Raw genomic sequence first — 144,179 nt, 5'->3', positions numbered from 1 at the left:
AGAGCTCTTGGCCATCAAGGTGGCCTTGGAAGAATGGCGCCCATGGCTAGAAGGGGCACCACACCAGTTTACGGTCTTCACGGACCATAAGAACTTAGAATACTTGCATCGGGCGCAACGGCTCAACCCACGACAAGCCCGGTGGGCCCTGTTCTTCACCCGTTTTAATTTCATTCTCCGGTACAGACCGGCTGGGAAGAAACATCAAGGCTGATGCCCTATCTCGAGTATTGAGTCAACAGAAGGTTCTGAGGAACCTCAGTATATTATTGAGCCATCCCGCATCCTCCTGTCGGCTACCTCCATCATTCCGCCTGGGAAAACTTTGGTTCCGCCACGCTTACGGAAACAAGTGCTGGCATGGGCTCATGATTCCCCGCTGCTCCGGCCACCCAGGGCAATCCCGCACATTGCAGACTCTGCGCCGATATTACTGGTGGCCAAAGGTAAATAAGGATGTTCGGGCCTATGTGGAGTCCTGCCAGACTTGTGCCCGCCACAAGAGAATCTTTGGCTCCACTCCAGGCCTACTTCAACCATTACCCGCGCCTTCTGAACTGTGGAGCTACGTGGCGATGGACTTCGTGGTGGACCTGCCATTATCCAGTGGCAACACGGTAATTTGGGTGGTAGTCGATCGTTTTAGCAAGATGGCACACTTCGTACCTTTGCCAGGATTGCCATCGGCACCCCAGCTGGCCCAGCTGTTCGTCCAGCACATCTTCCGGATCCACGGCCCTACCTAAAGGTATCTTGTCTGATCGAAGGCCTCAATTTACGGCCAAATTCTGGAGGGCTCTCTGCCAGAAGTTCGACGTCACGCTAGATTATACATCCGGCTACCATCCACAAACTAACGGTCTCGCAGAGAGAACAAACCAGACCGTGAAGCAATTTCTTCGCTTATATGTTAACGAAAAACAAGATGACTGGGTGAGCCTGTTACCCTGGGCCGAATTCGCATTGAATTCTCATATCTCTGCTGCTACGGGGGCCTCCCCCTTTCAGATAGTATATGGGAGACAGCCACGCCCACCATTGCCGGTTCCCATCACGGTCGCATCTCCGACAGCTCAACTCTCTGCCGATGAGCTGCATCGGCTGTGGATATCCACGCAACGCGCCCTGGTCAGGGCAGGCCAGGCAGCTAAGAGTTATGCTGACCGGCACAGAAGACCGTACCCGCCTCTCAAGCCGGGCCAGAAGGTTTGGTTGAGCACGCAGTTCATCCGCTTGAAGCTGCCATCATTGCGACTGGCCCCGCGATTTATTGGACCGTTTCCCGTCATCAGGCAGGTGGGAGCAGTCTCGTATCAACTCCGCCTTCCCCCTTCGCTCAAGATTCACAACACATTCCACGTCTCCCTACTGAAGCCTCTGGTATTATCATGGCCTTCTAGCATAATCTCTGAGCTCTCTGTGAGTGTCTTGCATTCCTGAGTTGTTCAGGGCTATGGTCTGAACAATTACTACACCCGTCATTCTGTTAAAGATTAAATAGCTTGCCCCACATGACATTCAGCTCCTCCTGTTTTCATGCCGCAGGGCCAGGGTCTGGCAGCCAAATCCATGTAATGTTTGCCAGTTAATGTGGATTTTGGCTGATGTGAGCACGCTGTGGGAGGCCAAAAGTTAGGATTACTATATAAAGAAAAATGTCTTACTTTAGTCTTTGCTGTTACTTTTTCTTTTTTCAGAAGAAAGACAGAAACTCAATCGAAAAATATTAATCAAAAAAGTGGAGGGACGATGGACTGAGAAATATGGGAAAGGAGGAAGACTGAGCTACAAAGGAGAGGTTGCTGGGAATCACATAATAAAGTCAGATCAAGAGAGAGGCAGTGAGGATTCACAATTGCCATGCATGCAGTGAAACCCCACAGTCATTAAGCATGGAAGGAGAGGCACAAGGAGGCCACAGTCACCATGTATAGAAGGAGAGGTACTGGGAATTCACAGTCATCATGCATGAAGGGAGAGGCACAAAGAGGGCGCAGTCACTCTTGCTGCACCTGGTTGGAAGGGATGTTATGGTGCTGGTGGCCTAGGAATATGGCAATCTTATCCTGAAGCACCTGATAGAGAAGTTCAGGAAAATAATGGGGCATTTTCACCATAGTGTGAAGGGTGGGCAACTTCTTCTTGAGAAGCAGGAAGAAGCTAGAATGCACCCCACAGAATTGCACCTATTTGATGCTGCAGAAGTTAGTGGAGCAGCAATCACCCCTTTATGACCTGTCAATGGAAACAGAAACAGATGTGGATTGCCCCTTGGGCATCATGATTGGGTAATGATAAGGTAGCTGATACCTGAAGCCCTTCAAGGATGCCACAGAGGATCTGAGTTACAGAAGTGCCACCCTGGTCAGGGTCATCCCCATAATAAATATTTTGGTGGAGAAGCTAGAAAGTTTCTATGAGCAAGGAAGGAAGGAAAGCAAAGGTTATACAGTTTTTGGACTCCTTGCAGCATTATGTAAACAGGGGATACCAATTAAATATTCTTTTCTTCAATTTCTTTTCTTCAACGGGACCTGCGGTGAACTGGGCCCGCGCAGCCGGCGCTGAAAGCCCGTCGGGGTAAGGCCTCTTTGTTCCGCCGTCCCCAATCGGGCTCCCACACCGGCCGCCGGCCTTTCCGACCCCGATCAGACTTACCTGAAGGGCCGAGAGCTCGCTCCTCGATCCGGCCTTTAATCTTCGATCCGGCCTGATCCTCCCGCCGGGCCTCGAGCCCCCACCCACACCAGACCCCGCCACACCGAGATCCACCCCACTGGGGTGACGTCATCACTCCGAGACGAGCAGGATTTAAAGACCCCCTGCCTTCCTCGGAGTCTTCCTTTCTTCAACGGGACCCTGCGGTAGACTGGGCCCGCGCAGCCGGCGCTGAAAGCCCGTCGGGGTAAGGCCTCTTTGTTCCGCCGTCCCCAATCGGGCTCCCCACACCGGCCGCCGGCCTTTTCCGACCCCGATCAGACTTACCTGAAGGGCCGAGAGCTCACTCCTCGATCCGGCCTTTTAATCTTCGATCCGGCCTGATCCTCCCGCCGGGCTCGAGCCCCCACCCACACTAGACCTGCCGCACCGAGATCCGCCCCGCAGGGCGCAGGGGTGACGTCATCACTCCGAGACGAGCAGGATTTAAAGACCCCTGCCTTCCTCGGAGTCTTCCTTTCTTCAACGGGACCTGCGGTGAACTGGGCCCGCGCAGCCGGTGCTGAAAGCCCGTCGGGGTAAGGCCTCTTTGTTCCGCCGTCCCCAATCGGGCTCCCACACTGGCCGCCGGCCTTTTCCGACCCCGATCAGACTTACCTGAAGGGCCGAGAGCTCGCTCCTCGATCCGGCCTTTTAATCTTCGATCCGGCCTGATCCTCCCGCCGAGCCTTGAGCCCCCACCCACACCAGACCCGCCGCACCGAGATCCGCCCCGCAGGGCGCAGGGGTGACGTCATCACTCCGAGACCAGCAGGATTTAAACACCCCTGCTCCCCCTGGTGTCGCGCGCCGGGCGTCGTGCGTCGAAGGAAGCCTGCCCCTTTGAGCGCCCCCTTCGAGCGGCCCCCGTCGAACGGCACTGAAACCCTTACCCGACTGCATCCCACACCTTCTCCGCTACCGCTCCCAATACAAGACCGTGAGAACAACCTCCTGAACAGTCCCATTGGCACCTCTGCTCAACCTAAGACTAAGGACAAAGGATAAAGGACACTGAAGGAAGCGTCTTTCCAGTTGGGTAAAAGTTCTTTTAAAGCTGGGCTTTGTCCTCCGACGTTGTGAGTTAGACGGCACATGCATAGGGGTGGCGCAATCTTAGGGGCCTGCCCCTTTAATCCTGCTCCGTTTTCTACCCTCTCAGCTACTGTATCATCTACTGTATCTTGTCAATCACCGTGCGAATTATCAAACTCTATCAACACCCCCTCATCCCCGCACCCCCCCCCACCTACCACCTCCTATTCAATCTCCCTCCTCACCTCTGCTACTACGCTTTCCGCAATCAGCTCAACAAGAATAACCTGACCGCACTCTCTCTATTATCACCCTTCTCCATTCACATTCCATCCTCTAACACCCCTCCTCTACAACATGCATCAGCACCAAATTACCATTCTCAAATATAACAATCATAGGCCCAACTTTCCCCTCTACCCACGACACCACTCACACCTAAGAACGATCCTCCCCTCCACGATCACACTCCCTCTCACCCAAATCATCGGTCTCACCGCCCTATCTCTTGTCCTCAACGCCCAGTCACTAAACAAAAAAATCCCACTTCTCAGCGATCTACTCACAGACCAAAACCCAGACATCTGTGCTATAACAGAGACCTGGCTAAAGGATCATGATACCGTTCTCCTAAATCAGCTTCCTTCGGAAACATACGATATCTTCTCTATCCCCAGGCCAAAAAAGAAAGGAGGAGGTTTACTTCTAACCATAAAGAAAAACTTCAACATGATTCTTCACCCCATCCCTCCCCTCCCAAAATTGAAATAGGCCTTTTCAAATCCCCCTCATTACAAATTTGTCTCGTCTATGCTCCCCCAGGAACCTTACATAACAATCCGTCAACTCTCATAGAATACATCGCAAAGAACATTTCCATCGACATCCCAGCAATCATACTAGATGATTTCAATTTGCATGTCGATAGCTCCCCCCGTACCCCTTCATGTGACGCCATTCTTGATTCATTAAATGCTCTAGGCTTCATGCAATCTATCTATTTCCCTACTCACAAGGCGGGCCATACCCTCGACCTCCTCTTCACCAATGCCCTCATAAAAACTGACCCGCCCTCCCACACAACTATCCCATGGTCAGATCATCACCCTCATCAAAGCCTCTCTTTCTATCAAGACACCCCCCCCACCATGTTAACACTAATAAAACCATCCAATACAGAAAAAACTGTACTAGAGATGACCTTATCTCAGCGGTCCTCTAATAAACTCGACCACCTAGACCTCACCAATGCAGACACAAGCGCTTGCCTCTTGGTACGACATCACCAATACTATAGCCAATACCACCTGCCCACTGCAATCAAAACATATCTGCTCACAAAACAATAAAAAAAAAGAAACCTTGGTACTCCCAAGATCTAAAAACCTAAAACAACATCTCCGAAAATCTGAAAAATCTGGCGCAACGATCCTTCTCATACACACCTGGCACAATTTAAATCCTCCTTACATCTTTATAGCGAAAACTCAACACAACGAAAAGAGATTACTTCGCTACTAAAATACACACCAATTCCAATACAATCCTAAGTGCTATACGAATATGTCTCCTCACTTACCAAGTCTGCAGCTCCTGAAATCCCAGATGAAGTAGCCAAATCCAAATGTGAAGAACTTGCCACATTCTTCCAACTAAAAATAGACAAGCTACTTTCCACTTCAATTCCTATTCCCACCTCCAATCCCTTCAACCACCTTGAACCTGACCTCAATGAGACAAAGACAAGTAACAACTCTAAAATTCTCTCCTCCCTAGACCTGCACCACAACGCTAGAAATAGAAACTCTCATCAAGAAAGCCAAACCCTCAACCCACCCATCTGACACAATACCCACTAAACATCTACTCACAATACCTAACCTTATTGCTAAAACCCTTAAAAAACATCATTAACCTTCCATTAACTCCGGACAGGTACCTGTCCCTCTTAAACAGGCAATCGTTAAACCCATTCTAAAGAAACCTAAGCTCGATCCCTCTGATCTAGCTAATATATCGTCCCATTTCCAATCTTCCTTTCATTTCCAAACTCCTTGAAAAAACCGTCAACAAACAACTTACAGAATACCTTGAGGATAACCACATCCTTGCCCCCGCTCAATACGGTTTCCGGAAATCCCATAGTACTGAGAACTCTTTACTCTCCCTTTCAGACCATATTCTCAAAGGTTTCGAGAAAGGTCAATCATATATCCTTGCCTTTCTCGATATCTCTTCCGCATTCGACACCATCAGTCATTCCATTCTATTAAAGCGCCTAACTGAAATCGGAGTTACAGGTGTTGCCCACAACTGGTTCAACTCTTGACCTTAGTAACAGAAACTTCAAAAATCCAGCTAGGAAATCACGAATCCAAGGCCATCCCCCTCAATCATGGTGTCCCACAGGTCATCCCTTTCCTCAACACTTTTCAACCTCCCCAACATCCTCATTAGTAAACACGGAATCAAAGAATTAATTTAGTCTTTCTGCAATGGCCTTAACTTCCCTAAGAGCCCCTTTAACCCCTTGGTCATCTAATGGTCCAACCGACTCCCTCACAGGTTTCTTGCTGCAGATATATTTTAAAAAGTTTTTATTATGAGTTTTTGCCTCTATGGCCAACTTCAATTCAAATTCTTTCTTCGCCTGTCTTATCAATGTTTTACACTTAACTTGACAATGCTTATGTTTTTGTTTTTGTTTTTTTAATTTTTAATTTTCAAGTTTCAATACAACATATTTCACTTTTACATGTATACCAAAATCAGGAAAACAGAATTGTAAACTTCTTCCATAATTTTTATACTTAACAACATCTTAATTCCCTTTCCATGTTACCAAACTAACAAAGGAGTCCTAATTAAACAAACAATAAAGCAAATATTTTTTTCCTAATAAATGTGAGTAAAGCAGAATACATTAATTAATTCCAATTACGATTTAGGACTCAGTTCCCTCCCCTTGGTAACGTCTAGTTTCAAGGAACCTCTCAAGATGTTCCGGGTCATAATATACGAATCTTTCTCCTCCTACCCAAGTTAAACACTTACATGGAAATCTTACAATTGCCTGTATGCCAAATGTTCTAGCCTGGTTTACCAATGATAGGAATTTTTTCCTTCTTAATTGGGTTTCTTTGGCCAGGTCTGGATAAATCCAGACCTTTTTGACCCAGGTATAAAGAGGTTCTTTTCACAAGAAATAATTTCAAAATTTTATCCCTTTCAGAGGAAAGGTTAAATTTAACCATTAAGGTACCCTCTTTTTTCCACCTGCGAACTTAAGGAGGTTTCAATTTAATCTGTTACATTTAGCGATGTATCACCCATTCCTTGATCTATATTTCCCTCAGTTTTCCAACTGATGAAATAAGTATTTAATATTGAGGGAAAACTCTCTGGGGCTAATAACAATACCTCCTGAAAGTAATTCCTCAATTGTTCTCTGGGAGATATCATTTTGCACTTAGGAAAATTGACAATTCTTAAATTAGTATATCTTATAGAGGTTTTCAATACTTTCAATCTTCCTTGACAAATTCATTTCTCCTGTATAATGGATGACTGAACATTCTTTATTTGCTTTATATCCTCCTCAATTTTTTCCAAAGATCCCACATGACTTCAAATTAAATAATACCGCTTGCATATCTTTTATGCTAGTGTTCAAATTTGAAATATTAGATTGTAATACCATTACTGCCTGCCATATCATATCCATTGTTACGTTTGGTGGATTTTCAATAGTTGTAAAGGATAAAGAACTCTGTATATTTACCGAAGGGGGTTCCTGTCTACTTTGATTCCCCAGGGGAGAGGTAGAATCTGTTCCTCTGGAAGGGAAAACCTCTTCCCTATGTCTCACCCTCTTTTTCCTTAGCTGCCATACCTAACCCAAGCTCTCCCTCAATCGGGCTCAAAAAGCTCCGACATTTCATGTCGGGGATCAGAGCCTAGAGCCATGGTGGTTGCAGCCAACCGAGGTGGTGTGGGTGTTATTGGAGCCCCCGGACTTAGACTAACTTCTCCCAGAAGAAAGGAGCCTTGCTTCTCGTCTCCTTCTTCAGCGGGATACTCAGGGGAATTTACTTCTGCTGGTGTGAGAAAACCTGTAATAGTTGTCTGCATTAGGGAAGGTTTTACAGGGGTCGAGGCTTCCTGTCTAACCTTACCTTTTCTTTTTGTATGTGGCATTGTTTTTAAGGTAATAGTGCAATTTAAACAACCATACGGAATTACCACAGTACACACATTACTTTCATATATATACCTAGAAAGGAAAAAATGGGCCAAAGGGGTTGGGCCAGCCTCCCAGCCTCAGCCGGCCTAAGCCGGACCAAGCCGCGCGCTCCGAAGGGGCACGCGGCGGTGCGCCATCTGCCCTTTGATTTTATCGGCAGACGCTGGCCGATGACGTCACTGGGACTCCTCCCCCCGCCGAACCTCCCAGCTGGAGTCGGGTTGTTCTGGGGTCTCTCACCTCCAGGTTAGCGGGTAAGTCTGTCTCTCAGTGTTAGGGCAACTCCAGGGTCCCACTCTCTCCTTCCTGCTCGGACTCCCGGTCTCTCAGCGTCTGCCCTTCGATTTTATCGGCAGATGCTGGCCGATGACGTCACTGGGACTCCTCCCCCCGCCAAACCTCCCAGCTGGAGTCGGGTTGTTCTGGGGTCTCTCACCTCCGGGTTAGCGGGTAAGTCTGTCTCTCAGTGTTAGGGCAACTCCAGGGTCCCACTCTCTCCTTCCTGCTCGGACTCCCCATGCTTATGTTTTAACCTATTTTCTTCAGATGGATCCTTCTTCCAATTTTTGAAGGATTTTTTTTTTGGCTAAAATAGCCTCTTTCACCTCACCTTTTAACCATAACGGTAATCGTTTTGCCTTCCTTCCACCTTTCTTAATGTGTGGAATACATATGGACTGCGCCTCTAGGATTGTATTTTTAAACAATGTCCGGTGTTGCAGCCTCTCTCTTAGCACCGGTTGACCCATTGTGAAACCGCTGTTCACATGGCACCCTGCTCCAGGTCGCCATGCTTTGAAGGGTCGTGTTCCACTCTAGGGGCCAACCATTTCACGGAAGCCCTTTCCTGCTCATAGGAAAGGGAACTCTCCCCGGTGTTGCAGCCTATCTCTGTCGACCCACGCTTTGAAGCTTCGTGCTCCACTCTAGGGCCAACCCATTCCAAGGAAGCCCTTTCCTGCTGAAAGGAAAGGGAACGCTCCCCGGTGTTGAAGGCACTAGCCTTCAAAGTGTGGCGACCTGGAGCAGGGTGTATTGTGAACCACGGTTCAACATGGGTCAACCGGTACTAAGAGATAGGCTGCCTAACCGGGGAGAGTTCCCTTTCCTGTGAGCAGAAAGTTGCAGAAAAGTTGTCACTGCTCGCCACTGTGAGAAAGCAAGCTCATGATCAGCAACGAGCTAATCAGGGAACATAAGGTCAAAAACCTGAGGCCCCTGAGCTGATCACCCATGTTGCAATTTATAAATAGAAGAACTGGCATGTTCTTTACCCTGGGTAAAGTGCTCCATGCCCAGTGCTCCCATATTAACAACATGATCCTTCCATGTAGTATGTTGAAGGGGGTGGGGCCAGTCTGACTGCATCCATCTTGGTCTCACATGCCTCCACGTTTTGCGGAAAGAAGATTATAGGTGAACATCATGCAGATAACACTGAAGTCTGCCAACTCGATCCACCAGCATTAAAACAAAAATTTCTCCTGTGCCCAACAATAGCCCCAAGACTCCTCCATCCCCCTCCCCATCATCCTCTCCCCATCCACCTTCCTCTCTGTCCACAAACACAGCCAAAAACGTGTGTTCCATACAAAAAGTGAACTTAGCATGGAACACACGTCTCAGTTCAGAAATCGCCTAGACACCAGACTGTCCATCAGGCCGGCATTCTCCATTAAGTCAATCTCCTATGCACTGCTTCTTAAATTAGATAGCTTCTCCTTGTTGGTCCAAGAGCCTCTGCACCTCAGCTAGGAACTCAAATAGAAGCTGTTTATTATTATGCAGGACTTTTAGCTTTGCAGGATATAACGGGGGATAGGAGGGTCCCCTCTGCTGTAAGGTCTTTTTTACAGGTGCATAACTTGCTTTTTGCTTCTGCAGTACTGCAGAAAGTCCTGAAAGAACATGATCTTCTTATGCTTGTAACACATTTCTCCTTTGGAGTGGGCAACATTTAATATTTTCACTGTATCGGGGAAATGATTCAACTGCAGAACAGCTGCCTGAGACTGACCACCTAGAGTTGGAGATGGTGCAAGGGCACAGTATGCACATCCTATCTTTAAGGAATCTCCAGAATTCAGCGAGAGAAAAATATAAGTGGATTGGAACCCTCCTCTCCTTTGGGCAGGCCCTCTATACAAATATTCTTATGCCGTCCACAGTTTTTCTAGGTCATTCATCTTTTAGTATGTCTTTCAACAGCATTTCTAGCTGGTCTATTTTGCTGCAGGCACCAGTCAGGGACCTTTCTAGCTCTTCTAGCCTGTTCTCCTTGCCTAGATTTGTACTGCCACGTCCATTTTATAACATACGCACGTATATGCGCATATTATAAAATAGCCAGATGCAGGTATATGTGCGTACAATTTTAAATACACGCAAAAGCCGCTTCTATTGTGTAAGTAGGGGAATTTTATAAGGGACGTGGGCCAACACCATTTTCCTAGTTCGTTCTCAGTTTGCCCATTTAAGGGATAGGACTTCCAACACTCCCTGGTTTAATAGCCTCTTTTCTCCAGTTAGCCCTGATACTTGAAACCCTGCTGACTAGCCTAGACTTTTTGTTTTAATACATACACGCCATCCTTGGCAGAAGTAAATTTATGCAGCAGGGAACCTGGCGCGCGCCTGTGTGCGTAGTTACGCGCACATTTCTTGGCCAGGCCCTGAAACGCTCAGACCACGCCAATGATCCAGCCCTTTTTAGAAACGTTTCACTTGTGAGCGCAGCAGGAGATACGTACGTCCAATGGTGGCTTATAAAATGTGCTTGGCACATGCCAATCCAACTTGTGTTTGCATCTCCCGGTTTTGGCAGACACGGAGCGTTCACAATTCGTCTGTTAGAGTTGATACTGCACAGTTAATAAGTTGTAACTAAAAATCATGTTCAGTTACCATTAAGCCCTGGGATATGCCATTAGTGCAGTTAGTGAAAGAAATTAGGGGAGGATCCATGCAGTGCAGCCCCTTCCAGTGAGGGTGCTGGAATGGACACACCAGAGATTTTATAGGAGCTCTCCGCTCACAGTTTGGGGGGGGGGGAGCAGTATAATTTGCAGTTCTGGAAGAAGGTTTTTGCCTCAGTTTTATTTTTGGCTTACCTGGGGATCTGGGCTCCATCCTGCCTGGGATCCTTCGGGATGGGTCATGGCTCCATTGCTGTACTCCCAAAGTGCAGTGGTTGTCTTGGAACTATTTCAAATTTTGGACTTTTACATGGTAGGAGCCTTGCTAAACACCTGGGTCTTTCTTGGACTCAGGGAATGGGGAATCCTGTGTTCGGGGTGCCCAGACATAGGGACCCACTTCAAGAAACAACTCCAGTGTTAGTGTTTTTTTGGGGACAAGAAAGACTTTTGATTAATTGGTCAGCAGGAAGAGTTTTGCCCTCCTTCCTGTCTGGAGCGGAAAAACTGCCCAAGCTGCTGTTTGGACACTGGATCCCACCCAATCAGGATCCCCACAGGAAAAGAACAGAGTAAAGATCCTGTGAGTAAGAGACTATCTACATCTTAGAAGACACCCATCTGGAGTCTTCACCCCCTGGGAGAGAGATGATTTATTCTGTGCAAGGACAGACAGGATTTTGGCCATCGTTGAAAGGGGTTTTTTTCAACCATTTTAGGGTTACCCTGCCCACTGGGACCGCCATTTTACCTAATCCAGAAAGGTAGATAGATCCCTTACCTGTTTAAAAGATTTCTGCACAAATACAAGATAAAGACTGTAGCACACAGTGAAGAGATTATCCCTCCCCCAGGAAAGTTTCAGTAAGGAGGAGGTCACCCCTGCACTGGGCTCTGAAAGTAAACCTTTCCCCCCAACCAAAAGGCTCCACACCCTGGGGAAATGAGAACAAAGAAGAACTAGCCAGTGTCCCTTCCCCAAAGAGTCTCCAAATTTTTATGGCCACACCATGTAGGACAGGCACACTGGGGTGGGCTTACAAAATTAACTATGAAGGATTATTTACTGGGATCCTAGGATCTTCAAGCCCACGTATCTACTCTGCTCTAGCATGTGTCAAGAACATCTCTTTTTCATGAAACTGACCAAAGCAGAACTGTCTTCTCATTCAAGGGAACTGCCCATGTTTTGCAATTCTCCCCCACTGGCACTCTCCTTTAAGCCACTTAGGGCCAGGGAGAATCACTGACCTATAGGACTTTCATCCTACCTTCTCATCCTCTTAACACCTGAAATCTCAGGGTTGCTCCCCTGGAAAACAAAATCTCAGGATAAATAACTGAGGCTGTACTCTGCCCCAAAGAGAACACCTGTTGCACATATCTTAAAAGTCCAAGTGTAACCAGAGGTTAAAAATTAAATAAGGGGGAGGAATATATATATATTTTTTTTACCTGTTCACTGGGGAGCCTCTGGTTGGGGCTGTCATAGCCCAGGAGTAGAAAGAAATGAGGCTGGGGTGTCCCAGAGCTAATATTAGTACTAGCAGAAAAAAAAAAGAAAAGCTCTGAGGAACTTAGAAGGCTCAGGGGAGGTGAGGAAATAAATCAGCTGATGTGCAGGGCGGCTTTGAGAGCTTCTTTTCTCTCACCGTTCAGCTACAAAGGGAAGGGACTGAAGAAAGTGAACTAAGAAGGAGGAGCAGAGCTGCCATGGTTTTTAATTTCATTTTACAAAGTCAGCACTGCTAACAACAGAGCTGTGGAAAGGTGCTACCAGTATGTATGTAAATGAGATAGCCTCTTCCTTCTTGTGTGCACTGCTGAAAAAGTGTTGTGAAGAGGCTGGTAGAATGGCATATTTGAGTTCCCCACTGAGCAAGTAAATCCAGATCCTATCCAGATGCATAATCAGGCTCAGAATTTGCCTATAAATTAATACAAAGAAGAGGGGGGTGGTTGTGGGCTAACTGTAGATTTAAACTCGCTCTAAAGCGCCCTTGGGAAGTATTTAAGATGAGGTCATCCCTGGAGTACTGATCTCACTGAAGGGTGGCAGTTGAGAAGTCAGTCAGGCTGGCTTTGATCAGTGAGGGAGCAGAAGGTGTCAGAGACTGCTCTAAAGTGCCAGAAAACCACTGAAGTTGAACAGGCATATCATTCTATGGAACAGTTTTGTGTGAATGTGAGTGTTTAGCAAAAAGTGTGTCTTGAAACTAAGAAATAGGATCAGGAATGTCATAAGAACATAAGAAAATGCCATACTGGGTCAGACCAAGGGTCCATCAAGCCCAGCATCCTGTTTCCAACAGAGGCCAATCCAGGCCATAAGAACCTGGCAAGTACCCAAAAACTAAGTCTATTCCATGTAACCATTGCTAATGGCAGTGGCTATTCTCTAAGTGAACTTAATAGCAGGTAATGTCAGTTACTTATTGAAAATGTTGGTGGACATGTGGGATTTGAAGTTCACCTTTGATAGACAGATAGAAAGACAGAGTTTGTTATGAGATGGATTTGTTGCTAAACTCTCATTTTTCACTGGAATAACATCTGAGATAGATTCTGTACCTAAATACTATACAGCTATAATGAAGGAGTTCGATTCCATGAACCCCTGAAGACTGCACAGCTGTGACGCCTCTCGTCTCATCATGCTGCAGTGAAACGCACAGCCATCTTGATTTACTAACATTTGCAACGCAAACGGAACCTAATACGTAATGACGTACTTACGCACTAACGTTTAGTGAACGTGACTCCATTTTGGATTCATATTTTGTATTGTATTAATACGAACGCCGTCGCAAATGTCTAACCCGTCAATTAAATGACGAAACAATAGTCTGATCATAAGCTACACCTACTAGAGACCACGCTAGCTATTGCTTGTTCAGCAGTTTGTAAAATGTTTGTTCAGCAAAACCAGAACGCATGTGTGAAAGATAAGAACTGTAAAGTGTATAAAGGTTTGCTCCGAAGGGGGCGTGGCATGCAGTTGTACTAAGCCGTTGTCTTAGCTGCATCTTGCTGGCAATAAAAGTCTATCTTTACGGATCAGTTGTCTGGACCTCCTTACTGACGAAAAAGAGACGGTTACATTGGCGAGCCAGCCAGGAGGTACCGGAGATGCTATTTTAGCTCTCCAGAAGGTCCGGTAGTTTGGTGGCGGAGCAGTCCCCCAGATATACCTGGTGAGTGGCCACCGCTGAGTTCAGCGATCAGGTTTCTGAGGGGATCGTTCCACAGAAATTCTGCCGGGACCTCTGGGTTGATGATCCGGGAAGAAGGCTTCCACGACGATCGGAAGACCCCTGCAGGCGAGTATTATGGGTATATGGAAATAAGTAAAGACTAGCTAGCAAAGGAAATAGCCCGGTCTTTTCCTGGCGGACCGAGGGGGCCTTGATCACACCCCACGCAGTGTGTTAGTAGGAATTACATTCCGAAGACCACGCGGATGATATGTATGGAAATAATAAGTAAACGTATACGATAGTGGGAATAGGTTTCTTGTTGTGTGAAAGAGAGTGAATGGCCTCGCAGTTCTAGGCCGGGCTGACCGCGTCCTAGTCGGGGCGATTGTGACCCTTGTGTCTGACGGATACGGACCCCTTACCTATCCGTCTTCCCTTCCCTCCTTTGTCTGTGATTCTATCCTAATGGGAGGGAGCGGGTCGACTCCGTTAAAAGTCATGACGGAACACTATAGCGAAGTGTTCGATGAACATAAATGTACAAAACCCGGAATGATTCAACGATGCACCCATAAATGGCCCGGTTTCTGTGTAAATTGGCCCCCTACAGGAACTTTTAATTTCCAAACGGCCACACGGGTCCATAAAATAGTCATACGAGAAGGAAACCCGGGTTGCCCTGAGGATATACCATACATAACCGCGTGGATCGCAGTTATTGAAAATCCTCCAACATGGGCAAGGAAACTAGTGGAGGGAGCCGCCCTCGTAATGGTGGCTCAAGCATGTAAGATGGGAGACCGGAAATCCCCAAACCGGAAGAGAAAGGGCAAGGCGGCCATATTGGACCCTACAGAGCATGCGTCATCTGAGGCGGCCATATTTGTAGTACAAGGGAATCCACGGACTCCAGAAAAAAAAATTAAACCCCTGCCGCCCGCAGCATTGCCCGACGCTGAAAATATTTTGCCGCCGCCATATGCCCCTAGTTATCCCCCCACATATCCTACGCCACCAAGCCCCTCAGTTCCCTCCAATGCGCAAGCTGATCCAAGAATGGCACTGGCTCATGAAGAACGACCCGAAACGGCGATCGCAAAGGAAGAAGGCGGCGGCGAGTCATCCGTGTCAGACGGAACTCGCAGTAAGACCCAAGCCGCAGCTAGTTTGCAATTACCAATCAGGGAAACATCAACTGTTGTTCCTGTAGTCCCAACTGAAGAAAACGAGCATCGAACTACGCAAACAATAAGATTATTTACCTACATACCCTTCACATCCAGCGATCTTTTTAATTGGAAACAGCTGGGGCCATCATACGCTGAAAAACCAGAACAGATGATAGACTTTTTACGGGGCATTTTCGCCGCCCATAATCCTAACTGGGCTGACATTCGGCACCTAGCCTCCATTCTTTTCACCACTGAAGAACGCCGACAGATACAATTAAACATGGAAGAGGCAGCTCGATTAGGAGCCGGATCAGACGGACGTCCCGAAGACGTAGTAAGAGACTTAGCCCCGACTGCCGATCCTAACTGGGATTTCCAGACCGCGGCAGGGCGGGAGCGCATTACCGCCTATCAGACCGCATTTCTTGAAGCTTTAAAGAAAGGGAAGCAGAAAGTTGTAAACATGGGAAAAATCCAAGACGTGGTGCAGAAGAGAGATGAGTCCCCCGGAAACTTTCTGGAGCGATTAATGGACGCGTACCGTCAATACAGCCCGTTTGATCCAGAGGATCCCAAATATCAATCCATCATATTGATGAGCTTCGTTAGCCAGTCCTGCCCAGACATTCGCCGGAAGTTGCAAAAGCAGGAAGGGTTCGAGGGCATGAATATCAGCCAATTAAAAGTAATGGCTGATAAAGTGTATGTAAACCGAGAACCGGATGGAGACAGCAAGGAAAAGAAAGAAACTAGAAAGTTAAGAGAATGTGTTAGTTTGTTAGCCGCAGCGTTGGAAGAAACTAATTTCGGGAACCCGTCTAGGCAGTATCACGGGTATCCCGGATTCCGAGGAAGAGGCAGACCACCCTCAAGAGGGCTGCCAAGAGGACGAGCGAACAGAGGAGGATTGGTTAGAGGGGGAAGAATGCCATTGGGAACCAACCAATGCGCATATTGTAAACAAGAAGGGCATTGGAAGTCTGAGTGTCCGGTGTCCCTGCAAGCAAAGCAGGAAGAATATGCGCCGCCCAAATCTAAAGAAACGGAATGGCAGATGACTGTAGGTGAAACTTCCGGCGAGGATAGTGAAGCATGACTAGATAGGGGAACTCTTCCCATAGACCCCCTAGTGGAGATAAAAGTGGGGGCTGAAACGTTCAAAGGACTGTTGGATACGGGGGCTCAACGATCTGTGATGACCACAGCCATCACCACGCCTACTTCAAAAAACATCTCTATAGTCGGGGCTTCCGGAAAACCACTAACTGCTCCCTTCCTTCAGAAACGGCAGGTTACAATAGGAGGACAATTAGTGTCCCATCAATTCCTCTACGTGCCAGGGTGCCCAGTACCTCTCATAGGAAGAGACCTCCTATGTAAATTAAGGGCTACCTTGCAGTTCGAACCTACCGGTGAAATCAAGGCATCCTTTGCCAATAATCCAGTTTCCCTTATATGTCCACTACAAGAGGAATGGAGACTACATCCCCCCGTCCTTGAACAAATCACTCTGCATCGATACGAAGGGGACGCCCCTCTTAACGAACAACGCAGACAACTGATGGATAGTGTGCCCCAAGTATGGTCCGAGCAGAACCCGGGAGGAATAGCTATCGACGCTACCCCCATATGGATAGAGATGAAGCAGAATGCACAGGTGATCAATCAACCTCAATACCCCATTCCATATATGGCCAGAGAAGGAATTGAAGTACACCTGCAGAGACTGTATGATTTGGGAATTCTCAGGCGAATCCGATCTGCTTGGAACACCCCTCTACTGCCCGTAAAGAAACCCGGTTCTTCTGACTACCGACCTGTACAAGATTTACGGAAAGTGAACAATCAAGTAGCAGATCTAGTAGCCCTCGTACCAAATCCATACTCAATCTTGGCTCAAGTTTCTCCTACATCCAAGTGGTACAGTGTCATTGACCTCAAAGATGCTTTCTTCTCCGTTCCAGTAGCAGAAGAATGCCAGAAGATCTTTGCCTTCACATGGGAAAATGCACAAACTGGAATCAAGCAGCAGTACACATGGACTCGCTTACCGCAAGGATTTAAGCACTCACCCACGATGTTCGGGGAGCAACTGGCAAAAGACTTGAAGATGTACCAAGTCACGTATGGGCCAGTAATACAGTATGTGGATGACCTTCTGTTGTTTCGTGAAACGTATCACGAATGTGCAGTAGCCACTCTCCACTTACTAAAGACGTTGTACTCAAAAGGATACCGTGCAAGTAAAAAGAAGGTGCAAATTTGTGAATTGGAAGTAGAATACCTGGGCTTCCAATCCGGGAAGGTACCCGCTGCCTTGGAATATCCCGTACCAGTTCAATACGAGGTCAACCTGTACCCACTTGCAAGAAAGAGCTCCGAGCGTTCCTTGGAGCTGCAGGATACTGTAGGCTGTGGATTGCTAACTACGCTGTTATTGCCCAGTCCCTGTACGACAAGCTGCGGGGAAAGGAGGCAGAATCTCAGCCTTTTCAGTGGGAAACCCATGAACTGACAAGCTTACAACAACTGAAAGATGCTTTGATTGAACCACCTGCTCTAGGATTGCCAGATGTAATGAAACCATTCCATCTATTCGTCGATGAAAAGAAAGGCATGGCCATTGGGGTATTGACTCAAACTCTAGGCTCATGGGAGAGACCTGTTGCATATCTGTCAAAAGGAATGGACAATGTAGCAAAAGGATGGCCAGGTTGTCTTCGAAGCATTGCGGCTGCATGCTTACTAATTCCAGAAGCAGTCAAATTAACTTTTGGACAAATCTTGAATGTAACGACCCCCCACACCATTCAAGGACTGCTAGAAACTCATGGACCAAAATGGATGACTAATTCACGTCTTGTAAAGTATCAAGCTTTGCTATGTGAAACTCCTGAAATCCAAATACAGGACAGCAAAAACTTGAACCCGGCCACTCTTATGCCGGCACCTGAACACGTCGCACATGACTGTGAGGAGGTCATGACTACAATACATTCCAGCAGACCAGACTTGAGAGATCAACCATGGCAGGGAGCGTGGACACTATTTACTGATGGGAGCAGCCAAGTTATTGATGGAATTCGAGTTGCTGGATATGCTGTGGTTTCTGAAGACGACATTATTGAAGCTGAGCCCCTACCTCCTGGGACATCAGCCCAAAAAGCTGAACTAATCGCTCTCGCTCGAGCTTTACAATTGGCAGAAGGACAGACTGTGAATATTTATACAGATTCCAAATATGCTTTCCTCACAATCCAAGTACATGGAGCCCTATATAAGGAGCGAGGGTTTCTAACAGCTGAAGGAAAGCAATTGGCTAATGCGCCTGAAATACATCAATTGCTAAATGCTGTATGGGCACCACAAAAGGTAGCTGTCATGCATTGTAAAGCCCACACCGGAAAGTCAGATCCTGTTGCAAAAGGAAACCAATGGGCAGACAAAGCAGCGAAAGAAGCAGCCCATGCCCATTTATTATCAATCCCAACTACAACATGTCCACTTCTGCAATTCCCAACAGAAACCCCTACCTATTCGACAGAGGAGAATGATTGGGCACAGGCTGAACAGATCCACCATCACAATGGCTGGTGGATTCTGCAAGATAACAGAGTATGGATACCAGAAACATTAGCTTGGACTATTGTCAAGGAAGCACATAACAAAACCCATCTCGGACGAGATGCACTAATAAAGTTGCTGGGAAAAACGTACTACATCAATAAAATCATCCAATTAACAAAGCATGCAATCAGCCAATGTGTCACGTGTGCCAAAAATAATCCTAGAAGTGGACCTGGTCCATCACCCGGACATATTCTAAGAGGAACTACACCATTTCAAGTTTGCCAAATCGACTTCACTCACATGACTCCGTCCAAAGGCTACAAAGCAATGCTGGTGGCTGTCTGCACCTATACCGGATGGATCGAAGCCACACCAACACGAACTGAAACCTCTAAAGAAGTTGCGTCCTTGCTCCTTCACCAAATCTTACCACGCTACGGATTACCAAGACAAATCAATTCAGACAATGGACCAGCATTCACCAGCGATGTTATCCAAAGATTAAGTAAAATTCTCGGTATCACATGGCATTTGCACTGCGCATGGCGACCGCAGAGCAGTGGATCTGTTGAACGAGCTAACAGAACTCTGAAAAATCAGATAGCTAAACTATGTCAAGAAACAAAGACCAAATGGCCAGACATCCTACCCTTAGCCTTGCTACATATCAGATGTAGTCCAAAACGATCTGGGCTAACACCGTATGAGATGATGTATGCAAGACCTCCACCTCTCCCTTCTTTTCCTGAATCACTGCAGATACAAGGGGAGTTGTCACTCAGCAATCAGCTCAAAGGACTATATAACACAGTCATTGCCATTCAGGACTATACATGTGACGTTGAACCATTAGTTTTGTTAACCCCAATTCATCCATTCCAAGTTGGAAATTCTGTATGGATGAAGGACTGAGATGAATCCGATTTCCTTAAACCACGTTGGAAGGGTCCATACACAGTACTACTCACCACTCCTACTGCTGTAAAGGTCTCTGGATGCCCTTCCTGGATCCACTGGACTCGCTTAAAACCTGCTGCCTCCAGTTGGCAAGTCTCCAGGATTGGAGACCACAAATTAAAGTTCACTCAAAACAGGCAACAAGATAGTCCAGATTAGATGATTATAGTACTTTGCTAAAGAGTACTAACATATACATTTTTTTCCTTCCTTTCAGAATTAATCTACTGAACTACTTACAACTCAAGTTCAAAGTGCTTACCCTCAACTTCCAGCCATGAAAAACAGACTACTACAAGTTATTCTACTAATTTCCTGTTCTAGAGCTACATCTCTTGTTCTACCTCTAAGCAAGAACTGCACTGAATGTGTCAAGTTAATCCGTACTACTACTCCAGATGGATTCCAGATTGTCTCTACCATTATACACCAATCCCAGCCACCCAGCTCATGTGCAACTCAGCCTGCGTGCTCATTGAATACTACTCAAGGATACCAGTCTTTTCACCGCTGCCTACAAAATGACAAAGTCATTTGTCATACACCTACAACTCCCAAGTACTATAACATTACCCTGACTGCTGGATTACCAAAGAGCTATACCTCAACTATCGTTCCGGAAGGAAAAGGCATCCTATACTACATCAACTCGACCAAAGTCCTTATCGGAGGAGAATCTACTGCTACCATAAACTTCGACGCCTGTGAAGCCATTGGAAAACACCCTAACGCCCTCCATTGCGGATCTAAGTCCTGGAAAAAGTCCTATGCTCACAACCACAAGTACCTTTGCCCTTACAATCGGGTGGCCAACCCATCTCATTGGCTACCATGTCAAGGAGACTTAATTTTATCAGGATGGGCTCTGGTATGTGACTATACAGGAGGAGGGTATCATGGCTGCCATGGAATTGGCAGATTAACCGCAGTAGCTGGTAATACCATGTCCATACAATGGCCCATACGGGGTGAAGGATATCCCTGGCAAGACACTTGGGGCTTTGGAATCGATGGAACCGGGAAAGACCCCATGACTTATATAACAATTACCCAGCGTCGAGACAAACCTCGACCAATCATTCATCAGACTACTGTTGTGGGCTATCAGTCCTTCTTTGATGAAATATCCCACGCATCAGAAGAATTGAAAAAACATGCATTCTCCAATAACGCAAAGAATATGTTTGTCAATCTAGCTGAAAATATAGCTCTCTCTCTCGAAGTTAAAAATTGTTTTGTCTGCGGAGGAACGCACACCGGAGAACAATGGCCATGGGAAGCCAAAGAGGTCTTCCAAACCGATCTCAATCAATTGAACACGACTCTAACTTACAAACGGAAACCACACCCATATGAATGGGCTCTCCAGACAGATGTCATTGGCAGACATTGCATATCTCGACAACATTCTCGAGTATATACTACCTCTGTTGGTAATTCCCCATGTACTGGGGTGCTTACTGCTAACCTAACCACACAAACCTGGTGGCAAACTGAGAATTTAACAATGCCCAATACCATGTGGACTGAAACAATCCTCAACAAAACGTGGACTGCTGCTGGAGTGCCAACTACCCTCTTCGCTGCCCCAGACGGCTACTACTTCGTTTGTGGCCGCCGGGCATATGAATTGCTACCACTCAACTGGTATGGCACCTGTTTCCTGGCCACCATACGACCAAGTTTCTTTCTCTTACCAATCACAGCGGGTGAAACATTAGGAGTACCTGTCTACAGCCCTATGAAGCCAAACAAGCGTCGCAGAAGTCCTAAAGTTTCTATTGGTGATTGGAAAGATCAGGAGTGGCCTCCTGAACAAATTGTACAATACTACGGCCCTGCCACATGGGCTGAAGATGGCTCCTATGGATATCGAACTCCAATATACATGTTAAATCGCATCATTCGCCTACAAGCAGTACTAGAACTTCTGACTAACGATTCTGCTATGGCCTTCAATATCCTTGCCAAACAAAACACCAGAATAATTACAGCTGTCTACCAAAATCGTTTAGCCTTGGACTACCTCCTAGCACAAGAAGGTGGTGTCTGTGGCAAATTTAATCTCTCCAATTGTTGTTTACAGATCGATGATAAGAGCAAAGTTATCGAAGAGATTACTGATCGAATGATCCGATTAGCTCATGTCCCTGTGCAGACTTGGACCGGTATCCTTGATTGGACTTCCTCACTACCAAATTGGCTTACTTCAATCCCCGGATTGAAGGACATTCTCTTTCCTCTTCTGTTTTTTATTCTAACTTGCATTTTGTTCCCTCTTTGTTTACCTCTTATTTTCAGAAATCTACGATCTATGATTGAAACCATTGCTGATCGCAGGGCTGCAGCTCATGTTATGATGATCAATAAGTATGTGTCAATTTCCTCATTCCCTGATTCTGACGCATCTGACTCTGATGATATCTCTTTTGATTCTGATAACGATTATTTTGATACTAAACTCTAATCCCACCTAATTCAACGAGAGGACCACTTTTGTTGCTAGGGTAAGCCGGGCTACAAAGGGGGTTGACGCCATTAGGGCCCATCCGTCTCAAACCCGTGAAGAAACCAACGACCTAGCAGCATCTTAGGGTCCACCTTGAAAGTTATTAGTATTAATTCTTGCTTCTCTTTACAGTTCCTTAACAGCTACAACTGATACTTCCACTTTCCGTCGCCGTTGAAGTATCAAAGGGGGGAATGAAGGAGTTCGATTCCATGAACCCCTGAAGACTGCACAGCTGTGACGCCTCTCGTCTCATCATGCTGCAGTGAAACGCACAGCCATCTTGATTTACTAACATTTGCAACGCAAACGGAACCTAATACGTAATGACGTACTTACGCACTAACGTTTAGTGAACGTGACTCCATTTTGGATTCATATTTTGTATTGTATTAATACGAACGCCGTCGCAAATGTCTAACCCGTCAATTAAATGACGAAACAATAGTCTGATCATAAGCTACACCTACTAGAGACCACGCTAGCTATTGCTTGTTCAGCAGTTTGTAAAATGTTTGTTCAGCAAAACCAGAACGCATGTGTGAAAGATAAGAACTGTAAAGTGTATAAAGGTTTGCTCCGAAGGGGGCGTGGCATGCAGTTGTACTAAGCCGTTGTCTTAGCTGCATCTTGCTGGCAATAAAAGTCTATCTTTACGGATCAGTTGTCTGGACCTCCTTACTGACGAAAAAGAGACGGTTACAATAAGAGTTAAATTAACATTTCCCATCGATAGCAGGGCTGAATTAGACATGCTGTCCTGGGATCTGTCAATCAGGTCCGGGAGGTGGAGCTTGTTAAGCAGAGGTTAGTCTTTAGTTCCCCCTGCGGCTGCGCGTGTGTTCCCAAGCAGGAAGTAACAGATTCTCCTCAGTCTGTTCTTTCCGCGTGCGGGATCGCATGCGGAGCCATATTTCTCCTCAATGTCTAAATCGGGGTTCAAGAGGTGTCGCTGCGGCAAGGTAACATCGGTCACAGATGGCCATGACCGATGTTACCGCTTCCTCAGCGTCACCCACGATGTTGAAGAATGTGAATTTTGTGCCCGGATGTCTCCCAGGGCTAAAGAACAATGGGCCTATCGACTCAAAGAACTGTTGAGCCTCTCGGACCCGTCGGAGGCCCATTCTTCACCGGGCCCGGTGAAGAAATCATCGTGCTCTGTTCGAAGGGCTGCCTCATGGGAAACCTCCAGGCTGAGAGCAACAGGAGAGAGACAGGTACCTGGGGAGCAGGGCTCTGACTTACCCAATCGAAAACGATCGTCTAGCCGTTCGACTCCGACCCGAGGGGGATCCGGGGAGCACAGTGCTTCGGCGAAAGACCCAAGAAATCCACTGCGCCATAAGGCGCTGAGAAGGCCCAGACACGGCGCGGAGAGGGCGGCACCATACAAACCGGCACCACGTCATTCGGAGCCGACACAACATGGCAGAACACCGCCACAGTCGGCGCCGACGCCATCGAAGCACAAGCCGACGCCGATTCCATCAACACATAGGATAGCAGCGGTGCCAATGGATACTGAGGGACTTAAAAAGCGGGTCACAGTCCCAATGGGATGCAGACCAGAGTTATATTCTCTATCCAGAAAGTCCAGGCAGAACCTACCAATATATGGCCTTACAACTACGGAAGAGCGTAACAGACATCATAAACGCAAACACCATTCTAGGTCACAGTCTACTTCAAGTGACTCGAGACACCGGACATCGGATGCATCGTCTAAGAGATCTAGACGTACCCATACTCGAGCCACTCTAAAACAGTACGACTGTAAGCATAGATGTAAGCATCATTCTGATCGTCATGCAGTGCCACCACGGAACACTAATAGGGATGTCAGCCCTTCTACCTCCAGATCATTTGCATTGTCCCACCATGGGGCGAGATCACAGCACTCGCCCACATGCCTCACTTCATCACAGGCATCTAGGTCATCTACAAGCCCCTTGGGGGAGAAAGAAGACACATCCCGACCACTCAAGACACCCATGCCACTGGACACGTGCAAGCCTACCATGTCTCTGGCGACGAAGGAAGCTTTTTGGCAATTATCTCAATCGTTGGCAGGTTTCTACGAAACACTGGAAGCTTCCTTCGCTATAGGCAAGCCAACTCAGGGTTCGACCATCGACCCTACCACTACACCTCCGAGGGACCCAAGGACTGAACCGCCTTCCTCCCCGAGAGAAGTGACCCCATTACATTCACCCACACACCCGGATATTCGGGGAGATTCTCCATCCCCTTCTCAGTCACTGTCCTCATCAACTGGTTTTCCATCAGACACACCAGAGTTGCCACAGGAACCTTATTCCCCACCGGAGGACCTATTATATCCCAGATTTCTGGAAAAAATGGGTAACATCCTGCGGTTGCAGGTTCAAAAGGAACCTGACCCCAGATCGGAGACCCTGGGGCTCTTAAAGATATTTGGCGTTCCGGATGAACCTACTATACTTCCTCCACATGAGTTACTTCATCAACTACTTCTAAAATCTTGGGAAACACCTCATTCTTTACAAGCGGTTTCCCGGAAATCAGACATAAAGTTCAGAATTAAAAAAGACCCACCATATGCGCTCCCACAACTCCCTCACGAGTCAGTAGTCGTGGAATCTGCGATGCAGCATTTTAAGAAAACTAAGACCCATGCGACGTACCCACCCACCAAAGACAACAAATACCTGGATGAAGTGGGATGAAGTTTACCAGAATGCAATGCTTACCGCGAGGATCATACACCATCAATTCTACATGGTGCAATACATGTACGAATACATCCAGGCAACAAAAGGGATGCTCTCATCTACAGGGGATCAACCACTGCAGACTCTCCATGACATGGAAGAGTGCACGAGATATCTACTCCGATCGGTCTACGAAGGCCTGGAGACGTAATCCAGGGCATCAGCGACGGCCATAGCAGCACGCAGAACAGCGTGGCTACGCTCTAGTTCCATAAGGGAAGATGTCACGAAAAGCTGGCCATTCTCCCATGCACAGGGGATAACCTTTTTGGTACAAAGCTACAGGAAACAGTAGGTAAATTGAAAGAAGAGGCGATAGCCGTGCAGTCTTTGCAATCACAACCGGCCTATGTGACCTCCAAGCGATACTACCCATATAATCGGCGGTCGTCGTATGGGCGCAGACCTTATAGGTCTTACCAAGGTTTCCGTCCTCAGTCATACCCAGCATACCAGAGGCCACAATCACAGCAACAACAATCCCATATGCCTCGTAGAGGGAAACCACGTACTCCGCGACAGCAAAGTCAGCAACAAACTTCCGCACCTAAGGTGACACAGTCTTTTTGAAACTACAGCCACTACCACACTCCTTAATGCCACCAGGGAGAATTCAATTGTGCCTCCCAGTCTGGGAACAAATAACATCCGATCAATGGGTACTAGACATCGTACGTCAGGGATACCGACTTCAATTTCTGAAAAAAATGGATTTACCTCACCTTTCCACCACACAGAACAGGAGAGCTCACCTGCAACTCGAGCACGAGATCGCCAGCTTACACAAACAGAAGGCCATCACGCTTCTATCACAGAATCAACGGAACAGGGGGTTTTACTCCCCTTACTCCCTGATCCCCAAAAACTCGGGTGGCCTACGACCCATTCTAGATCTTCGGGAACTCAACAAATTCCTAATCAAAGAAAAATTCAAGATGGTGTCCTTGAAGTCTATTCTTCCTCTACTACAACCCAACGACTGGATGTGTTCAATCGACCTGAAGGATGCGTATACACACATTCCAATCCATCCATCCTCTTGCCGTTACCTATGCTTTTGGTACAAGCATCTACACTACCAATACAAGGTACGCCCCTTTGGTTTATCACTGCACCCAGAGTATTCACCAAATGTATGGTAGTGGTGGTGGCTCATCTCAGACAACAGGGTATGACAATCTTTCCCTACCTGGACGATTGGCTCATAGTAGCCTCAACTCAGGAGTTACTGATACAGCATCTGCAAAAGATCATACGATGTCTGCAAAAGTTGGGGTTAGTGATCAATTTTCAAAAATCACACCTATAACCAACACAACAACTACAATTCATAGGAGCGTATCTGAATACGACATGAACCAGAGCTTATCTTCCTGTGGACAGACAACTGCAACTGCGACGACTCTTACAGCAATTGAACAACACTCAAACGCCTTCAGCAAGGCAAGTGTTGGTAGTCTTGGGTCACATGGTGGCGGCCAATTTCATGGTTCCCAACACCAGGCTACATATGAGACGCCTACAGTGGGGACTAAAGCGGCAGTGGAAACAACACACACAAACACTGACGCAACCAATCGTTCTTATAACAGACATGAGGAAGGACATTGCATGGTGGCTGTTTCACTCAACGCTAGCAAAGGGAGCACTGTTCCGCCTGCCCATCCACAATGCAGTCCTAACTACAGACGCATCACGGAAGGGTTGGGGGGCACATCTAGAAGTTTACGAGATGCAAGGACTATGGACTGTTGCGGAAAAGAATCTACAAATAAATTTGTTAGAACTCAGAGCGATTCGACACGCCCTACAAGCATTTCAAGATTATCTGAAGGGCCGCAGAGTCATGATATATACGGACAATCAAGTAGCAATGTTCTACATCAACAAACAAGGGGGGGGGGGGGGTCGGGCTCCTGGCCACTTTGCAAGGAGATGTTGATCATTTTCCAACATGCTCAGCAGCATTGCATAAATCTACAAGCAACTTACCTACCGGGAGTTGCAAACACGCGAGCGGACAAGCTAAGTCGCATCTTTCATCCATCCGAATGGACTCTCAATCCAGAAGTAGCCCACAGTGTCTTCAGAAGATGGGGAACCCCATCAATCGATCTCTTTGCAACGGAACTCAACACGCAAGTTCCAAAATTCTGTTCCATAAGACCCAGTGCCTTCAGGATGGCACAAGATGCGTTCCTCATTCCGTGGTTGACGGGTCTTCTCTATGCCTTTCCTCCCATACCTCTGATCACCAGAACAATTCAGAAGTGCATAGCGGACAGAGCTCAATTGATTCTTATCGCCCCGGCATGGCCGTGACAACCATGGTACAGTTACCTTCTCCACTTATCTTGAGACACTCCAATACGGCTTCCGAATCGATCAGACCATCTACTTCAGGAACAAGGGACTCTTTTACACCCGTTGCACGCCTCCCTCCACTTGACAGCGTGGAGGTTGAAACGGCTCCTATTAACGGAACAAAAGGTATCGCAACAGGCACAACTTATTCTATTAGAATCTAGAAAGCCATCCACGAGGAAAAATTACAATTACAAATGGCAACGCTATTCCACTTGGTGCACATCCAATCAAATATCACCACTGGACTGTCCACCGGAGCAACTGCTACATTATTTACATACACTATATAAAGATGGTCTGGCCACATCTTCCATTCATCTCAGTGCCATTGGTGCCTACCATAGACCTTGCAATAATATATCAATATCTAATCATCCACTTCTATCTCGTTCATCAGAGGGCTATCTCACCTACGCCCTCCTATTACAAAACCTCCAGTTCCATGGCATATCAATACAGTCTTGGAACAATTTATGCTGCCTCCCTTTGAACCTCTTGAGTCAGCACACACAAAGTATCTGACGTGGAAAGTGGTATTTCTAGTGGCATTAACTTCAGCATGACGAGTCAGTGAACTACAAGCACTGGTCCATTATGAACCGTACTTACAGTTTTTCCAGCAAAAGGTGGTGCTTAGAACGCATCCCTCCTTCTTACCGAATGTAATTTCTCAATTCCATCTCAACCAAAGCATCGAATTGCCCATATTTTTCCCAAAACCCCATACTAATGAGCGGGAAAAATTACTACACATGCTAGACTGTAAGAGAGCATTGGCATGCTACATGGACAGAACAAAAGTACCATCCCGAGCTTCTCAACTGTTTGTATCTGTTACGACCATGGGTGCTATGCAGCCGCCTCACCACCAGAGGTTCCCCGCGAGCATGTTCTCCTGACTGGTTCCCCTTGTCTTCTCTATGTTCCACACTTCCCTTTATAACCCTGCTTAGCATTTCCATCGATGCTTCTGCATCGAGCTCTCTTGGGCTTCCTGCTCTAGCCTTCCTTGCCTTGCTGTGCGTGTGGCCTTCGGGCCTTCTGCTCTGCCTGCCTTGCCTTACTGTGCGTGCGGCCTTCGGGCCTCAGCCCTGCCGTGTGTGTGTGGCCTTCGGGCCCTCTACCCTGCCGTGTGTATGGCCTTCGGGCCCTCAGCCCCGCCGTGTGTGTGTGTGGCCTTCGGGCCCGCTGCCCTGCCGTGTGTGTGTGTGGCCTTCGAGCCCTCTGCCCCCGCCGTGTGTGTGTGTGTGTGTGTGGCCTTCAGGCCTCAGCCCTGCCATGAGTGTGTGGCCTTCGGGCCCTCAGCCCTGCTGTATGTGTGTGGCCTTCGGGCCCTCTACCCTGTCGTATGTCGGTGGCCTTCGGGCCCTCTACCCTGCCATGTGTGTGTGGCCTTCGGGCCCGCTGCCCTACGTGTGGTGTGTGGCCTTCGGACCCTCAGCCCTGCCGTGTGTGTGTGGGGCCTTCGGGCCCTCTGCCCTGCCGTGTGTGTGTGGCTTTCGGGCCCTCTGCCCTGCCGTGTGTGTGTGGCCTTTGGGCTCCCTGCTTGTCTGCCGCCTGCCCTGACCCAGCCTGAACTCTGACTCTGCTTGTCTGCCGCCTGCCCTGACCAAGCCCGTATCTTGACACTGTTTGCCTGCCGCCTGCCCTGACCCAGTCTGGAATTTGACACTGCTTTCAGCCTTACTCTGCTTCGCTATCACCATCATCAGAGACTTTCCAGCCATCCCTATCTCTCTCCACCTGAAGTCACTCCAGAAGGTGGCGTAACAGTATGCAGAAGCCATCCACATTTGGAGAGAGAGAAAGGACTCTGTATGCAGACGGTGAGTCTCCACGGTTTTTTACTTGCACCTACTGTCAAACTCTAAATTATCCATCTTACCAGAGCTGTTTAGCTTGTCAGCTTTCTGACCGGGAACACTGGGCTTGCAGCAGCTGCCTGAAAAGGAATGTCTCAGTCTACCAGCAATGCTTAAATTGTTCTGCTCCTAGACCAGGATGGTGGACCTGCTCTTGCATTCCGTGCCTTTTGCCTCCAGGCAAACCCTGCCCCCGCTGCACAGCTAATGGGCCATCTGTTTCTCTAGATACCTCAGCCAGCTCTTTTTCACTATGTCCTGCTTCTGGCTCAACTAAGAATGTTTTCACCGTTGGCAGTTTGCAAACAGAGATTTCCAGCACATTATTTCATAAAACTTATAACCAAAAAGCAAGTCATATTTCAGAAAACCCTAAAACTCACCTGATAAAAAAGGCTTCTTTGACTTCCACGCCAGAGTCTCAGAAGCAGAGGGAACTAATTAAACGTAATAGAACTCTGCTTCCCACAGCTGCTCATCCGTCATGACTAACAAGCACCTTCCCAAGACGTTCTAAAACTGCCTGTGTCTTCACTAACCTGCAAGTCCACACTAAAGAACCAGGAAACCATGATCTGGAGTTTAAGAATCAGTCCTCATTTACCATGTCCTCTACTGCCCAGTCTTCACCCTCCTTTCACACCAATATAACTACTCCCATAACTGGTGAACAACATACTACTGACTTCATTACTCTGCCATCTTTGAATGTCATACTATCTCAAGAGGAGCCTGCTGCCTTATTGCCCCGGGAGGTGTCTGAGCCTGCTGCCTTATTGCCCCGGGAGGGGTCTGAGTCTGCCTTGCTGCCCCGAGAGGGGTCTGAGCCTGCCTTGCTGCCCTGGGAGGGGTTTGAGCCTGCCTCCTTACTGCTGCTCCGGGAGGGGTCTGACCAGGCCCTGTTGCCGCCCCGGGAGGGGCTTGAATCTGCCGTGCCGCCCCGGGAGGGGCTTGAGTCTGCCGTGGCGCCCCGGGAGGGGTTGGAGCCTGCCCTGCCACCCCAGGAGGAACTTTTACTTACCGCTGTGCCCCCGGAGGGGCTTGAGCCTGCTCTGCCGCCCCCGGAGGGGCTTGGACTTACCACTTTGCCCCAGGAGGGTCTTGACCCTGCTCTGCCACCCCCGGAGGGGCTTGAGCCTGTCCTCCCACCCTGGGAGGGGCTTGGACTTATCATTGTGACCCGGGAGGGGCCTGAGCCTGCCGTGCCACCCCAGGAGGGGTTGGGACTTACCGCTGTGCCCTTGGAGGGGATTGAGTCTGCTGTACCACCCCGGGAGGGGTTGGAATCTGTCGTGCCACCCCAGGAGGGGTTTGGACTTACCGCTGTGCCCCTGGAGGGGCTTGTCTGCCATACCGCCCCGGGAGGAGTTGGAGCCTGTCGTGCCGCCCCAGGAGGGGTTGGACTTACCGCTGTGCCCTTGGAGGGGCTTGAGACTGTTTTTCTACCCCAGGAGAAGTTTGACCATGCCCTCCCGCCCCAAGAGGGGTTTGAGCCTGCCGTGTTGCCTTGGGAGGGGTTTGAGTCTGCACAGCTGTCATAGCCCCGGGAGGGGTTGGAACCTGTCGTGTTGCCCCAGGAGGGGTTTGGACTTACCGCTGTGCCCCTGGAGGGGCTTGAGTCTGCTGTACCACCCTGGGAGGGGTTGGAACCTGTCGTGCTGCCCCAGGAGGGGTTTGGACTTACCACTGTGCCCTTGGAGGGGCTTGAGACTGTTTTTCTACCCCAGGAGAAGTTTGACCCTGCCCTCCCACCCCAAGAGGGGTTTGAGCCTGCCGTGTTGCCTCGGGAGGGGTTTGAGTCTTAACAGTTGCCACAGGAAGGGCCTAGACTGGTTGCACTATCTCTGGAGGGGTCTGAGCCTGCCATACTGCCCCAGGAGGGGTCTGAGACTTTCTTTTTGCCCCAGGGGGGTTTCGTCCTGCCCACCCGCCCCTGAATGGACTTAGCATTGCTCTGCCATCCCAGGAAGGGGTTATATTCATCACACCATCTCAGAAGGTCTTTGGATTCGCCATTACACAGTGTTCCCTGCAGGGATGGGATCCAGGTGGAGGAGGAGGCCTTGAAGGGGGGGTAGTGTTACGACCATGGCTGCTATGCAGCCGCCTCACCTCAGTTGTTCCCCGTGAGCATGCTCTCCTGACTGGTTCCCCTTGTCTTCTCTATGTTCCACACTTCCCTTTATAACCCTGCTTAGCATTTCCATCGATGCTTCTGCATCGAGCTCTCTTGGGCTTCCTGCTCTAGCCTTCCTTGCCTTGCTGTGCGTGTGGCCTGCGGGTCTTCAGCTCTGCCTGCCTTGCCTTGCTGTGTGTGTGGCCTTCGGGCCTTCTGCTCTGCCTGCCTTGCCTTACTGTGTGTGCGGCCTTCGGGCCTCAGCCCTGCCATGTGTGTGTGGCCTTCAGGCCCTCTGCCCCGCCATGTGTGTGTGTGTGTGTGTGGCCTTCGGGCCTCAGCCCTGCCATGAGTGTGTGGCCTTCGGGCCCTCTGCCCTGCCGTGGGTGTGTGGCCTTTGGGCCCTCTGCCCTGCCGTGTGTGTGTGGCCTTCGGGCCCGCTGCCCTACGTGTGGTGTGTGACCTTCGGGCCCTCTGCCCTGCCGTGTGTGTGTGGCCTTTGGGCCCGCTGCCCTACGTGTGGTGTGTGGCCTTCGGACCCTCAGCCCTGCCGTGTGTGTGTGGGGCCTTCGGGCCCTCTGCCCTGCCGTGTGTGTGTGGCTTTCGGGCCCTCTGCCCTGCCGTGTGTGTGTGGCCTTTGGGTTCCCTGCTTGTCTGCCGCCTGCCCTGACCCAGCCTGAACTCTGACTCTGCTTGTCTGCCACCTGCCCTGACCCAGCCCGGATCTTGACACTGTTTGCCTGCCGCCTGCCCTGACCTAGTCTGGAATTTGACACTGCTTTCAGCCTTACTCTCTCCGCTATCACCATCATCAGAAACTTTCCAGCCATCCCTATCTCTCTCCACCTGAAGTCACTCCAGAAGGTGGTGTTCACCACACCAGAACACAGCCCAAGCGTAACAGTATCATTTGATCCAAAGGCACCGGGTCTACCGGTAACAAAACGTACCATATCGAGCTGGATAGTTCAGTGCATTCAATTCTGAAATGAAAAGCAAAGCTTATGTAACCCTTGAAGTTCAATTTTCTTTATGACTCCTTGTGTCTGAAACCTGCACTTTGATTCCCAACCCAGTATCAGAAATGAATCCACACGCTCTTTAGTGAGTAACAGTTTTATCTTTACTGGAATGAATGACTGAAATAAATCTGTTCACTTCCTAAGCATCTGCATTTGTCATATAAACACATGTATATAGTACAAGAGAAAACTCAACTTTGTCATAACTCATGTTAAGTATTTCAACCAGAATCAGCATGTGATATAGCACCCGACCTTAAGCAGTCTCTGAACAAGCAAAGTCCCAGATTGTATCCTACTGTGTGTCCATTTGAATTTAGAGCTGAAGAGGGCGTCAGTACTGCTCTTTGCTTCAACTGCCAAATCCACAATACAGCAGCCTCTATCCGAAAGAAGAGCTTCAAATCCTGACAGGGCACAGTTCAATTACTCCCAAGTCGTCCACAGCAGGGTTCCAGAAAAGAGAACCTTAATCAGTACAGATAATATTTATTAATTCAGAGCAGGGCAGGAACTCTGTTCAAGCTGAGCAGTGATCTGTTTGCACATGCTCAGACAATCCAATTTTTTTTATAAATCTCTTTAGATAAAGTAAAAACAACTTCAATGCATCTCAAAACAATGCTAACTAACATAAATACATTACACATGAATACAATTATAGAGGGCTGCTCACCTTAATCAGTACAGATAATATTTATTAATTCAGAGCAGGGCAGGAACTCTGTTCAAGCTGAGCAGTGATCTGTTTGCACATGCTCAGACAATCCAATTTTGAATCTCCTTTCCCCCCCCCCCAGCTCTTAAAGAGACAGCACTCTATTGTCAGTCTTTTCATGTCACAATGATGATTCAACATTTCTCTGCCCTAGTTCCTAGAGGTATGTTACATGGTCCCCTCCTAAAACCTGACGTCCCCGGCAGGTATTTATGTCCACAGCTTATATATTAACTCTGTTTGTTTGCTCAATATCTCTTGCATCATACTACTTAGTTGCTGCATGGATATACACGCCTCTAATGGATTCCTTGAATATGACTGTCTCAATATGTTGTGGCTGTGCAACCCCTTGGGCAATTGCACTTCAAAGTCATCGAATCTACTAGGCAGTCTCCTTGGTCTCTGCGATCTTTGAGGTAACGGTAGAAGTCCTATTTTAGTCATTGATTCATCAAGAGTTTTCTTCTTCCCCAAGGAGGATGCATGCTGTTCTTCATTGACTGAGCTGTTCAAATCGCATGAATTGTTATGATTTACTGGTATACTAACTTCCACAGGATCCTCTTCCCATGACTCTGGATGAAACTCCTCCGCATTAGGATTTAATGTTCCATTTGACTGAATTTCACCAGTAATTGGACACTCATCCAGTTCAGCTGGATCTGAACTTCCGCTCTCCATAATAGAGCCATCCATACTATCCTCAGCGTCCTCCTTCTGCTTTTTCCTCAATTGCTTGGTACTATTGAATGGTTCACAGTGAATATCAGCCTCTTCTCTTCCAGAAATAAATCCACAGGGGCGCAGTAGATCCCTGTGTAACGTCCTTTCGGGTCCATCCCCTGTTTCTGGCTTCACCACATAGACTGGTATACCTTCAATTTGTTTTACCACAATATACACTGAAGACTCCCACCGATCAGCCAATTTGTGCTTGCCCCTCAACTTCACATTCTTGACCAATACTCTATCACCCTCTTCCACTGAGGATGGCATTACTTTCGCATCCCATCTGCGTTTGTTGGCTAGTTGATGTTTCTCAGCTTCCTGAGTAGCCAGCTCGTATGCATACTTCAACCTCTGACGTAACTCTCGTACATATTGGTGATGAGTTTTAGCGTTATGACCCACTGGACTGATGCCGAAGCATAAGTCTATTGGAAGTCGAGGTTCTCTTCCAAACATGAGAAAAAACGGAGAAATTCCAGTACTGTCATTCCGAGTACAATTATAGGCATGTACTAGTGGCCGAACATATTTTCTCCAATGTTCCTTACGCTTATCCTCTAATGTACCCAACATTTCTATTAAGGTTCTATTGAAGCGTTCTACTGGATTTCCTCGAGGGTGATATGGAGTGGTTCTGGATTTAGTGCCTGCTATTCTACATAGCTCTGAAATGAGTTCAGATTCAAAATTGGCTCCTTGGTCACTATGGATTCGTTTTGGAAATCCATAGTGGCAGATGAAATTCTCCCACAGGGTAACAGCAACAGTTCTTGCAGTCTGATCTCTAGTGGGATATGCCTGAGCATACTTAGTAAAGTGATCTGTGACTACCAAAACATTTCGTGTATCCTTGTCGTCAGGCTCTAAGGTAAGGAAGTCAATGCAAACTAGCTCCATGGGGGCGTAAGCTTTTATATTTACCAAGGGGGCTGCTTTTCTGCTCTAGCTTTTCTCCGCACACATCTTTCGCATGTCTTCACCCATTGCTCTACCCCATGTGCCATTCTCGGCCAATAAAAACTTGCACGTGCTAAGTCCAAGGTCCGTTCACAACCCAGATGGCCAGTTTCATCATGTACCCCCTCCAGAGCTCTCTGACGATATTTTCTTGGAATCACAAGTTGTTGGTGTGGTCCTCCACTCCTCATCACTTTTCTGAAAAGTACTCCCTCTTGAAGACATAGTTTTTGCCATTCTCTGAAGAATAATCGAAATTCTGGATGCTCCCGATTCCTGTCTCGATCTTCAAATTTCTCACCTCTCTCCAGCATCATTATGACTTGGGATAAACATGGGTCTTCCCTCTGGAACACTCTCCAGTCACCCAAGGTAAACCCAGGTAGGGTGGGTTGTCCAGGCCACAGGTCCGGGTCATCAAAATCATCTGGAACAGCATCTCCTCCTGCAGGTAAGATTTCCACCAAGGCACCAGGGCTGCACTCAAACTTGGAAGTAGAATGAGGTGTAATGGGAGTGTCGTAGTCTCCCGAATCTTCTGAAATATGTGTCAAAATAGAGACATCATGCTTCTGGAATGCCGCCTTACATATTACCTTAGATAGAGTGTCCATTCCTTCTTGATCTGTCTTCACACGAGATAGCATCTTGGCAACCCTCTCCTCATATTTCAAAAATTCTTCATCATCTTCTTCAGGATCATGTGGTCTCCTAGACAACCCGTCAGCATCTATATTGGCTTTACCAGATTTGTATCCGATGTCAAAGTTGTACAGGGAGAGGGATGCTAACCATCGATGACCTGTGGCATCCAGTTTAGCAGTCGTCAGGACGTACGTCAGAGGGTTATTATCTGTCACTACTTTAAACTCTGCACCATATAGATAATCATGAAATTTTTCACAAACTGCCCATTTAAGGGCTAAAAATTCCAATTTGTGGATAGGGTAATTCCGTTCACTTTAGTGAGCCCACGACTGGCATATGAAATCACTCGCAGTTTTCCTTCTTGAATTTGGTAAAGTGCAGCGCCTAGCCCTGTAGTGCTGGCATCAGTGTGTAATACATAAGGTAGCTTCCAATTTGCGAAAGCCAACACAGGGGCAACCGTGAGTTTTTCCTTTATAATTTCGAATGCTTTCTGACATTCTGAGGTCCACCGCGTACCCAATAGCTGCTGACTTTGAATCCGGGCTTCTTTCCTATCCTTTCGACTGTTTGTTAGTCCCACCAACAGATTACTGAGTGGCTTCACCAAGCGTGAGTATTGATTCACGAATCTTCGGTAATAGCCCGCAAATCCTAGAAAAGATCGCAGCTCTCTAATGTTTTTAGGTTGTGGCCACTTAGTAATGGCTGAAATTTTCTCTTCATCGGGGAGCACCCCCTTCTCTGAGATATGATGACCCAAATATTTCACTGACTTCTGAAAGAATTTACATTTAGATGGAGAGAGCTTCAATCCGCATTTCAACAGTCGTTGTAACACCCTCATCAATCGGTCCTCATGCTCTTCCAGTGTGTCCGAGAATATTATAAGATCATCCAAGAAGGCCACAACTTCATGTAGATTAATATCAGTCATTACTTTCTCTATCATTCTTTGAAAACTTGCTGGAGCATTTGTCAGTCCTTGAGCCATTCTCTTAAATTGCCAGTTTCCAAAGGGCGTGGTGAATGCAGTTTTAGGCCTATCCATTTCTTCTACCTCAATCTGATAGTACCCACTCTTGAGATCTAGTACTGAGAACCACTTGCTACCTGATAGGAGAGTGAATGTCTCTTCAATTCGAGGCAATGGATAGGAGTCTTTTCTGGTTATGTTGTTCAATTTACGATAATCAACAACCATCCTCAAGGTACCATTCTTCTTTCTAACCAATACCACAGGTGAAGCATAAGGGCTATCAGACTCCTCAATCACTCCTGTGGCTAATAGCTCCTTCAGGTGCTGCCTGAGATCCTCAAAGTCAGCTGGGGATACATGACGTGTGCGCTCTTTAAATGGAGTTGGATCCAACAGGGTGATTTTATGCATTATTCCTGGAATACATCCAATATCAAGGTCATGACAGGAAAATGCTCCTTTTGCCTCTTGATTAATTCTCTTTTCTATATGCTGTTTAAACTCTTCAGATATTGGAGAATCTCCGAAGTCTAGCGACACCTTCTCAGACTCCATGTTACCCTCTCCAATAGATTCTAGTTTAGCACCATCCTTATAGGTCGAGCCTGTAACGTTCATGGTCCTCACTATATCGACTGGCTCACCTACACCCAGTGTCCTTCTAGGAGGCAAACTGATGCTACAATCTGATATATTCTTCATTAGCACCCTAGCCTTTGTGTGCGACTTACTGCCAGTTCGGATGAGTTGAGGTTGTACTAGTAAGCCTCCGGGTAGAGGATAATTTTCTGAAGCCTCAAGCAATATGGACAAACTCTGACCATGTCTGGGCATTCTCAGAATGCATTCCACTTCCTTCGCTTCATCCCTTTCGAACACTATTGGTCTGGTGCTGGTCAATCTAGCCATCATTGGCCTAGTAACTCTTTGATTGGAACTTTGATGAGAAACATAGGTCTGATATGTAGTTACCCAATTTTTGTCCATGGCTAACTCCTTAAGGTAATTTGGGCCAGCCAGTTCTTTACAGTCATGTATTAGATGTCTGAGAATATTCGTTCCCACTATTAAAGGCAGGGGTTTGTTCTTTTGATCGGGACAGACTAGAGCAAGGACAGAATATTTGTTCCCACTTCCACAGGCCTCCTTGGGAAACTGTACTTCAACTTCAATATACCCCAGATAAGGAACAGGTTGACCTCCTGCACCCGAAACACAAAGTAAGTCTTCTAGCGGGTATAGCTTCCGATGTGATAAATAGTCTTCATAGAAGGTTTGTGTTATGCACGTCACTTGAGAGCCAGTGTCCACTAAGCAAGGGCACTGCACACCATCCAAATAAGCGGTTGCAGAACAAACCTTTCCCACGAGGCGTTTCAAAACATCATCTGGTAGAGGACATGGTGGGATATGATCACTGGATATTTTTCTTTTGGGACTTATCTGAATTGCATTTGGTGCCTTTGTCTGCCCCTCGCAAAAGCACCTTTTTAGTTTAAAGGAGTATTTGAAACCTGCCTAATGCTGGGAATTTTTTTTTTTCAAATTTTTCCCGCAATTTCTGTTGGACTAGAGCAGCATTTACAGGATTGATGCATTCTCCCATCATGTGTCCATTCTCTCCACAGTTATAGCAAAATGAAAGTATCTTGGGATGATGCCTCCCTTTTTGAGGCATCTTCTCTACCCAAGAGTTTCTTCGCATCATGCTGTTTGCAGCAGGGCTATTTACTATTTCTGAATTGGCAGCTCTACAATGAGTGATCAATGGGGCGAGCAAAACATTATCTTCTCCTGAAAATGTTCCCAACTCAGATCCCACCTTAAACTCACTTGCCTCTGGTGTCATATGTTGAGCAATGCTTATGTCATTTGCTAGGTAAGTCCTGCTTACAGGTTTAATCTGGGTAACTCCCAATTGACGTATCCTCCTAGATTCTTTCATGTTTCTTTCTTCCTCAATCGTTCTAATTTTAAATAGCAGCTCCGAGTACTGTGGCAGTTTCTTCGACTGGCTCTCTAATAAGTCCCTCAATTGCAGTCGGGTAATCAGGGTCTCCTCCCAGCACCCACGTACAAACTGTTGTACTAACTGCCTGTCTGGGGCGAGCCCAAAGAAAATTCCCCGCTCCACGACTTTCTGTAACAGGACCTGAAGTCTTCTCAAATAGTCTGAAGATTTTTCTTTGCCATTCTGGAAAGTTTCAATAAATTGAAAAAATAATTCCTCTCCATTAGTTACACTGCCATATGCCTTCTCCAGTTCCTCTAAACACTGCTCTGCTGTGGCGCTTTTATCTATGTAAGAGACAATATTTAAAGCTGGAGGAAGGAGACTTTCAATTAATTTCCTTTTTTTGCACCTGCGGTGAGATCTGGATCCTGCAGTAATTGCTTAATTTGAATATGCCAAGTTTCATAGTCTCCTTCATTACTAGGTTTAGGGACATTTCCAGAGAAAACTTTAATTTTGTAGTACGTATGATTCAACTCTGCACCCTTTTCCTTAGGAGTTTTGATCACATGCTCCACTATAACCTTTGAAACATCCGCAGGAATAGAAATTGGTGGAATGGAATATTGAGAAGAATTGACTGCCACAGAATGTTGGGTCAGCATAGCATCCCGCCACTTGGGAACGTTTTTTTGGCTTTTACTGGAGTCTGCAATATACTCTGGGGTGATTGATCCATATCTCGTGTTTCTTTTTCTTGTGACCCCAAACTCTCAATCATGAGAGCAGATGTTCTTTTCCTCAGATCTTGAATATTGATTTTATGACTGTCAGCTATATATGCTAATTCTTCTTGAAGTCGATCTGTCATATCTAAAAGTATGTCACTCACTAGTGGGTCAGTGCATGCTTCAGGGGACATCGACTCAACATTCTGTTCTGATACTGTCTCATCTAAGACAGGTAAAATTATCCACTGACTGTCCAGTTCCCCTTTTAAGCTCATTCTTTCTAAAATAATTATAGAAAGCGGTTCTTCAAACTCACACAAAACTTGATCAGATGACTCAGCTCTTAAACGTTTCAATTTTGTAACTACACCCGCTGGGCTTAATGCATCTTCTACACTTGCTAAAGATATTTCAGGATTTACAGAACTCAGAATAACAGATCTATCAGGAATACAATCATAGTACTTGCAATACTCCATTTTGTATGAGAAAGAAAGAAAGAGAATACTGTGCTCACTTCACTAATGATGCTGGGTCGCTCAGTAGCAGGTCAGACAGAGAGAAGAAAAAAAAAAAACACTGCCCCACGTTGATGCGCCAGAATTTGTTGTAACCCTTGAAGTTCAATTTTCTTTATGACTCCTTGTGTCTGAAACCTGCACTTTGATTCCCAACCCAGTATCAGAAATGAATCCACACGCTCTTTAGTGAGTAACAGTTTTATCTTTACTGGAATGAATGATTGAAATAAATCTGTTCACTTCCTAAGCATCTGCATTTGTCATATAAACACATGTATATAGTACAAGAGAAAACTCAACTTTGTCATAACTCATGTTAAGTATTTCAACCAGAATCAGCATGTGATATAGCACCCGACCTTAAGCAGTCTCTGAACAAGCAAAGTCCCAGATTGTATCCTACTGTGTGTCCATTTGAATTTAGAGCTGAAGAGGGCGTCAGTACTGCTCTTTGCTTCAACTGCCAAATCCACAATACAGCAGCCTCTATCCGAAAGAAGAGCTTCAAATCCTGACAGGGGCACAGTTCAATTACTCCCAAGTCGTCCACAGCAGGGTTCCAGAAAAGAGAACCTTAATCAGTACAGATAATATTATTAATTCAGAGCAGGGCAGGAACTCTGTTCAAGCTGAGCAGTGATCTGTTTGCACATTCTCAGACAATCCAATTTTTTTTATAAATCTCTTTAGATAAAGTAAAAACAACTTCAATACATCTCAAAACAATGCTAACTAACATAAATACATTACACATGAATACAATTATAGAGGGCTGCTCACCTTAATCAGTACAGATAATATTTATTAATTCAGAGCAGGCAGGAACTCTGTTCAAGCTGAGCAGTGATCTGTTTGCACATGCTCAGACAATCCAATTTTGAATCTCCTTTCCCCCCCCCCCAGCTCTTAAAGAGACAGCACTCTATTGTCAGTCTTTTCATGTCACAATGATGATTCAACATTTCTCTGCCCTAGTTCCTAGAGGTATGTTACACTTACATCTCGCTGCCATGCCCTAGGCTCACCAAGTCCGTGCCCTAACAACGACATGGGCACACCTTTGAAATCTACAACCAATAGACATTTGCAAGGCAGCTACATGGTCATCACTCCATACCTTCACGTCGCATTACTGTCTTGATCAACAAGCAACCACGGATGCAAAGATAGGACAAGCAATCCTACAATCTTTACCATCCCATTCTAAGTGACTGCCACACTCCAGCAGATCACGTTCAAATTAACATTATAGCACCTAACGTGATCGAGAGCTTGGGACTCCCAGGACAGCATGGCTAATTCAGCCCTGCTATCAATGGGAAAAAGCAAGTTTGCTTACCGTAAACGGTGTTTCTGTAGATAGCAGGATGAATTAGCCATGCTGACCCGCCTTCCTCCATGGCAGTCACTGTCTTCCTTCTACCAACTACAGCTTAATCACAGACTGAGGAGAATCTGTTACTTCCTGCGCGGGAACACACGCACAGCCACAGGGGGAACTAAAGACTAACCTCTGCTTAACAAGCTCCGCATCCCGGACTTGATTGACAGATCCCAGGACAGCATGGCTAATTCATCCTGCTATCTATGGAAACACCGTTTACGGTAAGCAAACTTGCTTTTTTCCCTGAAGAGAAAACAAATTATAAATAAGGGAAGTGCTATCTGTGAAAGGGGTCAAAGGTTTTGATGGCCAGATTCCTGAACCCTGTGTAATAAGTTACAGTGTGGATTTGAGAATACTTTAGAATCTAAGGATAATCTTTGATAACAAGGAGAATGCACAGCTGGTATAGAAAAGAGAGAGAATGTTTGATTGTGCTTGAACAGAATTTCGACTGGGCTCACAATTCTGTGACAGTGCAGGGAGAACAAATTCAGCATAAGAGAGCTGGCAACAGAGCTTTGTTCCTAGCAGAGCATTCCTTACAAAACTCCAGATGGTCCTTATATACTCATCTACTGCAGCAGTTAAGACAAAGTGACTGAGTGTGCCAGATTGTGAGTAGAAAGGCAAATTTCCTCTTAGCTGTAGTGAGAATAGGGAAATGTATTTATGAGAAGGGTATCCCAACCAAGTATCAGGGTTCCCAGGCATAATGTGGGTGCCAGGCACCCACCACACTAGCACCTGGGGGGGGGGGGTGTCAGAGCGAGGAGAGTGGACCGCCGCACGTGTGCCCGCTATTGGCTGCCATCCCCGAGGACAAGTTCAGTCCTCGGGGAGGCGGGCCAGGATCCGCAATTGGTTCCCCAGGGAGAGGGGAACCATCACCTGGAACCTAGCTGATTAGGTTCCCAGGAAGCACCGGCAGCCCCCTCTTTGCCTGCCGATGCTCGCATTGTGCTCCCTGGACTCACTAGGCACAACAAGACCTGATCCTCGGACTCATCGGCGGCGGCCTTCTTCCTAGGCCTGACCAGGTCACGATCCCCAGACTCATCAGCGGTGGCCTCCTTCACCTGGCACGTCCCCTGGTTCCGCCCTCGCTGATTGCCTGACAACGTGACTCTTTCTCCCACGGCCCGACCCCGTCAGCTGCAGGCCTCTTGCCTCATGAGTACTTTCGCCCCCCGTGCTTCTCCAAAAAACTAAATAATAAAATAAATAATAAAATAAATAAATAAATACATTACTGCCCACGTGCCTATCAGTGCCTGCAGCCCGGCCCTTCTTTCCCCTCCCGGTGCTCCTGCCCCCCCTCATCACGGGAGCCTTTCCCCAGCCGCCCCTACTAGGCCTGCTACTGCCTGCAGGTCCCTTTCCTCCCGGTCACTGTGAGTACCCTCTTCCCCCCCCACCGCTGTCCTGCGTGCCGGCTGCTGCCTCCTAGTGTGCCTGTTTGCTGCCTCCCTAGGCCTTGCATCCCGGTTTGGGCCCCCCACGGCCCTACGACCTTGCGCTCCCGGGCCCCCCATCATAGATCACCCGAGCACATATAAAAGAATAAATAAATAAATAAATAAACCAGATGGAGGCCACTGCTCCTCCATTTCAACATATGGAAGTCCCAGCGCCTCAGCCACGCCGGACGGCAGCCCCTGCGCCACTGCTCCACAAGATGGAGGCCCCACGGCCACAGCTTTTCCCATCCCAGAAGCGAAAACTACCAGCACCCACCTGACATGCCCCGCATGGCTCCTAACAGCCTGCGGGAGATTGAGTCAGAGGAGGCCACATTGGGTACCTGGAGAGCCAATGGGTGAGACACATGCAATTGAAAAGATTTTCGGGAGAGGACAACGCCAAGCCAGGCCCCTACGATCTCTGGTCGGGGGGGTTCCAGTCAAGAAACGACGCCAAACACCGCAGAACCTCCGTCCCCAAAAAGAGGAAGATGTTGCACGAGTGGGGAAGGCAGACCTATGAACACCGTCGTCGGTAGTCCCATCCAATGCAGGGCATATACCAGGCCCCCCATACAGCTCGGAAGCACTACGTACAGGATTCTACGAGACAGAGGGCGTTACGCAAACGCTGTGGAGAGAAGAAGCATACACCATTGATATTGTTATGTTCGTGGACCCTTGGGCGAGTTGGAACAGTGGATGGAGTGCTATAGCGATCCACAGCGATTGTCCCAACCAGGAGGCAGTTCGGTGGCTCTGAGCAAGCTGACCACTGGACTATGGTGACGTCCTATGCGACCAAGGACTAAGTACCCACTGGAAGGATGGACGATGTTGGGACCTAGGTGACAGAAGACTCTTCACCCTGGAGACCGGCACTCCCCCGGGAGGAGCCCTTAGGAGTCCAGCCGCTGGGACTTTTGGAGATTCACCCTGGAAGCCGAAGTCCCCCCAGGAGGAGCCCGTAGGGACACGACCGCTGGGACTTAGGCGACTTCCTGAAGGTGGAAGATGGTCCGGATGCAGGCGCCTCCTGCAAGTCGTGGTTTCCGGACGGCTGGCGCCTCCAGCAGGTCGTAGGTAATCCAGAAGTCGGTCCAGGAGTCGGAGTCCAAGAGCGGTCCGCAGCCAGTCCAGGGGTCGGTTTCCAGAGAGCGGTCCGCAGCCAGTCCAGGGGTCGGTTTCCAGAGAGCGGTCCAAAGCCAGTCCAGGGGTCGATATCCAGAGAACGGTCCAAAGCCAGTCCATGAGTCGAAGCCAGAGAGCGATCCAAAGCCAGTCCAAGGGTCAAAGCTGAGCGCGGTCCAAAGCCAGTCCAAGGGTCGGAGTCCAGAAGAATCAATCAGTGGAGGGAAGGCAGAAGCGGGACGAAGAACAAACCAGGAACGCAGCAACAACAAACCAAAACCAGGAACCTTGTTGCAAGGCACTGGAGAGGTGTAGGTGCAGGGTACAAATACCCTGGGGCGTCTGACATCATCCCAGGCACTTCCTGTCATTTTCCCGCGCTGGCCCCTTTAAGAGCTAGCCCCCCCCCCCGCGCGCGTCTAGGGGGCGGGGCCAGCAATGGGAGTCAGCAGCGTCTCCGACGCTGTGCAGGAGCTGCGGCAGGCTGCGATTCCGGCTCCGGGGTCGAAGGGCTCCTCGGCCGGGCCGGCCTCAAGGTAGGCGGGGGAGCCAGGGCACGGCCTGGTTTTGTAACAGTACCCCCTCCCTTACGCCCCCTCCCTGGAGGCTTGGGTCTCCCCAGATGGTCAATGTGGAACTGATGAAGAAGGTTCTTATCCAAAATATTGGAGGCTGGCTCCCAGGAGTTTCCTCAGGCCCATATCCTTCCCATGAGAGGAGGTACTCCCACCGTCGGCGATGAAATCGGACGTCCAAAACCTCCTTTACATTATAAATGCCATCTGCTTCAGCTTCGCTGTTAGTAGGCACGGGAGGTGTGTCATGGAAGGAGGAGAGCACCAGCGGTTTAAGCAGGGATACGTGAAATATGTTATATATCTGCAAAGTGGAGGGTAAACGTAGATGGTAGGATACTGCCCCTACCCGTTCCAAGACCGTGAATGGGCCCACATACTTGGGAGCTAATCGCATAGACGGGATCCGTAGGCGAAGGTTCTTGGTACTTAACCAAACTTTACTTCCTGGGAGGAAGATTGGAGCCGGCTGTCTTCGGCGGTCGGCATATTTTTTTGCTTTAGCCGAGGCAAGTCGGAGCTTCTCCTGAGTGGAAGTCCACAGGGAGTGCAGCTGCTGAGCGGTAAGCTGGACTGCCGGAGAGGTGACTGATAGAGGCAAAGGCAAAGGAGGCCTAGGGGTTTTCCCATAAACGATCTGAAACGGAGACTGGTCGGTAGCTGAATGCTTATGACGATGTAGGAAAATTCGGCCCAAGGTAAAAGGGTGACCCAGTCATCTTGCAGATCCCCAACAAATGCTGGAAGAAAGGCCTTCAGTGTCCGGTTGGTCCTTCGACCTGGCCATTGGCCTGGGTGGAAGGCTGTAGTAAGGTCTAGGCGCACCCCAAATTTTCTGCACAGGGATCTCCAGTACTTAGCCGTAAACTGCGGCCAATGGTCGGAGGAAATATGCAGTGGGAGACCATGTAAACGAAATACATGATGTATGAAGAGGTTGGCCAGTTCCGGCGCCGAGGGTAGCTTGGTGAGAGGCACGAAGTGAGCCATCTTAGAAAAGCGGTCGACCATGACCCAGATCACCGTCTTCTCGTCAGAAACAGGCAAATCCACAATGAAGTCGGTGGATAGGTAAGTCCAAGGCTCCGTAGGAGTGGGCAGCGGTTGCAAAAGCCCCCAGGGGCGTCCATGGAAAGGCTTGTGTTGAGCACAGTTGGGACACGACTGGACATACTGTCGTACGTCCTCCTTCACGCGGGGCCACCAATAGAATTTGATCAGGAGTTCCAGAGTCCGGGTGATTCCTGGATGTCCGGCGGTCAGCGAATCGTGAGCCCAGGCTAAGACCTTCTTTCGAGAACGCGTGGGAACCACGGTCTTACCCGCTGGAGCCACCTCAGAGGCTGCTAACAAAACTTTGGCTGGATCCAGGATGTATTGAGGCAGGTATCTGCGTCTTCGGGTTCTGATGTCCGAGAGAGAGCGTGTCCGCTCGTATGTTCTTCGCTGCTGGTCAGTATCGAAGGGAAAAAATTGAAGCGACTGAAAAAGAGGGCCCATCTTGCCTGCCGCGGATTGAGGCGCTGAGCCCGACACAAGTACTCGAGATTTTTGTGATCGGTGTAAACGATAACCGAATGCAGCGCTCCCTCCAGCCACTGACGCCACTCATCGAAAGCCAGCTTAATCGCCAGTAGCTCTTTATCTCCAATGCCGTAGTTCCTCTCAGCTGGAGAAAATTTACGAGAGTAGAAAGAACAGGGCAGGAGTTTACCTTTGGTAGATAACTGGCTTAGAACGGCCCCCACAGCTGTATCCGAAGCATCTACCTCTACGATGAACTGACGTTGGGGGTCAGGGTGGCGCAGGCAGGTGTCCTGGAGAAACGCCTCTTTCAAGTCATGAAAGGCCTGTATGGCCGCGGTCGGCCAGTTCCTGGCATCAGCCCCCTTCTGGTGAGCGCAGTTAGAGGAGCCACCCTCTGGGAGTATTGTGGTATAAATTGCCGGTAAAAGTTGGCGAACCCCAGGAATCGTTGGAGTGCTTTCACCCCCTGCGGTTGTGGCCAGGTCTTGATTGCCGCAACCTCTCGGGGTCCATCAGAAAGCTGGTGGATGACACAATGTATCCTAAGAAAGGTAACGACTCTGCTCAAAAACACATTTTTCTAATTAGCGTAGAGTTTGTTCTCTCGAAGCTTTAGCAGTACCTGTCGAACATGTTGACGGTGCGTCTCTAGGTTCTTGGAGTAAATAAGGACGTCATCAAGGTAGACGATGACCGAGGAGTGTAACATGTGTCTAAGAAACTCATTCATGAGGTTTTTAAAGACCGCCGGGGCGTTACAGAGCCCAAATGGCATAACCAGGTATTCATAATGGCCGTCCCTCATATTGAAGGCGGTCTTTCCATTCATCGCCGGGACGAATTCTCACCAAGTTATAAGCTCCCCGCAGGTCCAATTTAGTAAAAATTTTGGACCCTGTAATCTGTCCAGGAGCTCCGGTATCAGAGGCAGGGGGTACCGATCTCTCCGAGTGATGCTGTTCAGGCCGTGGTAGTCGATGCAGGGGCGGAGCGACCCATCTTTCTTTGCTACAAAAAGAAGCCTGCCCCTGCCGGGGACTTAGATGGCCGAATGAATTCTCATTCCAGATTCTCCTGGATGTAAGTGGACATGGCTTGAGTCTCCGGAAGGGATAATGGATAAACTCGGCCTCGCGGTGGAGTGGCACCAGGCAAGAGGTTGATAGCGCAGTCAAATGGACGATGTTCTGGAAGTATTTCAGCTCTCTCCTTGGAAAAAACATCATGGAACTCCTGGTACTGAGGAGGTAACGCCAGAGAAGTAGTCAGTAGTACCACCGGAGCACGAGGTAGGTCCATCAGACAGGTACTAAAACAGGTATTACCCCCAGGACGCCAACTGGAGAGAATCCCAAGCAATGACTGGAGAATGTTTCCTAAGCCAGGGCAACCCCAGGATGATCGGATGCATGGACTTCTCTAAATGAGGAATGAAATCTCCTGGTGCAAGACGCCTGTACGTAATACGAGGGGTGAGGTACGTGTGGCAATGGTACCTGGAAGAAGTTTTTCCCTGGATAGAAGATATCTGAAGCGGAGGTTCTTGGGGTTGTACCCCAATCTGGAGTTGCTGCACAAGCTCCTGGAGGATGAAACTCTCCCCGGCTCCTGAGTCAATTAAGGCTTGAGTCTCGAACTCCCCGTCCGGGAAGTAGCAGCGTTACTGGAACAAAGCATGGGCAGTCAGTGGCGGCATGACCTAGGGTTAGCTCCCCCACAGTCCCTAGGTCCGAGCGTTTCCCGGACGCTCGCTGCAACGGGCAAGGAAGTGGCCCCTTCCACCGCAGTACAGACACAGACCCAGCGAGCGACGTCTTCTTCTTTCCTCTTGGGAGAGCGGGCCCTCGGCTCACCTGCATGGGTTCGACATCTTGGGACCTCGAAGAGGCTGGAGGTGAATTTCCACAGTGTACGGAAGCGGGTCCAGCGGCATCCGTTCTATGGGGTGCTCTCCTCTCCCGAAAACAACGCTGTATGCGACGGTCCACTTGACCTGCCAATTCAATCAATTCATTTAGATCGTCGGGAAGATCTCGGGCCGCCAACTCATCTTGTAATCTCGAGGAGAGACTTTCCAAGAAGATACTGTGTAAGCTGTCACTTCCCCAATTTAATCGGCAGCGAGGGTCTGAAAGTCCATGGCATGGTCGGCTAAGGGCCGGTTGCCCTGCCGTAGCTGTAGCAGAGTTCAGATGCAGTGGTGGGTTTACGGGTGGCCTCATCAAAGACGTGCCTAAAAGCGGAAATGAAGTGTACCAGGTTATTTAAACGAGGATCCTGGCGCTCCAAAAGGTTGGAAGCCCAGGCCAAGGGCTCCCATCCAGAAGGGAAATAATAAAGCTGGTCTTGACCCGATCAGTTGGGAACTGAAGCGGAGAAGGTCGAACCGGATATAGCACTGGTTTAAGAAACCTCGGCAAAGCTTCATGTCTCCTGAGAATCGCGTAGGTACTGGCATCTGGATTGGGGCAGAAGCGGGTAGCAGAGACCCCAGCTTCGGGTGAATTGGGACTAGCGGCCGAGGCTCCACCAATACGGTCGGCTAAGGCTTGTACCATGGCCGTCAGAGTGTCAAGGCATGCTTGCTGTTGTTGCAGCCTCTGAGCAATGCCGGGAATGGCCTTCAGGCCCGCAAGGTCCGCCGGGTCCATGGCCTTGCAAACTGTTATGTTCGTGGACCCTTGGGCTAGTTGGAACAGTGGATGGAGTGCTGTAGTGATCCACAGCGATTGTCCCAACCAGGAGGCGGTTTCGGTGGCTCGGAGCAAGCTGACCACTGGACTATAATGACGTCCTATGCGACCAAGGACTAAGTACCCACTGGAAGGATGGACGATGTTGGACCTAGGTGACAGAAGACTCTTCACCCTGGAGACCGGCACTCCCCCGGGAGGAGCCCTTAGGAGTCCAGCCGCTGGGACTTTTGGAGATTCACCCTGGAAGCCGAAGTCCCCCCAGGCCCTTCCTGAAGGTGGAAGGTGGTCCGGATGCAGGCGCCTTCTGCATGTCTTGGTTCCGGACGGCTGGCACCTCCAGCAGGGTCGTAGGTAATCCAGAAGTCGGTCCAGGAGTCGGAGTCCAAGAGCGGTCCAAAGCCAGTCCAGGGGTCGATATCCAGAGAGCGGTCCAAAGCCAGTCCACGAGTCGAAGCCAGAGAGCGATCCAAAGCCAGTCCAAGGGTCGAAGCCTGAGCGCGGTCCAAAGCCAGTCCAAGGGTCGGAGTCCAGAAGAATCATATCAGCGGAGGGAAGGCAGAAGCGGGACGAAGAACAAACCAGGAACGCAGCAACAACAAACCAAAACCAGGAACCTTGTTGCAAGGCACTGGAGAGGTGTAGGTGCAGGGTACAAATACCCTGGGGCGTCTGACATCATCCCAGGCACTTCCTGTCATTTTTCCCGCGCTGGCCCCTTTAAGAGCTAGCCCCCCCTGCGCGTTGTCTAGGGGGGCGGGGGCCAGCGACGGGAGTCGGCAGCGTCTCCGACGCTGTGCAGGAGCTGCAGCAGCTGCGATTCTGGCTCCGGGGGTCGAAGGGCTCCTATTCTACCGGGCCGGGCCGGCCTCAGGTAGGCGGGGGGAGCCGGGGCACGGCCCAGTTTTGTAACAGATATGGTAGCACGCAGACTGAACAATCATCCCACAGGCGCTTTCTCTGGCCAAAGTACCGTATGCCTTGGCCCTAACACAGATAATTTAGGAGCGGCTGCTTCATCGTGAGTAGAAGGTGCCACGAGGATGGGAAAGTTCAGCGAGGACTACAGGACTGTGACAGCGACAGAGGAGGCAATTGACTTCAGATCCCCAGCCAGCAGACAGGCGAGACAGTAGCAGAGCAGAGATAACGCTGCGACCGCAGCCCACGCAGGCCACTCAGGTGAGTGGGGTCTGGTCTCAAACAGGGTTCAAGGGGAGGGAGGTCCTTATGTTCCTGTCCCCAAAGAGAATTACAATCTGATGGGACCGTTGCCCCCGGATCGCCCATGGGACACGGAATGGTCATGGTCCTCAGGGCAGATCGCTGTCCCCGGTGAGTGGGTTGGGTGACCCAGACAGCTATTGGCCAACAGGATACGAGGGTTTCCCCTGGAGTTGGGAGACCCCCCAGGATCACAGCCAGGTCAAAGTCCCTATAGGGATGCCTCTCACTCATATGTGGGCAATACCACCACGTCAGATACGCTAGGCCCTGCGGCGTCTGCTGTCTCTTTCTCTTCACAGATGCCTACCACATTGAATGGGCGACTTTATGACATCGAACATGAGCGGAACAAAGCACATATGGGGGAGGGTACCTCCAGACATTCAGCTTTGGCAGCTGGCTCCATAAACAGAGAGGTCTTGAACTCAGGTGAGATGGGTACTGGGTTGGGGTTACACAACGTACTTGCTAATATATTAAATGCTGGTACTGCGCAGTCTGACTTCTCCGCTAATACTGCGCAGCCCGAGGGGAACACGATGAGAACAGAGCAGGTCACAAACAAGAAAGCTAGGAAGCAGGACAAGGCCAAACGTAAGCGCAAGCGCACTAGGTCTAGCTCATCAGATTCCTCAGCATCCTCTTCCTCATCTAGCTCATGCACTTCAGGATCATCCTCTAGTGAAAAGAAGACAAGGGGCAAGACAAAGGTGCGCCAGCATTAGTTACATTTTCAGAACTTTGGGAGGATGTGCCCAAGTCGATGCACAAGAAAATTAGACAGAGAAAATATATTGACCTCTTCCGTCTACTCGAAGGTAGGAGAGGCAGGGAAAAAGAGTTAAGAGAGGAGTCGAGTGCTTCCCAGGCACACAGAAGAAAACAGTAGCTAGGAACTTGTTAAACTGGACCCGTTCATTCCTGAGACTGGCAAGTGTAATAGGCCATCATGATAGCTCCCAGTATGGCCTGATGTTAGCATATGCAGATACAATATTGGCAGCCAGCAAGGACTATGAAGGCTGGTCCTGGCTTAATTACGACGAGCGCTTCCGAGACCGTATGGAAGAGAATAAATTTCTTTCCTGGTGCACGAGGGATGTGGGATTATGGCTAACACAGATGGATGCAAAGATTCCTTTCTATGCGCCAAACGTTCAGCAGGTGCTAAAACAACCACAGAGCGCAAAGAAATTGATATTAAAAGCAGGTCCAATCACTAGTGGGTAGCCTAAACTTTGCTTGTAGGGATATCCCTATGGGAAGATCCTTCTTGCGACAGCTGTCAGCCGCAATGTCCGGAGTCCGGAGTCAAGAAATGTTTCCACCATATCAGCATCTCAAAAGGAATTTGCGAGGATTTGGTTATCTGGAACAGATTTCTGGCCAACTTCAATGGAACATTGTTGTGGCAGTCTGAAGCAGTCTCAAATTATGAGTTAGAACTGTTCACTGACGCGGCGGGGATCGGTTGGGTTTGGTGCGTATTTCCAATGAGCATGGTGCATGGCTCAGTGGCCCGAGGAGTGGGTGCAGTACAGCACTCCCAGGAATATCACCTTCTTAGAACTTTTCCTCATCGACATAGCGGTGGTTCTATGGTCCGAGTGGATTAGGAACAAAAAAGTGATTTTCTACTGCGATAACCAGGGTGTAGTTGAGGTTACCAACAAGAGAGCAACAAAAACATGTTAGTCTCGGATTTGCTGCGCGAATTCATCCTTCAATGCATGGAATTAAATGTGACTGCGTGGGCGTGGCACGTGCCGGGTGATTCTAACACTTTGGATGATTCTCTTTCTCGTTGAAGTGGGACACATTCCGGAAACTCGCACCAGAAGTGGATCCACAAGGAGCTTCAGTGCCTGCTTTCCTTTGGCAGTTTGGTATCTAGAAGCCTGGAGGGTGCTACAAATGTCACTAGCCCCTTCCACGTGTTCTGCATACGTGAAAGGGGCTGAGAAGGTGGTATCCTGTTTCTCCAAATGGGGATGGAGTGGCAAAAGCTGAAGGGACATCAAGAGCAGCAGTTGCAAGACAACTAACGGGCTTTTCCTTTTATGAGGGCTCATGGTTGGGGTTTCCCGTGCAGACAATTTTGATATGTCGTGTATTGTTGGGTTGGGCAAAAGAAGGGGCACGAGCAGCAGAGGGGACACGAGCGGTAGAAGGGAAACATCCGAAACATGCTTGTTTTGCGTAGCTTTCGTTTTGCATTCTTTGGAGCTTTTCGGGTCAGCAAACTAGTGGCTAGGGCCACCAAAGGTTGGGAGTCTTCCGGTTTGCACTCCCAGTATGTCACCCCGGATTCCATCATATTATTTATAACCACGTTCCAAAACAGATCAGATGAGAAAGGGTTCATACATAGTCCTATGCGCCATCCCCAACTGCAGGGACCTGTCCTTCGGCTAACTACAGGGCTTTCGTGGAACTTCGCCCCTCGGAGGGATCCAGATTTTGGTTCACTCAGATGGCAGACCGCTTACCAAATTTCAATTTGATGCAGTGCTACGCAAGTGCTTAACGTTCCTTGGGTTGGACTCGTCCCATTTCAGAACACATTCCTTCCGAATAGGTGCAGCTACCTCAGCTGCTCAAGCTGGATTATCGAGGGGTGTAATTCAGTGGATCGGGCGCTGGAAATCGGGCACCTTCAAAGGTTACATACGCTCAAGACATCAATAAACAATGCAATATACTAACACTTCTCTCTTTTCAGGTCTTAGAAGTCAAGGACAGCGAATATGGATTGTGGGTCACTCCTTCATCATGTGGGCTTTCAAGCATGCCCAGGAGCATCCTTATGGGGTTCACTTGGACTTAACGCAATATAATGCAACAATCTGTTGGCTGGGACGCCGGGGGCATGAGCTGGGATGATTTGCTTCCCTACCTTCAAAGGAGTGTAGTGCAATTTGGGCAACCACAGATTCTGATTATCCACCCAGGTGGTAATGATTGGGGTTCCATGTCTGGACGCAAGTTTATCGCTATGGTACGGAAGGACTTGACATCTGCCCACAGTCTTACTACTGACTACAGTAATTTGTTGGTCTGACATTATTCCAAGGCCTGCTGAAATGAATAGAAGGATTTGGCAATGCTGTCGGGCCAAGGCAAATTGGTTCCTGGCTTACATTATTAGGGGGGTCATCACGAGTGGTCATGGGACTGCAGGAAAGGGCTATTTCGTCCTGTCAGGATGCATCTATCCTTTATAGGACAGGACTTGTTCCTAATTCATTTCAGGATGTCTTGGAAGCGTTTCTGTGGTAGGGATCTAGGCCGCATCTTTGGGGGGTCACAGGATGGGTCCATCCTGTCTCAGTGGTGGGTTGCCCAAGCCAACTGAAATGCAATGTGCTGACATCGGGACAATTGGGTGCAGTTGTCCTGCGGGAGGCTTCTTGCTGTAGATGGCAGGAGCTGGTGGTCACAACCCCTTGCTGATGGTGGCGGGGGGTCGTGGATATAGTGCAATGTTAATGGTTTGAACTGGATCTGCGCACCTTGCTGGCGAGTGGTGGGTGCGTAGGGAGGCATATGTAAAGTCCTGGCTCGGGCACCTAATTGTTGTACAATAAAGTTGTGGCCTGTTTGATCCCATTTTTTTACTAAGTCTCGTTGTTGTTATTGATTGCATTGCTTATTATTGACTTATGAGAGGGTGAGTGCTGGGAGAAAAGTCAGTCCTGGCTACCCATATTAGAGAAGGGCACCCCAACGAAGTATTGGGGTGCCCGGGCATAATGTGGATGCCAGGCACCAGCCGCGCCAACACCTGGGGGGGAGGGCAGGGAAAGGAGTGAGGAGAATGGGCCGCTGTGCATGCATGCCTACGCCAGCGTGCCCGCTCATTGGCCACCGTCCCTGAGGATGAATCCGGTCCTCGGGGAGGCGGGCCGGGATCTGCAATTGGTTCCCCAGGGAGAGGGGAATCAATCGGCTGGAACCCAGCCGATTAGGTTCCCAGGGAGCGCCGGCAGCCCTCTCTTTGCTTGCCGACGCTGCCAGGTCTCGCAACCCGCCCACCCACCCTCATGGCACTTGTTATGTTAAGTATTATGTTCATGTTGTTCATTAGAGGCGGTGTTGTCGCAACTGGGGAGGCGGGTTGCAATGTGCTGATAGCGGGACAATTGGGTCCAGTTGTCCTGCAGGAGGCTCCTTGCTGTAGGTGGCGGGAGCTGGTAGTCACAATCCCTTGCTGATGGTGGCGGGGGTCGTGGGTATAGTGCAATGTTAATGGTTCGAACTGGATCTGCGCACCTTGCTGGCGAATGGCAGGTGCGCAGGGAGGCATATGTAAAGTCCTGGTTCGGGCACCTAATTGTTGTACAATAAAGTTGTGGCCTGTTTGATCCCATTATTGACTAAGTCTTGTTGCTGTTATTGATTGCATTGCTTGTTATTGACTTATGAGAGGGTGGGTGCTGCAACAAGGAAAAGTCAGTTCCTGGCTACCCATATTATGCTTTTTTATACAAAATTAGCTAGCAAAGTTCCAACAAGCCTTTGTGCACATACATTTAGGAACTCCCTGTCTAGCAAATCTTCAGAAGATAAGTGGGGGTAGAGTTATTGGAGGAACCCTCTATTATTTTAGTTAAAGCTTAGATAGGTCCAGAAGCAAGCCATTCGACGACGCTCCCCATACAGACCTTTGGAGAAGGAGCCTCCATTCAGCTACTTCAACTGCACCCGCCACCAGCATTTCGCCAGCCCAGCGGATCAACATCAGTGGAGGGGATGAGGATTGATTTTCACTGGTTTGTGTCAGCTAAGTTTTCTGGCTAGACTGCAACTCTGCCAACATTACAGAGAAAGAGAGCACAAAGGAAGAGAGAGAGACATATGAAAAAAACAGGGACAGACATAAGTAACTGTGTTAATAAAGTAAAGGAAAAAGTGAACATTATAGGAGAACCCAAGACTCATAAAGATGGAAAACTTTTAAAGAGCCTGTGAGAAAGAGGAAAAGAGTAACATAAAACATAGACACAGATAAACAAATGCATACACCTGTTTTTATTTACCTGTAATTCCATCTGAAACCAGTGCTCAGCTGCATCTGAAAAACAAGAAAGTGACACAAAGCCTCATATTTCTTGTTCCTGTTCTAAGTAAAATATCACAGATTATGGTGAAACTGTACATATCTGGTTATATGATAGTTGAAAGAATCAGTTCTCAGTTAGGTCTATATTATCTATATCAACAGAGAAAAGTGTTAAATGTTGATGTTGAAACAGTTAATGCAAATTTGTTGATACTTCTGCCCAATATTTTCAGGTGTTTAAGACAATAAAATTGAAAGTTATATTTAAAATGCAATTGTAATCCATCTGATTACTGCTTTCAAGACTCTGTCTTCCCTCTATCCTTGGGAGACTGCCTGGGTGGGTTCAGTCTTGGTTTCCCTTTGAGAAGACCCAGCTGGAAGAAATGCAACATTTTTTCCTCTACCAATCTTCACTTGGGCAACATCTTATAGCGACTCATTCCTCGCCAGGAGAAACCCCCATTACTTACTATTGCCACCGTACCACTGAAGCGGGAGAATCATTACCCCAAAGCGTCTGATTGGTTAGACAAGGAAACGCTGATAGGCTGCAGAGTAGGCTGCCAATAAAAAAATTTGCAGCTAATGCCAGGCCTGGAGGAACAGGCCCCATAGGCACCTGCATGCGGGATCCCAGGGTGAAGGGTCTGGTTCATGCAAACCGGCCACTGCACCAGCCGTGACAGACTAATTTCTGGCAAGAACTAACTGCTCTACCAGCCCTGCCAGAACAGTTCCCTTCCGGAGCAGATATCTCCTCCCACTCCTTGATTTTCTCTCTCTGCATACAGTGATGCCAACTCCAGCTTGAAGAAAATCACCAGATCCTCTGTGGAATGTCTCCAAACTGGGTAAAAAGTAGCTAAACGCACAGTATGAATAATGAACGTGAGAATGAGGGATTTTAAAATGTTTCGGCATTCATTACCTTTAAATTATTAAAATCTTTCATCCACTCTCCTTTGCTTTACTGCATCCCTATTAAAGAAAAAGAGAATTGGGCCCAACGCTGCCCTGAACAGTCCCAGGAAATATTCCAGGATTTCAATCCTGCACTGTTATTCAAGTACCGAACCAGGAGCTATTGTCTTAACTCGGGTTGTTTATTCTTTCCTCTGGTCCCACTCCACACAAATGCTGGCAGACTGCTGCTGAAAAGGGGGATGCTAGCTCAGAGCCAGATTCCCGCCCCTCTTTCCTCCTGCTGTGGGCACTTACTGCAGGTTCATCCAATTAGCTGTACACATGTGGAAGTTCATGCTGGTGGTGCTACTGTGACTTAAAAACACCCACTCCCCCACTTCCTATGCAGGGGAGGCAGAGATGTGGATACCCATCCTGCCTCCCCACCTTACAGCACTTTCCTAATGGCTATGTCATCATGTGTCCTAACACTCTTCATATACCATTGGTTGGTGAGAATGGTTACATCAAACAGGAAACGGTTTGAAACGTTGCAAGTACAATTCTACAAACTTGCCTCAAATATTTCTTCTGCCGCAGGGTGGGAGGTTGGATTCACTGAAATACCAGCATTAAAATTGCAATGGGGCCGTGTAATATCAAACACGAAAAAACGTGCGCCCAACCTGGGTGCACATTTTTCAACGAACGCACATCCCCCTCTCCTGGGTGCCTGATGCAATAGGCAAATTTGCTGCTGCACTAAAAAGGATGCGGCTAGGGATAAATTGTGCATCTCTGGCAGTCCATGGCATCGGGCATCCAGGAGATGTGGCTGTGTGCAGGGTAGAAGATGGACACGCACACCACAGGTTAGGAAAACAGATTCTCGTAAACTGAGTGTCCATTTTCCTAACCTGACCGCGTCAAGATTTTTTTTTTTTCATGCTGCTAACTGATGTTCCCCCTACTTAGTATCACGATAATATTAAGTAGAAGGAGCCACAGAAAAACAGTATTTTTTGCTTTTCTGTGGAGCTTTGGGGAGCTTCAATACTTGCCAGTTCTGGGGTTGACATTAATTTTTGCATGTTAAAATGTGTGTGCCAGGGCACAGTGAATTTTTGCACCAGGGATAATACTGTTATGGGCGTAGCAGTGGACTCTTGGGCCGGCCGGTCAGAAGTGAGCTGACAGATGAGAAGGTCACTCCGCGGGGAGGAAGTAGGCGGGTAAAGCGGTCTCAGGTAGCAAGTTGGGCTGAAGTCTTCACCCTGGAGGCCCGTGGACCCCCCGAGAGGAGCTCGTGAGGACCCAGGCCGCTGGGACTTAGGAGATCACTGGATCCAAGGCGACGGCTTCACCCTGGAAGCCTGAAGAGCCCCCCGAGAGGAGCTCGTGAGGTCCCAGACCGCTGGGACTTAGGAGCACGAGAGTGTGGAAGAAGAAGAAACAGACCGAGGTCGAGGCAGGCGGCAGGAGCAAGCCGGAATCGAAGTCAGAGAAACCAACCAAAGGCTGGAACTGGGACAGGAACACTAGGAGCAGGAAACCAACAGGAAACGTCAGGAGCGGAAGCAGGACCAGAACGCCAGAAGCTGAACCAGGAACCAGAACGCCAGATGCTGAAACAGGGAACCAGAACGCCAGAAGCTGAAGCAGGAACCTCGTTGCAAGGCAGAGAGTAAAGGCAGATGCCGGCTTAAATGCTAGCCAGCGTCTGATGTCATTTTGGGGCGGGCCTCTGTCTAGTGGGAAAAGCCCTTTAAATTGGGCTTCCCCGCGCGCGCACGTGCCCTAGAGGGGAGGAGTCGGATTCAGAGACTCGGCGGCGTCTCCCTCACTGGAGATGCCGGCCGCAAGGAGGCCTGAACAGGTCTCACTAGGCTGCGTTTCCTGCCGCCGATTCTCCGAGAAGCCTGGACCAGCCCGAACCTCCCGCCGCTGCCGCCATTGAGCACAGCCCCCTCTTAGAAGGCCCAGGTTTACCGCCCCCTCTTAGAAGGCCCAGGTTTACCGGGATTGACTGAGATGGAATTGCTGAAGCAGGGATTTGTCCAAGATGTGATGGGCAGGCTCCCATGTGTTGTCCTCAGGACCACAGCCCTCCCAGGCCAACAGGTACTCACATCGACGCTGGTGGAAAACGAACATCGAAAACCTCACGAACTTGATAGATGGGAAACAGTATGTACCGCCACGTCTCTGGAACATTAGAGTGATATCTTGAGAGAATGAGAGGTTGTTTTAACAAAGAAACATGGACCACATTATGAATGCGCATGGAAAACAGGAGGCGTAATCGATAGGATACCAATCCCACTCTCTCCGCCACACGGAATGGTCCACAAAATCGTGGCGCTAACCTTCGGAATGGGACCCGAAGATGTATGTTTTTGGTGCTGAGCCAAAACCCGATCACCGGGGAAGAAGACTGGTGCGGGTTGGCGGTGCCAATCTGCCCATTTCTTGGCTGTAATGGCTGCTTTGGTAAGCCTGGCCTGGATGGAGAGCCAGAGACCATGCATTTGCTGAGCTGACAGTTGAGCCGCTGGCGAAGTGCTGGGTTTGGGTTGTTTCCCAAAGACCGTCAGAAACGGAGATTTGCCTGTTTACTGAATGGTGTGTGATTGTTGTATGAGAACTCGGCAAGTGGTAATAACCTCACCCAATTTTTTTCACCTTTCACTTGATTGAAAGTACGGAGAAGTCTTTAAAGAGTGATTAGTGCGCTCTGTCTGCCCATTACTCTGAGGATGGAAGGCAGATGGACAGACTAAGTTGTACATCAAATTGCTTACACAATGCTCTCCATATCGGGCCGTAAACTGGGGCCCTCGATCCGAGGACTATATCCTGTGGAAGACCATTGGATACGGAAGATATGTTAGGCGAAGAGCTGAGCGAGTTCAGGTGCAGATGGGTAGCTTGGGAAGTGGAACAAAATGAGCCATCTTAGAGAAGCGGTCCACCGTTACCCAGATGATGGTTGTTCCCTTCAGATGTGGGCAGGCCTACCACAAAATCTGTGGCAATGTGTGTCCAGGGCTCTGTAGGAATGGGTAACGGTTGTAACAACCCCCTCGGCTTCCCCGCCAGAGGTTTCTGTCTTGCACATGTGGGACATGAGCTGACGTACACGTGAACATGTTGTCTTATAGTAGGCCACCCATTAAAAGCGGTTGAGCAAGTCAAGTGTTCTTTCGTGGCCAGCATGGCCGCCTGTAAAGGATTCGTTGAGCCCAACCTAGAGCTCTCTTTCGTGCATGTCGTAGCACCATTGTTCTCCCTGTCAAATTCACAGAGGTACTGGACAAGATGACTCTGGCGGGATCTAGAATGTACTGGGGGCGCTCCTCCTCCTCCTCCTGTTCCATAGCCCGAGATAGAGCGTCAGCTCGCACATTCTTGAATGTGGGTTTGTAGCAAAGCACGAAATCGAACCGATTGAAAAACAGCGACCAACGTGCTTGCCTGGGATTTAAGCGTTGAGCTTGGCATAGGAATTCTAAGTTCTTATGGTCCGTGAAGACAGTAATGGGATGTGCAGCCCCCTCCAACCATTGTCTCCACTCTTCAAAGGCCAGTTTAATCGCCAAAAGTTCTTTATCTTCTATGCTGTAGTGTGCATTCGGCAGGAGAGACCTTTTAGAAAAGTATGAGCACAGTAGTAGTCTCCATGAGGAGGTGTACTGACTCAGCACCGCTCCCACAGCTATGTTGATGCATCCACCTCCCACTATGAAACTGACGGAGGGGGTCTGGATGACGTAAGCAAATGTCTCCTTGAGGTTTTCAAATGCCTGGCAGGCCGCCACTGGCCATTCCACCGCGTCGGCTCTCTTTCTAGTAAGCGTGGTAAGAGGGGCCACCTTGGATGAGTAGTGTGAAATGAAATGTCTATAGAAGTTTGCAAAACCCAAAAACACGTTGCAACGCTTTCACCCCCTTGGACGCGGCCAGTCCTGAATGGCTGTGACTTTCCCAGGATCCATCTGGAACCCTGTTGCAGAAACTATGTACCCCAGAAAAAGAAGGACTCCTGCTCGAACATACATTTCTCCAACTTGGCGTACAAGTGGTTGTCTCTGAGGATTTGAAGAACTTGTCTTACATGTCTCCGATGGGAATCCAAGTCCTGGGAGTAGATTAACATGTCATCCAAGTACACTATAACAGATGAGTAAAGGAGTTCACGTAGTACTTCGTTCATCAAGTGTTGGAAAACGGCTGGGGCGTTGCACAAGCAGAATGGCATAACGAGGTACTCATAGTGCCCATCCCTGGTGTTGAAAGCAGTTTTCCACTCATCACCAAGATGAATGCGAACAAATTGTAGGCTCCCCGTAGGTCTAGCTTAGTGAATATCTTGGCCCCTTGTAACCAGTCCAGGAGTTCGGGGATCAACAGAAGGGGGTAGTGATCCCGCTTGGTAATAGCGTTAAGGCCCCTGTAATCGATGCAGGGTCTTAGGGAGCCATCCTTCTTGCCTACAAAGAAGAATCCTGCCCTGGCCGGTGACTTTGAGGGTCGAATGAACCCTTTAGCAAGGTTTTCAGTTATGTATTCCGACATTGCTCGTGTCTCAGGCAGTGATAACGGATATACCCTTCCGCGAGGTGGCACGGCCCCCGGGTACCAGTTCTATAGTGCAATCAAAGGGACGATGTTGTTGCGGCAGGATCTCCGCCTTCTTCTTGGAAAAGACATCGGCAAAGTCGGCATAGACTGCCGGGAGTGCCACCGAAGTGTGCAAAAGCGGAATGCTGGGTGCACGAGGGATGTGAAGGCAGTTGTTGAAGCAATAGGGGCTCCACCTTGCAATCTGTAGAGTATCCCACAGGATTATTGGGGAATGTTGCTGCAACCAGGGTGGACAGCCTTCTCTAGTATCAAGAATGAAATCTTTTCGGAGGCAGAATTCCAGTGTGGAGGGTAAGAGGTACCGTAGAGGCAGAAATACTCCCAGGAAGTACGTTCCTCGGATGGAGGTTTCGTAGAGGCGTCTTGCGCGGGAGTATGGGAATCCATAATTGTTGTACGAGATCATTGAGAATGAAATTCCTGCCTCTCCGGAATCAATAAAGGCGAGGGTCTCAAAGACTCCGCCAGGATACTTCAAAGTGATAGGGACGGTATGACGAGCGAGATAATCAAATTTGCAGATGACACAAAATTGTTCAGAGTAGTTAAATCACAAGCAGATTGTGATAAATTGCAGGAAGACCTTGTGAGACTGGAAAATTGGGCATCCAAATGGCAGATGAAATTTAATGTGGATAAGTGCAAGGTGATGCATATAGGGAAAAATAACCCATGCTATAATTACACAATGTTGGGTTCCATATTAGGTGCTACAACCCAAGAAAGAGATCTAGGTGTCATAGTGGATAACACATTGAAATCGTCGGTACAGTGTTCTGCGGCAGTCAAAAAAGCAAACAGAATGTTGGGAATTATTAGAAAGGGAATGGTGAATAAAACGGAAAATGTCATAATGCCTCTGTATCGCTCCATGGTGAGACTGCACCTTGAATACTGTGTACAAATCTGGTCGCCGCATCTCAAAAAAGATATTAATTGCGATGGAGAAGGTACAGAGAAGGGCTACCAAAATGATAAGGGGAATGGAACAACTCTCCTATGAGGAAAGACTAAAGAGGTTAGGACTTTTCAGCTTGGAGAAGAGACGGACTGAGGGGGGATATGATAGAGGTGTTTAAAATCATGAGAGGTCTAGAACGGGTAGATGCGAATCGGTTATTTTACTCTTTCGGATAGTAGAAAGACTAGGGGGCACTCCATGAAGTTAGCATGGGGCACATTTAAAACTAATCGGAGAAGAAAGTTCTTTTTTACTCAGCGCACAATTAGACTCTGGAATTTGTTGCCGGAGGATGTGGTTAGTGAAGTTAATATAGCTGTGTTTTAAAAAAGGATTCGATAAGTTCTTGGAGGAGAAGTCTATTACCTGCTATTAAGTTCACTTAGAGAATAGCCACTGCCATTAGCAATGGTTACATGGAATAGACTTAGTTTTGGGGTACTTGCCAGGGTTCTTATGGCCTGGATTGGCCACTGTTGGAAACAGGATGCTGGGCTTGATGGACCCTTGGTCTGACCCAGTATGGCATTTTCTTATGTTCTTATGTTCTTACATTGAGGAGCAGAAGTAACACAACCTACGGAGTAGCTCCTCAGGACCTCCTAGGCTCGGGTGTTTTCCGGACGCTCTTTACACTGGCCAGGAAGTGTCCTTTTACCCCACAGTAGAGACAAAGACCCAGAAAGCGACAGTGTTGCCGTTCTTCGGCCATCAATGGAGTATGCCCTAGCTGCATGGGTTCTTCAGAAGACGTCTCAGAACGCCGCCCGCTCCCTGACTGGGCACCAGAGTCATTGGCCTGGAGAATGCGGGTGCTAGAGGCACGGTGCGTCGAAAGGGGCGGTTCTCCTTAGCCCTCTGTTGCAGACGACGATCAATTCTTCCAGCTAAGTTGATTAACTCGTTGAGGTCATCTGGAAGATCCCAGGCCGCTAGCTTATCCTTAATTCGAGCCGCCAGTCCTTCCAGGAATAGGGCCCGAAGACTGTCTTCTCACCACCCCGACTTCGAGAGCAAGTGTACGGAACTCGATGGCGTAGTCCGCCAGGGAGTGAGACCCCTGTCTCAGCTGTAGCAGCTCCGAAGAAGTGGTAGCTAGTCGTGCAGGTTCATCAAGGGCTTGCTTGAAGCTGGTCACAAACTGTGGTAAATTGTTTAATAGTGAATCGCTCCGCTCCCACATGGGAGAGGCCCAGGACAATGCCGTCCCATCCAGCAAAGACAAGATATAAGCCACTTTCACGGAGTCTTGTCGGGAATTGGTTAGGCAACAACGAGAATCTGATGTAACACTGGTTCAGGAAACCACGACAGGCCTTGGCCTCTCCCGAATAGTGAGATGGTGCTGGCAACTGAGTCAGCATAGTAACGCTTACTACCGGTGTTGGGTAACGGAACCTGTGGAACTTCCGGAGGTGCTGCGTCCAACCGATTAGCCAGTCACTCCACGGTAGCTGCCAGGACATCTAGGCAGTGCTGTGGTTGCTGTAACCATTGGGCCATACCAGGAATGGCCTGGAGACTTGGTACTTCCACCGGGTCCAGTGCCTTGCAAACTGTTACGGGCACAGCAGTGGACCCTTGGGCCGGCCGGGCAGAGTGAGCTGACAGATGAGAAGGTCACTCTGCGGGGAGGAAGTAGGCGGCCGGTAGGCAGTCTTAGTAGCAAGTTGGGCTGAAGTCTTCACCCTGGAGGCCCATGGACCCCCCCGAGAGGAGCTCGTGAGGACCCAGGCCACTGGGACTCAGGAGATCACTGGATCCAAGGCGACGGCTTCACCCTGGAAGCCTGAGGACCCCCCCGAGAGGAGCTCGTGAGGTCCCAGACTGCTGGGACTTAGGAGCACAAGAGTGTGGAAGAAGGAGAAACAGACCGAGGTCGAGGCAGGCGGCAGGAGCGGAAACCAGGAGCAAGCCGGAGTCGAAGCCAGAGAAACCAACCAAGGGAAGGCAGGAAAGGCTGAAACTGGGACAGGAACACTAGGAGCAGGAACCAACAGGGACGTCAGGAGCGGAAGCAGGAACCAGAATGCCAGAAGCTGAACCAGGAACCAGAACGCCAGAAGCTGAAGCAGGAACCTCGTTGCAAGGCAGAGAGTAAAGGCAGGCGCCGGCTTAAATGCTAGCCGGCATCTGACGTCATTTTGGGGGCGGGCCGCGTCTTGCGGGAAAAGCCCTTTAAATTGGGCTTCCCCACGCGCGCGTGTGCCTAGAGGGGGAGGAGTCAGATTCAGAGACTCGGCGGCGTCTCCCTCATGGAGATGCCGCTGTGAGGAAGCCTGAACAGGCCCACTAGGCCGCGCTTCCTGCCGCTGATTCTCCGGGAAGCCCGGACCGGCCCGAACCTCCCGCCGCTGCCACCGTGGAGCCAGAGGTTAAGGACCTGGTCGCAAGGCTTGTGACCAGGACCACAATAAATACCTAAAAGCCTTATCTATATGGCATTAACATGTGATGAGTGCTATTAGCTATGTGCTCGGCTTGGGTGCTCGGTTGCATCCGGAGTTCTTCTAGCGCATCCAAGTCCAACAGGCTGTGCACTAGGCTGAGCACACTATATTGCATCGGCCCCAATGATTGCTATAGTGATGATAGCAATCATAACAATGGCAATAAGGTCTCAGGACAGAAATGGAAGCAGTTGCTTCACTATTAGGTAACTCACTGGTCTGTTCTCTAAGATGGTAACTTTCAAACAGGCGCGCAGGTGCACATATATGCATATGTGTTGGCGTGCACCCTGAGACACGGCACGTTATAAATAGCACCGGTGTATATATCTGTGCCTGTGGGTGTGTAACCGTCTCTTTTAGTCAGTAAGGAGGTCCAGACAACTGATCCGTAAAGATAGACTTTTATTGCCAGCAAGATGCAGCTAAGACAAAGGCTCAGTACAACTGCATGCCACGCCCCCTTAGGAGCAAACTTTTATGCACTTTACAACTCTTATCTTTCACACATGCGTTCTGGTTTTGCTGAACAAACAATTTACAAACTGCTGAACAAGCATTAGCTAGCGTGGTCCTCTAGTAGGTGTAGCTTATGATCAGACTTTTGTTTCGTCATTTAATTGACGTGTTAGACATTTTACAGCGGCGTTCGTATTAATACAATACAAATTATTATTCCAAAATGGAGTCACGTTACACTAAATGTTAGTGCGTAACTGCGTCACTACGCATTACGTGCCGTTTGCGTTGCAAATATTAGTACATTAAAAATTGCTGTGTGTTTCACTGCTGGCATGGTTAGACGAGAGACTTTTCAGTTGTTCAGTCTTCAGAGGTTCACGAAATTGAACTCCTTCATTCCCCCCTTTGATACTTCAACTTCGGCTGAAGGCGGAAGTATCACTCACACCTGGGAAGTAACTGAAACGACAGACAAGAATTAATACTTGTAACAGTCAAAGTGGGCCCTAAGATGCAGCCAGGTGGTCGGTTTTCTTCACGGGTTTGAGACGGGTGGACCCTATTGGTGTCACCCCCCTTTGTAGCCCGACTTAACCTAGCTAACAAGGTGGCCCAATTGGTCAATTAATTAAAGAGCATTAGAGGTTAGTATCAAGGTAGTCATCATCAGAATTGACATCAGAATCAGAAGAATCAGATGAGGGAAATGAGGAAACTGACACATACTTATTCATCATCATAACATGAGCAGCCGCCCTTCGATCAGCGATGTTTTCAATCATGGAACGCAAATTTCTGAAAATGAGAGGTAGACAGAAAGGAAACAGAATACAGGTTAAGATAAGAAACATCAGAGGAATGAAGAGTTCTCTCAACCCTGGAATCGAGGTTAGCCAATTTGGCAAGGAGGCTGTCCAGTCAAGAACACCTGTCCACGTCTGTACAGGAACATGAGCTAAGCGTACCATTCGGTCAGTGATCTCTTCGATGACCTTACTTTTGTCATCCACCTGTAAACAACAATTAGAGAGATTAAACTTTCCACACACACCTCCTTCCTGGGCTAGGAGGTAGTCCAATGCTAGACGATTTTGGTAAACAGCTGTGATGATTTTTGTGTTTTGTTTGGCAAGGATGTTGAGAGCCAAGGCAGAATCATTGGTCAGGAGTTCCAATACTGCTTGTAGTCGGATAATACGATTGAGCATGTAAATAGGGGTTCTATATCCATAAGAACCATCTTCAGCCCAAGTGGCAGGGCCATAATATTGTACAATTCTTTCAGGAGGCCATTCCTGGTCCTTCCAGTCTCCAATAGAAACTTTGCTATTTCTGCGATGTTTGTTCGGTTTCATGGGACTGTATACCGGGACTCCTAACGTTTCTCCAGCAGTGATTGGTAAGAGGAAGAAGCTTGGTCGGATCGTTGCCAAGAAGCAGGTGCCATACCAGTGTGTTGGTAACTGTTCATAAGCCCTTCGCCCGCAAACAAAATAATATCCATCTGGAGCGGCGAAGGTGGTAGTGGGCAGTCCCGCAGCAGACCATGTCTTGTTTAAAGTCAATTCAGTCCAAAAGGGAGTGGGTATGGTAGAATTCTCAGTCTGCCACCATGTGTGGTTGGTGAGGTAGCAGTAAGAACCCCGGTACATGGGGAATTTCCAACTGGTACAGTATATATACGTGAATGTTGTCGAGATATACATCGTCTGCCAATTACATCAGTCTGGAGAGCCCACTCATATGGATTTGTTTTCCGTTTATAAGTTACAGTTGTATTCAGGCTATTGAGGTCAGATTGGAATACTTCTTTGGCTTCCCAAGGCCATTGCTCTCCTGTCTTTGTACCTCTACACACAAAACAATTTTTAACTTCCAGAGAGAGAGCTATATTCTCAGCCAAATTCACGAACATATTCTTTGCCTGATGTGAAAATGTGTGTTTTTTCAATTCTTCGGTAACATGGGATATTTCATCAAAAAAGGATTGATAACCGACCACAGTGGTCTGGTGGATGATTGGACGGGGTTTGTCTCTTCGCTGTGTGATGGTGATATAAGTCATGGGGTCTTTTCCAGTTCCGTCGATACCAAATCCCCAAGTATCTTGCCATGGAAATCCTTCACTTCTTATTGGCCATTGCAATGCCACAATGTTACCAGTTACTTCAGTCAACCTGCCTATCCCGTGGCAGCCGTGGTAACCTCCTCCAGTATAGTCGCAAACCAGTGCCCAACTGGACAGAGTCATGTCCCCTCCACACGGTAACCAGCTGGATGGATTGGCTGCTCGATTGTAGGGACAGAGGTATTTATGGTTGTGAACGTATGACGCTTTCCAGGATTGAGATCCACAATGGAGTACGTTTGGATGTTTACCAATTGCATCACATGCATCGAAGGTAATTGTAACAATAGATCCGCCTCCCCTAAGGATCTTAGTTGAGTTGATATAGTACAAGATCCCTTTTCCTTCCGGGATAATGCTGGAAGTATAGCTTTTTGGCAACCCGGCAGTGAGGGTGATGTTATAGTACTTGGGAGTGGTTGGTGTATGACAAATGACTTTGTCACCCTCTAGACATCTATGAAACGATTGATATCCTTGAGTTGTATTCAGTGCACAAGCAGGTTGTGTTGCACACGAAGTAGGAGGCTGGATTGGTGTATGATTGTAGAGACAATTTGAAATCCATCTTGAGTTGTGGTTCGTATTAGTTTGATACATTCGGTACAATTCTTGCTCAGTGGCAGAATAAGAGACGTTGTTGATGTGCAGGAGGTCAGTAGTAGTAAAATCTGTAGAAGTCTTGCCGGCTGAAGGTACCAGTTAGAGGCTGTGTAAGTCTGGAAGTGTGGACTGGGGCGACTTCCCATGTTCAGAATTTTTGAAGTAGGACAGTTGATGTCATAAGGTATCGAGTCTGAAAGGAAGGAAAGAAGAAATGTACACATTAATATTCTTTAGTAAGTTACTGAAGTCTTCTACCCAGGACTAACACTGTGCCTGCCTTGAGTGAACTTCAATTTGAGGTCTCCAATCCTGGAGACTTGCCAATTAGAGGCGGCTGGTTTTAGTTGAGTCCAATGAATCCATGAAGGGCATCCAGAAACTTTCACAGCTGTGGGAGAGGTTAATAACACGGTATGTGGCCCCTTCCATCGAGGTTTGAGGAAGTCTGATTCATCCCAGTCCTTTACCCACACAGAGTTTCCGATTTGGAATGGATGAGTCGGTGTTAGCAAGACTAGTGGTTCAATGTCGCATGTATAGTTCTGGATGGCGATGACTGTGTTATGTAGTCCTTTAAGTTGGTTACTAAGAGAAAGCTCTCCTTGAATCTGCAGCGACTCAGGAAAAGATGGAAGAGGTGGAGGTCTTGCATACATCATTTCATAGGGTGTTAGACCAGACTTTCTTGGACTGCATCGGATATCTAGTAAAGCTAAAGGTAGGATGTCTGGCCATTTAGTCTTTGTTTCTTGGCATAGCTTAGCCATTTGATTTTTCAGAGTTCTATTAGCTCGTTCAACAGCTCCGCTGCTCTGGGGGTCTCCATGCACAGTGTAGATGCCAACTTACACCCAGAATTCTGCTTAATTGTTGTGTAACTTCGCTGGTGAAAGCTGGTCCATTGTCTGAATTGATTTGTCTTGGTAATCCGTATCGTGGTAAGATTTGATGAAGAAGCAAAGCCACTACCTCTTTGGCAGTTTCAGTTCGGGTAGGTATGGCTTCGATCCATCCAGTATAAGTACAGACGGCTACCAGCATTGCTTTGTATCCTTTTGAGGGAGTCATGTGGGTGAAATCGATTTGACAAACTTGAAATGGTGTAGTTCCTCGTAGGATATGTCCGGGGGCAGGACCAGGTCCATTTCTGGGATTGTTTCTTGCACACGTGACACATTGATTGATTGCATGTTTAGTCAACTGAGTAATTCTGTTGATGTAATACGTTTTCCCCAATAGCTTCGTTAAGGCATCTCGACCAAGATGAGTTCTGTTGTGGGCTTCCTTGACAATAGTCCAAGCTAATGCTTCAGGTATCCATACTCGATCATCTTGCAGAAGCCACCAACCATTCTGCTGGCGAAACTGCTCAGTTTGTGCCCAATCATTTTCTTCCGTAGAGTAGGCTGGGATTTCAGTTGGGAATTGTAGAAGTGGACACGTTGTAGCCGGAATGCGTGATAAATGTGCACGTGCTGCTTCTTTCGCTGGTTTCCTTTTGCAATGGGATCTGATTTCCCTGTGTGGGCTTTACAATGCATAACAGCTACCTTTTTCGGTGCCCATACGGCATTTAACAGTTGGTGTATTTCGGAAGCATTAGTTAGCTGCTTCCCTTCAGCAGTTAGAAATCCTCGTTCCTTGTATAAGGCTCCATGTACTTGGATGGTAAGGAAAGCATATTTAGAATCAGTTTAGATGTTTACAGTTTGTCCTTTTGCCAACTGCAGAGCTCGAGTAAGAGCGATGAGCTCAGCCTTTTGCGCTGATGTCCCCGGGGGTAGGGGCTCAGCTTCGATGATGTCATCTTCAGAAACCACGGCATAGCCAGCTACCCGAAGTCCATTTATAACCTGGCTACTCCCATCAGTGAATAAAGTCCATGCTCCTTGCCAGGGCTGGTCGCGCAGATCAGGTCGGCTGGAATGTACTGTAGCCATGATTTCCTCACATTTATGAGTAACTGGAGTGGGAATGGGGAGTAAGGTTGCAGGATTCAAATTCTTACTGCCTTGTATTTGAATTTCGGGAGTTTCACATAACAGAGCTTGATACTTTACAAGACGTGAATTAGTCATCCATTTTGGTCCATGGGTTTCTAGCAGTCCTTGAATGGTGTGGGGAGTCGTTACGTTCAGAGTTTGACCAAAAGTTAGTTTGACTGCTTCTGGAATTAGTAAGCATGCAGCCGCAATGCTTCGAAGACAACCTGGCCATCCTTTTGCAACGTTGTCCATTTCTTTTGACAGATATGCAACAGGTCGTTCCCACGAGCCTAGAGTTTGAGTCAATACCTCAATGGCCATTCCTTTCTTTTCATCGACGAATAGATGAAATGGTTTCATTACATCAGGCAACCCTAGAGCAGGGGGTTCAATCAAGGCGTCTTTCAGTTGATGTAAGCTTGCTAGCTCGTGTCCTTCCCATTGGAAAGTTTGAGACTCTGCTTCCTTTCCCCGTAATTTGTCGTACAGGGGTTGGGCAATAACTGCATAGTTAGCAATCCACAGTCTACAGTATCCTGCAGCCCCAAGGAACGCTCGGAGCTCTTTCTTGCAAGTGGGTACAGGTTGACCTCGTATTGAACTAGTACGAGAGATTCCAAGACAACGAGTGCCTTCACGGATTTGGAAGCCCAAATATTCCACTTCCAATTCACAAATTTGCGCCTTCTTTTTACTTGCACGGTATCCTTTGGAGTACAACGTCTTTAGCAAGTGGAGGGTGGCTACTGCACATTCGAGATACGTTTTCTCGAAACAACAGAAGGTCGTCCACATACTGTATCACTGGCCCATACATGACTTGGTACATCTTCAAGTCTTTTGCCAGTTGCTCACCAAACAGCGTAGGTGAGTGCTTGAACCCTTGAGGCAAGCGAGTCCATGTGTACTGCTGCTTTATTCCAGTGTGCGCATTTTCCCATGTGAAGGCAAAAATCTTCTGACATTCCTCCGCTACTGGGACTGAGAAGAAAGCATCTTTGAGATCAATGACACTGTACCACTTTGATGCAGGGGAAACTTGAGCCAAGATTGAATATGGATTTGGTACGAGGGCTACTAGATCTGCTACTTGATTATTCACCTTCCGTAAATCCTGTACTGGTCGGTAATCAGTAGAACCAGGTTTCTTTACGGGCAACAAAGGGGTGTTCCACGCAGATCGGATTCGCCTGAGAATGCCCAAATCATACAGTCTCTGCAGGTGTATTTGAATTCCTTGCCTGGCCATATACGGAATGGGGTATTGAGGTTGATTGATCACCTGTGCATTCTGTTTCATCTCGATCCAAACAGGGGTAGCATTGACGGCTATTCCTCCCGGGTTCTGTTCAGCCCACACTTTGGGCATGCTATCCATTAGTTGTCTTCATTTGTCGTTGAGAAGGGTGTTATCTTTATATCGATGTTCAGTGATTTGCTCAACTACGGGGAGATGTAGTCTCCATTCCTCCTGGAGTGGACAAATGAGAGAGACTGGATTATCAGCGAAAGATGCCTTGATTTCGCCAGTGGACTCGAATTGTAAATTAGCTCTTAATTTACAAAGGAGGTCTCTCCCTATGAGTGGTACTGGGCATCCTGGGACATAAAGGAATTGGTGGGACACTAATTGTCCTCCTACTCGAACCTGTCGTTTCTGGAGAAAGGGTGCAATTAGTGGTTTTCCAGAAGCCCCAACTATAGAGATGTTCTTTGAAGTGGGCGTGGTGATAGCGGTGGTCATCACAGATCGTTGCGCCCCCGTATCTAATAGTCCTTTGAACGTTTCAGTCCCTACTTTTATTTCCACTAAAGGATCAAGGGGAAGATTTCCCTTGTCTAGTCATGCTTCACTGTCTTCGCCGGAGGTTTCTCCCACGGCCATTTGCCATTCCGCTTCCTTAGGTTTGGACGGAGTATGCCCTTCTTGTTTTGCTTGCGGAGCCTCCGGGCACTCAGACTTCCAGTGTCCTTCTTGTTTACAGAATGCACATTGATTGGTTCCTAACGGCATCCTTCCACCTCTAAACGATCCTCCTCTATTTGCTCGTCCTCTTGGCGGCCCTCTAGAGGGCGCCCTGCCTCTTCCTCGGGGTCCAGTATATCCTTGATGGTGCCTGGACGAGTTCCCGAAATTAGTTTCTTCCAACGCTGTGGCTAACAGACTGACACTTTCTCTTAACTTTCTACTTTCTTTTTTTCCCACGTCAGGTTCTCGATTTACATAGACTTTATCGGCCATGGCTTTTAATTGGCTGATAGACATTCCCTCAAATCCTTCCGATTTCTGTAACTTCCGGCGAATGTCTGGACAGGATTGTCTGACGAAGCTCATCACTATGATGGATTGATTTTTGGCGTCCTCTGGATCAAATGGACTGTACTGTTGGTATGCGTCCATCAACCGCTCCAAAAAGATTCCGGGGGTTTCATCTCTCTTTTGCACCACGTCTTGGATTTTTCCCATGTTCACGACTTTCTTCTTCCCTTTCTTCAACGCTTCAAGAAACGCGGTTTGATAAGCAGCGATGCGCTCGCGCCCTGCCGCAGTCTGGAAATCCCAGTTGGGATCGGCGACCGGGGCTTGTGCTTTCACTGCTTCATCAGGATTACCATCCGCCCCAGCTCCTAATCGAGCTGCCTCCTCCAGATTTAATTGTATTTGTCGACGTTCTTCAGTGGTGAAAAGAATGGAGGCTAAATGCCGAATGTCAGCCCAGTTGGGGTTATGGGCTGCAAAAATTCCTCGCAAAAAATCTATCATCTGATCTGGTTTATCAGCGTAAGAAGGGCCAAGTTGTTTCCAGTTAAAAAGATCACTGGATGTAAAAGGTATGTAAGTAAATAACTTTATTGTTTGCGTAGTGCGATATTCATTTTCTTCAGTTGGGACCACGGGCACTACAGTGGATGTTTCCCTGATTGGTAGTTGCAAGCTTGCAGCTTGGGTTTTACTGCGAGTGCCGTCTGCCACGGACGACTCGCCGCCGTCTTCAGCTTTGGCTGCCGCCGCTTCAAGCCGTACTTCGGGAATCGGTGCTACTCTAGGATCGGCTTGTGCACTAGCGGGGGCTGAGGGACCAGGTGGCGCAGGATACAATTGAGGACAACTAGGGGCATATGGTGGCGGCAAGAGATGTTCTGCATCGGACAGTGCTGCGGGCGGCAGGGGTTTAATTTTTTTTTCTTGAGTCTGTGAATTTCCTTGCACTACAAATATGGCCGCCGCAGATGACGCCTGCTCTTTGCTTCCCAATATGGCCGCCTGTCCCTTTCTCTTCCGGTTTGGGGACTTCCGGTCACCCATTTTGTGCACTTGAGCTACCATTACGAGGGCGGCTCCCTCCACTAACTTCTTTGCCCATGACGGAGGATTCTCAATGACTGCAAGCCAAGCAGTTATATATGGTATATCCTCAGGGCAGCCCGCATCCCCCTGTTTCAGGGCTATATTCAGGACCCTTGTGGCCGTTTGGAAATTGAAAGTTCCTGCCGGAGGCCAATTTACACACAAACTGGGCCACCTATGGGTACAACGCTGAATCATTCCGGGCTTTGTACATTTTCGTCTGTCGAACACTTCACTATAGTGCTTCGTCATGACTTTTAGTGGAGTTGAATAGCCCCCTCCCATTAGGATAGAATCACAGACAAAGGAGGGAAGGGAAGACGGATAGGTAAGGGGTCCGTCTCTGTCAGACACAAAAGGGTCACAATCACCCCGACTAGGACGCGGTCAGCCCGGCCTAGAACTGCGAGGCCATTCACTCTCTTTCACACAACAAGAAACCTGTTCCCGCTATTATATATTCCACTTATAATTTTCTTCTTATGCGCGTGGTCTTCGGAACAGAATTCCTACTAAAACACTGCACGGGGGTGTGATCAAAGCCCCCTCGGTCCGCTCGGGGATGGACCGGTTATTTCCTTATCTACTCTTTTACTCCTTCCACTGTTCCCACAATACTTGCCTGCAGGGGTCTTCCGATCGTCACGAAAGCCTTCTTCCCGGATCACCAGCCCAGAGGTCTCAGAAGAATTTCTGTGGAACGGTCCCCTCAGAAACCTGATCGCTGAACTCAGCGGTGGCCACTCACCAGGTAAGTCTGGGGGATCGCTCCGCCACCAAACTACCGGACCAACTGGGGGGCTAAAATAGCGTCCCCGGTACCTCCTGGCTGGCTCGCCAAATGTAACCGTCTCTTTTAGTCAGTAAGGAGGTCCAGACAACTGATCCGTAAAGATAGACTTTTATTGCCAGCAAGATGCAGCTAAGACAAAGGCTCAGTACAACTGCATGCCACACCCCCTTAGGAGCAAACTTTTATGCACTTTACAACTCTTATCTTTCACACATGCGTTCTGGTTTTGCTGAACAAACAATTTACAAACTGCTGAACAAGCATTAGCTAGCGTGGTCCTCTAGTAGGTGTAGCTTATGATCAGACTTTTGTTTCGTCATTTAATTGACGTGTTAGACATTTTACAGCGGCGTTCGTATTAATACAATACAAATTATTATTCCAAAATGAAGTCACGTTACACTAAATGTTAGTGCGTAACTGCGTCACTACGCATTACGTGCCGTTTGCGTTGCAAATATTAGTACATTAAAAATGGCCGTGCGTTTCACTGCTGGCATGGTTAGATGAGAGACTTTTCAGTTGTTCAGTCTTCAGAGGTTCACGAAATTGAACTCCTTCAGGTGCACCCAGCCGCATAAACATGGGTTTGAGCCATGCTAGTGGGAGAATTTTATTACACACACGCATCCACGCCATGACCAGTTTTACCAGTTTGCCCACCACGTTGTCCACTTTACAGCTAGGTCCTCCAAACCTCCCTGGTTCTTTAGCCTGAACTACCCTCAGTTATCCCAGACCTCTTAAAAAGCTCGGAGATGCCTGAAAATACTTTTATTTAGATTTATACCTCCTCAATAGCAGAAGTAAAGTTACACTGCACTAGACCTGGGCACGTGCCCAGGCACATACGTACGTACATGCACATCTCTTGGCCACGCTCCAGAATGCCCATGCCCTGTTCACATCACACACCTTTTTTGTCCAACGTGAAATATTTGCACATCAGGATGTATTCACGTATGTCGGCAGCTTTTAAAATTGGGTGGACACATGCATGTCCTATGTGTGTGTGCACATCTCCAGATTTTGGCATGTGCATCTCTTTTAAAATTCACCTTTTAGAACAGGATCCCGACTTCCGGGATGACGTCACCGGAGACGGCAGGGTAAAGAAAAGCTCCGGACCCTCTCACCCACCATCGGCTCCCTTCCTCCCGAGGTGAAATTCGTTTTCAACAATTGTTTACCTGTAGAGGGGCAGCATGATGTGGGCTACTGAATCGCTGCAGTTTGAGGTGAAAACGAGCAGTTAATGACTGGATATGAGCCTGAGAAGCTGGCAGCCTTCCTCCCTGCTAACTGTAAGCTACTTCCGGTTCCCATCGCCTGTATCCGCCGCCATCCACGCGTTTAACTCTTGAATTTTCATTTCTTCTTGTGCAGAGGATAAAGAGGACACTTGTGGCTATCAAATCGCTGCAATTTGAGGCGGAAACGAGGGTCTAGGGGCCCGGGATGAGGCAAAGATCAGCGCGTACTGCACACACTCAGCAGGCAAATGTGGCCAAAATGGCTGCCAGGGGGGATCTTAAAGCTACAGTAGCAGAAGTTTCAGAGGAGGCTCTCATTAAGATATCAGCTAGGGTTGCTGAGGCATTAGAAGCTAGACTCTCAAATATACAATCCTCTCTACAGATCTCTATGGAAGAGGTTAAGAATGCTGTGGAAGGGCAGGCTAAAAGGCTTGATGAAGCTGAGCTAAGATTGTCTGCCCAAGAAGACAGGTGGAACAGCAAGTACAAGCTCTGTCTGCAGCAAATACATCCTTGTTAGACCGCTTAGATGATCAAGAGAATAGAAACCGGCGGAATAATATTAAGATCATCGGACTTCCCGAATCTGTCTCTGAGCAAGCACTGTATGATCTTATTGAAAATTGGCTACCAGATCAATTGGGTCTGACTTTAACTTCTGGCCGCTTGCGCTGCGAATGGGTACATCGGATGGGGCCGCCCAGGGATGCTGCAAGCAAGCCACGACCTGTGATGGCCAGAATTTTAAACTGGTCACACAAAATCCAGCTCATGCGAGCCTTTCGACAGCATTCTGGGGTGGAATATCAGGGACACCGGCTCCTGCTGTTCCATGATTTCTCTGCAGCAGTGGCAGCACAACGGGAAGGCCTTGTCCCTTGCATGTACGGAGTTGCATAAGAGAGGGATATCGTTTGCGCTCCTGTTCCCTGCCAAGTTAAGAGTACAGCACAATGGTATTGTTCTTTTTTTTTCTAAGAGGGAAGAAGCAAATTCTTTTATATCATCACTGGAGCCTGGAGCTGTTTCTTGAATGCCACGGACTAGGTGTCTTTGGATCAAGATGCAATGCTATCAAGTCTTTATTTTCTCACTGATAGATTGACTTCGGAATCTCATACCGGGGATACTCCCTGTATCTTCCTGGCACGGTTGTTTTAGCTGTTGTTTTGTTGCTGCAGATGGCATGGATTTTGTTGCTCAGCTGCAAGTTCTTTTTACTGCTGTTTTTATTTTTTTTTTCTGTAGCAGGAATCACTCTTGCATCTTTTTGTTGGAGCACGGCTCTGTTCTCTGTATTGCTAAGGCATGTTAAACTTCAATTCCATAGTGAGCCCGGGATCCTCTACTCCCCACTATATGTGTTTTCTGGCTCTTCTATGGGGATTAACTTTGTTTCTAACTGGACCGCGTACTCTTGCAATGTTCGTTTGTTCTGTTTAGGAGATGTTTAAATCTTTTACCTATAAGTCTGCTCAGCTCATGCACTTATATTAGCAGCAATCTGTTTTGCGGGTAGAATTAGAGGGGGTGGGGGGGGAGCTGGGCGGGGGACAGGGAAGAGGGAAGCCCATGACCTGAAAGGGAGAATGGGTACTTGGTGCCTCTTATGGAGCAAGATGTTCTGGGTATGGAAGTGTTCAGTATGTTTGTGGTATGTGTGGATTTGGACGATGTTTGAATGCGTTAGTATGGATCTGCATGACGGGAGGGAGGGGAGGGTAAAAGGGGAAGCCCAGGAACCTTTATACTTTTCCATTTTGTTTGTGCTGTGTATGGACTTTGTTTAAAATCATGAGAGGTCTAGAACGGATAGATGTGAATCGGTTATTTACTCTTTCGGATAGTAGAAAGACTAGGGGGCACTCCATGAAGTTAGCATGGGGCACATTTAAAACTAATCGGAGAAAGTTCTTTTTTACTCAACGCACAATTAAACTCTGGAATTTGTTGCCAGAGGATGTGGTTAGTGCAGTTAGTGTAGCTGTGTTTAAAAAAGAATTGGATAAGTTCTTGGAGGAGAAGTCCATTACCTGCTATTAAGTTCACCTAGAGAATAGCCACTGCCATTAGCAATGGTAACATGGAATAGACTTAGTTTTGGGGTACTTGCCAGGTTCTTATGGCCTGGATTGGCCACTGTTGGAAACAGGATGCTGGGCTTGATGGACCCTTGGTCTGACCCAGTATGGCATTTTCTTATGTTCTTATGTCAAGCGGTGGGAGATGGGGCGCCCAGGCTGGGGGGTGTTCGGTCTGCCTACTGTAATTGCTTTTCTCTTGTCACAATTTGTATTTTTTGAGCCCTTGGCCAGCTGACATGGTATCAGTTAAGGTAACTTCCGTGAATGTGGATGGTATTCATTCTCCGATTAAACGCAAAAAATTATTATCTTTATTCCAGCGCTTAAAAGCTCAGGTGGTCTTTCTACAGGAGACCCATTTGACAATTAAAGAGGGAATGGGTGGGCAGCTGCTACTCTTCGTCTTATTCTTCTCGAAAGAGAGGAATGGCGATACTTATACATAAGCAGGTACCATTTTAGCTGGATAGAGTTCTGAGGAACGTGGAGGGTTGATATGTGGTGGTTGTGGGGACACTTTACCAACAACGCATAGCTTTTTGTAATGCATATGCCCCAAACCTATACTCCCATGATTATTTTGTCATTCTGGTAGGCATTTTAACTAAATTGCCTGACTGTGACCTTATTTTGGGAGGAGATTTTAATACCGTTATGGACAAGCAAGTTGACTGTAAACCCCCGAAGCCAATGAGTAGTAATGACCTCCATTTGGGTATCAATTTTCTTTGTCATGAGTTAAATTTAATAGATATTTGGAGACTCCTGCATCCGGGGGATCAAGATTTCACTTTTTATTCCCACCCGCATGGCACTCACTCCCGGCTGGATTATATTTTGATACCTGAAAAATTTTTCCTCGGGTTACTGATGCCACCATAGGGACTATTTCCATTTCTGATCATGCTCCGGTTTCTGTCACTTTTTGTCTTGGTAAGTCCCATCCCCCGGCCTTTTCGTGGCGAATGCCTCCAGACTTGGAATCTGATGTACATTTTCAAGAATATCTTAAGCAAGGTTGGGAAGAATATATTCATTTTAATAATAAGCCCGATATCGCCCCACAAACACTTTGGCTGGCTGGCAAAGCGGTAATGAGAGGTAAAATTATAGCCTATGTTGCCACGCGAAACAAGCAGCAGAATGCCGAAATATTGCGCCTTACCGCAGAGTTAAAACAAGCGCAGGACAATTTTGCAAGAGATTCCATTGAAGTGAACAAACAAGAGGCGGATCGGGTGCGCAAAGCTCTTAAATAATGCTTTGCATCAAAAAGCCTCCAAATCCCTCCGTTATTTTAAATACAAGCTGTTCAAACAAGGGAATGTACCCGGTAAACTCCTCACCAATTTAGTAAAACCTCGAAAGACAAAATCCTTTATTACGGGGGTTAGGGGGTGTGATGGAGGCTATTACACTCAACAAAAAGACATTGAAGCCCGTTTCATAGATTATCAGACATTGTATACCTCCAAACCGCACAATTCATCTGTGTCGACAGAGTTTTTTCAAAATTTGGTTTGGCCTTCACCGCCTGGGGATCAGCTCCAGGCGTTGAATGCACGCATCGTAGACTCTGAACTCTTTGCCATTATACAGAAACTCAAAAAGGGGAAGGTGGCTGGTCCGGATGGACTTAGCAATGAGTTTTACAAAGCCTTGAAGTTTCCCTTGTTGCCGAGTCTTGTATCCTATTACAATTCTTTGCTTCAAGGTTCACACCTCCCACCGGAAGAAAATCGTTCAACAATTATTCTTTTATCAAAGAAGGGGAGGAATCCCGAGGACGTGGGGTCTTACCGACCTATTTCTCTCATTAATGTTGACATTAAAATCCTTGCGGCGGTACTAGCGGCTCGGCTTAGTAATGTCTTACCTACTCTGATACATTCCGATCAGACTGGTTTTATACAACGGAGACAAGGGGTTCAAAATGTGAGACGTCTTATTGCAGCCCTCAGTTATCACTCACAGGAAGAGGCCCTAATCCTTAGTCTAGATGCTGAAAAAGCTTTTGATTCCCTATCCTGGGATTATATGTTTTGGGTTCTTACACAATATGGGATTACAGGGGACTTTGTTTCATGGCTATGGGTTTTATACAGCAACCCCAGTGCTCACCTTCTCATTGACGACCTCCTTCCCCCTAAAATGTGGGGTGTGTCAAGGATGTCCGCTCTCTCCTTTGCTATTTGTCTTGGCAATTGAGCCTTTAGCGGAAAAGCTTCGCCGTGCTACCGGATTCTGGGGGATTAGTTTGGGGGGGGCACCCCGTTAAGCTAGCTTTGTTTGCTGACGACATTTTATTATTTGTAGGCCAGCCCCGACAGAGTGTGCCGGTTATACTTTCCATTTTCACACAGTTTAAGGAAATCGCGGGCCTTCGTATTAATTTTTCCAAGTCTGAAGCTTTAGCCTTAAATTCTCACCTCCCCTCCTCTTGGTCTGGTTCCTTTCCCTTTACATGGGCCCCTGGGAAGTTGAAATATCTGGGAGTTTTGATCCCTAAAGAATTGGATCAACTATATGAGCTCAATATCCGGGAAGTTTTGGTTAACCTTAGGCAACAACTGCAGGCTTGGCAGTCTCTCCCTCTCACTTTTTCCGGACGTTGTGCATTACTAAAGATGATGATTGTTTCTAAATTGCCTTATAAGCTTCATATGCTTCCACTTTGGCTTACTGCCAGTGATCTTAAGAAATTACAAGTGGGGATAGTTAAATTTTTGTGGGTGGGTAAGCGAGCTCGGATTAGATATCAAACTTTGACGTATCCTAAGACACAGGGAGGGATGGGACTGCCAGATTTTCGCATATACAATGTTGCCTGTCAGATGCACTTTATTGGAGAATGGATTATCGATAATTATACTTATTGTGAGGAGGGGATGCTGACTCGCATGACTCACCCTTGGTCTCCCCTTTATTTAGTACAAGCGCCAGCGGCTAAGCTACAACAGCTGGCTATTCCCAAATGCTTGTTACAACCATGTAACCCCCCCAGGAGGAGACCGTAGGGTTCCAGCACCGTGGGACTTAGGGAACAGCAGGGACAACTCTGTCTCACAGGCGAAGTGCAAGAGGCGCCCGACGTGGAGTCCGGGGTCGTGGCGGAGCAAGGCATAGTCGGGACAAACCGAAGTCAAGGCAGGCAGCAGGCAAGGCGTAGTCAGGACGAACCGAAGTCAAGGCAGGCAGGGAACACAGCAAGGAACGCAACTCAGAGCTACAGGACTGTAGTGAACCTCGTTGCAAGGCGAAGAGGAATAGTCTGAGCGCCGGTTATATCTGGGTGGCGGGTGATGTCATCACTGCGGGCGGAGCCAGGCTTCCGGGTTCTGGGCGCACAAAGAGTACGTCCTCGCGCGCGCGAGGCCACTGCCAGCGGAGCAAGGAAATGGCGGAGGCCACATGGGCCTATGTGCATCCCTGGGAGCCGGAGGATGGTGAGCGCGGCGTTCCCTGACCCAAAGGTAAGCGCCGGTCCAGGCGGGGAGAGGGGAAGCGGAGCAGACCGCAACACATGGAGTTTATAAAAACCATCTTTGATTTTGTGGTTTATTTCAGCTTTTAGTTTTAATTCATGATTGGTAATAACTCCTAAGTCTCTTACTTGGGGAACCGAATGCTTATTGCATTTTCCAGTTTAATTTTTGTCTGCACATTTCTTTTTATTCGTTATGGTCTCTTTATTCTGCTTTTGATGAGTCTGCATGTGTGATTGGGGTGAGGTATTTTGTGAGCGTGTAGTTTCTTTGTAGGGAACTTTAAAAGCCTAGCTTATTCTATTGGGGTTTTGAGGTTTTACAGTATTGCTTTTTCATAGGTAGGGTTGTTATATGATTGGTGTGTGTGTGGACCCTTGGCCAGAGGTGCGAGTTGTTACAGCCTGTGGGGAGGAGTCCCACAGGTCCGCACCATCAGGAGGCGAGGTGTTGGAGTACTGGAAAGCTTTGTGCACAGTTGTGGGGGGATCCCCAGGGACCAGGAGACAACCCCCATAGGGTAGTAGACTGTACTAGGAAGTCTGAGGAGAGCGAACCCCAGGCAGACCACGGGACGGTTGGCACTGGGACAGCCAAGCAGGAGGTACTCCAGTAGGGCAGACCCAAGAGGTAGAGCTGCAGTGTAGTGGGCGTAGACGAGAGAGTGAAAGCAAACCCGCAATGCGGGGAAGCCCGAGCCCAAAAGCAGTAGCTGACGTAGATAGGTAGCTGGTGACCAGAGGTGACTGGCTGAGCTGTAGAGAGGAGGGGCCGCGTAGCGGGACAGCTGACAATGGTAGAATGTCCAGGAGCAAGCCCTGAGAAGCGGGGAAGCTCAGGGTGATCTCAGGATAGGTGAGCACGGCCCGAGGATTGGGGAGCGCGAACAGTCTTGGATAATATGGCACAACCTCGAGAAGCGGGGAAGGCCAACTGAGGACTCACAAGACACTGCTGTAGTTCCAGGGAGAGCCGAGAGATAGAGCAGGTAGCCAGGTGGGACCCAGGAGGCACGGGGCCAGGGCCGGTGGAAGCACTAGGCGAACTAGGCGATCGCCTAGGGCGCTGAGCATTAGGGGGCGCCGAGCCGCTGATGGCCAATGGCCGCCGGTGGACGTCATTCCAATAGCGGCTGAGCGGTGAACTACTGCTATGCTGTGTGCCGGATACACACAGCAAGAAGATCGGCGGGACCGTGGTGGAGCTCAAGTCACCACGGCCGGAAGAAAACAATCGCGTCTAAACATGCTGGTGCTCCAGCTCCTTCCTGCCCGCGCGGCCCTGGAAGAAAAATGTTGCCGGAGCCGCGCGGGCAGGAAGGAGGAGGAGCATCAGCCAATGCAGGAGCTTCTCCTCCTTCCTGCCCGCGCAGCCCCAGAAGAAAAATGTTGCCGGAGCCGCGCGGGCAGGAAAGAGGAGGAGCATCAGCCATGTGCAGAAGAGGAGCAGCGCGGCTCGAGAAGTCCGGGGCCGCTGCAGAGCCCATCCTGCAGCGGCCCGTGAAGAGGAGGCCCAGAGGTGAGAGAGAGACTGAGGGTTTGTACAGTGTGTATGTGTGCGTGTATGAGATGAGTTGAGAGACTGTGTGTCTGTGTGTGGGAGTGAGGACCTGAATGTTTGCAGAGACAGCATGTGAGAGCCTCTGTGTGTGTGAGAGAGACAGCATGTGACAGTGAGAGCCTGTGCTTGAGCAAGACAGCATGTGGGAGTGAGAGAGAGCCTGTGTGCGAGAGTCAGACAGCATGTGCCAGTGAGAGACTGTGTGTATGAATGATTGTATGAGAGAGAGCATGTGACAATGAGAGCCTGTGCTTGAGCAAGACAGCATGTGGGAGTGAGAGTTAGACAGCATGTGCAAGAGAGAGACTGTGTATAAATGATTGTATGAGAGAGAGCATGTGAGAGTGAGTGCCTGTGTATATGTGTGTGCGTGAGAGAGAAAGCATGTGAGAATGAGAACCTGACTGTGTGTTTGAGGGAAGAAGACAGATGGAGAGAAAAGAAATGTTATAAAAGGAATTGGCAAAAAAATAAGAAAGGGAAGGTGGGAAAAAAAAAGCCTGTGACCAACCGATTAGAAAACTAAGATCAGACAGCAAATGTAAAAAAAAATAAATTATTTTTTACTGATTGGAACATGTAATCTTTGGGAATGTGCAAGAGTAGCACTTTCTCTATGCAGATCTCACAATGTACGAGATCAGCATAGAGGAACTAGAAGCCCATGGGGCCTGCACAGAGGAGGCAGCAGAATGGGCTTCAGTGCCAATAGCAGCAATCAGCACCTCCGCAATAGCCATACAGCAACAGTGACAGTGGCAGCAGAGGAATGAGAGAGGCTCTGAGGTTGCTGGCAAAAGAAAGAGAGGGGGTCTCTGCCTTTAGTGTGTGCATGTGTATGAATGGGAGTTTGCCTGGCGGTGTATGTGTGTGAATGCATGGGTGCCTGCCTGAGGGTGTGTCTGTGTATGAGAATGAATGGGTGTCTTCCTGGGGTTTGTATGTGTGAGAATAGATGCCTGCCTGTTTGTGCTGTATGTGTGTGTGTGTGTGTGTGTGTGTGTGAGAATAAATTGGTGCCTGCCTGGGGGTCTGGGTGTGAGAATGAATGTGTGCATGCCTGGGGGATGGGGAGGGAGTGGTGTGAAAATGAATGGGAGCCCGCCTGGGGGTCAGTGTGAGAACGATTGGAAGCTTGCCTGGGAGTGTGTGTTTGTGTGTATGTGAGGGAGCATGAGTGTGTATGAGAAAATCCAGGGGAGTAAGAGTTTGTGTGTGTGTGGGGGGGGGGGGGTGTGGAGGGGGAGAGAGTGCCTTAGAGCCTGAGTGTGTCAGTGTCTGTGAGAGCGAGAGGTTATGGTTGGGTATAAGAGCATGAATGTGTATGTATGTGACAGTGTATGTGTGAGAGAGAATGGACATGTGAGTATGTGTGAGAGAGAGAGGATAACCTCAATCAAGAGCTCCCATGTATGGACAGCAGGAGCTTTTTAAAATCCTTATTAGTTTTAATTATTGTGTGTTATTTGATATATGTGCTGTTTTGAAATATTTTATTGGTTTTAGGAAATTGTAAAAAATGTATATGATTTTAATTAATAGAAATTCTGTTTATCAGTAGTTTTAAAATATTATTTTATTAGTATGGTTTTACTATTATAACTGATGCTTTATGTTTCTTGATTTTATTTGTTTTATGAGGAATGGTGGTTCTGTTTTTCCATTGTTAATACACAGAGTCTGGCTTCTTGGGGTTTCCATTTCAGTTTTTTCTAATTGTGCTCCTTTATTTTGGTGTATTTGGTGAGGGTCTGTCTCTGCCCTGTGTGTGTGACCATGATGAGAGATTCTGCTATCATATAGTGTCTGTATAGAGATCTATAGCAATCGGGTTTGTTTGTTTCCTCAGTAGGTGGAGTATTGGTATTCTAGGACCCAGTGTAATATTTATCCTTGCTTATTCACAGGTAGGGTTATTGTTGTTTGAGTCCTTGGTGTTATTACTGTTATGTTATGATGGGATTGCAGTATAGATTTTGAGTGTCTTTTTTGTGGTGTTTTGTGTTAGTTCACAATGTGTCTGGTAGTGGAAGGTGTTTGTGCTGCTGTTACTGTGACGTAGAGATGTGAATCGTGTCCTCGATCGTCTTAACGATCGATTTCGGCTGGGAGGGGGAGGGAATCGTATCGTCACCGTTTGGGTGTTTAGAGTATCGTGAAAATCGTTAAAATCGTGAACCGGCACACTAAAACCCCCTAAAACCCACCCCTGACCCTTTAAATTAAATCCCCAACCCTCCCGAACCCCCCCCGCAAATGCCTTAAATTACCTGGGGGTCTAGCGGCGGTCCGGAACGGTCTCCTGCAATTGAATCGTGTTGTCTTCAGCCAGTGCCATTCTGCGCCGCCATTTTGCAAAATGGCGGCGCAAAATGGCGGCGGCCATAGACCAACACGATTCGACTGCAGGAGGTCGTTCCGGACCCCCGCTGGACTTTTGGCAAGTCTTGTGGGGGTCAGGAGGCCCCCCCAAGCTGGCCAAAAGTCCCTGGGGGTCCAGCGGGGGTCCGGGAGCGATCTCCTGCCGCGAATCGTTTTCCGTATGGAAAATGGCGCCGGCAGGAGATCGACTGCAGAGGTCGTTCAGCCAGGGTCCGGAACCCCCGCTGAACGAACTCCTGCAGTCGATCTCCTGCCGGCACCATTTTCTGTACGGAAAACGATTCGCGGCAGGAGATCGCTCCCGGACCCCCGCTGGACCCCCAGGGACTTTTGGCCAGCTTGGGGGGGGCCTCCTGACCCCCACAAGACTTGCCAAAAGTCCAGCGGGGGTCCGGAATGACCTCCTGCAGTCAAATCGTGTTGGTCTATGGCCGCCGCCATTTTGCGCCGCCATTATGCAAAATGGCGGCGCAGAATGGCGCCGGCTGAAGACAACACGATTCAATTGCAGGAGGCCGTACCGGACCGCCGCTGGACCCCCAGGTAATTTAAGGCATTGGGGGGGGGTTCGGGATTTAATTTAAAGGGTCGGGGGTGGGTTTTAGGGTGTTTTAGTGTGCCGGTTTTCCTGCCCTCCCCCTTCCCCCGATTTACGATTTTTTGACGATAAATCGGGGGAATTGGTATTGTATCGTGGCCCTAACGATTTTTGACGATTTAAAATATATCGGACGATATTTTAAATCGTCAAAAAACGATTCACATCCCTACTGTGAAGTGACACCAGAATTTGAAAATATCTTTCAGTATGATGAGCTGTAAGGGAAACATCCAAGCTCCATTGTTTGGGGGAATTTCAGTGGATGCACAGAGTTACAGAACTGGAGGTGCAGGATTTATATTGACATTCTGTCCTTTCCTATAAATTCCAGACTTCACTCTCATAGCCATATAGAATTAGTTGAATGAGGCTATCAACAAATTTTATAGTGTGAAACTGGCCAGCTTTTTAAAATAACGCAGAGGACCCTTTGGACTTTTTTATTAACACTTTTTTTTAATAACCAATTTTAAAGCAGGATCCATGCTATAGAGGTGGGTGAGATGAAGAAATGTCATTTTGGCTCCCCCCCCCCCCCCCCCCCCCCCAATTCTTCTGTCTGGAGACACCACTGATTTTCTGTGACCTTAAGCATTAGTACAAGAAGGATTAAGGGGGGATGCTGGAGGGGCACACACATGCATTGGCCCCCGGCATCGGAGACCCTTGGTGCGCCACTGGGTGCGAGCCATATGGGGCCGCAAGTGGTGGCAAAGAGGAGTGGAGATTTGGCAGGCCGCAAGCAGTGCCCAACCTGCTCGCGACCCAGAAAACCCCAGTCAGCGGGCGTGATCGAGAATGAGGTAGGAGTCGGGGCCGAGACCGGGGGGGGGGGGGGGCGCAAGGGAGAAGGCTCGCCTAGGGCGCCAAATCCCCTTGCACCGGCCCTGCACGGGGCCAGCCTGAGGAGCGGAGTAGGCCAGGGAGCAAGTCTACGTAGAGCACACACTGACCCCCGAGGAGCGGGTGCCAGACAAGCTCCATGTTGCAAGCAGGAACGGCGTCTCAGGAACAAGAGGCAGGTGTAGGACTTGTACGGAGCTTCTTGCCAAGTCAGCTTGCTGGGGGCGAAGCAGGAGCTTAAATACAAGAGTCTGATGACATCCCCGAGGTTCCCGCCGAAGCAGCTTCAAAGGCAGGACTTGTGACACGCACGTGCGTGCCTCGGAGGGCCCGACACTGGAGCAGGAAGTAATGGCGTCCATGCCTCCATGAGGAGGCCTGAGGAACACGGTGATGCAGGCAGGCCTGTGCAGCGAGCAGACCCGGGGAGAGTAGAAGTGTAGAACAAGCAGTGAGTACTCGCGGTCGCAGCCGTCTGCAACCGACAGGCATAACACAGTTAATGATGTTTTGATATAAGAGGTTTACTATTTTGTAATTTAGTTAACTCATAGATTTCTGAGGGCCAAACTTACACCCAACACGAATTACAATAGGCCTAATATCATATGAGTTCCAATTGTCTTGTTTACTTTTTTACAGGGTTTTCTCATTGGTGCCACAGTAGTGAATCCAAATACAATATACATAGAAACATAGAAACATAGAAATGACGGCAGAAGAAGACCAAATGGCCCATCCAGTCTGCCCAGCAAGCTTCACACATTTTTTTTCTCTCATACTTATCTGTTTCTCTTAGCTCTTGGTTCTATTTCCCTTCCACCCCCACCTTTAATGTAGAGAGCAGTGATGGAGCTGCATCCAAGTGAAATATCTAGCTTGATTCGTTAGGGGTAGTAGCCGCCGCAATAAGCAAGCTACACCCATGCTTATTTGTTTTACCCAGACTATGTTATACAGCCCTTATTGGTTGTTTTTCTTCTCCCCTGCCGTTGAAGCAGGGAGCTATGCTGGATATGCGTGAAGTATCAGTCTTCTCCCATGCTGTTGAAGCAGAGAGCCATGCTGGATGTGCATCGAAAGTGAAGTATCAGGCACATTTGGTTTGGGGTAGTAACCGCCGTAACAAGCCAGCTACTCCCCGCTTTGTGAGTGCGAACCCTCTTTTCTTCTCCCCTGCCGTTGAAGCAGAGAGCTCTGCTGGATGTGTGAAGTATCAGTTTTTCTTCTCCCCTGCCGTTGAATCAGAGAACTATGCTGTATATGCATTGAAAGTGAAGTATCAGGCTTTTTTGATTTGGGGTAGTAACCGCCGTAACAAGCCAGCTACTCCCCTCTTTGTGAGTGCAAATCCTTTTTTCCACATTTCCTCTTGTTGTTGAAGCTTAGAGCGATGTTGGAGTCACAGTAAGCATGTGTATGTTTATTTAATAAGGGTATTGACTCCAGGCAGTAGCCATCATTCTGGCGAATCACCCACTCTTCATTGGCAGCATCTTGACTTTATGGATCCACAGTGTTTATCCCACGCTCCTTTGAAGTCCTTCACAGTTCTGGTCTTCACCACATCCTCCGGAAGGGCTATACATGTGATATTTTTGTCTATGTTAATGTAAAACCTTAAGCCCGAATTTTCAATGGCCCACGCATGTAAAATCCGTGGGTTACGTGCGTGGCCGGGTCCTGCGCATGCCAAGTGGATTTTCGAAAGGGCTAGGCCACATGCGTAACCCCCCGCTATGTGCAGAAGTGCTGGGCCATCAAAAAGTGGAGGGCTGGGAGGCGTAGTTTGGGCGAGGAGGGGCAGGGAGAGGGCCAGCTGGAACATGGCCGTTAGGTCCTATCTCGAGAAAGCGCATGCCGGCATCCGCATGCGGCATCCGGCAAGGCAATAAGTTAAAAAACAAAAATTCTAGGGTAGGTAGGTAGGGATTAGGGGTCAGGGAGGAGAGGGGAAAAGGTAGGAAGGATAGGCAGGGGTGTAGGAAGTTCCCTCCCAGTCCACTCCTTAATTAGTTGCTTTTAAAATCCCCCCCCCCCCCCCGCATGCACAAGTCCCAACCCCTCCGCAAATGCTCACGGATTTTAAAATCTGCCAATATGCGCATGTTATAAAATAGCCGTGTCCATGCACAAGCGCCAGGAACCACGTGTACCAGGGTGCCTGTGTGCGCCTTTTAAATCGACCCCTTAATATAAATGCATAACTTTTAACGGTGGGTCAATTTTAAAACGTCTGCACACGTGTCCAGGTGCGCGCGGTTACCGGATCGCACACATAGACGTGCCGATTTTATGACATGCGGGAGGCAATGCCCGCCTGTTATAAAATATGATATCTGCACTCACATGCGTGCCATATTTTATAATTGGTGCACTCATGTGCAGACGGGTGCCCCACTCTCACGCACAGGGGTGGAATTTGTTAATTACAGGCGGCGACACTATTGACCTTTTTTCCTAGTTCCCCTCCCAGTCCGCCCCAATTAAGGAGTGGACTGAGAGGCAACTTCCCTACCTAACCTTCCCTACCTAACCTTCTTCCTTTTTCCCCTTTCCACCCGACCCCTAACCTCTACCTAGCTACCCAAAATTTTTGTTTTAAATACTTACTGCTCCTTGGGAGCAGAAGTAACTTTCGCGCGCCAGCCAGCTCCCAGCGCACTCTTCCCCGGGACAGGGCCTAATGGCCACTGTCCTGGTCGGTGCCCGCCCCTCCCTGCCCCCGGCCCACCCTTTTTGTTGGCCCAGCACTTCTGCACGTATTGAAGGTTACGCATATGGCCAGGCCCTTTCTAAAATGCACTCGGCGTGCGCAGGGCCCGGCCACGCACATAACCCCGGTATTTGCACACGCCAAGCTTCCAAAATTTGGGATTGCGTGTGGAGAGGTTGGGGCTAGGGGTGTATGTGTGCAAGACTGTAAGGTTCACCCAAGTTGCCCAATACCCTTGCACTAGTCTAGCTCTGGCTGCACTGACTCCATGTGGGAAAGCAGGATTCCACCTGGAGTTGTGCCACTTTGAGCCAGGCTCTTCCTAGCCTGACTCTTGGCCAGGGCTTAATTTTCTTTTCTTTTTCTCATGCCCTGAAGGAAGCTGGCAACATGGAGACTTCTGGTTCCCCCTTCCCAGGAATAGACTGACAGAAGATAGCCTACAGAACCATAAAAGCAGCATTCTGTGTGGCACACAGTCTATGAATGTGTGGGGTGAGGCCTGAGATATGGAGGCAAGTTACTATCATGTAAAGAGAGGCATGAGCCAGAAGAAGTGCCTGTTGCACCTTTAGTGAATCTTCTGTCAGAGGTGGCTGGGATTTGAGAGAGGCAGTTGGTTATGGAATCAGTGAGTCTCCGGGAGAGAGAGGGGTGCTGAGAAGAAGTGAGAATGGGAAAGAGAGGGGGGCTGCTGCAGGCTGATGAAATGCTGGCAACAAGAATTTTTACATATCAATGTGGCAGTGCTGGGGCAGGGTGGCACTTGCTGAGTGAGCATATGACGAGCAGCACAACAGCAAAATGTCTTTGAGTATGTGTTTGAGCCACTGGATGGCAGAGTGGTTGTCTCATTACTTGGCAACTGGTTCAACATTTGATTGGTTGGCAACAACTTTAACACTAGACCAGGATATATATATGAGAGCTGTAACCAACTTGTGGGGGGGGGGGGGGGGGCAACAGACTGCATGAATGGAAAGGGGATGGCAGCTCAGTTTGCTCACCCCTGTTCTAAGGTGTGCTGTAGTTAGTTGTTTAGGAAAAATATGAAATTTGGAAATTTTTTTGTCTCAATTCTACCAGGCTCCACGTCACCATGATGTAACCCTCTCAAAAGGGTCAACGGTGTGGTTTTGGGAGAAACAAACAGCACAGTATCATCAAGAAGGTTGATGTGATTTGGAATGAGGAAAGGTACAACAAAGATGAGATTTCGCTAATGTTCTCTCACCCTAACTTGATAGCGCCCAGGTAGAGAATACATCAAGCTAGGGCGAGAGTACATTGTACAAATCTCATCTTTGTGTACCTTTCCTCATTCCAAATCACATCAAATCTTCACTGATGTGTACTGTGCTGTTCTTACATCTCACTGTGAGTGTAAAAGTGGCCCCAAAACCCTAGATCACCACCAAAACCTCACCTCAAGTAACTAGATGACTCTCCCATAGTGATATAAATAGTTGACTTATATGAGAACTTTATAAAGCTTCAGTCTCTCTCTCGCTTTCATATATCACACTGGGTAGATGTATGTGTAACTTCAGGCTGAAGTCTGAATACTTTCTACATTTGCTGTTATAAAATTAACCCTCCCTTGGGTTCCACAAGATGGCCCTTTTAAACTTAAATAGCATTTGGCAGCCAAATGGGCTAACTCTGCAGGGTATTACCGGATGATACTGAAAATCAGCATTTACTTGGCTAACTTAATTAAATAGCAGGCTCCACCCTCAGAACTCATCCCTAATAGGGTTATTTATCAAAGGCTTATCGCATGCGATAAGCATCTATCGCATGCGAAAAGGGCCTTTTCACATGCAATAGAATGAAAAATTAAGGGGAGGGGGAGGAGTCAGGGCGGAGGGAGGGAGGAGTCGGCGGTGTCTTTCGCTGCCGGCGAAAACATTACCAAAGTTACCGTCGGCAGTAGTGCGCCGAATAGCACCACCATTCACGGTGTGCTATTCGGTGCGAAAGCCAGCAGTGAACACACCGCAGTGGTGTGAAGGCTGCGGGCTTTCGCAGGCCGCCCCCCCGTTTTCGCAGGATTCATTATTCTGCGAAGAATGATGAATCCTGGCCTAAGATAGCTAAATAACCTTTTAGCTAGATAAACAGTTCTCCAACTTACTCCAGGATGGTCAGCACAGTGGGATTTTCAAATCTTGCTATTTGCCAGCTAAGTCTGAACTCAGCTAAGACAAATGCACTGAATGTCTGTCTGATATTAGGTAAACTTTCTCTTTATGTCTTTATGTTTTTTCTTTATCTTTAGAGGATTTTTAAACTGAATTCATAGTTGGGAATCACAGATTGTCTAAATAGTTGGTTAGAAATGTATTTCATATGTTGAAAGAGTCTTTCATCAGATCCAGACATTTGCTTATTCAGTTTCTTTCCCTAATTGTGTATCTGCCATCCTCATCTTTAGCAAGACAACAAAACTGCAAATCTGTGTTAATTTGCAGTCCCTCTGAAATATGTTTCCACTGCTGCACCACTATTAGTATGGCTGGCTACATTTAAAAAGCACCAAACATTTGCTTTTAATCTGTGAGCTCAAAAATTCACTTTAAAAAAAAAAAAATTCACTTTATTTCATATATATATTAGGCATTGCTTATATTTATATTTATTGCTACGTTAAATAGTTATACTTCTTATATAAAATATTATATTTCTTTACTTATTACCAGTTAAAATATTATCACTTTATTTAGCACTATGTTAAATTGTCAACCAGTTATACTGTTCCATATGTTATACGGTTCCATGTAAAGCTCCGCTATCTGTTGAGCAGTTCTTCGTTTTATGTAAACCGGAGTGATTTGTAGTCCCTACTAGAACTTCGGTATATAAAATTAAAAATAAATAAATAAATAAATAAATAAATAATCCATCTATTTCATGAGTTTGAGTTAAATCTGGGACCAGGCCATGCATTCTGCACTAGGCTCACACCACAGACAGTCAACAGGCTGAGTATGGGCAGCCAACTTGCATGTGGGCCAGTTGCCAGCACGGAACAGATCTTTATTGTCAAGAAAGAATTCAAGCTGCCTTCGTTCTGCTAAAAATAGAAATTCAGATTCAGGTCAGCGATCAAGTGCACATAGTAAGAAAAAAATATTCAAATCCTTCTCCTCACTCTAGACTGGAAAAAGAAGGAGTAAAAGTAAGAGTCACACTAGAGCTCCCAGAGGGTTTCTTGTCACTTTGAGTAGCTCAAGCCAATTCTGGTTTTATGCTGTTGCATGTATGGACATAGGGAGGGTAAACTTTAAATGCATTATGTGCTTTCTCTTTGGAAATGACATTGGGTGAGTCACTTCACCCTATACTGCCTCATATAAAAACTTAGGGGGCCATTTACTAAACAGAGATATTTTCCCTCAGAGGTTGAAAATACTATGGGGTTTACTAAGCTGCAGTCCTCGGTACTACAGCTTAAGAAACTGCATGGTATTTTTCACAGCAAGAAACATACCACAGGTTAGCCCCCTTAGCACGTAATGGCGGCTCCTCAACCCAGGGCCACCAGCTTGTTAAAGAACCAGAGTAGCCCCAAGTCCCCCCCAAGTGTGGAAAGCCCCTCAGGAGTCTTGTGAGACACCACCCCATTCCCTGCTTCCTCCCTCCACCAGCTGCCCCAAAGGGAGTCCCAGTGCCCAATTTTAAAACAATTTTTAAAAAGACAAGTGGCACAGGCCCCCTCCCTCTCCCTTCCCAACTCCACCGCTTTGATAAAATACCCACAAAATCTTTGGACCTCTCACTAGCCTCTGATACCTCCCCCCAGACCCTTCTCCTGACCCCCCTAGGTCATACCTTTGAAACCTTGTCACCTAGTGGGGCAAGACTCTGGGCCCTGCGTTGTCCTAGAAAAAATGGTAGTTTTTAAGCTATATCCCATCCATGGTAGGTAAAACAGTTAAGAGTGAGCTTAGCCAGATGGGAGGGGAGGATTCTGAATGTTGTGTCCCTTACCAAAAGTTTGAACTTTGGGTGGAAGGGGTAGAAGGCTTTTTGGGCCTGGAGGCCAATACCTTTAAATTTTATTTTGGAGCACTCGGGGTTGGGTGTGTGCATGTGTGTGGGGGTCTTGTGGATCTTTGCGATAGGGGTTAGAGGATTGGGCCAGCTAATTCTTTGAATATCTCCAGTTAAGCAAAAGTTGTCCTAGCAGATAACTTTGAAACCTAACTGGCAATATCAGATCTAATGTCAGGTTCAGCAGAATTCAAACCCACAACCCTGAGTGTTCAGAACCAAAGGTCTAGGTGATACTGCCATGGGGGACTCTGAAGTAACGCACATCCCCTGGTAAATATCAAGACAAAAAATGTTAAGGAAGCCTGCCTCTGTAGGTCTCCATTTAGACTAGCATTAGGTGTGGCTCCCAATAGACAGCAGTATATAAGGAAGGAAGTCCAGCTGGCTGCACCTCTTGCTAGTCCAACAGCCTAGACCTGAGTTCATCCATGTATCCTATTGCCTGTCTTTGTTCCTGTGTTTCTGCCTTCTGTGGTCCTGGTTTCCTGGTTTTAGGCCTGCCCCGGCCTTCTCTCTCCTGTTCCATTTCTGCCTTGGTTCCCTGGTGCTTTCTGGACCTCTGGCCTTGCCAAGTAACTGAAAGACTTGGCAGCCACCTGAACTCAACCCTCGGAACAGCAGCTATTTCAGGCAAAGACTCCTGCTCCAGAATACTCACCCTGTCCTCAGGTGCATCCATCTACTATAATACCCATGTTCCAGGCCCATAGCGGAGTGAGCCATAACAGTTTGAACCAGCTCAAAATCAGGGTATTGGGCTGTTGGAGCAGCTTCAAGCCTGCATTAAGGACCTTCAGGAAGCAATGCAAAAGCTGCTGGCCCAGTTCCATGCTCTCCAGCTCAAAGTGGAATCCCTCAAGGGTTATAGCACCAGATAAGTTGCTCGTCTTCTGAACCTCAATCATCATACAAGTTATGGCTCTGGTTATACTCATATATCTATCCAATCACTATCAATAAGGGTGAGTTTTAAGACAGTCTGTTGACAAAGAAAGCCACTATTGCGGGTAACATTCATTTCTAGAAAGAGAGGATCCAGTCCTGATACTGAGTCATGGATGCCCTCAATCAGACTTTTGGGACACAGAACCAAGCTCTGTTGGCAAAGAATGAGATCTTGGGAATGAGTCAATGTCATCACAGCAAAACAGAGTATTGTGATGGATAATCAGTTGCCAGTAAGTCACTGGAATGAATTGGCTCTGCGTACCCATTTCTGGTAGGGGCTGCCATCCCACATAAAAGATGAACTGGCTCATTTAGTACCCCCAATGAATTTGGAAGCCCTGTTAACTCACTGCATAATAACAGAGAAACACCTGGGAGAATGGGCCCTAAGAAAGAGAGAGAAATACCAAAGGAACAAGGTGGCTCCCATAAGCAGTGAAGAACCTTTGGTGGTTGTCTTGCACTGAAGGTGGACCCTTGGACCAAGGTGAGGTTGATGCTACCCGCAGGGCAAGCCCTATGGGTCCCCACCGTCAGTAGGCGGAGCTGGCTGAATGACGGAGGCTGGCTGGAGCTTCGCCAGTACCAACCCTCGTTCCCAGCAGGTTGAACCCTTGGGTACCGGGACTGGCTGGTCTTAGGTGGCCTCCGACCGAGGTCTTCCCGGAGGCGATGAGTGACTCATCCAGGGGCCAGCAGTGGTGACTGAGATTGGAGAACAAGTCCAGACGAGGCTGCATCCAGGAGACCCAGGTGCCAAAGGGAACTCGGAGCAGACAGGGGAGTGCTCGAGTAAGAACAGGCTGGAGCCTGAAAGGCCAAGCCCAGAGTAGATTCAGTAGAGCAGACTGGGATCAGGGCAGGCTGCAGGCAAGGAGATGTGGCAAATGGACACCGATCAAACCGGAGTCAAGCAGAGGATGAACAGGCAAGGCAAAGGTCAGTCCAGGAGTCAAGTAGGAACATAGTCAGATGAAGCAGAGGTCAAGCCAGATATCACAGGAGCGTAGTCAGACAAAGCAGGGGTATCAATCAGAAGCATAGTCAGACGAAGCAGGGGTCAAGTCAGGTATCAATCCGAAGCATAGTCAGACGAAGCAGGGGTCAAGCCAGCAGGTATCAATCAGAAGCATAGTCAGACGAAGCAGGGGTCAAGCTAGGTATCAATCAGAAGCGTAGACAAACAAGGAAGATGCGGAACTCAGGAGCAGGAACAGATACCAGGAGCAAGGCAGGATCAAGAACACAGACGAAGCAGGAACAAACCGGAAACCAGGAACACAGAGGAACGCAGGAATAAGCAAATAAGCACATGACAAGCGTGGAGACCTGTTGCCAAGGCAGGGAAGCACTGGCTGGGTCCGGCCTTATATACCAGGACCCAGTGAAGTCATCATCCGGGGGCCTCGGGGTGGTTTCCTGCCATGGCTCCTTTAAAGATAGCCCGGTTGCACGCACGCCTAGGGAGAGGCCATGACGTGAGATTGGCGATGTCTCCCTGTGGTCCACGCGGGGAGGCCAGCCACAGAGCTGGGAAATCCGTGGAGGAGCTGGGAGCAACGGGAAGCGGGCCCCGAGCACAGAGGCCACGAGAGGCCCGGCACCCCATGGCCGAGCACCCATGGCCACAAGAGAGGGTGGAACCAGGCACTGAAGCAGGCAAACAGGGGTAAGTGGCCTGACCGTGGGCCTGCCGCGGCTGGCACAAGCAACAGGTTTGAGAATCAAGCGTTGCCTCTCTGAAGAGGAAAAGGAATGGCAAGTACCAAGAGGGACTGTGTCTTTATTGTGGTCTTCCAGGACACTTCCGAGTTTCCCTGCTGGGGTCAAAGGAGCCCCTAGCAAGAAACTCCAGCTCCCGGCCTCAATAGAGGGGACGGTTCAGGAGGTGGTTATCCCTCAAAGCATTAACACGGCGCTGTGAAAGTGTCCTGGAAGAATAACCAAATCCCAGCATTAGCCATGATCAACTCCAGGGCATCTATTTGTTTTCTGGATCTAAAGTTCGTCCAGTAATATTAAGTCCCCATATGATCAAAGAGTTTAATTATCTTGGTAGAAAAACTATTGATGGTTCGCCACTAGCATTGGGACCACTTACTACTGAGACCCAACCCCTAGTTATTGTGGTTCACTGAAAATAAGAACGCTTAAAGCCACTAGACGTAGAGAAAAGTTTTTTTTATTAAATGCTATAAAATAATACAAACCTTAAACATTAAATAATAAGGTACCTTATGGAGAGGCAAAACGACACGGAAGACATGAGCATAAATTCCCAGCATTATATATATATTTCAGTTGTATATTTCCAACCCCTAAGCATTTCTATCCCTTAGTCATTTTATTAGTTATAATTTTAGAATTCAGATTTATCACTCCTAACAACCATTAGTTAAGATAAACACTTTAGAATACATTTATAAGTAGGAATACAGCATATAGAAATTTTGTACTTTACTAACATTTTTTAATATATTTTTTATATATAAGTTTTAAACATAAAGGATTTTTACTCTGTGAGACCTTTCCTAGCAAGCTAGCACATAGATAGAATATTTTGTTAGAAAAACTACTTTGAAATTATTTCTACCATTTTTACCTTAACTTATCAATCTTTTATATGCTATATATACATATCTATATCTATAATCTATCTATATGTATATCTATATCTATCTATCTATATCTATATCTATATATATATAGAGAGAGAGAGAGAGAGAGAGACACTAGAATATATGACTATAATATGTGCGCATTTAGGGGGTAGATTTTTAAAAAGTGCGCCTTCGCGTACTTTTGTTGGCGCACCAGGTGCAAACAAAAGTACGCTGGATTTTAGTAGATACGCGCGTAGCCGCTAAAATCCAGGATCGGCGCGCGCAAGGGCTGCCGATTTTGTGCAGCCGGCGCGCGCCGAGCCGCGCAGCCTGCCTCCATTCCCTCCAAAGGCCGCTCCGAAATCGGAGCGCCTTGGAGGGAACTCGCTTTCGCCCCTCCCCTCACCTTCCCCTCCCTTCCTCTATCTAAACCCACCCCCCCCCGGCCCTATCTAACCCCACCCCCCCTCTATCTAACCCACCCCCCCGGCCCTATCTAACCCCCCCTACGCCTCCCGGAGGGAGAAGTAAATCCCGCGCACCAGCGGGCCGCTAGCGCGCCGAGACGCGACCTGGGGGCGGTTCCGGAGGGCGCGGCCACGCCCCCGGACCGCCCCGGGCCGAAACCATGCCCCCGGGCCCGCCCCCAAAAACGCCGTGGCCGATCGGCCCCGCCCCCGACACGCCCCCAACACGCCCCCCTCGAAAAACGCCCGGACGTACGCGAGTCCCGGGGCTCTGCGCGCGCCGGCAGGCCTATGGAAAATAGGCGCGCCGGCGTGCAAGGCCCTGCTCGCGTAAATCTGGGCGGATTTACGCGAGCAGGGCTTTTTAAAATCCGCCCCTTAATGTATCCACAATTGAATAACCAAAAAGCCTATGGGTACCCTGTACATGCAATGTGTGAAGAAAGTATCCACAATTAGTTTAGAATGAACCGAAAGGATAATAAGTATTGAAGAAGGGAAAAAATACTTCATAAACCAGCTATGGCAAGCAATTGCCTAAAGCGGGTGGGCTGTTTAAATTATGAGACTTTAAAAAACCACTATTTTTTTAAAGTTTTTTAAAATGAACAGTGTTCTCAAAAAAAAAGTGCATGAAAAACTTAACTTTTGTTGATTTGCAGATTCCTTCAGTGCTTTTAAATCAAACTCATATGAGAAATTGTCCTTCTGAAAACTCTGACGTGGCCAGCGTTTCGCCAATCTATGGCTGCGTCAGGGAGTTATTTATATTGGTGTCCATAAGCACATAGGATCCTCTGCTGCAATATTCCCAAATGCAAAGCGTATTATGACATGATGTCTATACAATCATGTTGATATTATTTATTTTTTTGAATGTTTTATATACCATCATTCCATGTGAGAATCACTAGTTCACAACGGTTAAGAAAGCAAGCTGGCACATAGACTAGAATATTTCGTTAGAAAAATACTTTTGAAATTATTTCTACTATTTTTACCTTTTGTGTGCATTTAATGTATGCCATAAAATCCGCTTCTGAATTTAATGATTCAAAAAACACCTGTTTTCCACCCTGCCATTTCCTCCAGGAAATAATTCATGCATACTAGGCCTCAAATCTTCCCGAAAACTAAAAGCCTCAGAATCTATGCTGTCTCCTCTATCCTATGATAGGTAGTGCCCAGACTATCTATAGCTCCTAGGACCAACCTAAGGCCCTGGGACCAACCTAAGCCACAGAGAGGAGATTCAATATTGGAGCTTATTATGATATGTTATGAAAATGACAAAAAGGAGAGATTACAAACTCCCCATTACAGACATGAAAGCGGTGAAGCAGCAGTTAAACACTTTTTGACATGTCACATAAAGTCACTTTGCACTTGTCCACATTAAATTTCATTTTCCATTTGCATGCCCATCTGATCCAGGTGATTTGCTACTCTTATGTAACCCTTCCTTAGTGTACGAGTCGGGCATGGAGGGGGGGGCATAACGTTATTATAAGTTTTTCGGGCCAGGGACCCTGGCTAGCTTTTACTTCTCTTCCCATCCCAAGGTGTAGTTTCCTTCGGACTAGGGGTGGAAAGGAGTCCTCTCCGGTCCCAGTATGGGGTGGCTGGAGTGTTTAGATGATTTCTCTCATTGTACTGTGAGCTGTGCATTGTATGCCAAACAAACCACACTCGGACCACATACTGATCCAGTTTCATTGAATGGCACAGTTAAGATTGGCAAATCACACCCCACAGTCTCTGCTGCACTTTTCCAATTACAGCTCTTTTCTTCTCTATCTGTGCATTAGTCTTTATTAAGGCAGGAATCCATCCTCACTTCTAGATTAGATTGTGCAGTGATCCCTCTGAGCATGGACCTTTGACTGGATGGAAAACCCCGTCCGATGGCACAAAATCCTATCCTGACACAGAATTCAATGTCTCTATCCTCAGGGCTTTGGTAGATGCCAGATGGGTATACTCCTTTAATGTGGATCTTTTACTCATAGTTAGTAGATTAATCTTCTGGTGGGATCCCAGGTGGTAGGAATCCTTGGTGGACTGCAGGATTTGTCAGTTCCCTTGATGGGCAGAACATACTTCCTCCCAGAAGTTGGAAAAACAAATCTTTTTCCCCAACTTAGATAACTGTAGGAATTTGCTCCAGTGAGTCACTTCATTTTTGTTTGGCAGATCTTCTCTAAACACTGGGCATCTCCAGCTGAGGGTTCTCCAGTCCCTGGCTTTGGAAAGACCAATGCCTTCAGCAGGGCTCCTCTAAATAAAAAATCCCCAAATAATTCCAGAGCGGCCACTCTTCACCTATTGAGGAGAATAAAGCAGCGGAGCCCTTTGGCCTGTCCTGGAGGGGTCTTGGAGGGTTTCTGAGGCTCCAGGTAGGCCCGAATCAAACTTAGAAAAAATACAACCTCTCTCTTTGGTATCCAAATAATACTGCCCCCAGAGCCTATGTCAGAGCTTTGCTGTAAAACCTCAGGACCAGGGGTATCCATTACAGCCTCTGCCAGTGGGAGGGCTGTCCATGAATGGATACTCCCTAATTATCTCTCTAACAGGCTGATTCAGTAAAAGTTGCGGGGAGAGTGGGCCACTCTCCTGTGCACGCGATTCAGTATTTAAATGAGGCCCGTGGTAAAAAGAGGCGCTAGGAACACTAGCGCACCCCTAGTGCCTCTTTTTTGACAGGAGCGGCGGCTGTCAGCAAGTTTGATAGCCGACGCTCAATTTTGCCGGTGTCAGTTCTCAAACCCGCTGACAGCCATGGTTTTGGAAACCAGACGCTGGCAAAATTGAGCGTCCGGTTTTCAACCCGCAAACCACGGGCCGATTTTAAATTTTTTTTTATTATTATTTTTAGTTATTTTTTACTTTGGAACCTCCGACTTTATATCGCCATGATATTAAGTCGGAGGGTGTACAGAAAAGCAGATGGGCGTACACTTTCTGTACACTTTCCTGGTGCCGGCAGAAGTTAACGCCTACCTTTGGGAAGGCGCTAATATCTGAAAGTAAAATATGCGGCTTGGCTGCACATTTTACTTAGTGAATCGCATGGCCATCAATATGCATTTGCATGTTGCGGGCGCTATTAGTTTCGGGGGGGGGGGGGGACGCGCGTTTTCGATGTTCTATTACCCCTTACTGAATAAGGAGTATCGGCCTGTAACTGCATTAGGCTGCTACAGGTCCTTTACCTTATTACATCCTCCAAGTACACTGTTTGATTCAGTTCTGCTGAATCATCATGTTTGAATATCATTTCTGGATGGGTATCTCTGTTACATCTTCCTCAGTTAGAATGAAGCATTCATTTAGACTCTTTGATATGGCTTTTAAGAACATAAGAACATAAGAATATGCCATACTGGGTCAGACCGAGGGTCCATCAAGCCCAGCATCCTGTTTCCAACAGTGGCCAATCCAGGCCATAAGAACCTGGCAAGTACCCAAAAACTAAGTCTATTCCATGTAACCATTGCTAATGGCAGTGGCTATTCTCTAAGTGAACTTAATAGCAGGTAATGGACTTCTCCTCCAAGAACTTATCCAATCCTTTTTTAAACACAGCTATATTAACTGCACTACTCCGGCAACAAATTCCAGAGTCTAATTGTGCGTTGAGTAAAAAAGAACTTTCTCCGATTAGTTTTATACGTGCCCCATGCTAACTTCATGGAGTGCCCCCTAGTCTTTCTACTATCCGAAAGAGTAAATAACCGATTCACATCTACCCGTTCTAGACCTCTCATGATTTTAAACACCTCTATCATATCCCCCCTCAGTCGTCTCTTCTCCAAGCTGGAAAAGTCCTAACCTCTTTAGTCTTTCCTCATAGGGGAGTTGTTCCATTCCCCTTATCATTTTGGTAGCCCTTCTCTGTACCTTCTCCATCGCAATTATATCTTTTTTGAGATGCGGCGACCAGAATTGTACACAGTATTCAAGGTGCGGTCTCACCATGGAGCGATACAGAGGCATTATGACATTTTCCGTTTTATTCACCATTCCCTTTCTAATAATTCCCCAAATTCTGTTTGCTTTTTTTTGACTGCCGCAGCACACTATACCGACGATTTCAATGTGTTATCCACTATGACACCTAGATCTCTTTCTTGGGTTGTAGCACCTAATATGGAAACCCAACATTGTGTAATTATAGCATGGGTTATTTTTCCCTATATGCATCACCTTGCACTTATCCACATTAAATTTCATCTGCCATTTGGGATGCCCAATTTTCCAGTCTCACAAGGTCTTCCTGCAATTTATCACAATCTGCTTGTGATTTAACTACTCTGAACAATTTTGTGTCATCTGCAAATTTGATTATCTCACTCGTCGTAGTTCTTTCCAGATCATTTATAAATATATTGAAAAGTAAGGGTCCCAATACAGATCCCTGAGGCACTCCACTGTCCACTCCCTTCCACTGAGAAAATTGCCCATTTAATCCTACTCTCTGTTTCCTGTCTTTTAGCCAGTTTGCGATCCACGAAAGGACATCGCCACCTATCCCATGACTTTTTACTTTTTCCTAGAAGCCTCTCATGAGGAACTTTGTCAAACGCCTTCTGAAAATCCAAGTATACTATATCTCACCGGTTCACCTTTATCCACATGTTTATTAACTCCTTCAAAAAAGTGAAGCAGATTTGTGAGGCAAGACTTGCCCTGGGTAAAGCCATGCTGACTTTGTTCGATTAAACCATGTCTTTCTATATGTTCCGTGATTTTGATGTTTAGAACACTTTCCACTATTTTTCCTGGCACTGAAGTCAGGCTAAACGGTCTGTAGTTTCCCGGATTGCCCCTGGAGCCCTTTTTAAATATTGGGGTTACATTTGCTATCCTCCAGTCTTCAGGTTACAATGGATGATTTTAATGATAAGTTACAAATTTTTACTAATAGGTCTGAAATTTCATTTTTTAGTTCCTTCAGAACTCTGGGTGTATACCCATCCGGTCCAGGTGATTTACTACTCTTCAGTTTGTCAATCAGGCCCTACCACATCTTCTAGATTCACCATGATTTGATTCAGTCCATCTGAATCATTACCCATGAAAACCTTCTCCATTACGGGTACCTCCCAACATCCTCTTCAGTAACACCGAAGCAAGAAATCATTTAATCTTTCCGCGATGGCCTTATCTTCTCTAAGTGCCCCTTTAACCCCTCGATCATCTAACGGTCCAACTCCCTCACAGGCTTTCTGCTTCGGATATATTTAAAAAAGTTTTTACTGTGAGTTTTTTGCCTCTACAGCCAACTTCTTTTCAAATTCTCTCTTAGCCTGTCTTATCAATGTCTTACATTTAACTTGCCAATGTTTATGCTTTATCCTATTTTCTTCTGTTGGATCCTTCTTCCAATTTTTGAATGAAGATCTTTTGGCTAAAATAGCTTCTTTTCACCTCCCTTTTAACCATGCCGGTAATTGTTTTGCCTTCTTTCCACCTTTCTTAATGTGTGGAATACATCTGGACTGTGCTTCTAGAATGGTATTTTTTAACAATGACCACGCCTCTTGGACATTTTTTACTTTTGTAGCTGCTCCTTTCAGTTTTTTTCTAACAATTTTTCTCATTTATCAAAGTTTCCCTTTTGAAAGTTTAGCACGAGAGCCTTGGATTTGCACACTGTTCCTTTTCCAGTCATTAAATCAAATTTGATCATATTATGATCACTATTGCCAAGCGGCCCCACCAGCGTTACCTCTCTCACCAAGTCCTGTGCTCCACTGAGAATTAGATCTAAAATTGCTCCCTCTCTCGTCGGTTCCTGAACCAGTTGCTCCATAAAGCTATCATTTATTCCATCCAGGAACGTTATCTCTCTAGCGTGACCTGATGATACATTTACCCAGTCTATATTGGGGTAATTGAAGTCTCCCATTATTACTGCACTACCCAATTTGGTTCCTTATCAATGCTTTTAATCTGACTTGCCAGTGGCTTATGCCATTTTCTGTTTTCTTCATTCAGATCCCTTTTCCATTTCCTGAAAGATGTTCTTTTAGCTATTATAGCCTCTCTTACATCATCCTATAACCATGCTGGTAGTTGTTTAGCCTTCTTCTACTTCTTCTAATGTGTGGAATACTGGTCTGGGCTTACAAGACATCCATGCCTGAGCTAAACTCTTGATCTTTGTAGTGGCTCCTTTCAGTTTTTTTTCCTAACATTTCCCTCATTTTATCATTGTCATCTTTTTTAAAGTTAAATGCTGTTGCAGCAGACTTCTTTAGTGCCCTTCCTCCAATTATTAAGTCAAATTTATAATGTTGTAATCACTATTGCCAAGCGGCTCCAACACTGTTACATCTTGCACCAAATCCTGTATTCCACTAAGGCAGAGCTTTCCAAACTTTTCATGTTGGTGACACACTTTTTAGACAAACATAATTTCACGACACGGTAATTCAGTCTACTAGTAAACCAGAGGTTAAAGGTTAAACGAACGAAACATATTTCGACAATTTATGTATGTTTCCTTAAATATATACATAAATAAAATGTTTCACGACACAACCTATCTCATGAAAACCTTAAATTTATATTAAAAATATATATTCCAAGATTCATGTTATTGTTATAATTTATGAGAAACAATAATAAAACAAATTGTCTGTCCCCCACACACTCATCTCTCTCCTCCCCCCAGCACATGTCTGGCCCCCACACACTCATATCTCTCCCCCTCAAGCACATGTCTGTCCCCCCAGCACGTTTGCCCCCCACTCACTCATCTCTCTCCCCCCAGCACATGTCTGGCCCCCACACTCATGTACCTCGTCTTTTTGATTGTTGCCAGTTAAGTGCTTCATTCCCTTCCATGATCACCAGACACTGCTGCTTGCAGTCAGTACTCCTCATAGCCAGGCCTCATCGGCAGCAGCAGCCAATGCAAGGATGGCTGGGCTCGTTCCACCCACCAAGCCCCCCAAAAAACGCGATTGACAGCAAAAATCACCCAATAATAAGCAACCCATAAACTGAAAAAAAAAAGTGAATCTCTAGAAAAAAAAAGCCCAAACTCGCATCAGAGTTGACCAGGCTTGCGCGACACACCTGCACACTGCAGGCGACACACTAACGTGTCCCGACACACAGTTTGGAAAGCTCTGCACTAAGGTCTAGGTCTAAAATAGTTTCCTTCTTCTTGGTTCTTGTACCAGCTGCTCCATGAAAAAGTCATTTATTTCAACTAAGAACTTTACTTCTCTAGAATGTCCTGATGTAACATTCACTAAGTCAATACTGGGATAACTGAAATCACCCATTATTAATGTGCTGCTGATTTTGTTGGCTTCCCTAATTTGTTTTAGCATTTCATTGTCTGTTTGTTAATTCTGACCAGATGGCTGGTAATACATGCCCACTGATATTTTATTCCCCTTTTTACCTGAAATTTCTATCCAAACAGATTCAACATTGCATTTTGTTTCTTGCAGAACTTTTATCTTGTTAATCTCATCTAGCCTAGTATTTTCTCCACTTCCAATGGAGACAGTTTCCTAAATGCAGGCATTTCCTGAGCTGGTGGTCAACTAGGTTTCCATTTTCTGTATAAATCTCCTCCATTATCCGCACACGCTGGGATTTCCCTTCAGTTTGCAGGCTCACATTCTGGGCAACTGAGGGAAAACCCTGTTGAATATCAGCACATTTTCCCTAAAAAAACCCAAACTTGATAAATCCTCCCTATTTGTATTTTTTTTTAAATTTTTTATTTATTGCATTTCATTATATTAAAACAATACAATTGGATATCAGGGAGATATACATTTTTGCTAAAGTATTCAATTCCAATACATATTTTCCCCATACATTATCCACACCAAGAATAATAAAAAGAACATAGACATTAAGTAAACACATGGAGCAAAACAAAAGTATACTTTCAAATCTCCTTGTACTCCCTCATTGTCTTTGCTTATCCTTAATAACAACTCTTAGGAGTGTGTATCTAGAAATGCTCTTAATTGGTCCGGATAATTAAAAATATATGAATTTTTTCTGGTGTTTTATATAACATTTGCAAGGATAGCGTAATAAGAATTGTGCACCCCTGTCTTGCACTTCCTTCCGGATTGCTATAAAATTTTTACGTCTTATCTGTGTTGTTCGCACAACATCTGGAAATATTCTTACAGGTGCACCGTAAAAATTTTGTTTTTGTTGTCTGAAATGAAGTTTTAACACTTCATCTCTCTCTAAGTGGGAAAGAAACTGCACTAATAAAGTAGCTCTGTTATCAATTTTAGATTCAAATGATTTTTCCAAAAATTCTGTCAGATTGAAATTTTCTACATCTTTTAAGTTGTTATCCTCCTTACCTTGTTGTAGATAGTAAATCTTAGATAATTTTGGAATTGAATTATCTGAATATTTTAAGATATTTTTCAGGTAACTGTTAAATAAATCCACTGGTGTAACCAAGTGGACTTTAGGAAAATTTAATATTCTTAAATTCAATTTCCTATTCTGGTTCTCTATCATTTCTATTTTCCCTTCATATTCTTGTACAGATTTTATTAAATTCACCTGAATTTTCTGAATTCCTCCCACTTTCTCATCTAAGATATTAACATTTTTCTCTAAATTTTCAATCTTCCCTTGCATATGCACATTCTTATTCAAAACTTCTTGAACATTAAGAGTCAAATTATTTATCAATTTTTGCATATTAATAATCATCAAACCCAGTTCTTCTAATGTAAGTTTCTTTGGAGTGATCTCCGGTATATCCTGATCGTTCCTTCTAGATACAATATCTCCTAGCTGTTGCGGAGTTCCATTTCCTCTACCTATATCCGAGTCATCCTTGGGATCCCAGGACTTTTGATCTTCACTGCCCTCTGAGATTCTTGTTGGTACACCAACATCTCCTTGGGAGCCAAGGGGGCCTCCTGATGATAATATGGCTTTCCCAGATTTCATAGATGGAGGAGCAGGTTTCTCCGGGGCACCGGGGGTTAAAGATGTTTCACTGGCCAAGCTGGCTGGCTCTTGCTCCTGAGTCATACCGCTAGCGGCCCCAACCGGTGTTCTCATAGGGGGAGTTTGAAAACATTCAGCAATAGTTGACTGATACATTTTTACTGGAGTAGACGTCAATGAAAATTCTCTTAACTTTGCCTTCCTCTTCGTGTGAGGCATGGCCAAAAGTATTTTAGGAATTAAATATGCCTATTCCAGATAAGCAAAAAAAAAAACCCCAAGAATATTTTCAATTTAAACAAGAAAAGAAATTTTACTTAGCTTGTCGCCGTTCTCTAAGGCCGCACATTTAGTCTTCTATCCATTTATCGTCCAATACCGTCCAATTCCGGATGAAGCCGGACAAAGCCGCACGCCCCTTGACCGCACGTGGCTTAACCATTGCGCTGGCGGCATTGTGCCGGCGTCGTCGCGCTGGAGTAGACAGGATTTTGTAGTCTACCCGGCTCCTCCTTCTCCGACGTCACCAGCACAGAGTCCGGAAGCAAGAATGGGGTTCGGGCCTCTCACCAAGCAGACCCCGATAGAGAAATGTGCGGCAGCGTCGCACCCGGGTAGACAGGATTTTGTAGTCTACCCGGCTCCTCCTTCTCCGACGTCACCAGCACAGAGTCCGGAAGCACTATTGTATTGTATTGTATTTATTGACTTAGAGGTGGACAGGTTAATTGACTGTTATGTCTGCAAGTTCTTTGGGATGATTTTTTACAATCATGTTAGCTTTCTGAACATATGTTCTCTCTGCCTCATGTTGGCGTAATCAGTGCAGATTTTTATTTGCTTCTGATGGATCCTTTTTCCATTTTCATTCTGCCTACCTAACCTGTTTGGCAAGACAGAGACCACCATGATACCAAGCTGAATATATGTTAGGATTAAACACAAAAAAAAAATTTCTAGGGCCACATGATTTGCAATTAATTGTAGTGTTGCATTCCTCTTTGATAACAAGATGTCTACACTCTAATTCTGGTGAATCACTCTCTTCTGACCATGATCTCTCACCAAATCAGTGTCCAAAACTTTAAGCGTCACATATTTTATCTGGTCATTGTTCAAATTCTAGACAAACGGGGTAGATTTTAAAGAGTGCGCGTGGCGTATATGTACGCCTGCTTTTATAACTTGCACGCGCAAGTTATAAAATCAGGGGTCGGCATGCGCTGCCTTCCCCCATTCCCTTCCCCCCCACCCCACCTTCCCTTCCCTTCCCCTACCTCCCCTGCCCTTTCCCCCCTACCTTTTTTCTTTTTTCGATTCTTTATTTCAAAAACTTACTTCAGCTCGGGGCTGAAGTAAGTTGCAGCCGCGCCCAATACCAAGCACAGCGGCAAATGGACGCTATGCTGGAGCCTCTGGCCCCACTCCCACCCCTTTTTGCAAGCCCCGGGACTTACTCACTTCCCGGGGATTTATGCATGTCACCGGGCCTTTTTAAAATAGGCCCGGCACGGGTAACCTTTTTAAAATCTGGCCCTAAGTCTAGACAAAGTCAGATTTTTAAAAGAATTATGTATGTAGAGGGGGGTTTCATTTTCTGCCCCACTACTCTGATCTTGTGAGGTCAGGAGTAGTGGCCAGTATGGTAAGGAGGACTTCTACTCCCCACCTGGAGGGTAGAATGGTGGTATAACCCCCTTTCCCCCACTGAATTATCAGTAGGAGGATGGATTTTGGAGTAGGATTCTAAGCCCTAGAGTCCTAAGTATGTCTAGAACCCTTTCCCCAGGGGCTCCATAGGGCCTGTGTCCCACTGAGCAGATCCCAGAGAGGTTTAAATCGAGTAAAATTCCAGGGTGAAAAGTCCTGGGAGTTCAGAAAAAAGAGAGAGAAAGAGAAGAAGTTCTAGCAGAGTTTGGTGGACCAGTGTTTTGGGAGGTGCCAGTAGAAAAGGTAAGCTGCCTGAGGAAGTTACCAGAGTCAAAGACTGATCTAGCTAACATCAGCCTGAGACCCACAGGAGAGTGAGAGAAAGTAGGGATGTGAATCGTTTTAGGACGATTAAAATTATCGTCCGATAATTTTAATATCGTCTTAAACCGTTATGGAACACAATACAATAGAGATTCTAACGATTTATCGTTATAAATCGTTAGAATCGTGAGCCGGCACACTAAAACCCCCTAAAACCCACCCCGACCCTTTAAATTAAATCCCCCACCCTCCCGAACCCCCCCAAATGAGTTAAATAACCTGCGGGTCCAGCGGCGGTCCGGAACGGCAGCGGTCCGGAACGGGCTCCTGCTCCTGAATCTTGTTGTCTTCAGCCGGCGCCATTTTCCAAAATGGCGCCGAAAAAAATGGCGGCGGCCATAGACGAACGCGATTGGATGGCAGGAGGTCCTTCCGGACCCCCGCTGGACTTTTGGCAAGTCTCGTGGGGGTCAGGAGGCCCCCCACAAGCTGGCCAAAAGTTCCTGGAGGTCCAGCGGGGGTCAGGGAGCGATTTCCCGCCGCGAATCGTTTTCGTACGGAAAATGGCGCCGGCAGGAGATCGACTGCAGGAGGTCGTTCAGCGAGGCGCCGGAACCCTCGCTGAACGACCTCCTGCAGTCGATCTCCTGCTGGCGCCATTTTCCGTACGAAAACGATTCGCGGCGGGAAATCGCTCCCTGACCCCCGCCGGCTGAAGACAACAAGATTCAGGAGCAGGAGCCCGTTCCGGACCGCTGCCGTTCCGGACCGCCGCTGGACCCGCAGGTTATTTAACTCATTTGGGGGGGGTTCGGGAGGGTGGGGGATTTAATTTAAAGGGTCGGGGGTGGGTTTTAGGGGGTTTTAATGTGCCAGTTTTGCGATTTTTTAGATTTTTAGATTTTTCACGATTTTTTCACGATTTTTCACGATATTTTACCCCCCCAAACGGCAACAATACGATTCCCTCCCCCTCCCAGCCGAAATCGATCGTTAAGACGATCGAGGACACGATTCACATCCCTAAGAGAAGAGAAAATGACATTGAAGAAACAGATTACATCTACCAAACAGATACTGGGATAGCCCAGGGACAAAGAAGGTACCTGCCTGCAGAACTGCCCTGGATTTTTTTTATTGCTAAGGAACTTGTGTTGCAATATTGGTGCACTATCATAAGTGTGCTATTTTGGACTTTTTGTTTGACACCAGTTTTTTTCTTCATTAAATATTTTAATGTGAACAGCCTAGGGAGTGAAGAATGATCTTTGGAGTGTCTGGCTGGTATTCGAAGATCCCTTAAAGGCCTTGAAAACTAGTATTTTCTCTCCTGTGCCGGAATCCTGGGGACAGTCCTAAGGCTTGTGTGGTCCATGGCTCTCCCCGTGTGCTCCTTGCCCAGGCCCACAACTGGACAGGCTAAATGTACTATAATCAGATCCAACAAATGACCTTTCATATGGATAGGAGTTTGGGCCAACTGCACTAACTGCAGATCCTCTAGCTAACTTGGAAATAACTCCTCCTTTCTGTGATTGGTGCATTTATTTTTATGTTAAAATCATCTAAAAAGCCCAGGGTTTAGCATCTTAACAATAAATCTGTGCAAAGTCCTGATTAATTGCTCCACTGCATGGGGAATTAATCTCCTATGGTGGACAATATGCCAACAAAAACAATTACAGGACTTCAGTACATAAGACCAAACAGCTAGAACTGCTGAAAATTGGATTTGGTGGACTTTTGATGTCTCTGATATCAAACCAGAATGAAAAATATCACCAGACCACCCCTTCTCTGATCCAGACTGTCTTTATGAAGATAAGAGTAACCCTCTGGATAGAACTGGATCAGCCTGGCCATATCGTCACTGAACCCATGTTTCATTAATAAATAATATATAATAAATAATATTCTAAAGCAGCATCAGTGCTTAGGTCATGCACTAATAGGGATTTGTGGTCTGGGCCATTACAATAATATTTGGCACCCTAGGCGAGCCTTCGGTCACTTCACCTCCCTCCCCCCTGCAATTTACCTATTGTCAGTAGCTCCAGCATGGCGCTCCCTCCTAACAGCAGTAGTGGATCCAGCACAACGCTCTCTTCTTTGGCAGTATTGGCTCTGGCACAGTACCCCTCTGGCTCTTGTGCTGACAGGATTTTGCTGCCCCCATAATTTTGGCACTCTAGACAACTGCCTAGTTTGCTAATGTAAACGCCTGCCCTGTTTGTTGACAATGGATCTAATATGAATTTAGCATTGTTTAAATCATATAGGGTGATACATCTCTCACTGCTCATAAGAAAAATGGTGTGTAGTATACAAATCCATGGCTTTTTATCCCTAACATGATATCTCTTTCCCAAATGAGAACAATTACTATACTGCTCAACTACAATCAAAAGCAGTACCTTTTTCCATATCCAGGTCACTTAAAGGGGTGCACAAAGGGGTACAGCCCTTTACCATGGTCCTTCGATGTTAAGCCAGCATGACAGTGGGGCTGTATACAGGCCCTTCCTCTTCAAGGGCCAAGTAGATGCCCAATAATGATGTAATTGGCAGGGAGACAGTGCTGGTAGACACCCGCAGAACTCATCAAGCACTTGGAACAGGTCAGTCTACCAGAAACATAGAAACATATATAACCCCATTCCTGGATGCAGACTGCACTCTGATGGGGCCATAAAACAAATCTTTGGGGCTGGAAACTCAGGCTAGCTTGAACACGGTCTCTTTACCCCAAGGTCTGGATTCTTTTTTGATGGGGGGAAAGATTTATTCTGTCCCTGGGAAAAGGGGTGATATGTTCTATTCCCCACTGTGGGCAGTACATGCCAAAAAAAACTCCATTTCAGAGCTAGATGTAGTGTCCAAAACAAATGTTTACTGGTACGGCATATAATCAATTGATAATTGATGTAAATAACAAAAGTGTAGATAGGGTGGAATAGACAAAACTCCTTTACAGAAGAGATTTATGGGAAGAGTTAGGAAAACTGAAAATGGACAAGGCCATGGGGCCGGATGAAATACATCCCAAGATCCTGAGGGAGCTCAGAAATTTGCTGACAGTTCTGTTCAAAGATCCCTGGAAATGGGAGTGATGCCACGAGATTAGAGAAGAGCGATTGTGATCCTGCTTCACAAAGGTGGTAGCAGAGAGGAGGCTTGAAACTACAGGCTGGTAAGCCTCACCTCAGTGATGGGAAAATTATTGGAGACTCTGCTGAAGGAAAGGATAATGAACTATCTATAATAGGGTGGGTTGATGGACCCAAGGCAGCATGGATTCACTGGAGGAAGGCGCTGTCAGACAAATCTAATTGATTTTTTTTTTTATTGGGTGAGTAGAGAATTAGAATTTATTTGGATTTCAGCAAAGCTTTTGATATAGTCCCACATAGGAAGCTTGTGAATAAAATGAAAAGTATGGGAGTGGGTGCCAAGGTGGTGGAGTGGATTACAAACTGGTTGACTGACAGGAGACAGCGTATAATGGTAAATGAAACCTACTTTGAAGAGGAGAACCATGTTAAGTGGAGTGCCCCAGGGATCGGTGTTGAGTGCACTTCTGTTCAGTATCTTTGTGAGCTACATTGTGAAAGGGATAGAAGGTAAAATTTGTCTATTTCCTAGCGTGTAGCAGATGGACTCAAAACAAATGGGTATAGTGTGCTCGTGCTAGCAGTTGGAGACGGATCTGATGTCAGCACGGGTACATATACCCCCACAGGAAGTGAAGCAACTCAGTAATTTCCGTCTCCAAAGTAGTTTGGAGCTACCCACACTCGCTGAGCGTGTTTTCCAAATTCTATCGACTAAATTCTTAGAAGAACTCTACTGCAACAAGCCCCGCACTCCTGTGTTGATACCAGGCGGTCACTCACCCAGTTGAGTTTCCCGAGCTGACTTCCGTGGTCCCTCGGAGGTAGGAGCCTCGGTCCGGTGGCCGGTTCGCGGCAGGGACCCAGCCCCCAAGTGAGAAGGGCTCGGGCGCAGCTTGGCCCCCGAGCGGTTCGGGTGCGGCCCAGAGGCAGCGGGTTTGCACTTCCTTAAGCGCAGCGGTGAAGGTATTCCCCTCTCCCCCCGCAAGCGGAGACCGCCCGGGTCGCAGCCGGGAAGCGCCGAAGACAAGGTAAGGCGTACATCTTTACTTGGTCTCCGAGGAAGTGTGGACTAACTGGGCCTGCCTACGAGGCCGCCCGCCTGGGAGGTCGCCATTTTTTGCCTACCTTCTTTTCTTTTCTTTTCCTTTCTTTTCCAATTAAGCGTTTCTGGCTTGTTAAACGCACGTTGTTCGCGATAGGCGCACGTTGTTAGCGCACGCGATAGGCGCATGTGGTTAAGTGCACGCGATAGGCGCACGTTGTTAGCGCATGCGATAGGCACATGTTTTTAGCGCACGCGATAGGCGCATATTGTTAGCACACGCTACTAGGATACGCACACATATGCTAAGACGCCCGCTATAGGCGCACATTTATAAGACGCCCGCTATAGGCGCACATTATTAGGCACCCGGTCATAGGCACACTGGTTATTAGGCACAAATTTTTAAGACGCCCGCTATAGGCGCACATTTTTAAGACGCCCGTTCATAGGCGCACTGTTTATCAGATGCCCGTTCTAGGCGCAGGCTGTTACGCGCCCGTGTTAGGCGCTTTTGAGGCAAATGGAGCATAAGAAGGCCTCTGCGTCCGCAGAGCTGGCACCCCCAGAATCAGGCATGAACGCTCTAAGCCTCTGCTCAGCATGCAATCTTAGAGCCACACTGAGCGAGGAAGCAGACTCCCTATGTGCCCAATGTAAGGAAGCCATGGCAGTTCCAGGGCAGGACCGGTCCCAGCCCAGCGGTTCCTTAGAGAACACTCCGGACTTAGCAGGCCGCGGCGAGCAGCCAGGGAATCCGAGAGACCTGGTATCTCTACGGCCAGATTTGGCTTCGCTTTCCTGGGTGGAATTATTTAAGGGGATTCACGCCTTTGTCCAGATGCAGTCTGCTCCTCGGATGGGTCTTTCCGTCCCGGCTGATCCGGCCCCTGGACCCTCGAGACCTAGGCGCAGCCACTCACCACCCGACAGCCCCAATCATGGGGATTCGGATTATTCACAGGTAAGTGAGGAGCCCCCTGAAGAGAATGAACTTCCCTCGGAGATAGAATCATATCGGACCATGAGACGCTTCTTTCGGAGAGAAGATCTACCAGGCCTGGTCTCACAATGCTTATCGGAGCTGGCCATTCCGGGCCAGGACCCCTCAGGGGTCCCTGTACAGAACCCTCTGCTAGAGGGCCTGCGCCAATCGGCTCACCACTTTCCCCTCCTACAAGCAGCTCAGCAGCTAATTGAGCTGGAATGGAAGGCACCGGAGGCCTCATTCAAAGGGGGTCGGGCCTTGTCTGGCATGTACCCTCTAGATTCGACAGCCAAGGAACTGCTGGCGTGCCCCAGGGTAGACGCCATAATTAACGCAATTGTGAAATGCACCACCATTCCGGTGGAGGGGGGAGCGGCGCTCACGGATGCGCATGACCGACGCATGGACTCTATTCTGAAACAAGCCTTTGAGGTAGCAGCCATGTCCCTTCGAATCGCGACTTGCTGCACCGTGGTGACACGCTTCTGTTTATCACAGGTAAGAAATAACACCCCGGGAGAAGACATGGAATTGGCTCTTGCATTTCTCACAGACGCAGCCTCCGACCTCGTCCGTACGGCAGCCAAGGGAGTGTCCTCCTCAGTGGCAGCCAGAAGACAGCTTTGGCTACGCAATTGGGCGGCAGACTCGTCCTCCAAGACTCGACTCACAAGAATGCCCTTTAAGGATTCCCTATTGTTCAGCAGCGACCTTGAGAATTGGGCTACTAAATGGGGTGCTTCTCCGTTACCCCGTCTACCAGAAGACAGGTCAAGGAGGAACCAGCGTTCTGTTTCTAGACCACCCAGAGGTAGAAACTCGCAGCGCTTCAACCCTTACCGGTCTCGCTATCAGGCATCTCGTTCTCAGGCCAGGAATCAGCCTTTCGGGCTAGGCACACCAAGAAGAGAACCGGCCCGGGTTCTGGCCCCGGCCGTAACCCACAATGACAATCAGCCGACCCATCCGAGGGTAGCAGCCATAGTGGGCAGGCTAACCCTCTTCTACCGCAGGTGGGTCGAGATCACTTCGGACCAGTGGGTCCTCGCCATCATCCGGGAAGGATATTACCTGGATTTCTTTTGGCTTCCGCCGAACAAGTTTGTGGAATCTCCTTGTTCGCCACTCAAGGCAGTGGCACTAGAAGTGACCTTACAGAGGCTCCTGGCCCTAAAAGCCATAATCCCAGTACCTGCGGAAGAGGTACCTTCTGGGCATTATTCCATTTATTTCATAGTACCCAAGAAGGAGGGCGCCTTCAGGCCCGTCCTGGACCTCAAGTCAGTCAACCGACACCTATGGGTCCCCAGCTTTCGCATGGAAACTCTACGGTCTGTCAAGAATTCAGTACAGCCAGGGGAGTTTCTCACCTCCCTAGATCTGTCAGAAGCCTACCTGCATATCCCAATTCATCGGGATCATCAGCGCTATTTACGCGTCAAAGTCCTGAATCAGCACTTCCAGTTCCGGGCCTTACCCTTCGGGTTAGCCACCGCGCCGCGGATCTTTACCAAGGTAACAGTTGTAGTGGCAGCAGCACTCAGGAAGGAAGGAATCCTCGTCCATCCCTACCTGGACGATTGGCTGATCAGGGCAAAGTCACTGGAAGAGAGTCACCGGGCAACCAACAGAGTTATAGCTCTTCTGGAAAGCCTAGGATGGGTAGTCAACATAAAGAAGAGTTCCCTACAGCCATCCCAGTTGCTGGAATACCTAGGGGTCCAATTCGACACCCAGGAAGACAAGGTCAGCCTGACCTCCAAGAGAAAGTCAAAACTCTGGACTCATCTGCAGGTCTTGCTGAGCGCCAGCCGGCCCACAGCTCGAGATTATCTCCAAGTCCTCGGCCTCATGGCATCCACCCTGGAGGTGGATGCCATGAGGCATCCATCTCCAGGTCTAGTTCTTCTAGTGGCCCCGGACTGGCCAAGAAGACCCTGGTACGCAGACATGAGAAGACTACTGGCAGGGAATCCTCTACCTCTGCCTCCATACCAGGACCTGCTACGGCAAGGCCCTCATGGCATCCACCCTGGAGGTGGTGCCATGGGCGCGGGCTCATATGAGATCATTGCAATGCGCCCTTCTATCTTGATGGAGTCCACGATCACAGGACTACACCATACACCTGCCTCTACCAGCCAGAGTGCGGAATCAACTGCGCTGGTGGTTATGGCCCGGCCACTTGAGCCGGGGGTCAAGAATGTCCTCCCCAACCTGGATTCTGCTCACCACAGATGCCAGCCTAAACGGATGGGGAGCGCACTGCGAGGAGCTCACCGCCCAAGGACGGTGGACCAGAGAAGAGTCAAGATGGAATATCAACCGACTAGAGGCAGGGGCAGTCAGGCTAGCGTGCCTGCGATTTGCCCACAGACTTCGCGACAGAGCTGTCAGAGTGATGTCAGACAACGCCACCACAGTGGCATGCATCAATCGACAGGGCGGCACCAGAAGCCAACATGTGTCCCTAGAAATAACTCCCCTGATGATTTGGGCAGAGGCCAGTCTTCAGGACATCTCCGCCGTACACATCGCCGGGAAGGACAACACTGCAGCAGACTTCCTCAGCAGAGAAAGCCTAAACCCGGGAGAATGGCAGCTGTCACCCACAGCCTTTCAGATGATTGTGGATCACTGGGGGACACCAGCCATGGACCTATTAGCAGACAAGTCCAATGCTCAAGTTCCCAGATATTTCAGCCGCAGGCGGGATCCTCAAGCTCAGGGGATCGATGCCCTGGTACAGCCATGGCCTCAGGGAATCCTACTATATGCATTTCCTCCATGGCCCCTGTTGGGCGCCATTGTTCACAGGATTCAGCGACACAGAGGTCTAGTTCTTCTAGTGGCCCCGGACTGGCCAAGAAGACCTGGTACGCAGACATGAGAAGACTACTGGCAGGGAATCCTCTACCTCTGCCTCCATACCAGGACCTGCTACGGCAAGGCCCCATCCTCCACGAGGATCCAGCTCAATTCTCTCTTACGGTCTGGCCATTGAGAAGGCTAGACTGAAGAAAAGAGGATACTCAGAGCCGGTGATAGATACACTCCTCCGAGCACGCAAGTTCTCCACTTCACTGACATTTATCAGGATCTGGAGAATCTTTGAAGCCTGGTGCGATTCTCATGGCACCAATTCGTATACCGCACAGATTCCTATCATTTTGGACTTCCTACAAGATGGTCTTCAGAAGGGTCTCTCCCTCAGCTCCATCAAGGTACAGGTAGCAGCGCTGTCTTGCTACGGTCCCAGACGTGACGGCAAATCCATTGCCCAGCACCCAGACGTTTCACGCTTTCTGAAAGGAGTTAAACACATTCTCCCACCACTGAAGTGGCCAGTGCCCCTGTGGAACCTTAACCTGGTATTGGAATTTCTAGCGGGATCAGCCTTCAGGCCCCTTCGAGGCCTGTCTCTCCGTTTGTTAACCTTGAAGATGGTGTTCTTGCTGGCTGTGTGTTCAGCACGCCGCATCTCGGAGCTACAGGCACTGTCCTGTCGTGATCCATTTGTTAGGATCACTCCAGAGGCTATCCATCTTCGTACAGTTCCTTCCTTTCTACCCAAAGTGGTCTCCCACTTTCACCTCAACCAAGCCATATCCTTGCCTACCACGGAAGGTTTGAAGAAATCGGAAGAAGGTTGAATACTACGTCATCTCGACATCGGCAGACTACTGTCCAGATATCTGGACATGTCAGAAGCAGTACGAAAGACGGACCACCTGTTCGTCCTGCACAGCGGGAAGAAGCAAGGGGAAGCGGCCTCATGGCCGACCATTACCCGCTGGATTAAAGAAGTTATCAAGGCAGCCTACGTAGAGGCAGGAAAACCTCCACCTTTACAGGTCAAGGCTCATTCTATCAGAGCACAATCAGCCTCTTGGGCAGAAGCTAAGCTGCTGTCGCCTGCAGAGATATGCAAAGTGGCGACGTGGTCCTCCCTCCATACCTTCTCCAGATTCTACCGCCTGGACGTTCAGGCCAGGGAGGACACAGCAATTGTGAGGGCAATCCTAAACAGTCCTCGGGCAGTCTCCCGCCCAGTCCGGGAGTAGCTTTTGTACATCCCATTTGTTTTGAGTCCATCTGCTACACACTAGGAAATGTTAAGATTACTTACCTGGTAATCTCCTTTTCCTTAGTGTATGCAGATGGACTCAGCATCCCACCCGGCTGCCGGTATACATGGGGATTCGCTGACTCACGGTAAGCCATGTTTTGCTTATAATAGGGCTTCCATCCTGCCGGGTGTCGACGCCTTCCCGTTGAGAACACTGGCGGTCTCCAGCTACCATCAATTGGTCAGGGTAATCCTGTTGATTAATCGATCGGTCAGTACACATATGGCTATAACAGCTTTTGCAAGGAAGATTACTGAGTTGCTTCACTTCCTGTGGGGGTATATGTACCCGTGCTGACGTCAGATCCATCTACAACTGCTAGCACGAGCACACTATACCCATTTGTTTTGAGTCCATCTGCATACACTAAGGAAAAGGAGATTACCAGGTAAGTAATCTTAACAAGGCATAGAGAGAATGAAAAGTGATTTAAGAAAGTTTGAAGAGTGGTTGAAGATTTGGCAGCTATGATTCAATGCCAAGAAATTCAAAGTCATGCATCTGGGATACGGAATTCCAAAAGAGCTGTATGTGATGGGAGGTGCATGGATTGGGAGGGGGACCTTGAGGTGATAGTGCTTGGCAATCTGAAAGTAGCGAAGCAATGTTCCAAGGCAATAACTAAAGCAAGAAAAATGCTGGGTTGCATAGAGAGAGGAATTACCAGCAAGAAAAAAAAGAGGTAATAACGCCTTTGTACTGGTCTTTGATGAGGCCTCACCTGGAGTACTGTATTCATTTCTGCAGCCTGTATTTTGAAAAGGATAGAGACAGAAAGGAGGTGGTCCAGAGAAGGGTGACTAAATGGTGTGGAGTCTGTATTGGAAGATTTATGAGGAGAAGTTGAAGAATCAGAATATGTATACCCTGCAAAAGAGGAGGTGTATGGGAGTTATGATACAGACCTTCAGATATCTGAATGATTTTAATGATGCATGAACTTTGAACCTTTTCCATTGGTAAAGAAACAGTAGAACTAGGGGTCATGAAATGAAACTCCAGGAGGGGGGGCGACTCAGATCCAATATCAAGAAATACTTTATTTATCGAGTTTTATAGACCGTCGTTCGGTTTCGCCATCACAACGGTTTACAAAATTTCGATGTTTAACAGAGTGTACAAAAATTCATAAGCTTGTTAATAAAGTTATCTTAGTCATTAAAACATAGTTTGGTTGTTAAATTGTACAGGTGAAGTACTTGCTTTGGACTGATTCTGGCATGTTTATATGGGCTGGTAGGGAGGGAAGTTGTTAGCATACAGTTATAGGGTGTTTTGTAGGCTTTGGTGAACATCCACGTTTTAGATCTTTTTTGAAGGTTTTTAAATTTTGTGTGTTTCTCAGTTCAGTTGGGAGGGGTTTCCATAGTTCAGGGCTCCTAGGGATATGGCTCTCTACCGAGTTGAGGTAAGTTTGTGAAGAGACAGGTGGAGTTTTTTAATAGACTTTTGTTCGCTGAACGGAGATTTCAGTTTGGTGAGTGGAGTTTTATGGATGCACTTAGCCAATTTGTTGTTTTTCGTATATTATTTTTGTGTATTATGGATAGTATTTTTGTAGTCTATCCTGTATTTTATTGGGAGCCAGTGTAGTTAAATGCAAGTTGGAGTAATGTGATCGTATTTTTTCGTTCCTGTGGAGTATTCTGGCGGCTGTATTTTGAAGGATTGGAGAGGTCGGATGGTGGTGAGGGGTTCGTTGAATAGCAGGGAGTTGCAGTAATCAGGTTGGAGAAGATGAGTAGTTGTAGGACTGTTCTGTTGTGAGAGAGTAAAGGTTTTAGGTGTCGTAGGGTTTAGGAGTTTCTGATATCCGTCTTTGATTTTTGCGGATATGTGGTTCTTGAAGGATAGTTCTTTGTCAATTATGGACTCCTAGTGTTGCGGGCATGGGTGACAGGAGGATTGCTGTATTTTGATTCATTATGTTGAATGGTGGTATGTGTGTAGGGTTGTTCTTTCTATCCATCATGATTATTTCTGTCTTATCAATGTTTAGGATAAGTCTCTTGTTGGTTAGTAGTTGGCTTTATTTTGGTGAGGTAGTTGGCTGTTTGTTTTTTAGGTGTCTTCCAGAGAGTTTTGTGTATTAGAATAAGTATTTGGATGTCATCCGCATATAAGAAATGAGTCAGTTTAAGGTTTGAGAGGAAGTGGCATATCGGGAGACGATAAATGTTGAAGAGTGTCGCCAATAGTGCGAGCCTTGGGGAACTCCAGTGTCAAGGTTTATTTTCTTTGAGAGGGTGTCATTGATTGGTAGGTCCTTTGAGATAGATAGGATGAGAGCCATTGTAGGGTTTTTTCATTTATACCGATTTCAGAGAGACGGTCAATCAGTATTGTATGGTTTACCGTGTTGAAGGCTGCTGATAGGTCTAGTAAGACTAGAAGGTATCTGTGGCTGTTGTCAAATCCTTTGAGCACGGTGTCGTTAAGTGACAGGAGTACTGATTCAGTGTTTAGTTGTTTCCTGAATCTCGAATTGCGTGGGACGTAGGCTATTGTTCTTTCCAAGTGGTCGCTGAGTTGGGAGTGGACGATTTTTTCAATAATTTTTGCTCTTGGTGGATGCCTGGAATGCCCTTCTGGAGGTGATGGTGAGGATGAAAACAGTAAATTAATTCAAGAGGGCATGGGAATAAACACTGTGGATCCCTAAAATTTTGAGACTGGAAATGAAGAAAAAGGTACATGGGGGTAATCTGCATGGAGTGGTAGTTACTATCCTTAATCAGAAAGCATGGGATTACTACCATTAACTGATTAGCATTGATGCAACTTCCAAATCCGTATAAAACGCACTGATCCTACAGTCCACCAACTTCAGCGTCTGATACCAATTATGACATCCCCACTCACCCAATTCCTTGGGCTTTCATTTTTCACACTAACACTCTTTAACGCCCCAATCAATTAAAAAAAACTCATCTAATCAACGACCTATCTCCTGGATTCACAACCGGATATATGTGCAATCACTGAAACCCTGGTTGAAACCCACGACCTAGCTCTCATAAATCAACTACCCACTCACCTCTATGATATCTACTCAATTCCTAGACCTAAAAAAAAGAGGGGGGGGGACTTCTGCTTAGCTCCTAAAAAGAGCTGAGTCTATCCCTACAGATCTCCATACATACCTCACGACTGGAATTTGCCCTCTTTAGCTCTAGCATCTCCAAATTTGTTTACTCTATGCTCCGCCTGGCCTCCTAGATTCGGATCCATCTCCTCTCATCGAGCTTATTGCCAAGCACATCAAAAATGACACCCCAGCAGTCATCCTGGGAGACTTCAACCTGCACATTGACGCGATCCCCCTATCCTCCAACAGCGAAATACTATTATCCTCCTTCAAGGCTATGGGCTTCTCACAAATCGTTAAAAGCCCCACGCACAAAGCGGGGCACACACTGGACCTTATTTTCATAAACTCTGGCCTCACACCTTCTTCCCCCCCCCCCCCTTTGCTCCCTTATCCCATGGTCTGACCATCTAATGATCACAACGGATCTCTGTATCAAAGACAACCCTTTGTCAACAACCACTAAAACTACAATCCACTATAGGAACTCTTGCTCTATGGAAGACCTTACCTCTCATCTTTCATTGGAACTCACTAACCTTGACCTGTCTGACACAGAAGCAGCCATCACTACATGGCACAGCATCACAAACAAGGTGGCAGAAAAACTTTGCCCCTTAAAAACTAAAGAGCTCGACCCAACCATAAAAACAAAAAACCATGGTTCACTCAAGAACTAAAAAAACATCAAACTTGAACTGAGAAAAAAAGAACATACATGGCGAAAGAGACCATCCAACGCTACACTAAATGAATACAAAACCCTGATGCACAGTTACAGAAATAACATCCTTCGCACAAAGAGAGATTTTATGCCCACAAAATTCATAATTTTTCATTTGATGCCAAAGCACTGTTCTCTTATGTCTCAGAGCTCACAAAACCCACCTCCCCAGTTATCCCTGACAATCAAGCTCAATCCAGATGCACTGAACTTGCACAATTCTTCGAAAACAAAATCCTGAAGTTAATAGCACCTTTGGCTATGCTTAACATAGAACCTCCATCTCTCTTCGTTCCCTCCTCCAGCCAGAAGCGAACCTAGAATCCTTTGAACTCACTTCCTCACTCGAAATTGAATCTATTCTCAAAAGATGAAACCATCTAATCATCCGATAGATGCCATTCCATCCAAATTTCTACTCGCCATCCCAAACATCATTGCAAAGCCCTTAGCAGAGATCATCAACCGTTCGTTAACCCAAGGAGAAGTACCAGACACGCTAAAAATAGCCACCCTCAAACCTCTCCTCAAAAAACCCAACTTGAACCCAGCAGACCCAGCAATTTTCGCCCCATCGCCATTTACCGTTTATCGCCAAAATCATGGAGAGAATAGTTAATAAGCAGCTGTCAGAATTCCTTGAAGACCACAAGATTCTCACAACAACCCAATTCGGATTCCGTAAATCCTCAGTACGGAATCACTCTTAATCTCACTGACAGACAGAGTCCTCTCCGGACTGGAGAAAAAGACCCCCTCCTCCTGGCTCTTCTAGATATATCGGCAGCATTTGACACCGTAAAGCACTCGATCCTCATCACCACCGGCTCTCAGACATAGGCATCTCTGGATCAGCCCTCGAATGGGTTCAGATCATTCTTACCAACAGGACATACAAGGTTAGGAATAAGCAACAAGGATTCTCACCCGGTCAAGTCCACTCTCGGAGTCCCTCAAGGATCCTCCCTCTCTCCAACCCTGTTTAACATCTACCTTCTCCCCCTTTGTCATTTGCTCTCAAGCCTAAAGATCACTCATTTTATATAGCTGATGACGTCCAGATTTCTGCTGCCAATCACTGAATCTTATATCCAGCACCATCAACTTCTGGAACAAGGTGCCTACAGTCCATAACTCCCTCCTCACTAGCCTCAACTTAGTTCTAAATACTTCAAAAACGGAACTTATGCTGATCAATTTCGATGACAACTTTCAGGCCGCCAGCAATCTAATCACACCATCTTGGATCCCACCCACACATGTCAGAGGACCTTGGCGTCACCATCAACAATAAGCTGAATCTCAAACAATTTGTCAAAAACACAACTAAAGAATGCTTGTCACAAACTGCACGTATTGAAAAAGCTGAAAACCCTCTCCTTCATTTCAGGACTTTAGAACAGTCCTCTAGGGATGTGAATCGTTTTTTTGACGATTTAAAATATCGTCCGATATATTTTAAATTGTCAAAAATCGTTAGGGCCACGATACAATAACAATTCCCCCGATTTATCGTTAAAAAATTGTAAATCGGGGGAAGGGGGAGGGGAAGGGGGAGGGCGGGAAAACTGGCACTCTAAAAACACCCTAAAACCCACCCCCGACCCTTTAAATTAAATCCCCCACCCTCCCGAACCCCCCAAAATGCCTTAAATTACCTGGGGGTCCAGCGGGGGTCCGGACGGCCTCCTGAAATCGAATCGTGTTGTCTTCATAGCCGGCGCCATTTTGCGCCGCCATTTTCAAAATGGCACCGGCCATACGCGTATGGCCGGCGCCATTTTCCGTACGGAAAAACGATTCGCGGCAGGAGATCGCTCCCGGACCCCCGCTGGACCCCCAGGGACTTTTGGCCAGCTTGGGGGGGCCTCCTGACCCCCACAAGACTTGCCAAAGTCCAGCGGGGTCCGGAATGACCTCCTGCAGTCGAATCGTGTTGGTCTATGGCCGGCGCCATTTTGCGCCGCCATTTTGCAAAATGGCGGCGCAAAATGGCGCCGGCTGAAGACAACACGATTCGATTTCAGGAGGCCGTTCCGGACCCCCGCTGGACCCCCAGGTAATTTAAGGCATTTTGGGGGGGTTCGGGAGGGTGGGGGATTTAATTTAAAGGGTTGGGTGGGTTTTAGGGTGTTTTAGTGTGCCGGCTCACGATTTTAACGATTTTCACGATAGTTTAAACACCCAAACGGCAACGATACGATTCCCTCCCCCTTCCAGCCGAAATCAATCGTTAAGACGATCGAGGACACGATTCACATCTCTACAGTCCTCCAAACAATTCTGTTCTCAAAAATCGATTACTGCAACTCTCTGCTAATTGGCCTACCAGCTATCACAACCAAACCACTACAAATGTTGCAGAACTCAGCTGCCAGGATTCTAACTAACTCTAGAAGAGGTGAACACATCACACCTATTTTAAAAAACCTTCACTGGCTCCCTATTAAATATAGAATCATTTTTACAGTACTAACCATAACCCACAAGACCATTCATTCCCAAACTTCGTTAGATCTAAGCGACCCACTTCGTCCCCACGCATCACTAAGACCTATCAGATCCAGCTACTTAGGCACTTTATATGTACCTCCAGCCAAGGCACTTCTTAAGAAACGAGCTTTCTCAACTGCTAGCCCTACTCTATGGAACACCCTCCCCACGGACCTTCGTCTAGAAACCTGTAGTCGAACGTTCAGAAAGAAGCTAAAAACTTGGCTTTTTACAAAAGCCTTCACTTAAAGGTCTCTCCCTAGGGTTGATTCACTCATTTCATACCCCATCACGTTAGAACTACGACGCCGTAGACCTTAATTCTCCTGTCTGGCTCCACTTACTTCAATCTTCACCCACGTTTATTAAGTCGGTTGTAATTCCAACTTTGTTGATTGTTGTTTATTTATTTATTATTTGTAATAATAATGTTAATTTTAATCCTAAATCGTCTTCAGCTCTATAAGTTCTCAGCATAAGCTGTAATTTCTCTTGATGTTAGACCTGTTATTTGTACCCTCTTGTTTGATATAATGTTCGATTGTTCGATGTAATTTCCAACTTTGGTTCTATGTAAACCGACGTGATATGTACCAGTACATGAGCATCGGTATATAAAAGCTTTTAAATAAATAAATCACTCTCTGCTTCAATGGGGGGGGGGGGGGCAGGAGGAAGGGGAATTGGATTCGGATAGCAGCCAATACTGTGCCCCGAGTTTTACGGTCTGGGATACTCATATGCAGACATCAGGGAAAAAGCACAGGACTGCTTCTACAGCCAAGTCCAAAAATAAAGCATGTTCAAGCAGCATGTCTGATTGTAAATATTACTATCCTTAACGTAAGGCTTGGGGGTAACCATCTCAGAGCGGCAGTTACTACCCTAAGCAGAGACATGGAATAACCTGAATGGAGTGGTGGTTACTACCTTATCAAACTTTCTGGGCAGAATGGATAGACCATTTGGTCTTTTTCTGCCATCATTACTATGTTACTATGATACTATATGATCCTTAGATTCCCAGGATAATATCTTAGTACCCATCTCTTCCCTTAATCTTTGCAGGAGTTTCTTCTTACAGTGACAAAGGGAATCTCCACCATCATGGGTGTGGTAAAATGAAGATCCCAGCTGGACAAGATACCCTTTTTGGCAGGAATACCTCTCTAACCTTATCCAAGATGGGCAAATGTTGCAACCGTCGCTGCCCGATGGCTTCACTTCGCCTACCTTTCTTTTTCTGCGACTTCTGCCCGTCGTCCTCTCCGGCGTCCCAGACCGGCTTGGGCGCTGCCTCCCGCCATGCTCCTCAGGTACCTTAGGGCGTGCACGCCGCGCAGCCCTCATTCTTATTTCCTCTATGGCGCGAACCTCAGGGGCGTCCCCCTGTGATGGCATCACGCTGCCCGGATATTTAAGCCTGTTGTTTATTGCTAGCCTTTGAGTTAGCAAAGGATTTCCTAAGGATGGGATTCACTCTCTGTACCCAGCTACTCTGCCTCCAACTTCTATTTGGACTCTTTGCTGTTAAAGAGGTACCCGCTCCTCTGGAGCCTCTCTGCTTCTTTCAGGTCGCTATCAGGAACCGGTACTCGCTCCTCGAGGGCCCATGTTCCCTGACTCGCTGCCTGTGTCCATCTCTTCTTCTACTTGGAAGAATTCTCTACAGACACCATCTGTGAGTACTACTACCATCTACTCCTCAGAGCTGTTTCCCTGGAACCAGGTACTCGCCCCTCGAGGGCCTGCCTCCGTTCCAGCACCAGTGCCATCTTCTACGGAGAACTGCTGCGTGAGTACTTGCCAATGAGTCTCTGTGCCCAGGGATCTGGTACTCGCTCCTCGAGGGCCAGCTCTCCCTATCTCGGGGCTTCTCCATACTAGGGACTCTGTGAATATCTCAGTGTACTCATTTTCTCAGTTCTTCTTCCTACAGCACTGCTACCGGAGAAGCTGCTGTTCCAGCACCGTGATGAATACTAGCCCCGCCGGGCTCCATCTTCTACTCACAAACTGTCTAATAAAAGATATAATCTGTGTATCCAGAGCTGTAGGCTCTGTTCCCGCTGCTCCTGTGCTCAGTGCTGCACACATCTACTTCCTTTAAAGGGCCTGTGGTGGGAACTTGGTTGTGGCCCCAGAAGATGACATTGCTGAAGCTCCAGTATATAAGGCTGGACTGCCTTTGCAACAGGTCTCCACTCTGGTCTTGTACTTCATTGCCTCCTGGTGATTCCTTTGTGTTCCTGGTTTGTCTTCTTACTAGCCATGAGAGAGAGAGAGAGAGACTAGCCATAATGTCCACTCCCTAGATAGGTATTTATATCCCTATGGGAGGCCCACCTAGTAAGGTTTAGGTATTAGTGTAGGGGGTTAGGGACACTTGAACATTCAACGTGAGACATACGAACAGAACAGTGGTCTCTTGTGAAGATTTGATGACCTCCTGAGCTCCCTGGGACCATTAAAAATGGTCCCCCTATGGTTGTATGCAGGAAATACAATAGGTCTGGCATGTATCACAAATTTGCACTAACTTAGCTCTTAACATACAGTGCAGAGTGCACTGTTAACCCACGGTTGGACACCTGTTTTCAACACGCTAGCTTTACCCCTTATTCAGTAAGGGGTAATAGCGCATCAAAAATGCACATCCAAAACCCCAAACCTAATAGCACCCACAACATGCAAATGCATGTTGATGGCCCTATTAGGTATTCCCACACGATTCAGAAAGCCAAGCTGCACATTTTACTTTCAGAAATTAGCGCCTACCCAAAGGTAGGCATTAATTTCTCCAGGCACCAGGAAAGTGCACAGAAAAGCAGTAAAAACTGCTTTTCTGTGCACCCTCCAACTTAATATCATGGCGTTATTAAGTCGGAGGTCCCGAAAGTTAAGAAAAAATAATACTAATTTGAAATTGGCCCGCGGCTTGAAAACCGGAATCTCAATTTTGCCGGCGTCTGGTTTCCGAACCCGTGGCTGTCAGCGGGTTTGAGAACCGACGCCGGCAAATTTGACAGCCGCCGTTCCTGTCCAAAAAGAGGTGCTAGGGACGCGCTAGTGTCCCTAGCGCCTCTTTTTGCCATGGGCCCTCATTTGAATACAGAATCGCGCGCACCGCTTTCCCGCGACTTTTACTGTATCAGCCCGATAGGTATTAGCACAAATTGCAATAAACTGTCTATTAGCATAAAACACCCCCCTTTTGCTATCACATGAGATACTTATCGCATTTTGATAAATCCAGGCCTTAGCTAGAGATATTCAGTGGTACCGTTGTGCCACTGAATATACTCTTCTGTCTAATAGTTAGCTGGCTAAATTATCCAGCTAACTTTAGACCAGCTGACTAGCAGGTCTAACTTATTCAGCTAACTTAACTGAATAGAGCTGAATATCGGCACTTAACAGGCTAACTGGGTGTTGCAGCAATCCGTGTTAATGCTCTCATGTGCATTAAACAGCGTATATCACATGACAGAGTGCAATATACATAATGATTTGCATGGCCCAGCCCTGGTACCCTCCCCTATTACAAGGACCTTATTTGCATGAGATTTGCATGCATGAATAATACAAATGTTATGCAGAAATGTCATTAATAGGCAATTTGATGTAAATATTTTATTGCGGTTGACTGAGAAAGTGGTTAGCTGTGATAAAATAACAACACTTTTTTAAAACAGTAAATGTGACACAGGAGCCCCAGGACTCTAATGTGGGGCCTAAGCTCCCGCATTACATTTAAAGTACCCAGAACATAAACAAATCAAGTACCATGGCTAAAGAAAGGTTGAGCAGGGGACAGAGCTGCTTCTAGCTTAATCCAGGGCTGTTACTCAAGGTGGCACAGACTCCTCCATGTAAAAAAAATCCATGCATTTAACAGCCCCCCCACCCTATCCCTCAAAGTTGTAACCAAAAGTAATTGGGGTTGAGACCCCACCCCAATAAATACCTCAATTTGGTGGGATATAATGAAAAAAGGTCCCCTTCCCCCCAAAGGTATGGTTCCAAAAATGGTGTTCAGGGCCCACCTCAAGATCCCCCTCCTGCACCCTCTGAACCTTAAAATTACAAATCTGGCCTACTGGTTGGGGAGGGGGGGGGCCCTTGGTTCCTGCCCAGTCAATGCCATTAATCAAAATGTCACCGATCTGCCCTTGCCCCATCCCGTAACAGGAGCAAGATCTTAGGATCAGATGCAAGGGGGGGCCCCAGCCCCATCCCTGGACCAAATCTGTACTTTTAAGGTTCTGGACCCCATTTTTGGAATCTCATACCTTTGGAGGGGAGAGGAATGCTGAGGGGTTCACTATACCCCACTGAGTTGAGGTTTTTATGGGCTGGGGCCGCTGAACCCCCAATTACGTTTATTTACAATTTTTGGGTATGCATGGGAGGGGGGGGGGGGGGCCATTGCCATGTGTGAATTTGACACAATTTTCTTTTTTATATGGAGGAGTCGGGGCTGCCTTGAAGGCTGGCCCCAGCCCTGACCCCTGCTTAACCTTTTCTTTAGCTGTGGCACTTGTTTTCTTTGGTAGCAGCTCTAAGTTGATGGCGGTCCTTTGAAGTTGGGGGCTGCCATCGCACCTAAAGGGCCACTTGCTGTGTTCTTTTGTCCCATGGTGTTTGGCTGCAAAACAAAAGAATATGCTATAGAGTCGCAATCATTTTTCTGGAGAGTTGCCCCACTATCGCAGCAACACTCCTCCCCCCCCCCCCCCCCCCCCCCGTGACAATGAGAACCCTCCTGCGAAAAAATAGCAGCTTAGTGGCTCTAGTCCTAAGTTAGTTGGATAAGTAGCTCCACCCCAACACATCCTGTCCTACCCTTCACTTATCTGGATGCTTTTTAGCCAGATAAAAAGCTATTCAGATAAATGGCCACTGAATGTGACAGAATATTGAAACAGCACCGCTTATCTGGATAAGGCCTCCAAGATCAATAGTATCAAAAGCTGCAGCTAAATATAACAAATTAATATGGATATACTATCCCTGTCTAAACCCAATGCAAATCATCCAACAGAGCAATTATAACTGATTCAGAGCTATGACAAAAGCTGTAGCTTTAGGTATTGTATCTTCAGTTACCCAAGGTTGGGCAAGGATAGTTTTTGGTATTGTAGCTTCCCTCTTTTATGCACAGGATTAGCCACTGATGGGTTTCTCTGTGGAAGGAGCATGATTCAGTCCAGGGATGCTGTTGCTCTGGTTTTCTCCTCTGAATTAGGAGCAGGTCAGTCCCAGTGATACTGACTAGTTCTGCCATGAATAATACATCGATATTCTTGAGAATCTCAGTGGTAACAGGCTGATGCTTGTTCCTGCTACCTGCTGCCTCAGCTAGGTAAAACAACAACAATCATATAGATTAGATTACAAATCAGTATAGCCTGTAATAGGGATATTGTTCTCCCTGTAGGTGTTATCACTGGTGAGAGAAAAGCCTTCTCTGTTTCCAGCACACAGTACCTCTCCTGACTATATTCCTCACTCTTTTTATCTCTTATTCATGTCTTACTTTGTTTGGTTAGAAGCCTTTGTTTCTCATATACTGTCACTTCTTTAAGCTTTTTTCTCTTACAGTCACATTTTTCTATTTCTTATTGAATCTCTTGTCTCTTCACCTTTATTCCCTTCTGATCATCCTCCATCCCCTTTCTTTGTCTTTCACACACTTTCTCATTTTCTCTCTCTGCACCTTTGATTACCTCTCTCTCTTGCTCTCTCTCTGTCCTTTTCTCTCTGTTGAAATGTAGGTCAGAATACACCGTTAGAATATTAAGTGGGACAGTATCCTGGTTACCACATGACATGTGGATCTTATATTGCAAGGAATCATTGCAGGTTTGTGAAACAGCAGAGGGAAAATAGAATGAGGGATGCGGAGCAGAATTAGAGAGAGCAGAGTACAAGCACAGAACTTTGGATGTGGAGATTATACTTTAGTCCTTCTCTACTCCTCTCACTGTGTGACCTTCAGCAAATCACTTTACCTCCCCATATTCAAAGTTAGACTCTAAGGGCCCAATATGCAGCGCCCCTTAGCTGAATAGGTTTGGACTTATCCGGCTAATAAATGACAGCATTTTAATATTTGATTGCATTGAGCAGCTACTGTGTTGTGGCCGGAAAAGTGCATACTGATGGCCTCCACTCAAGGAGGAGGCCATCAGCCAGGCTGAAGAACCTGAACTGCTATACCCTCAAGTATTGTACTGCTCTTGCTGGGAAAATATCTTGCACAACCTTGCCAAGCCCTGACAGTAAATGCTTAATACTGACAAGCTCACAAGAGAGAAAAGTCCTTTTATTATAAGGAGCAGTGCTTACTGTCAGGGCTTGGCAAGGTCGTGCAAGATATTTTCCCAGCAAGAGCAGTACAATACTTGAGGGTATAGCAGTTCAGGTTCTTCAGCCTGGCTGATGGCCTCCTCCTTGAGTTGAACCCGCAGGCTCTGGCGGCCAGCAGTACTTTGCCAGTAGGGCACTGGAGCAGGGGTTCAGATGGGAACAAGGCAGGCTAAGATCTGAGCAGGAAGGAAAGAGGACAGGCCAGGATACATGTGTTATAAACACAGTACAAGGCACAGGGCAAGAAAAGAACGAGGTGCAACACAAGAGAAAGAACACCTAAACAAGAAAGGTCACTGGAAGACCTAACCAGGACAAGGAATAAGGCTAGAACACAAAGGCAAGAAACTCTTCTGGGGGAGCTTAGGTAAAGCAAGTCCTTACCTGCCAAGTCAGATAGAGCAGTGACAGCAGTAGGGGTGGGCTTCTTCCCTTCCTCTTTGTTTTTTCTAATATGGTGTCTCTGGAATCGGGATAAGGACGCCCCAGCAGTGGCATCTTTCCTTATTACTGCTGTTTACTGCTGACCACTTGCCGGTCAGCTTAATTCTCCCCATTCCTTTTCTGGTTTTATTTATTTGGCTCCTGTTCTGGCGGCTTTCTTCTTCTTCGGTCGCAGCAGTGTTCAGCAGGGCCCAGCAGCAGCAGCGATCTGACGCTTCTCCTGTTTCCCAGGCCCCTTCTCATTTGTTCCATTTCCTGCTTGCACTCAGTTCCCAGGGTTGCTGCATGTTGCTGTGCTACCGCAATGGCCTGGCTGTAGTGATGATTCAAAGGCTCACTTTGCACTCTGGCCCCTACTCTGGATCACGGATCTCCTCTTGCAATTCCTTTCCTTCTGCTGGGTGTTTTTCTCAGCCCTGTTCCCTCTTCTCACAATGTGGCTCCTTTCTCTCATTCACTTTCTACTGGGCCTTCCCCAGAATGATCATGGCCCTCTCCTCATTATCAGGCATTCCTGTCCATTGCCAATGTTCCTGGATGTGGCTTCTGTTTAGTGTGGCCCCTCTTTTGGAGCATCGGTGCTGCGCCGGCCATGACTTGGCCTATCTTTCACTTCTCTTCGGTTTCACTTGCTTCCGGTACTGCATGAGCACTCACTGGCTGTCTTCCTTATGATCTTCACCTCTCTTCTGAAGTTAGTGTCTCTCAGCACTGTGGTTATTGTCTGCTGCTGAACAAGGCAGTCTTTCCTTCTGCGATTTCAGCAGAGCGATATTGGCGCTTTCCTCATCCTATGTCAATGCAGTGATTTTCCTTGTCTCTGCCAGTAAGCTGGGACTGTATTTCCCTGCATTGCTGCCATTTTTGTCACTGGTTCAGTCAGCTTCTCACACTAGCGCACCAGTGCTGCCCCATCAATCCGTAGGTTTTCATTCATGGCTTTTACTGCTTAGCAGATTTTCCTGTATGGTGGCCCAATCCTTATCTTGTGATGTTCTACTGGCTGCACCATCCTTTCAGGCTCTGCAACCCTGCCTGTCAGGCCCTGCCGGTCTCTTCATGTAATTCTTATTTTTTTTTATTTCTTCTGATGTATTCGTTATTGCTCCTTCTCATCTGGGCCAATTGGTTTTTTTTTATTATTGTTTCTTCATTGAGCTTGTTTTTCTTTTCTTTTTCAGGTTTCTTTCCTTCTATGTCTGAGTCATCGACTTCAGGCCTCTAGCCTCTGGCAGCTCTAATCAACCTCACGGAGCACTGTCTTCAACCTTTGCCCTGCTGCTGTCACTGCTTTTGGTCTCTTCATCTAAGGCCTCATCAACCGCTGACTCATACAGACATCACTACCTCATCTGGAGCCTATGGATCAGGTAAGTTTGTTTGTTTTATTATTTTTTTATTTTTTTATTTTTAGGAATTCCCTCTTTACACAAGCAACAATTTGGAACATACAGGCAGGAACAAGGTAAAATAAATGCAGGATAATACTGAACCAGACTGCAAGACAAAACAGTGATCATATCAACAAAGACAAAACAGCCAGGCTAGGCCACCAGGACACCTGGACAGGACAAGACAGGGAACAAACAGACAGGAAAGGCCACAAGGAGGCCTAGACTTAGTTTTTGGGTACTTGCCAGGTACTTATAGCCTGGATTGGCCACCGTTGGAAATAGGATGCTGGGCTTGATGGACTCTTGGTCTGACCCAGTATGGTATGTTCTTATGTTCAAGGGTAAGGCAAGGAATTCAGAGGCAAGCTAGGCCATCAGGTGACCTAGACTGGACAAGGGCAAGGACTACATAAGCCAGGACAAGAACAAGGCAAGGAACACAAGAACAAGGCAAGGTATATACACAGGCAAAACAAACAGGAACCACTGGCAAAGCAAGTTAATCATAAGGAGGGCCAAAGCGACTAGTCAGGGCAACTTAATGATGAGGTCCTGAGCTGAAAGTGAAGGACAGTTTTATAGGGTTACCCTTGCTGCATCATACATCTTTCAAGATGGAGGCTAGAGAAGGTCTGAACATGGCTCATTGAGGGCTGTTGCTGGTTATACTTACTAAGCAATGTAGAGAATACACCAGCTCATCAGCTCTTTTGAGTCATTAAACTCAGTTAAATAACTTCACAGCCCCTAAACTTACACACATGAGTAGGTTAGTTTGTTTGTTAGCATAACATATTCTAAACGGTTGGCATTTATAATTTTATGGAGGAAAGCCACACATGAAATGTGGAAAGATGAGTGAACACACTAGGACGCGCAGTTCCTAGGCAGCACTCTGAAGCATGCGACCCCGCCGACACCCCCAACAGGTGCCCGGCGACCACGACGATGGCAGGACCTGGATGGAGGGACAGTGATGACCCAACGAGATGCCCCAACAAGCACTGGTGCGGCCCTGCCTCCTCAGCAAGGAGGCCCGCCCCCGGTGACATCATCGTAAGGTGCCAGGACAGTCTTTAAAGGACACACAGTCCCTAGGCATTGCGCACCAAAGGAGAGCGACAAAGGGGCACTCTCCTTTGTGCACCCCTTAGTGCAAACCTTAGCGCTAGCCCCAAACCCAGAAACTTTGCTGCTGCACTCCACAAGGAATGGCAAACATTCAAACCCTAGATTACGTCCACCTCAAGACCTACAGAAGAGACCTAAACACAGATAACCCACTTAAGGAAATAAGAAGAAAAACTAAGAAAGAATGTGAGTACCAACACACAAACATAACTCACAACAGCACTAAGCTCTATAGTAATTACATAGCACTATCATTCCTACTATTCAACGCACAATCCATAATAAAGAAAATACCCATCATCACCGACCAGCTCGACGACTACAAACCAGATTTCATAGCCATCACGGAAACATGGATAAAAAACACTGACTCAGTCCTAATCAACCAAATAATTAACCCTATCTATAGAACGTTTTCAATCCCCAGACCAAAAAAGAAAGGAGGAGGTCTAATGCTAATCATCAAAAAAAACCTACAGATGAAATTACTCCCAACTAACATCCAGTCACCACTGGAAATTGCATTATTTGACTCACCAAAACTACAAATCTGTCTTGTATACTGTCCACCCAATTCACTAGATTGGAACTGCTCACCACTTATTGAATTCTTCATGACCAAACTATCTATTAATAAATCCATCATCATCTTAGGAGATTTTAATATCCATATAGATACCATCCCCCACTCCCCCACATGCACCTCAATAACAGATGCTCTATCAACCCTAGGCCTAAGTCAAATCATCAAAGGCCCAACTCACAAAGCAGGTCACACACTAGATCTAGTCTTCATCAATACTGACATATGGGCCACTTACCACACAAGTATCACTAATATCCCATGGTCAGACCACTCTCTAATCCGCTCTAATCTGACTTCCAACTGTAAATTCGCAACAGAAAAAAGCCCACCTAGATCCTTCTCCTACCAGCCACCCTTTAACATCGAGATACTTCAGGACAATCTACAAACAGAACTAACAAACATAGACCTAACCAACGCAGAAAACGCCACTTCCTACTTGCTCACCATCACTAAGTCAATAGCAGACAAGATAAATAAAAAACCAAAAACACCAGAACCAATGGTACAACGAAAACATCAGATCAGCCAAACGTGAACTCTGAAAAAAAGAGAAAACCTGGTGGAACAACAAAACAACCCCGCTACTTAACGCCTACCGATCACAATTAGCACACTACAAAAAACTTATCCAAAATGCAAAAAAAGACTTCTACTCAAACAAAATAAACAAATTCCAACATAGCCCTAGAATGCTTTTCACTATCATACAAAGCCTAACCAAAACCTCCAAGATTACAAGCAATGATTTTGCAGACTTCTTCAATGAAAAAATCAGAAACCTCATAAATAACAACTTTAACAACAACACGCAAGACCCGAAAATACAAATCAATCAAACACCAAGCTGGCCCAATTTTGACTCAGCATCCTCACTGGAAATCCAATCTATCATCAAAAAAATGAACCCAGCAAAGCACCCTATCAACAGCATACCCATACCGACGATCAAAGCCATTGAACCAGCAATAACCAAAATGATCACCGACATCGTAAACCTATCCCTCACAGAAAGAAACTACCCCAACAGCTTAAAATCAGCAATTATCAAACCCATACTGAAAAAGACCAACCTTGATCCAGAAAACCCACTAAACTACCAACCCATATCAAACTTACCATTCATTGCCAAAATTATTGAACACAGGAAAGAATACCTGGTGCAACTGAGGAGGATGAAGAAAGACATCAGTAAAGAATAAGGCCAAGCAGAAGAAAGGATTTTCAAAGAGGCAAAGCAAGATGACAAAACATTTTTTCAGATATATTATTTATTATTTATTTAAAAGGCAATTATTTATCACTCCTACACATTAAAAAAATCACTCAAAGTGATTATATCAGAGAAAGAAGGAAAGCCTGAAATGGTATAGTTAAATGGAAAGGTGAGAAGCAGTAATGTATACAGAGAGATGAAGAAATGGTAGAAATATTAAACAAATACTTCAGTTTGTTTTTCACTAAGAAGACTCTGTAGAAGGACCATTGTTGGTTGACAAAACCATAGATGGTGGGGTAAATGCAACTCTGTTTACAGAAGAGAATGTATGGGAAGAGCTAGGAAAACTGAAAGTGGCCAGATGAGGTTCATCCCAGGATACTGAAGGATGAACCTCAGAGATGTGCTGACGAATCCTGTTGCACTGGAGAAGGTACAAAGAAGGGCAAGCAAAATGATACAGGGGATGGAACAGCTCCCCTATGAGGAAAGGCTAAAGAGGTTAGGGCTGTTCAGCTTGGAGAAGAGATGGCTGAGGTGGTTTATGATAGAGGTCTTTAAAATCATGAGAGGTCTAGAATGGGTAGATGTGAATCGGTTGTTTACTCTTTCAAATAATAGAAGGACTAGGGGGAACTTTATGAAGTTAGCAAGTAGCACATTTAAAACTAATCGGAGAAAATTCTTTTTCACTCAATGCAAAATTAAGCTCTGGAATTTGTTGCCAGAGGATGTGGTTAGTGCAGTTAGTGTAGCTGGGTTTAAAAGTTCTTGGAGGAGAAATCCATTAACTGTGTTAACAAAGTTGACAGGGTATAGCCACTGCAATCATTGGCATCAGTAGCATGGGATCTACTTAGTGTTTGGGTACATGCCAGGTACTTGTAGCATGGATTGGCCACTGTTGGAAACAGGATGCTGAGCTTGATGGACCCTTGGTCTAAACTAGTATGGTAATTTCTTATGTCTTAGATTCCTGGAAATGGGAATGGTGCTGCAAGATTGGAGAAGAGCTGTGGTGGTCCCACTTCACAAGAGTGATAGCAGAGAGGAGGCTGAAAAGTACAGGCCGGTTAGTCTCACTTTGGTGATGGGAAAATTAATGGAGACTCTGCTGAAGGAAAGAATAGTGAACTATCTATAATCTGCTGGGTTGATGGACCTGAGGCAGCATGGATTGGGTGACTAATGAATTGGATCGAGAAAGAGTGCCTGATGATTTACTTGGATTTCAGCAAAGCTTTTGATATGGTCCCACATAGGAGGCTTGTGAATAAAATGAGAAGCTTGATAGTGGGTGCCAAGGTGGTGCAGCAGATTACAAATTGATTGACAGCATGTACTCTGAAGAGAGAATGGTGTTAAGTGGAGCGTCACAGGAATTGGTTTTGGGACCAGTTCTGTTCAATATCTTTATGAGCAAAATTGCAGAATGGATAGTTGGTAAAATGTGTCTTTTTGCAGATCTGCAACAGACTGGACATACCTGAAGGAGTAGAGAGAAGAAAAAGTGATTTCAGAAAGCTTGGTCAGAGATTTGGCAGCTGGGATTCAATGCCATGAAGTGCTATAATCCAAAAGAGCCGTATAAGATGGGGAAGGAACCCTGGGGTAATAGTGTCTAACGATCTGAAGGTGGTGAAGCAGTGTGAAAAGATAGCTAAAGCCAATAGAATGCTTGGCTATGCAGCCAAGCAGAGAGAGGAATAACCGGTAAGAAAAAGGAAGTATACAAGTCCTTGGTACGGTCTCAACTGGAGTACTGTGTTCAATTCAAACATGATATAGACCAGATAGAGGCAGTCCAGAGAAGGGAGACTAAAATGGTGTGGGGTCTCTATCAGAAGACTTATGAGGAAAGACTGAAGGATGTGAATATATATACCCTGGAAGATAGGAGGTGCAGGGTGATATGATACAGAACTTCAGATACCTAAAAGTGTTTTTGGTTTTTTTTGTCAGCCTTTTAAATATAATTTTTATTTGGGAAAATTTTTTTTTGTTTATCTTTATTTTGCAAGTTTTCACAACACTTTAACCATATCCCAGGCATATTATAATCTTGATATTGCTATATACAATTAACAACAACCATATTAACCCCTGCAAACAGTTTGACCAATACCCAAACCTTTACGAATTCCCAGTAGTACAGTCTATAAAGGAAAGAAAAGAAAATACCCACATAGATTCTGATAATCACGGAGGCTACTAGTTACAAATTCCAAAAATAGGAGAGATGTGAGATTTATCACAGTCTTGAAAGTATGTGAAAAACTTGAAATTTTGAAATTTGTTGAAGAACCCCTCCCCCCTCCCCCCTTCTCATCCCAGATCCCAATTAGAAGAAACTAAATGTTGTTCCAGTATGCAAGCATGTTGCAGTCCCCGGATATCTTGTTGATGACATAAGTGTGAGCCGACCAGGCAGTCATAGTCCAAGTTCAAAGCTGTGTTGAAGATGTCTTATAGTCATTCATTGTATAGGCACCCAGGAAATCCCATATACTGTCTAGTTGTGGTGCTGCAGACGGAGGAGCAGAGTCTCGGAAGATGTACTGGTAAAGAAAGATTACCCAGCGACTACTATGTTATCATTCATGGCCGAAGCTCAACTCAGCATGGGCAAGGCTCAGGTCATTCTGTACAGCACCTGAGTAATGCAATCCGTTTATAATGGAGCTAGTAACGCACTGCAGGCCTTGGCATTCAGGGACATAATGTACGGTGTTCAGATTTGTAAATAATTGTCATATTGCTTTGAGGACAGCATGGCCCTGTACAAGGGGATCATCACTTCATTTCTCTATGCAGCCCAGCATTCTTCTGGCTTTAGATATTGCCTTGTCACATTGTTTCGCCGACTTCAGATCATTAGACACTCTCACCCCAAGGTCTGCTCCGTGCACATCAGCCCTTCACCCCCCATCAAATACAGTTCTTTCAGATTTCCACACTCCATATGCATGACTCTGCATGTCTTGGCAATGAATCTCAACTGCCATATCTTTGACCACTCTTCCAGCTTCCTTAAATTCTACAAGCAATTTTTAACAGTATTGAATCTCTGTCCACATCTAGAGCTACTGTAAAGCCAATAGTAAAAAAGTGTTATTTTCAGCCTGAAATAGCTAATTTCCTAGCGTGTAGCAGATGGGCTCATTACAAATGGGTATAGTGTGCTCGTGCTAGCAGTTGGAGACGGATCTGACGTCAGCACGGGTACATATACCCCCGCAGGAAGTGCAGCAACTCAGTAATTTCCGTCTCCAAAGCAGTTTGGAGTTCCCTTACGCTCGCTGAGCGTTTTTCCAAATTATAACGACTAAATTCCTATCTGAAGATGAGCCCCGCACTCCTGCGGTGATACCCTCGGGTCCCTCCCCCAGTTGAGTTTCCCGAGGTGATTTCCGTGGTCTCTCGGAGGTGAGTGCCTCGGTCCGGTGGCCGGATCGCGGCAGGGACCGAGTGAGAAGGGCTCGGGCGCGGCTTAGAGGCAGCCTTGGCCCCGGTGAGGACTTGGCCCCCGAGCGAGACGAGTTCGGGCGCAGCTTAGAGGATGCACCCGCTGCGGGTGCACTTCCTCGAGCGCAGCGGTGACGGTAATTACCCTCTCCCCCCGCAGCTGGAGACCACCCGGGTCGCAGCCGGGAAGCACCGAAGTTCAGGTAAGGTGTACATCTTTACTTACTGGTCTCCGAAGAGCGAGGATTAGCAAGGTCTGCCTACGGGGCAGCCCGCCAAGGAGGTCGCCATTTTGCCTGCTCGCCGTCGCCAGCCCTGGTTCGCCACCTCGATCTAAGCGGGGCGACGGGCGCGTATGTTAGGCGCCCGTAAAATATTTGGGCGCCCATAGTTTGAAATGCGCGCATGCGTACGCGCACGTTGATCGGTTGATACGCGCACGCTGATATGCGCACATTGATACGCACACGCTAATATGCGCACGCTGATACGCGCATATTGATACGCGCACATTGATAGGCGCACGTTCATAGGCGCACGTGATAGGCGCACGCTGATACGCGCACATAAGCGCTCATTGAGAAGAGATCAGACGCGATGGAGCGTATGAGAGCCCATGCGGCCGCAGAGCCGGCACCTCCAGACTCAGGCATAAGAGCTCTAGGCCTCTGCTCAGCATGCCACCTCAGAGCCACACAGAGCGAGGACGCAGACTCCCTATGTGCCCAATGTGAGGAGGCCTTGGGAGTTCCAGGCCAGGGTCGGTCTCAGCCCAGTTTGACTGCCAGTTCCTCAGGGAACACCCCGAACCTAGCAGGCCGCAATGAGCAGCCAGGGAACCCCACAGACCTGGTGCCCCTACGGCTAGAACCTGCTTCCTTCTCCTGGGTGGAATTATTCAAGGGGATTCATGCCTTTGTCAGGATGCAGTCTGATCCCCGACCGGACCCATACGGATGACCCTGCCCCGGGACCCTCAAGACCTAAGCATGGCCACCCACAACCCGGAAGCCCCACTTATGGGGACTCGGATTATTCTGAAGAAGATGGCGAACCCCCCGAGGAGGGAGAACTCCCCTCGGGGATAGAACCATATCAAACCATGAGACGCTTCTTTCCTACGGAGGATCTTCCAGACCTGGTCTCTCAATGCCTGTCGGAGCTGGCTATCCCGGGCCAGGGCACCCCAGGGGAACCTAGAATGAACACCCTGCTAGAGGGCCTGCGTCCAACGGCTCACCATTTTCCCCTCCTACAAGCAGCACAGCAGTTAATCAATCTGGAATGGAATGCGCCAGACGCTTCATTCAAAGGGGGTCGGGCTTTGTCTAACATGTACCCCCCTAGACCCGGCAACCAAGGAGCTGCTGGCGTGCCCGATGGTAGACGCCATAGTTAGCGCAATTGTGAAGCGCACCACCATTCCGGTGGAGGGAGGGGTGGCCCTCAAGGATACACATGACCGGTGCATGGACGCCATTTTGAAACAAGCATTTGAGGTGGCAGCCATGTCCCTTCGAATTGCGACCTGCTGCACCGTGGTGACGCGCTCCTGCTTATCACAAGCCAGGAACAACACCCCGGGAGAAGACATGGAATCAGCCCTCTCATTCCTCACTGATGCTGCCTCCGACTTAGTCTGTACAGCAGCCAAGGGAGTGTCATCCTCAGTGGCAGCCAGAAGACACCTCTGGCTACGAAATTGGTCAGCCGACTCCTCCTCCAAGACTCGCCTTACAAGAATGTCCTTTAAGAGATCCCTCCTGTTCGGCAGCGACCTCGAGAAACTGGCTAATAAATGGGGTGCATCTCCATTACCCCGTCTACCCGAAGACAGGTCAAGGAGGACCCAGCGCCCTTTTCCTAGACTATCCAGAGGTAGAAGCTCTCAACGCTTCAATCTTTACAGGGCTCGCTACCAAGCTCCTCGTTCTCAGACCAGGAACCAGTCCTTTCGGACCAGGCACAACAAGAGGGGAACCAGCTCGGGGTCGGGTCCCGGCCGCACCCCGCAATGAGAATCAGCCGACCCATCTGGGGAAAGAAGCCATAGGGGGCAGGCTAACCCTATTTTACCGCAGGGGGGGTCGAGATTACTTCGGACCAGTGGGTCCTCACCATTGTCCGGGAAGGGTATTACCTGGACTTCCTTCATCTCCCTCCGGACAAGTTTGTGGAATCGCCTTGTCCGCCCCTCAAGAGGGCGGCGCTGGCAGCTACCTTGGAGAGACTCCTGTCCCTAAAAGCCATAATCCCAGTGCCTGCATGGGACATAAATTCTGGGCATTACTCCATTTATTTCATTGTCCCCAAGAAAGGGGGCACCTTCAGACCCGTCCTGGACCTCAAGTCAGTCAACCAGCACTTATGGGTCCCAAGATTTCGCATGGAAACTCTGCGGTCAGTCCGAAGTGCAATACAGCCAGGGGAGTATCTCACATCCCTGGATCTCTCAGAGGCCTATTTGCATATCCCAATTCATCAGGATCACCAGCGCTACTTACGCTTCAAAGTCCTGGATCAGCACTTTCAGTTCCAGGCTCTACCCTTCGGGTTAGCCACCGCGCCACAGACCTTTACCAAGGTAATAGTAGTGGTGGCGGCGTCCCTCAGGAAGGAAGGCATTCTCGTCCATCCCTACCTAGATGATTGGCTGATCAGGGCAAAGTCGCCGGAGGAGAGCCACCAGGCAACCAACCCAGTTATATCTCTTCTGGAAAGCCTAGGATGGGTAGTCAACATACACAAGAGTTCCTTACAGCCTTCGCAGTCGCTGGAATACCTAGGTGTCCGATTCGACACCCAGGAAGACAAGATCAGCCTGACCTCCAAGAGGAAATCGAAACTCCGGGATCGCTTACAGAATCTGCTAAGCACCGCTCAGCCCACAGCTTGGGATTACCTACAGGTCCTCGGCCTAATGGCCTCCACTCTGGAGGTGATACCATGGGCACGGGCCCATATGAGACCGTTACAGCGTGCCCTCCTATCTCGGTGGCGCCCACGATTACAGAACTACACCGTGCATCTACCTCTACCGGCCAGAGCACGGAATCAGTTACGGTGGTGGCTACAGCCCGGCCACATGAGCCGGGGGTCAAGAATGTCCTCCCCAACCTGGACCTTGCTCACTACAGATGCCAGCCTGAGCGGCTGGGGAGCCCACTGCGAAGAGCTAACCGCCCAGGGGCGGTGGAACAGAGAAGAGTCGGGGTGGAATATCAACCGACTAGAGGCACGGGCAGTCAGGTTAGCATGCCTGTGATTTGCCCACAGACTTCGAAACAGAGCAGTCAGAGTGATGTCGGACAACGCCACCACGATGGCATACATCAACCGACAGGGCGGAACCAGAATCTGAAAGGTATCCTTAGAAATACCCCCCCTGATGGCTTGGGCGGAGGCGAATCTTCAGGACATCTCCGCCATCCACATCGCCGGGAAGGACAACACCACGGCAGACTTCCTCAACAGAGAAAGCCTAAACCCGGGGGAATGGCAGCTGTCGCCCACAGCATTCCAGATGATTGTGGATCAGTGGGGGACTCCGGGCATGGACCTACTAGTGGACTCGTCCAATTCTCAAGTACCCAGATACTTCAGTCGCAGATGAGATCCTCTCTCCCGCGGGATCGACGCTCTAGTACAGCCATGGCCTCAGGGGATCCTGCTATATGCTTTTCGTCCCTGGCCCCTGCTGGGCGCCATTATACACAAGATTCAGCGGCACAGAGGCCTAGTTCTTCTAGTGGCCCTGGACTAGCCAAGAAGATCCTGGTACGCAGACATGAAAAGACTGCTGGCAGGGAATCCACTACCCCTGCCTCCGCACAGGGACCTGCTGAGACAAGGTCCCATCCTCCACGAGAATCCAGCTCAATTCTCTCTTACGGTCTGGCCATTGAAAGGGCTCAACTGAAGAAAAGGGGGTACTCGGGGCCGGTAATAGACACACTCCTCCGAGCACGCAAGTTCTCCACATCACTAACTTATATAAGGATCTGGAGAGTATTTGAAGCCTGGTGCGAAACTCGCAGCACCAATCCGCATGCCGCTACAATCCCCATCGTTCTGGATTTTCTGCAAGATGGACTTCAGAAGGGTCTGTCCCTCAGTTCAATCAAGGTTCAGGTGGCAGCACTATCCTGCTACGGCCCCAGGAGTGACGGCAATAGTATTGCCACACACCCAGACGTTTCCCGTTTCCTGAAAGGAGTCAAGCACATTCACCCGCCACTGAAGTGGCCAGTGCCCCTGTGGAACCTCAATCTAGTCTTGGAATTCCTAGCGGGATCCGCCTTCAGACCCCTCCGAGGCCTGTCCCTCCGTTTGTTAACCTTGAAGATGGTGTTCTTGCTGGCCGTATGCTCAGCACGCCGCATCTCCGAGCTACAAGCGCTGTGCTGCCGCGATCCGTTTCTCAGAATCACTCCAGGGGCTATCCATCTTCGCACAGTTCCCTCCTTCTTACCCAAAGTAGTCTCACACTTCCATCTCAACCAAACCATATCCTTGCCAACCACGGAAGATTTGAAGAAGTCCGAAGAAGGTCGAAGACTGCGCCATCTCTACATCGGCAGGTTGCTGTCCAGATACCTGGAAATGTCGGAAGCAGTACGAAAGACGGACCACCTGTTCATCCTTCACAGTGGGAAGAAGCAAGGAGAAGCGGCCCCACGGGCGATTATTGCTCGCTGGATCAAGGAAGTTATCAAGGCGGCCTACGTAGAAGCGGGAAAACCACCACCTCTACGGGTCAAGGCTCACTCTACCAGGGCCCAAGCGGCCTCCTAGGCAGAAACTAGGATGCTGTCGCCTGCAGAGATATGTAAGGCGGCAACGTGGTCCTCCCTCCATACCTTCTCCAGATTCTACTGTCTGGACGTCCAGGCTAGGGAAGCCACAGCATTTGCGAGGGTGATCCTTAACGGACCTCAGGCAGCCTCCCGCCCAGTCCGGGAATAGCTTTTGTACATCCCATTTGTAATGAGTCCATCTGCTACACGCTAGGAAATGTAGAGATTACTTACCTGATAATCTCGTTTTCCTTAGTGTATGCAGATGGACTCAGCATCCCGCCCGGCTGCCGGTATACATGGGGATTCACCGGGTCACAGTAAGCCATGTTTTCTTATATAGGGCATCCACCCTGCCGGGTGTCGACGCCTTCCGGTTGAGAACACTGGCGGTCTCCAGCTACTATCAATCGGTCAGGGTAATCATGTTCGTTGAATCGATCGGTCAGTCACACATATATCCATAAAAGCTTTTGCAAGGAAGATTACTGAGTTGCTGCACTTCCTGTGGGGGTATATGTACCCGTGCTGACGTCAGATCCATCTCCAACTGCTAGCACGAGCACACTATACCCATTTGTAATGAGTCCATCTGCATACACTAAGGAAAACGAGATTATCAGGTAAGTAATCTCTAGATTTTTGGCCAAAAATAAAAGTCTATACATCTTAGCTGACAAAGTTGGAAAAGTGATTTGAATCTAAAACATCTAGAAATCATCTCTCAAGCATGATAGAAGTAACTTTTGAACTGTTTTGTAGAATCTTAACCAACATTAGAACAGAACATATTACACCAATTTTTAAAGGACTTACACTGGTTACCGATCACCTACTGCATCCAATTCAAAGCCCTGTCTTTGATTCATAAAACTCTTTATAATGACAAAATGGAATGGTTAACTGCCTCTTTACATTTTCACAGCCCTCAGAGGTCCACCAGGTCAGCAAACAATGGATCATTACCAGTGCCTTCCCCAAAATCTACACATTTGAATACAGTTCGTGAAAGAGCACTTTCCATCACTGGACCATTATTATGGAACAATCTGCCTCAAAGTTGGAAAATTGATTCAGTTCAAGAACCAGATATTAAAGCGTTTATGAGAGCACTCAAAACATGGCTATATGTCAAAAAGCATTTCCTTAGTATGTAAATCAATTAAAATCTTTATTTTATTGCTAATTTTAGTTTTATATAATTTCAAGATATGTTAAATTTTTACTTTATTAAATTTATGTATTTCATTTTACTGGTTGTTTTTTAAATGCTTTTAATAAGGCATTTATAACTAAGCTGTATACTTATGTGATATTTGTTTATGAATGTCGGCATAAAAAAACCCAAAACCCATTAAATAAATAAATCAATCTCTGTGGAGAAAATGCATCTTTAATTTAAAAGATAAAAAAGTACCTCAATAATTGTGATCCTTTAGGCTCAGCAGTTTTCAGCCAGTTTCCGTAAGACTGCTGATCCAAAATTTTACCTGGATATTCTCCGGGAGACCGTCGCAGTCTGTCGAAGTCCGGCGAAGCCGCGCGCCCCTTAGGCGCGCGGCTTTGGCGACGCGCCGACAGCGTAAGCGCCATAGAGACGCCGATCTTATGGGCGTCTGGGGGCTCCTCCCTCCGACGTCAGAACCCGGAAGCCAATAGAGAGAACGGGGAATCAGCTGCAGAGCCCTGCCAGCATGAGGAAAAGTATCGCAGGTATCAGTTTTCAGTCAATTACAGCAGGCAAGCTCCAGCTCTCCCCCTCAGCAAATGTGTCAGCAGCAAAAGCCTTTCGTGGAGACGCCGGTCTTATGGGCGTCTGGGGGCTTCCTCCCTCCGACATCAGAACCCGGAAGCCAATAGAGAGAACGGGGAATCAGCTGCAGAGCCCTGCCAGCATGAGGAAAAGTATCGCAGGTATCAGTTTTCAGTCAATTACAGCAGGCAAGCTCCAACTCTCCCCCTCAGCAAATGTGTCAGCAGCCTGTTTTCTGTTTTCTCTATTAAAAGTGTTTTTTTTCCAATTGGTAATGCCACATACCAAAAAGAAAGGGAAAATTACTGCCTCTACTCCTGTTATTAGTTTAAATCAACCACGTATCCAGGATCTTTTTGGCAGATCCATTATAATATCACCAGAAGGCGGAGTCGCTGGAGTTGATGCCCAGGAACAGGGGCTAAACACCTTGACTATTGAAACATCCTTAAGCCCTGGTGCCCCATTAACACTGAGTCCACCCACGGGAAAGGAAGGTGG

This window comes from Rhinatrema bivittatum, chromosome 9 (assembly GCF_901001135.1).
Source record: "Rhinatrema bivittatum chromosome 9, aRhiBiv1.1, whole genome shotgun sequence".
NCBI lineage: Eukaryota > Metazoa > Chordata > Amphibia > Gymnophiona > Rhinatrematidae > Rhinatrema > Rhinatrema bivittatum.
The sequence above is the reverse complement of the archived record's forward strand: the minus strand, read 5'-3'. Positions refer to the sequence as shown.